This window comes from Oncorhynchus mykiss, chromosome 25 (genome assembly GCF_013265735.2).
Source record: "Oncorhynchus mykiss isolate Arlee chromosome 25, USDA_OmykA_1.1, whole genome shotgun sequence".
NCBI classification, from domain to species: Eukaryota; Metazoa; Chordata; class Actinopteri; order Salmoniformes; family Salmonidae; genus Oncorhynchus; species Oncorhynchus mykiss.
In genome coordinates, this window is record NC_048589.1 from 12,945,819 (window position 1) to 13,089,997 (window position 144,179).

A 144,179-nucleotide genomic window follows, 5' to 3' on the forward strand; every position below is an offset into this window, starting at 1 on the left:
GACAACTCTTCGCTGCCTGGTCTACTCCAACCCCACCACCTGGAGCCAGCAACTAGTGTGGGTTGAATATGCCCTTAACACCCTTCCTTAAGGTATCGACGACAAGCAGACTGCCACTGGACCCCGATTCCCCGGTATCGTCTCGGGCAGAGGGTATGGCTGTCCATCCAAGATCTGCCCCTCCCGCACCCCCCCCCCCCCCACCCACCCCGGTTTATCGGCCCTTTCCCCATCTCCAAGATCATTAGCACCTCTGCTGTTCGTCTTCTGTTGCCCCGTACCCTCCGTATATATATATATATTCAAACCCATGTCTCACAGCCTGACCCCGAGAATGCCTGCCATTCTGCACCTTTTGGAATCTGATCTGGATTACTGACCTCTGCCTGCCCTTGACCTGTCGTTTTGCCTGCCCCCGGTTCTAGTAATAAACTTCTGTTACTTCGACACTGTCTGCATCTGGGTCTTTCCAGAAATGTGATACTACAGATTTTATTTAGCTAAACAGGTGGGGCTCTGCCTCACTTGCCCTGAATGACGGGTCACCACTGATCACCAGGCATGCCAAAACCCATAAAAACACGCTGAATTTTTACTTTAAGACATCAGTTAGGAATTTAACTACTACAGAACAAGGGTTCTTTATTGTATCCTATGCCAGATGCATAGGATCCTTTAGATATCTGAGGCGTCCTAACTGGTTAAGATCCTAAAAAGTGCATCCTAACTTTAAGGCAGCTCCTGCACAGCAGGGCCTCCCATTGGGTTCATCCATTTTCTTCAGAGATTACTTCCAGCAGAGGGCACACATAGAGTAATTTCTAAATTAATGGCGACCAATGGAGAGGCTCCATTCTCAGGGTTCCTGAGCTCTGCTGGCATCCAGAATCACATGGCGTCTGCTATTCTGGGGCAGAGTGGGGAGGGCTGCTCCAGCAGTGTCATCAGCACCCTGTCCCCCCCAAGGAACTGGGACCACGGCCAGGGCCACAGGAGGCTATCTTCGGAACCAGTCCTGAGCCCCAATTCAGTATGAAGATGAGTAATTTACATGCTGTGGAGATGACTGATTTGGGGGATAAAATCATGTGTATATGTATTATCATACCACATGAACTTACTGAATTGAAATACCTTGTGGGAACCATGTGAACTCAGTAGATTAAAAAACAACAGAATAATTTACTAATTATGTTTTGTCCATATAAAATAATATCAATATAAAAAGTTGAAAAATTAACAAGAAAAAACTGCTTCAATATTGCGGATAGATTGTGGGTTCTATCAATGTAATTCTCTGCATGATTTCCAATCTCCCATATATATATTTTCCTTCTTTATTGTGTTCCCTTTATCCCACCACCCCTCCCCTTTATCCCACCACCCCTCCCCTTTATCCCACCACCCCTCCCCTTTACCCCACCACCCCTCCCCTTTACCCCACCATCCCTCCCCTTTACCCCACCACCCCTCCCCTTTATCCCACCACCCCATCCTTTTACCCCACCACCCCATCCTTTTACCCCACCACCCCTCCCCTTTACCCCACCACCCCTCCCCTTTACCCCACCACCCCTACTCTTTATCCCACCACCCCACCCCTACTTGGAGTGAACTAATGGACAACAATACTTAGCCTTCAATTTCCAGCTTATACATACTAAATATATACATTTTACAGACACGGTATACTTTACATTAGTTATATTTTTGTTTTGTTTTTAGTCCTATCCTTCAGCTGCCCTCAACTCTTCCCATCTATCTCTGAAAACCATCCAGTTTTGATTTCTATTTGATGTTTCCCAAAAGTTCTGAACCTTTCTATTCTCATCATTTCTACAGATCATAAAGTAAAGATTAACATTTTTACTAAGAGTATTCTTATATTAGTCCTTGATTTTCAAGTCACCCAGCAGTGCTAAATGTTTAAATTCTTCAGACATTCATGAACCTGTGACCAGAAACAAGCTACGAATGGGCAGCACCAAACAAGTGATCTAATGATTCTGTCTCTTCACAGCAAAATCTAAAGAGCTGGGATGGTTGCAAGAATTTTGTATAATAATTTACATGTTTTGAATCCTGTTTTGTTTTGTGTATCAGTTAATATATCATGTGCTATGGAATTGGCACATCGAACATCTCTTCCCAACTATTTTTCAACCTGTACTTCTCTTCTTGGTGACTGACAATTTCCACTCAGCAGGAGTCCTGGTACTGGATTAAAGTCCCAGGGGTCCAAGCAGCATGCAGGCGGGGCTCAGTGCACAGCAGGACAGGGCCAAACTCCTGCAGAGAATCACTAGCCTGGAGGAGGGGTTGGAACTGCTCAGGACCAATGGGAGCACAGAGAACTGATGCCAACCATGGTTGACAACATGAATTCTGACATTGAGGGAGTTTTATTCACCTGAGCCACGGCTCACCAGATAAAGCGTTTTTATCAAAGGCAATCACCTTTGCATGTGAAAACAGAGTCCTACGCATTACTCCACATGCTTAATCTATCTTAGGCTATGTCACTTTTGTTTTGAGTCAACTTCGCCATGGGCTTTAAACAGGGCACCTGGCTCACACCTGAGATGCAGCTCGGTTCCAAAACGAATGCAATCACTGTTCACCCGGTGAAAATGTAGCACAGATGTATGAAACATACTCCTCAGTCTGAACCAATAGCTAGCTTTTCACGTGGCGTGACTGGTAAGATGCTTCAAAGCAGAGGTCCTGGGTTTGAGGCTAGTGTGAGCTAAATCAGGAAGAAGTGGTACTTGCTAAGCAAGCAGTGTGATGTCCTTTACAGTGGTGCCTAGTGACTTGAATCAACAGTTGCGCGGAGATCGCTGTTGAGTAAGTTTGAGAGGGGAATGTTGCAATTTGCGATGTGAACCTTAATCCTCAGCCTGAAGTGTCCCCACTTGTGCCAGCAAATAGCTAGATTTCTGCCAGGCATGACTGGTAAAGATGCTTCAGGATGGTGGTCATGTGTTCTAGCAAAGCAGAGGTCCTGGGTTCAAAACTCGATGTGAGCTGAATCAGGAGGAAGTAGTATTCACTAAGCAAGCAGTGTGACATATACTTTACACAAACTCCTCCCACCGGGGTTACCCGGGCCTTATAATCAAATCCCCTCAGTTACTATGGGAACAGCCCCCGCCAACCTGCCACCCAGCCTTCTCGTGCCAGAGCACAGGGCGCGTGCCAATAAGCAGCAAATTAGATCTTACTGTACATTGTGGTATGGATCGAGAATGCTCTGTCTATATCTGTAATGATGCACTGTGGCCCCTCTCTTGCGCTCTCAGTTAGTGCTGTATTTTGGAGCTCGAAACCTAATATTTTCACTATACCCTGCAGTCACACCTGCAACCCTGTTCATGTCACTATTAAACACTCTGAATCTCTATCTCTCGCTTTCTTACTCTCTCACTCTGAATTGTGTTTGCTTTCTACACCTTGTGTGATATACTGTAAGTATGGGTGTGAAAAGTACTGGTAATCAATTGGTAATTAATGTGTATGTGGACACCCCTTCAAATGAGTGGATTCAGCTATTTCAGCCACGCCCGTTGATGACAGGTGTATAAAATCAAGCACACAGCCATGCAATCGCCATTGACAAACATTGGCAGTGGAATGGTCTTACTGAAGAGCTCAGTGACTTTCAACGTGGCACCGTCACAGGATGCCAACTTCCCAACAAGTCAGTGTGTCGAATTTCTGCCCTGCTAGAGCTTCCCCAGTCAACTGTGTTGGGTTCTAAATATCAGAGTAAGAACTTGACGGACACTATGCAAGCTTAAACCAATTTCATTAATTTATTCATCATCGAACAGCTGAACAGACAAAGACATATTCACACAAACACTGATATTTAATCCTTTCTTCTATGCAGAGTCTCCTCCTACACATCTGAACATGCCATGCATCTCTGTTGCGAGACAGAACCTTAGTGATATCTGTTTTTCCTCACTTCATCTGACCTGACCTCTGCCCCAAAGTGCTCACTCCTGCCCAACTCACGGCTGTCATGTTGACTCGTATCAGACTGTGTCTTTCTTCCTCCCATAGGATCCCCGATGGCTAACAATAACATATCCCGACAAAATGCAAACGTTATACATTCCTCTCTCTCCCTCAGTGACATGAATAAGTATATTTCATATTCTCAGAACCCAACAACTGTAAGTGCCCTTGTTGATAAGTGGAAACGTCTAGAAGCAACAACGGCTCAGCCGCGAAGTGGTTGGCCACACAAGCTCACAGAATGGGACCAAGTGCAGAAGCTCGTAGCATGTAAAAATCATCTGTCCTCAGTTGCAACACTCCAAACTGCCTGTGAAAGCAACATCAGGAGCTTTATGAGATGGGTTTCCGTGGCCGAGCAGCCGCACCATCTCGCTTCGCCATCTCGCAGTCCAACGGACAAATCTGGGTTTGACAAATGCCAGGAAAAGGCTACCTGCCCCAATGCATACTGACAACTGTAAGGTTTGACGGAGGAAGAATAATGATCTCGGGCTGTTTTTCATGGTTACGGCTAGGACCCTTAGTTCCAGTGAAGGGAAATCTTATTACTACAGCATACAATGACATTCTAGATAATTCTGCACTTCAAACTTTAGGACAACAGTTTGAGGAAAGCCTTTTCCTGTTTCAGCATGACAATGCCCCTGAGCAACAAAGCGAAGTCTATACAGAAATGGTTTGTCGAGATCGGTGTGGAAGAACTTCACTGGCCTGCACAGAGCTCTGACCTCAACCCCATCGAACACCTTTGAGATGAATTGGAACGCCGACTGCGAGCCAGGCCTAATCCCGCAAAATCAGTGCCCGACCTCACTAATGCTCTTGTGAATGACTGGAAGCAAGTCCAGTAGCAATGTCCCAACATCTAGTGGAAAGCCTTCCCAGAAGAGTGGACGATGTTATAGCAGCAAAAGGGGGAACCAACTCCATATTAATGCCCATGATTTGGGAATGAGATGTGTCCACAAACTTTTGGTCGTGTAGTGTATCATGTAGTGTATCTGCTGCATCTATGAGTGCTGCCTGCCTTGTGTGTTTTCTTTATTGATCCTGTCTATGATCACAGGGTTTAATGAGGGCTGCTATGGCCCTTGGTATTGTTAACTTTTTATAAACCACTCTGTGATCCCACAGTACATCATGTGTTCTCTACAAGTATTGACGGATTGCTACGGCACAACATAGAACATCCTTACATGACCTCAACCTTTAGGAGCGCCACCGTCAGAGATAGTGTGGCCAATCAGGGTCTACTCTGTGTGAACATCCTGAAGGTAGCAAAGTGGTAGTGGACTGTTTTAGTAACACTTTGTGTGGCACGGCTGCATAATCAAGACTTTGACGCAGAACCTATAAGTATTCAGATTTAAAGCTGACAACTCGTATACACTATTCTACTAGAAAGACCCATATCCTGTGTGTGAGTACAAAGGTAGCAGACTACAGTAGGGAGATTGTAAGTACACAAGAGGTGTAAGAGTTAAGTTAATACATTGAGTGGCACTAACGGGCGTTAGTGTGGATGTTGTTTCTGAGTATTATCACAACAATGTGCTTAAAGGGCCAACCGGCAGTTTAAACAATAACAAAGTGGCTTCCCCGCCACTGTTTATTTGTATTATTTTTAGGGGGCAGATCAGCTTTAATATTGCAGATAGATTGTGGCTTCCATCAATGTAATTGTCTGCATCACTTCCAATCCCCCACATATTTTTTTGCAAATATATATACACTACCGGTCAAGTTTTAGAACACCTACTCTTTCAAGGGTTTTTCTTCATTTTTAATATTTTCTACATTGTAGGATAATGGTGAAGACATCAAAACTATGAAATAACTCATGTACTCATGTGGAATCATGTGGAATCATGTACTAACCAAACAAGTGTTAAACAAATATAAGTTATATTTGATATTCTTCAAATAGCCTTGATGACAGCTTTAGACACGCTTGGCATTCTCTCAACCAGCTTCACCTGGAATGCTTTTTCCAACAGTCTTGAAGGAGTTCCCACATATGCTGAGCACTTGTTGGCTGCTTTTCCTTCACTCTGTGGTCTGACTCATCCCAAACCATCTCAATTTGTATTTGTATTTGTATTTTTTGTATTTATTATGGATGCCCATTAGCAGCTGCCAAAGCAGCAGCTACACTTCCTGGGGTCCAACAAAATTAAGGTAGTTTATACATTATTAAAAACATTACAATACATTCACAGATTTCCAAGCACACTGTGTGCCCTCAGGCCCATACTCCCAATCTACAGTACTAAATCCATGTGTATGCATAGTCAAATCAAATCAAATTTTATTTGTCACATACACATGGTTAGAAGATGTTAATGCGAGTGTAGCGAAATGCTTGTGCTTCTAGTTCCGACAATGCAGTAATAACAAGTAATCTAACTAACAATTCCAAAACTACTGTCTTGTACACAGTGTAAGGGGATAAAGAATATGTACATAAGGATATATGAATGAGTGATGGTACAGAGCAGCATAGGCAAGATACAGTAGATGGTATCGAGTACAGTATATACATATGAGATGAGTATGTAAACAAAGTGGCATAGTTAAAGTGGCTAGTGATACATGTATTACATAAGGATACAGTCGATGATATAGAGTGCAGTATATACGTATGCATATGAGATGAATAATGTAGGGTAAGTAACATTATATAAGGTAGCATTGTTTAAAGTGGCTAGTGATATATTTACATAATTTCCCATCAATTCCCATTATTAAAGTGGCTGGAGTTGAGTCAGTGTCAGTGTGTTGGCAGCAGCCACTCAGTGTTAGTGGTGGCTGTTTAACAGTCTGATGGCCTTGAGATAGAAGCTGTTTTTCAGTCTCTCGGTCCCAGCTTTGATGCACCTGTACTGACCTCGCCTTCTGGATGATAGCGGGGTGAACAGGCAGTGGCTCGGGTGGTTGATGTCCTTGATGATCTTTATGGCCTTCCTGTGACATCGGGTGGTGTAGGTGTCCTGGAGGGCAGGTAGTTTGCCCCCGGTGATGCGTTGTGCAGACCTCACTACCCTCTGGAGAGCCTTACGGTTGAGGGCGGAGCAGTTGCCGTACCAGGCGGTGATACAGCCCGCCAGGATGCTCTCGATTGTGCATCTGTAGAAGTTTGTGAGTGCTTTTGGTGACAAGCCGAATTTCTTCAGCCTCCTGAGGTTGAAGAGGCGCTGCTGCGCCTTCTTCACAATGCTGTCTGTGTGAGTGGACCAATTCAGTTTGTCTGTGATGTGTATGCCGAGGAACTTAAAACTTGCTACCCTCTCCACTACTGTTCCATCGATGTGGATAGGGGGGTGTTCCCTCTGCTGTTTCCTGAAGTCCACAATCATCTCCTTAGTTTTGTTGACGTTGAGTGTGAGGTTATTTTCCTGACACCACACTCCGAGGGCCCTCACCTCCTCCCTGTAGGCCGTCTCGTCGTTGTTGGTAATCAAGCCTACCACTGTTGTGTCGTCCGCAAACTTGATGATTGAGTTGGAGGCGTGCGTGGCCACGCAGTCGTGGGTGAACAGGGAGTACAGGAGAGGGCTCAGAACGCACCCTTGTGGGGCCCCAGTGTTGAGGATCAGCGGGGAGGAGATGTTGTTGCCTACCCTCACCACCTGGGGGCGGCCCGTCAGGAAGTCCAGTACCCAGTTGCACAGGGCGGGGTCGAGACCCAGGGTCTCGAGCTTGATGACGAGCTTGGAGGGTACTATGGTGTTGAATGCCGAGCTGTAGTCAATGAACAGCATTCTCACATAGGTATTCCTCTTGTCCAGATGGGTTAGGGCAGTGTGCAGTGTGGTTGAGATTGCATCGTCTGTGGACCTATTTGGGCGGTAAGCAAATTGGAGTGGGTCTAGGGTGTCAGGTAGGGTGGAGGTGATATGGTCCTTGACTAGTCTCTCAAAGCACTTCATGATGACGGAAGTGAGTGCTACGGGGCGGTAGTCGTTTAGCTCAGTTACCTTAGCTTTCTTGGGAACAGGAACAATGGTGGCCCTCTTGAAGCATGTGGGAACAGCAGACTGGTATAGGGATTGATTGAATATGTCCGTAAACACACCGGCCAGCTGGTCTGCGCATGCTCTGAGGGCGCGGCTGGGGATGCCGTCTGGGCCTGCAGCCTTGCGAGGGTTAACACGTTTAAATGTCTTACTCACCTCGGCTGCAGTGAAGGAGAGACCGCATGTTTTCGTTGCAGGCCGTGTCAGTGGCACTGTATTGTCCTCAAAGCGGGCAAAAAAGTTATTTAGTCTGCCTGGGAGCAGGACATCCTGGTCCGTGACTGGGCTGGATTTCTTCCTGTAGTCCGTGATTGACTGTAGACCCTGCCACATGCCTCTTGTGTCTGAGCCGTTGAATTGAGATTCTACTTTGTCTCTGTACTGACGCTTAGCTTGTTTGATAGCCTTGCGGAGGGAATAGCTGCACTGTTTGTATTCGGTCATGTTACCAGACACCTTGCCCTGATTAAAAGCAGTGGTTCGCGCTTTCAGTTTCACGCGAATGCTGCCATCAATCCACGGTTTCTGGTTAGGGAATGTTTTAATCGTTGCTATGGGAACGACATCTTCAACGCACGTTCTAATGAACTCGCACACCGAATCAGCGTATTCGTCAATGTTGTTGTCTGACGCAATACGAAACATATCCCAGTCCACGTGATGGAAGCAGTCTTGGAATGTGGAGTCAGCTTGGTCGGACCAGCGTTGGACAGACCTCAGCGTGGGAGCCTCTTGTTTTAGTTTCTGTCTGTAGGCAGGGATCAACAAAATGGAGTCGTGGTCAGCTTTTCCAAAAGGGGGGCGGGGCAGGGCCTTATATGCATCGCGGAAGTTAGAGTAACAATGATCCAAGGTCTTTCCATCCCTGGTTGCGCAATCGATATGCTGATAAAATTTAGGGAGTCTTGTTTTCAGATTAGCCTTGTTAAAATCCCCAGCTACAATGAATGCAGCCTCCGGATAAATGGTTTCCAGTTTGCAAAGAGTCAAATAAAGTTCATTCAGAGCCATCGATGTGTCTGCTTGGAGGGGGATATATACGGCTGTGATTATAATCGAAGAGAATTCTATGTGTGTGTGTGTGTGTGTGTGTGTGTGTGTGTGTGTGTGTGTGTGTGTGTGTGTGTGTGTGTGTGTGTGTGTGTGCGTGTGTGTTGCTTCATAATCCCCTCTGCTCCATAAGTTGTTTTTTTATCTGTTTTTAAATCAAATTTTACTGCTGGCATGAGTTACTTGATGTGGAATAGAGTTCCATGGAGTCATGGCACGATGCAGTACTGTGTGCCTCCCATAGTCTGTTCTAGACTTTGGGACTGGGAAGAGACCTCTTGTGGCATGTTTTGTGGGGTATACATGGGTGTCCGAGCTGTGTGCCAGTAGTTTAGACAGACAGTTCGGTGCATTCAACCTCTCATAAACAAAAGTAGCGATGAAGTCAATCTTTCCTCCACTTTGAGCCAGGAGAGATTGACATGCATATCATTAATATTAGCTCTCTGTGTACATCTAAGGGCCAGCCGTGCTTCCCTGTTCTGAGCCAAAGTCATTTTTTGTGGCGCCTGACCACACGACTGAACAGTAGTCAAGGTGCCACAAAACTAGGGCCTGTAGGACCTGCCTTGTTGATAGTGTTGTTAAGAAGGCAGAGCATCGCTTTATTATAGACAGACTTCTCCCCATCTTAGTTACAACTGCATCAATATGTTTACAATTTAGGGTTACTCCAAGCAGTTTAGTCATCTCAACTTGCTAAATTTTCACTTATTTTATTACAAGATTTAGTTGAGGTTTAGGGTTTAGTTAGTGTTTTGTTCCAAATACAATGCTTTTAGTTTTAGAGATATTTAGGGCCAATTTATTCCTTGCCACTCACTCTGAAACTAACTGCAGCTCTTTGTTGTGTGTTGGTTGAGGTCGGGGGATTGTGGAGGCCAGGTCATCTGATGCAGCACTCCATCACTCTCCTTCTTGTTAAAATAGCCCTTACACAGCCTGGAGGTGTGTTGGGTCATTGTCCTGTTGAAAAACAAGTGATAGCCCAAACCAGATGGGATGGCGTAACGCTGCAGAATGCTGTGGTAGCCATGCTGGTTAAGTGTGCTTTGAATTCTAAATAAATCACAGACAGTGTCAGCAGCAAAGCACCCCCATACCATAACACCTCCTACTCAATGCTTCACAGTGGGAAATACACAGGTGGAGATCATCCGTTCACCCACACAGCGTCTCACAAAGACACAGTGGTTGGAACCAAAAATCTACAATTTGGACTCCAGACCAAACGACAAGTTTCCACGGGTCTAATTTCCATTGCTCGTGTTTCTTAGCCCAAGCAAGTCTCTTCTTCTTATTGATGTCCTTTAGTAGTTGTTTCTTTGCAGCAATTCAACCATGAAGGCCTGATTCACACAGTCTCCTCTGAACAGTTGATGTTGAGATGTGTCTGTTACTTGAACTCTGTGAAGCATTTATTTGGGCTACAATTTCCGATTCTTGTAACTCTATTGAACTTATCCTCTGCAGCATAGGTAACTCTGGGTTTTCCTTTCCTGTGGCGGTCCTCATGAGAGCCAGTTTCATCATAACTATCATGACACAAGGCGAGATCCAGATGCAGACACAGGAGGCAGATGGTTGGAGTCTTACAATATTTATTAATCCAACAGGGGAAGGCAAGAGAATGGTTGTGGACAGGCAAAAGTGTCAAAAGAGGTTAAGAGTCCAAAAGGTACCAAAGGACAGGCAGAATCAAAGTCAGGCCAGGCAGGATGATCAGGCAGGCGGGAAAGAAGTCCAGAGTCAGGCAGGAGTCCAAACCTAGAAGACTAGCAAAAAGAGAATAGCAAAAGGAGTACGGGAAAAACACGCTGGTTGACGTGACTAACATACAAGACGAACTGGCACAGAGAGACAGGAAACACAGGGATAAATACACTGGCACAGAGAGACAGGAACCACAGGGATAAATACACTGGGGAAAACAAGAGACACCTGGAGGGGGTGGAGACAATAACAAGGACAGGTGAAACTGATCAGGGTGTGACAATAGCGCTTGATGGTTTTTGCGACTGCACTTGAAGAAACTTTCAAAGTTCTTGGCGTTTTCCATATTGACTGACCTTCATGTCTTAAAGTAATGATGGGCTGTAATTTCTCTTTGTTTATTTGAGCTGTTCTTGCCATAACATGGACTTGGTCTTTTACCAAATAGGGATATCTTCTGTATACCCCCACTACCTTGTCACAACACAACTGATTGGCTCAAACGCATTAAGAAGGAAAGTAATTCCACAAATTTTAAGAAGGCACACCTGTTAATTGACATGCATTCCAGGTGAATACCTTATGAAGCTGGTTGAGAGAATGCCAAGAGTGTGCAAATCTGTCATCAATGCAAAGGGGGGCTTTTTGAAGAATCTTAAATATAAAATATATTTTCATTACTTTTTTCTTTTTTGGTTACTACATGATTTCATATGTGTTATTTCATAGTTTTGATGTTTTCACTATTATTCTACAACGTAGAAAATATTTAAAAAATTAAGAAAAACCCTTGAATTAGTAGGTGTTCTAAAACTTTTGACCAGTAGCGTATATACTGTACATATACATACACACATATGCATATACATATAAATACATAGAAGATAGAAGGCCAGCATCCCGGAGTCGCCTCTTCGCTGTTGACGTTGAGACTGATGTTTTGCGGGTACTATTTAATGAAGCTGCCAGTTGATTTGTGAGGCGTCTGTTTCTCAAACTAGACATTATTATGTACTTGTCCTCTTGCTCAGTTGTGCACCGGGGCCTCAGAAACTCTTTCTATTCTGGTTAGAGCCAGTTTGCGCTGTTCTGTGAAGGGAGTATGACACAGCGTTGTACGAGATCTTCAGTTTCTCGGAAGCCTTCATTTCTCAGAACAAGAATAGACTGACGAGTTTCAGGAGAAAGTTATTTGTTTCTGGCCATTTTGAGCCTGTAATCGAACCCACAAATGCTGATATTCCAAATACTCAACTAGTCTAAAGAAGGCCAGTGTTATTGCTTCTGTAATCAGCACAACAGTTTTCAGATGTGCTAACATAATCGCAAAAGGGTTTTCTAATGATCAATTAGCCTTTTAAAATGATAAACTTGGATTAGCTAACACAACGTGTCATTGGAACACAGGAGTGATGGTTGCTGATAATGTGCCTCTGTACGCCTATGTAGCTATTCCATTAAGAAATCTGCCGTTTCCAGCTACAATAGTCATTTACAACATTAACAATGTTTACACTGTATTTCTGATCAATTTGATGTTATTTTAATGGACAAAACATTTGCTTTTCTTTCAAAAACAAGGACATTTCTAACTGACCCCAAATTTTTGAACGGTAGTGTACATGTAGGTTTGGTTAGGTGAATGATTGAAGTACTACGTACATGTAGGTAGTGGGTGAATAACAGAAAGTCTGGGTAGCAATTTCATCAACTGTTCAGCAGTCTTATGGCTTTGGCGTAGAAGCTGTTAAGGAGCCTTTTGGTACAGACTTGGTGCTCCGGTATCACTTGCCATGCGGTAGCAGAGAGAACAGACTGTGACCTGGGTGGCTGGAGTCTTTGACAATTTTTAGGGCCTTCCTCTGACACCGCCTGGTATAGAGATCCTGGATGACAGGGAGCTCGGCCCCAGTGATATACTGGGCTGTACGCATTACTCTCTGCAGCGCCTCGCAGTCAGATGCCAAGCAGTAGCCATACCAAGCTGTGATGCAGCGAGTCAAGATGCTCTCAATGGTGCAGCTGTAGAACTTTTTTAGGATCTGAGGGCTCATGACAAATCTTTTCAGGCTCCTGAGGGGGAAGAGGCATTGTCGTGCCCTATTCATGACTGTTGGTGTGTTTGGACCATGATAGGTCCTTAGTGATGTGGACACTACAGCCCCGTCAATGTGAATGGGGGCGATCCCCGTCCCTCCGTTTCCTGTAGTCCACAATCAGATCCTTTGTCTTGCTGACATTGAGGGAGAGGTTGTTGTCCTGGCACCACACTGCCAGGTCTCGGACCTCCTCCATATAGGCTGTCTCATTGTCGTTGGTGATCAGCCCTAAATCCATTGTCTCGTCAGCAAACTTAACGACGTGGTGTTAGAGTCGTGTGCAGCCAGTAGTACAGTAGTTGTTTACAAACATTGGAGTAAACCAAGCTTATATTTTGGGTTCTGATGGGGTAGTACATTTGAACTGAGCTCATGAGGCATTTATAAGTTACGTTCTTCAATAATCAATGGGTACATTTCATTCATGTATAAGTCCAAAAATGAATGTAGCAACTACTGATATAAAATATTGTATGTCACCATCCAAATGTATGACCTTATTAAAGTTTGAAGGTCAACCTGTACCTGCGAACTGCAACAATATACTCAATGGCCAAATACCCTTGTCTTGTAACTTTTTGATGAACGCATGTTATTGACATCTCTATTGGATCAATAACATTAACAGTGAGCAATAGAACAAATGACTAAATGCATGTCGTTCAGTCAGAACAGAGAAAGGAGAAGCTAATCAGATGAAAACATATGGGTGCAGGTCTGGGCATCAGCAACACAGATAGACAACAAAAAAATCCAGGCCCCAGCCCCTATGGATCGCTAGCTAAGTACTAGATGAACTCGTTATGTAATTCAACGTCCCGATGTGACATCTGGCATTTGCTGTTGAAGCTTCTGCAAGGGAAAATCAAATCAATCCTCCATTGACTCTGTCAGCGTGCAATGGAAAGCTAATTAAAGCCCTGAGGCTTGGCTGGTCTTTTTATACAGCAGGAGCTCAACTACTATTGTGTACTATTACTTAGCATGGGGTATGGGGGGGTTTGTGTTGTGTAGAATAACTTCAGAACCACACAATTCCACTTCTCGACAAGGTTATGTGATTTCTCTGCTAATCTTCATGGCTATGCAGTGCGGTATGCCTTTAGTCCCACAGATAGAAGGGGAGTTCAATATTCATTTTCAGTGGATAAAACCAGTTCAGGAATATTGCACTGCAAATCAAAGTGAGCATACAATTCAGTTTGCATGGTGTGTTGTTTTTGATAGACAATACTCATCAGGACATAACCAATACTTTGAAATGCAAAGCAAAATAGAGATCACACCAACCGACTCACACCAAATTTTACGTACTCACTATATGACCTATCCCTACAGTACTCAGTCGTTGGATTGGATAGATTGAGTATATTTTGCACTATGGTGTTCTCTTTCGGCAGACAAACCATCAAGGGGTTAGAACACACACACACTCCAAAAAACAACAACTCCCCATGCAGCTGACTAGGAAACTGGACATGACTCATTGAACCAGTGTGTCTGGCATTATAGATTTATGCATTACATTAATCCGATATGAGGGATTACATACCTTTTCCTCAAAATGTCAATATCTGAAGCTTCTACTTAGGAGGGTTCCTATTCTAACTAAAGGGCCGAAATGGGAGCATTGTGGGAATGTAAAACAATACACAAATATACCCTCTCTTCCAGCGAGCGGGGTATTAATGGGGGTTAGCGGGCACTAGCTAGGTTGGCACTGTTGGTTGGTGTGAGAGCAGGCCGTTGCAAGCAGGATTCAACAATTGCCTGGCAAGATGTGCCATGGGGCATTGTCCCTCCCGTTGGTTGCAGATCAATCCTCACATCCTGTGAACCCTGTGTGCAACAGCAGCACAGTAGAACACAGAACAGTCACTCTGTGTGACTGACTGAGGGATATATGTGCTTTTGCAAAGGAAACCAACTTCTCCATGGGGTAACTATACCAAGCATGTGATTTTGGCGAGTGGGAAACATGTTTTGCATCAAGAGGCAAAGATTGTACCCATACCATTGATATGTAAGTGCTTGTTAATCTTTGCATTGAAATGATGTATTGAATTCTGTAAAAACAACATGTAGGGGAGAGTAGGTGTAAAGGGGTAAGTTGATCAACACTCTAGGAAACCATTCGACTCAATATTTAGGAAGAAGTTACAATTTCATGGAGTCTGTGATGGAAGAAACCACATGGAAAGAGTGGTAAGGAAGTTAGGTTCAGAAAACAGATTTTCACCAAATCAGATGAATGTATTGTTTTAGAGGTCTCATGATACTTGTATCTATACCAAAGAAGATCATTTTAAGATGATTCTATACATCAGTTGGGGTCTCTATAAGCTTCAATATGAGGTCCTAAACCTTGCATGAAATTGCGTCATTGTAGCCTTGTGGGCTAATATAGTCAAAATGTTTGCCTTGGGGTAAGTTTCGCCAATGGCAAGTTGAACAAATTGAAGTGTTGTCTTCCCAGGCGTAATGCAAGGAATTATTGCTGGGATATGAGCTAACAACCGGGCCTACGTTAAAAGTGTTAGATAGACATGATTTTAAAAAGTTAGTGGTAACGTTTCATTCAGGACAGAAATTTGAAGGTGGCTTAAATTACCCTGCCCGCGGCTCAACTTACCCCATACCTGGGGGAAGAGACCACTTTTTTTTGGAAAAGCAATGTTTTTGATTTTTGACAGGGATACACAACATCCTGACATATATGTAGATATCTTTGTTAGAAAGAATACCACGTTTCCCTTGACGAGGAATGCTAAATGTTAAAATGGCTCAACTTACCCCACTCTCCCCTACTGCTCTTACTGTCTGCATCATGATGCTGATTTGTAATGCAGTTGTCTCACCAACATAAAAGTTAAAGAGAGGAAAACAAGGAATGCCTTTCTGAAATGACAACAACTAAGTGAAATTCTTAGGTGAAATTCTTCACTGCGTTTCGACTACAAAAGTCTTCTTCAATGCTGCCTGAACAAGACTTTTGTAGTCAAAACATGTTGCAGTTGTGTGTCCTGATGTAAACTATAGATCGATCTGTTCCTACTATATGTATCATTAGTTCACTAAACTGTTCTGCATCCTACTGGCCCCCTACTTGTTTTCTTTCATGGATTATCTTCCATTGAGGTGGCTTCCTTCCACCGCGCTTGTCTCGATTATTAAGTCCATTCATTGCATGATAATCATAAACATTGCATGTTTTAAACTAGAGCTACAATCAAACTGTTAGAAGAAAATAGATGGGATATCCCTCTGGTCTCTTTCTCTCCAGTGTGAGGACATGTGGCAGTAGAGACCAGTGAGCCTTGAGGAGAGACTATGGGGGACTGGAACCTGCTGGGCAGCATCTTGGAGGAAGTACATGTCCACTCCACCATCGTAGGAAAGATCTGGCTCACCATCCTCTTTATCTTCCGCATGCTGGTGCTGGGAGTGGCGGCCGAGGACGTGTGGGACGATGAACAGAGCGAGTTCATCTGCAACACGGACCAGCCGGGCTGCAAGACCGTCTGTTACGACCAGGCCTTCCCCATCTCCCTCATCCGCTTCTGGGTCCTGCAGATCATCTTCGTGTCCTCGCCCTCCCTCGTCTACATGGGCCACGCGCTCTACCGCCTGCGCGCCCTGGAGAAGGAGAGGCACCGGAGGAGGGTCCAGCTGAAGGCAGAGCTGGGGGAGACGGAGGCGCTGGTGGAGGAGCACAAGCGCATTGAGAAGGAGTTGAAGAGGCTGGAGGAGCAGAGGAAGGTGAAGAAGGCTCCACTGAGAGGGTCCCTGCTGCGGACGTACGTCATTCATATCCTAACACGCTCCGTGGTGGAGGTGGGCTTCATCATGGGCCAGTATATCCTGTATGGCATTGGACTGGAACCTCTTTATAAATGCGAGAGGATGCCTTGCCCCAACAGCGTGGACTGTTACGTGTCCAGGCCCACGGAGAAAACAGTGTTCATGGTGTTCATGATCGTCATTGCCGGGGTGTCTCTCTTCCTGAACCTCCTGGAGATATCCCACCTGGGCATCAAGAAAATCAAACAGACTCTGAAGGGAGACAAGTACCCAGCAGACAACGACAGTTTGATTTATAAGCCGAAGAAGAAAGCGATGATACAGCAACTGTGTGTGATGAGGAAACTGTCTTCTCACAACGGGCCGCTGACTCAGACCATCTTCAAAGTCATTCCTGAGGAGGATCTGAACCCAATGGACCCACCTCCCCACTACATACCTAACCACGAGGTGCCCAGGCACAACAGCGTGGCTCCAGGCCAGTACCTGGCCAACTGCACTGGCCTCCAGCCCCATCAGCACTACCAGCAGCAGCAGCAGCAGCTCCAGCAACGTCAGCCCAGCCAAGGGATGATCCAGACCCTGCACCTCCAGGGAGCCCCAGAGAACCACACCACCACCATGGTTGACCAGCACCCTCCAGCCTACGGAGGAGTTTTCTTGAATGGAGACAGTGGGCCCAGGAACCTGCAGGGTCAGCCGAACCATAAGGACCCCAATTTACACCCTCAAGACCACTACCAGCCCAGCCACATGGAAGTAGTACATGTGCCTATTGCAACACACAGACCCAGCATCATGACAACACACAGACCAAGCTTGGCTCCAAGGGACATAGACCTGGAGGAAGATAGGAGGAAATCAATGGGCAGCGACTTCCTCTTGCCTAACCCAGGAAGGAAGCAAAGCTTCATGACACGTATGCCCTCTGAGAGCATGTCCACCATCAGTGACTGCAGCAGCAACTCTCTACGGACATCTGACTCTGAACTGGGCGACATGGGGGACATGCCCATGATGCCACCCCCTGGAAGGAGAATGTCAATGGCAAGTAGAGCCAAGAGACAGGCAGCCTCTGACCTAGTGGTTTAGAGAGCCATAAACACTCTGTAATGTGAGCTTATTACAACAGAGCATGATAACAACATAGCATGAGAACATGACGCAAAGCATAAGACAGGAAGGTAGTGGGACACAAAGAGAGAGAGAGAGAGAGAGAGAGAGAGAGAGAGAGAGAGAGAGAGAGAGAGAGAGATGTCTAGATTTGACTGTTAAAGCTGCAATAGATTTGTAATGTTGTAAATGTAATGTTGAAATCTTCCAGGAAGTAAGTCATGATGACAAGTGTCAATGTGTTATCTAGCCTCTCTCAATCCTAAATGTTCTCTCTCTTTCAGAGTGTATTCTTGGACATCTCCTCTATCATGAAAAAGTGAAGAGGGAAGAGAGCAAAAATAGGACCCAGGAGTTGCCTACGAGTGAAGCAACACACAGAAGATATCAATAACACTGCACTCATCAAAAAACAGCCACCATCCCATGCCAGGCCGTGTGTGGGCGTATGTAGTGCCATGTGTGGGCATAAGCCATACGCAGTGCTGTTCCCCAATGTGTTTTCAATTCAAAGCACCTAAAAATGCTCAGTATCTCGAAATGAGTTACTTTTTATGTGGTTGATTGTGAGAACTTCAAATTATTGTGGTAAAATAATGTTGGTGAGCATGCAAAAGCATGGAAAATGTAATGATGTCCCTTGAAAAACTTTTATATGCTTATATAGAGCATTCACTTTTATAAAAGTATTATTTTGCTTTAACTTTTTTAAACCCTAACAAAGTCAACGCTGGGCCAATTGTGCGCTGCCCTATGGGACTCCCAATCACGGCAGGTTGTGAAACAGCCTGGAATCGAACCAGGGTCTGTAGTGATGCCTCTAGTACTGAAATGCAGTGCCTTAGACCGCTGCGCCCCCGTTTTATTCTCAAATTGATTAAATACATTATTTTCCTTATCAATCTACACACAATACCCCATAATGACAAAGCGAAAAAAGGTTTTTAGAAATCTTTGCAAATGGATAAAATAAACAACAACATAAGTATTCAGACCTTTCGCTATGAGACTCGAAATTGAGCTCAGGTGCATCCTGTTTCCATTGATCATCCTTGAGATGTTTCTACAACTAGATTGACGTCCACCTGTGTTAAATTCAATTGATTGGACAGGATTTGGAAAGGCACACACCTGTCTATATAAGTTCCCACAGTTGACAGAGCATGTCAGAGCAATGAGGTTGAAGGAATTGTCCGTAGAGCTCCGAGACAGGATTGTGTCGAGGGCACAGATCTGGGGAAGGGTACCAAACATTTCTGCAGCATTGAAAGTTCCCAAGAACACAGTGGCCTCCATCATTCTCAAATGGAAGAAGTTAGAACCACCAAGACTCTTCTTAGAGCTGGCCGCCCGGCCAAACTGAGTAATCGGGGTAGAAGGGCCATGGTCAGGGAGGTGGCCAAGAGCCCGATGGTCACTCTGACAGAGCTCCAAAGTTTGGAGATGGGACAACCTTCCAGAAGGACAAACATCTCTGCAGCACTCCACCAATCAGGCCTTTGTGGTAGTGGCCAGACGGAAGCCACTCCTCAGTAAAAGGCCCGCTTGGAGTTTTCCAAAAGGCACCTAAAGGACTCTCAGACCATGAGAAACAAGATTCTCTGATCTGATGAAACCAAGATTGAACTCTTTGGCCTGAATGCCAATCGTTACGTCTGGAGGAAACCTGGCACCATCCCTATGGTAAAGCATGGGGGTGACAGCATCATGCTGTGGGGATGTTTTTCAGCGGCAGGGACTGGGAGACTAGTCAGGATTGAGGAATAGATGAAGGGAGCAAAGTACAGAGAGATCCATGATGAAAACCTGCTCCAGAGCACTCAGGACCTCATTCTGGGGGCGAAGGTTCACCTTTCAACAGGACAACGGCCCTAAGTACACAGCCAAGACAACGCAGGAGTGGCTTTGGGACAGGTCTCTTCATGTCCTTGAGTGGCCCAACTAGAGCCCGGGCTTGAACCCGATCTAACATCTCTGGAGGGACATGAAAATAGCTGTGCAGCGATGCTCCCCATCCAACCTGACAGAACTTGAGATGATCTACAGAGAAGAATTGGAGAAACTCCCCAAATACAGGTGTGCCAAGCTCGTAGTGTCATATCCAAGAACCCTTGAGGCTGTAATCGCTGCCAAAGGTTCTTCAACAAAGTACAGAGTAAAGGGCCTGAACACTTATGTAAATGTGATATTTCCTTCTTTTTTTATATAAAAATGTCCAAACATTTCTAAAAAACTGTTTTTGCTTTGTCATTACGAGTTATTGTCTGAAAAAAAAATTTTTTTTTTTAGAATAATGCTGTAACGTAACAAAATGTGGAAAAAGTCAAGAGGTCTGAACACTTTCCGAATACACTGTATTAAAAGCAATTTTCCCACGTTAGTGAAGACTGCATTCATGATAAATGCTTGATATGTCGGCTCAATCAAAAATGAAGTGTTAATGGCGCTATAAAGCGGATCTTTCACAGCCCACATTGAATACAGGCCTCAAACATTCATCAAGAGACTGTTATGCTAAGGAATGTGTCTTTAGTTGTTTGATATACAATCTTAATTCATGACATTAAATGCTTATTTACTAAAACTGAAAATCACTTTTTTGTCATCCTCTTTGATGGGTTAAAAGTAATATTTTAGATGTATCATCATTTCACAGAAGAAAAAAACAAACAAAGAATTGACACATGCTATTTGTTTTAATCCATTAACAGAAATGTTGTCTTTACAAAACATTGTTTCTTCTTCCAAAACACTTGGATATCAAATTAACAAAAAACACAGTTACACCCTATTTACAATATAGCAAACTCAGGCAATTTGAACATTCAAAGAGAAAATGGGGAAAGAGAAACAGCTGAATCTGCAGTTTTGCAGTTTACTCAAATTACACATAAAAAAATGGATCACCAGAAATCTACAAATACAATAATAACCACTGTGTGTGTAAAAATAGAAACAACACCACATACAACTTACTCCTACAATACAGTCCTAGACCCAAAACGAGAGGTATGCCGAATTTTACAGGTAGATAAGTGTGAGAGTCCATTAATGTTCCAACGAGGCATGACCTCCGCATACACTGGGATGGGATTCCCAGTGTTGGGATTCAATCAAACCTTTACTGTGGAAAAATTAACATTGTTAATGCACATTACAAGAAAAATGCAATTATGTTTTTCCCCAACAAGTAAACAATTTGTTTGCACTCAAATCAATCATTTTTCATGGTACGGGCAGAATGTTATTTTCCCACAGTATGGTTTTAAATTGACACCTTCCGTGCCCTTTCACATGAGTTTGGCCTCTGAAACCTCTAAGGCAAGACTTGGAGCTGCATTTGTCAAACATGTACTTTTAAAATCTTGTGTGAACACATCATCCACGTACAATTTTATGTTCCATTTTTAAAAACAGTTTTAAAAAAAATCAAACTTATCGAACCAATTACACAAAGTCTCTTGTCATGGAAAAATCCTTAAAAAACTAAAACATGTAACAAAGACAATTGTAAACACTTTCACCTCTTTTAAACCATCGCTTAATTTGTACTAAATAAGGACATTGTGAATTATACAACACACAAAAGACTTCTCTTTCATCCAAATTGTCAGTAAAAACAACAACCATTAAAAATCACTAGAATCAATATTAGGAAGTTTACATTTGTACCAACAAATAATCCTCATTAGAAACATTGTTCAAATGAATTAATTTAACAACATGTTCATATTTCTTTTCTAAATTCAAAAATATCAAAATGGGGTGCTAAGTATATTCAATGTAGTTGGAGTAACAGTACATTCTGTGGAGCTCTGTCATTGGTACTTTGTACTGTGAGGAAAACTAACGGATGTCAATGAGATTCCCCGAATGTGACATTTGAAAATTCCTAGTGAAAACAACAAAGAAACCACTAAGCTAACCCTGACACATGCTACAGAACTATCTTCCACAATGGAATCATTTGGCATTACCATGGATCAACAACTATCTAAGCATCTCTTTGAATTCGTTTCTTAACATTTCACTTGATAATACACCATTAGGAATACTGGACAAGTTTAGAGGATACATTGCACTCTTATATCTAAGAATTTATATGGATTATCAAACAAGGAATATGTGGTGCCTTCCACTTATGTCCCAATACTTTTAATACATCTGATTTACACTAAATGTACGTGGAAATACCTCAGGACGAAATACTACATTTTCACTACATGTGGGAAGGTACATTTCTACCCCTAAAAGCGCAATATGTTTCAGATAAGTATGATAGTCTTTGACACCATTCATATTTGTTGAATATAAGTTAAGTAAGTACTTGGCTTGGGAGTTTTCATTTCTAAGTGCCAATTTCAATGCATTTGGTAGGGATATGTTACCTCTTTGAGGTGCTGAATGGTGCAGAATATTTATATTTATTTCCATTTCCATCTTTAGCTACGGTATGTTGATTCCTGCATTTATTTCTTTCTTTCATTCTTTCTTTCACAACAGATGCTACTGTGTGTCACAGGCAAAAGAGGAATGTTCATAAAAAAACATGTATGCAGGGAAAAGAAAGTGAGACATAAGAACTGAAGGAAACTTTGCATATGAGAGTTAATTCTACTCTCAGCTGTACAGAAGAACTCTTCAGATGTACAATTTGTAATGAAATAGCTTTTTACAGAGACATTATTGAACATTCAGAGGAATTCCTGAGTTTAACCTCCCATGATGAGAGCCAGGGAGTGAGTAAGGGAGAGAGAGAGAGAGAGAGAGAGAGACATATATACCCAGCTAGCACATAATGTTCTGAGAACCATATGTTTCTTAGAGCTTGGTGAGAGTGTGGTTGTCCTATGGTTATTTTGCTTACAACCTTTCCAAAGGTTGTAACTATTATGTACTTTGTACTATTATGGTGCATAATAGTTGCTTGGCTTTGGAACATTCTCAGCACATTTAAGGAACTTGACAATAAGTTATTTTATTGGTATTTCATTACTTTTAAGAGAACGTTTCCTAAAAGTTCAACGTGGTTACATTTAATTTCAATTTTGGTAATGTTCTAGGAACATTCTCCAACTGGTTTGACATTGGGAATGTTCTCAAATTGTTCAGAGAATGTTAAGAAACAATGTTCTTCTGTGGGAATTTCGGTACTTCAGTATAACGTTTCCTACAGGTTTCCTCATGGTTCCATTTAAAGTAATGTTCTCAAATTGTTCAGAAAACTTTAAGAAAACTTTCCGTAAAAAAAAAAACACAAGAAAACTTTGGTAACGTTCAGAGAACGTTCTAAGAATGTTATTTAAAAACATACATTCCATTCTCAGAAGGTGAAAAAACTTTCCATAAAAATCACAAGAAAACTTTAGTAACATATACATGTTAACATATACATTCCGTTCTCAGCAACAACAAAACTCTCTCTATCCTCTATCTTGTTAAGCGTGTTCAGGTGTGTTAACCGCACCCACTTATCGGCCACACCTGATCTTAATGAGTGCTTGTTTTCCTTGAAATGGGGTCTGTTTGAATAGACAAAAATGAACAGTTTTGAATGCGTAAAAAACATGGCATGCTTGCTCCATCCTGGTGGTGCAGTGGACTAATTCCATGGATAGAGAACAGAAGACTAAAGGTTTGAATCTCACTGATGCCGTGTCACAATAAAATATAATTGCGTTTGCATGATTAATGCCTAAGGAAATACATTTCCATGTCTCTTATCTGTGCTTGGAGTTCAAAAAAGTTAACACAAAATAAGCTAGCAGTGTTATTAAACATCTTAATGAAAGTTTTAAGGAAGTCATTCAAAAACCTCAAAATAACCTATAATTTCTGCTCTCAGAGCGTTAATAAAATCTCCCAGGAAAACGTTCTAGGAACCATAGTAAGACGTTATCATAACTGCAACCTAAAAATAAACATTCCCAGAACAGGCAAAATGTTCCCTTCTATTCTCATTTAAAAAACGTTTTACCGGTCAGGAAACGTATGGCTTCGTTCCCACAATGAATGTGAAACCAAAAACATACATTGCCACAACTTCCAAGGAATTAAATGTGCTAGCTGGGTGGAGAGATAAAGAGAGAGGGGGAAGCTGCCAGTGCTATGTCTTAAGGAGTTTGATAACTCCAAATACCTGTTTTAACAGTATTGCTGATAAGACAACTGTAGTGTCTGTCATCCTTTAAAAAACACACATAACAAATGTATTTCAAATTTTAGACATATCAAGGTAGAGATGTGTGTCATAATAACAATAAAAACACTAATGATTGCTAGCTATTCAGTCGTTGCTAGCTAGGTACAGGCCTGTCCGGGCTGTTCTTCTGTCGTGCATTTTTCAGTCATCTCTTGACAGAAATCCACCGAAACAGTGGGGCTACACACACCCGGAGATGCTCCAGGCTCTAGGGAAGACTCCTGCCCCAGGACAGACACCTCTGTCTCCACACCGCCCTGCCCCCTCCTAAGCCTCTGCCCAGAGCCAACATCTCTCTCCACAGGGCTTTCATAGGAGCAGGGTGACTTGGCCAGGCTGCCCTCTGAGGTTGGGGAGCTTGGGTTGGAAGTGAGGTCGATGCTGGCCATGATGGAGATGCTGTTGGTAGCAGCGGTGGGATCGCTGGGCCTGTGTGTAGGCAGCAGGGCTTTGGTCTTCTCGGGGTTCCCCTGCACCTCCCTGCACACCTCCTGGGACACAGCCTGGGACAGGTAGGAGAGGTTCTGCCACAGCTCACCCATACACACCTTCAGCTGGTTCCTCTCACTCAGTAGCTTCTCCTTCTCATGCACCTGCAAGGAAACACACATACAGTACAGTACATGTATGTTATGAGTACATAGAGAATAGACACACAGCTTACTCTCATGGAATACAAACATATAGAAAATCCACTGCATAACCAGTTTCCCAAAACCTGCTCTCAAAATATTTAAAAAAAGGACAGTCCTACAAATGCTAAGCGTAAAGATGCACCTTTTTATGATAAATTTTTAAAATTTGTATTTTACCAGGCAAGTCAGTTAAGAACAAATTCTTATTTTCAATGACGGCCTAGGAACAGTGGGTTAACTGCCTGTTCAGGGGCAGAACGACAGATTTGTACCTTGTCAGCTCAGGGGTTTGAACTTGCAATCTTCCGGTTACTAGTCCAACACTCTAACCACTAGGCTACCCTGCCGCCCCTACATAGACCTTCATGTTAAAACAATGTATGTACCAATTTGCGTATCTCCACCTCCAGGTTCTGGATGCAGTCTAGCTTCCTCTTGCGGCAGCGCTGGGCGGCGATGCGGTTCTTACTGCGCCGCCGGATGTCGTGAATGAACTCCAGCTGCTCTGAGGTCAGTTTGTGCATCTTTATCATGATCTGGAAGTCATTACGGGGAAGGTTGGTGATCTGATCCACCGGGAATGGAAGTTTGACCTGGCAGACAAATCACAAAATACAAAGAAGAATGCATTGGAGATATACAATGCATCTGGTGTACAATACAACACAACTTTATTGTGCATGTTACAGTGAACAACTGAAATGTGTCCTCTGCTCTAATTACTCAACTCCCCCAGATAACACACACACACACACACACACACACACACACACACACACACACACACACACACACACACACACACACACAGTTGAAAGAAGCCCAGGGTGTACCCACTCAGTCCACTAGGTGACACTGTCATTCTACCTATCGTAGATGGTCGTAGCCTATACATGATGTTCCACTACATACACTACATGACCAAAAGTATATGGACACCTGCTTGTCGAACATCTTATTCCAAAATCATGGGCATTACATTCTTCTGGGAAGGCTTTCCACTAGATGCAGGAACCTTCCTGCAAGGACTTGCTTCCATTCAGCCACAAAAGCATTAGTGAGGTCGGCACTGATGTTGGGAAATTAGGCTTGCAGTCAGCATTCCAATTCATCCCAAAGGTGTTTGATGGGGTTGAGGTCAGGGATCTGTGCAGGCCAGTCAAGTTCTTACACAACGATCTCAACAAACAATTTCTGTATGGACCTCGCTTTGTGCACGGGGGCATGTTCATGCTGACACAGGAAAGGGCCTTCCCCAAACTGTTGCCACAAAGTTGTAAGCACAGAATCGTCTAGAATGTCATTGTATGTTGTAGCGTAAATATTTCCCTTCACTGGAACTAATGGTCCTAGCCCGAACCATGAAAAACAGCCCGGGCCATTATTCCTCCTCCACCAAACTTTACAGTTGACACTATCCATTCGGGCAGGAAGTGTTCTTCCGGCACCTGCCAAACCCAGATTCGTCCATCGGACTGCTAAATGGTGAAGCATGATTCATCACTCCAGAGATCGCGTTTCACTGCTCCAGGGTCCAATAGTGGCAAGCTTTGGCATTGCGCATGGTGACCTTGTGCGGCTGCTCTGCCATGGAAACCCATTTCATGAAGCTCCCGATGAACAGTTCTTGTGCTGACGTTGCTTCCAGAGACAGTTTGGAACTCGGTAGTGAGTGTTGCAACCGACAGACGATTTTACATGCAACGCACTTCAGTACTAGGCGGTCCCGTCCTGTGAGCTTGTGGGGCCTACCACTTCGTGGATGAGCCGTCGTTGCTCTTAGACTTTTCCACTTCACAATAACAGCATTTACAGTTGAACGGGGCAGCTCTAGCAGGGCAGAAATTTGACAAATTGACTTGTTGTAAAGGTGGCATCCTATGACGATGCCACGTTTAAAGTCACTGAACACTTCAGCAAGGCCATTCTACTGCCAATGTTTGTCTATTTAGATTGCATGGCTGTGTGCTCGATTTTATACACCTGCCAGCAACGGGTGTAGCTGAAATAGCCGAATCCACTAATTTGAAGGGGTGTCCGCATACTTATATAGTGTATTTGAAGCGCAGATATAAATCAATAGTTTATATTAGTCAAAAACAGTGGGACGAAGATATTAATTTACTTCCAATTGACAGAAAGTACTTTGAAAAATACAGATTAACGGATGTTCTCAATCTGATGTTTAAGATACAATAAAGTTCTCTCTGTTAACGTCATAAGGAACTCCTCCAATGTAAATAGTTGTCTGCATGATGTTCCCAATTGAAAGTCCTAGTATTCAGTGTTTAATGGGTCAGTATATGCTGTGTGACGTTTTGTCATGTCTCAGAGTGAGCTGGGTAGAGGCAGGGGACTTAGGGAGTGCTCGGTTTCAGCTGTGACCTTGGGGGAGGGGGGCTCTCTCTATCTCTCAGAGCTGGATAGACATCTATATATAGCCCATCCACTCACACCAGTCCCATAACAAGGTTAGGATGACAGAGTGAGCTTCAGACACAGCCGTAAATTCTGTCCTTCTCTCTCTCTTGTTCTGGTTTCCATTTTTAACTCTGCCTCCCTCTATTCAGTTCATTACACCGCTCTGTGAGTGGGTCAGCGCTAAGAAGTAGGCCTCATCTGTTTCAACTGGTGTGTGTCTGTATTATATGGGCCAGGTTCTGGGCCTGGTGCTCTGTCTCCAGGCAGGGGGCTTGCATAGTGGACTGTCCTAGTTAGGAGAGTCTAAACTGGGGGAGGGTGCCAGATGGTAGAGGGTACAGGGACACAACACCTTGTACCTGGCCACTGTGGATCCTGGGGTGTGTGTGTGTCTGTTCTGTCTGAGCTAAGTGTGTCAGAGCTGAGAACTGGTATGAGCATATGGACACACACACACACTCATCACCTCCCTTTCAGACTTGAGTGAGAAAAATCGCTAAAGCATCAACCCTCACTATGAACAGAATATCATTTTATTGCACTAATTAAAAAACGACACCTCTACGGAGCTATGTGACGGAGAGTTACTTCAATTTCCTTCCGTTCATCTAAAAAAAACAGTGCCTAATAAGTTGAATAATTCTATCCCTGTTTGTGTATTTTCAGCAGACATTCATTGTATTACATAAATCTCTTTCCCACGCACACCCGTTCCAACAGCCTCTGACTGACTGACTCATCACTGGTCCTGAAATAGGGACTTGAATCAAACGAGGACGCTGATACAGATGAGTTAATAGAAGAAGCTGCTGTGTGTGTGTCTCTCAGAGAGAAGCTGAATGACAGGCTTCAGCCCACAGTGCAGCACAGGAGGAATCATCAAATTTCTCTCCACACAGCAACATGAGAGACTGAGTGTGAGCTTAAACATTGCCATGGCAACCCCTGCGGTTCTCTTGATATCAAGGCAGTGTGAAGTCAAGGCAGTCAAGGTCTTATCCTCAAGAGGCTAGGCTGTGTGGATGGATGGTGTGTACCAGTATGGACGGTGTGTGTGTGTATGGATGGGCCATGACTATAGCTTTAGAGATGAATAGCATCACAGATGACTAGTACTGTTCTAAACTCTCCAGGCTCTTCTTCCGCAGAACAATGGTTGTCATACCAATAACCAGTCCATTCATTTACCACTGTCTCTCTGTCTCTTTCTGCGTCTTTTGTCTCCACCACTGCTTTCATAGCAGTTCATAAAGTGGAGTGATCGTAGCAACTTGTTCAGAAATGCTGCCCTTTTGGTTTAAAAAAGTATATTTCCAATCAACAGAACATATTTACCACAACCTACACTCTTAGTAAAAAGGTGCTATCTAGAACCTTAAAGGGTTCTTCGGCTGTCCCCATATGAGAACCCTTTGAAGAACCCTTTTTGGTTGCAGGTAGAACCCTTTTCGACAGAGGGTTCTACATGGAACCCAAAACGGTTCTACCTGGAACCAAAGAACCAAAAATGGTTCTACCTGGAACCAAAAGGGGTTCTCCTATGGGGACAGTCGAAGAACCCTTTTGGAAGGGTGTAGTTCATCATTTGAGCCATAACACTAGTAATATCTTGACAGAGCAAACCAACTTCGAAACCCATCGCACAGATTGCAATTGTAATATAGAGTGTAGATGAAGTATTCTGACCTCAGGGCCTGGCTCTCTGGCAGGGCCGGACTCACTGTCTCCCTCTGAGAAGGACCCAGATTCATCACTGGAGTTGGCCCCGTACGAACGTTCACACTTGATCTTGGCACGGCCCTGAGAGAAGATGGCTTCCCCCACCACCATCCCACCGTGCTCCCTCTGCTCCCCCACCAGACAGCGAGCCAGGCCAGAGCCCGACACAGAGCATGGGGAGGACGAGAACTCAAACTGGGGCATGTTGGAGGGCGAGTCCCCGCTGCCCACGTCCTCCAGGTAGGAGAAAGATGAGCAGGAGCTGGAGGTGCGTGTGCGGGGCTCGCATGGAGGGGAGCGGGGGGAAATCTTTATGGGCAGAGGACAGCTGGTCGTGGGTTGCGCTCGGCAGGCCACTGTCGGCAGGGGGTCCTGGAGGACCGTGGTGAGGGTGGTGGAGGAGGATAGGGGAGAGTAAGGCTGGCGGCAGGGGAAGGACTGACTAACACCTGTCCACAGGGATTTTGATGTGATCTCCAACAGATCTTTTTCCAGAGACTTCCGGTCGCAGTAGGATTGAGACGGTGTTCCCAGGCGGTCGCACACTCCAGAGGAGAAGATGACGCTGCTACGGCGATCCAACTCTACTTCCTGCTTGCTGAGACCGTCTGAGGGCAGAGGTTGCATAGTCACACCATCCACAGACAAATGCACTGTCCCTGCAGACCCCGCCCTGAGGTCCCTTCCACCCTCACCTTGAAATGCCCCCCTGTTCCTGTCCCTATCCCTGTTATGGGCTAATGAGAGTTCGTTGTTCAGTAGCTGCTGGGTGAGAGGAGTGGTAGGTAGAGTGCTGTCTGGGTTACTGAGATCCAGGAGGCCCCTCTGGAGGTAGGAGCTCAGGCAGGATGGTGAGCCTCTGCTGGGGGGACGCTCTGAGGGCTCCGGCCACATCTCCATCTCCAGGACATCCTGGCTATCCTCTGACAGTCCTGGGGGACTCCCCTCTCCCTCGCCCCAGGAGCGGGGTTCCTCTTTGATTCTGGAGGGGGAGAGGGGGTGAGGTTTTCCCCCTTGACGGGTGCTGCTGGTCTCTGAGAGAGGGCCTGGGGATGTTGAGGTATGGCAGTGTGACGAGGCGGCTGAGGTGACGCTGTCATCGTCGTCATTCTCTCCGCTGTGCTTGGCGCAGGCCTGCTGGTACTTCCTGTATTTGGGGCATCGTGGGAGGTCAGAGGTCAGGCTGCTGGTGAGGGACGTGAGGGTTGAGTGATTGGGCCGCCGCCTCGTCGCTGAGGATGACGTCACCCTGAGCTTCTCCGACGATGCGGAACCACCACTACCGTCCATCTCTGTGATGAGGTCATCGGTGTGCTCCTTGTGGCAGAGAAGGCCATTGTTGTGATCAGCGGTGTCGCTGTGCAGCTGGGCCTGCAGAAAGCGGAAGCAGGAGTCCTCTAGGTTGTGAACGCCCAGGAAGTCAGCACAGCGGATCACCTCATGGATGTTCTCTTTGCTCAGAACCAGCTTGGCTGTGTAGGCAAACTGTAGCAGCGGGGCAAATCCCCTGGCTGTGACCTGGTTAGGGGAGGAAAGGAGGAAACGCAGTGTTAACATCTATTGTGTTGTTATTGGTCCTGGGGATTTTGTGTGGGGAGAAAGCTGCTGCTTACACACAGGCAAACAAACCCTGCAGTGTGGACTACCCATTCATGTTTTTACGAGAGAGAGAAAGAGATAGAGAGAACATCGTTACAACACTGTATATAGACATAATATGACATTTTAAATGTCTTGATTATTTTGGAACTTCTGTGAGTGTAATGTTTCACTTTTGTTTATTATCTACTCCACATGCTCTGGCAATGTTAACATATGTTTTCCACACCAATAAAACCCTTGAATATATATATATATAGAGAGAGAGAGAGAGAGAGAGAGAGAGAGAGAGAGAGAGAGAGAGAGAGAGAGAGAGAGAGAGAGAGAGAGAGAGAGAGAGAGAGAGAGAGAGAGAGAGAGAGAGAGAGAGAGAGAGAGAGAGAGAGAGAGAGAGAGAGAGAGAGAGAGAGAGAGAGAGAGAGAGAGAGAGAGAGAGAGAGAGAGAGAGAGAGAGAGAGAGAGAGAGAGAGAGAGAGAGAGAGAGAACTAACTGGAGCACATCACCAGCATGTCTTTACCTCCACACCTCCCCACAACTCCACCATCATCCCAAAAAATTCCTGGAGGCTCGTCCGTGTCTGAAGGTGAACGTCACCCAACCTTAAAATATGTCTCTCCCTCGCTTGTCGTCTTCTCCCCCTTCAGCTCGCTATCTCTCCCCTCCACTTTAGCACCTCCTAGCACCTTTCTTTTCCCCCTCCTAGCTCCCCCTATCTTCTCCTGCCCCTCATCATCTCTTGTTCTCTCTCATAGTAGCTGATAGCCAGCAGACCTGGTGTGTGTGTGTGCATGCAGCGTGTGCGTACCTGAATATGTGTGTGTGTCTGAGTGTGCCTGTGTGTGTGTGTCTGTGCCTGTTCATGTGTGTGTGTGTGTGTGTGTGTGTGTGGGGGAGGGGGGTAGAGTGCTGAGTGTTCTGAGGCTCTGTTTTCAGCTAGCGTCAGCAGCTGCCTCCTATGCCTGCATAAGCATGTCTTTATGAACACACAGAAACATGTCTTCATGAACACAAAGAAGCATGTCTTCATGAACACACAGAAGCCAGGCGAGTTACCTTTAATGTTACTACCATCCTTCCTAATAAAGGCAGGGAAAGAAAGAGGGGAAACTAAATGAGAGACAATGGAGAGAGCGAGAGAGAGGAAGAGATAGAGAGAGACACTACAAAGCAAAAAAGATGCAAGCGAAAGGATGGATAGAGAGAAAATTAGTGTGAGTGAGAAAAATAGAAAATTCACACTACAAAGGATAAAGGAGGCGAGAGGGGGGGAGAGAGGACGTCTGGTGAGAAAGAGAAGAGAGAGATGTGGAAAATAAGCCATTCGGTCGCTTGAGCAAACGCTGTCTGGCCGACCTTGCGGTTGTACATGACGAACCAAAGTATATATCAATTATCTTCAATAATAATGGTCCAATAATTGCACTATTTTAAAAACCTGCAGTGAAACCTGTGCAGAAGTTCGGATATGGTATGGGGTATGCAAGTACAAAGTGTGCATGCGCAAAACCACAAGTGGGCAGTTGATAACAATCCCTAACTCAATCTTCCTGGGCCCGTACAACGAGAAGATCCCCTACCCTAGACAGACCCCTCGATGTTACATTTCCCAGAGGCTGGACCATCAGGTCAGTGCCCAGAAGTGTTGGAGACTCCAAGCATGTGCACCCTGTGTGCAATCGAGGCCCACAACTTCTTCATGTGCCCCCCAGTCTTATGTCTACAAATCAAATCAAATCAAATGGTATTGGTGACATACACACAGCAGATGTTATTGCGAGTGTAGCGAAATGCTTGTGCTTCTAGTTCCGAGAGTGCAGTAAAAATCATCAATCTAACAATTCCACAACAACTACCTTAATACATACAAATCTGAGTAAAGGGATGGAATAAGAAAATGTATATATAAATGTATGGATGAGCAATGACAGAGTGGCATAGGCAAGACGCAATAGATGGTATAAAATACAGTATATACATATGGGATGAGTAATGCAAGATATGTAAACATCATTATTAAAGTGGCATTAATAAAGTGACTAGTGATCCATTTGTTAAGAGTGGCCAATGATTTCAAGTCTGTATGTAGGCAGCAGCCTCTATGTGTTAGTGATGTCTGTTTAACAGTCTGATGGCCTTGAGATAGAAGCTGTTTTTCCATCTCTCGGTCCCAGCTTTGACGCACCTGTACTGACCTGGCCTTCTGGATGGTAGCGGGGTGAACAGGCAGTGGCTCAGGTGAGTGTTTTGGCCTCCCTGTGACATCGGGTGCTGTAGTTGTTCTGGAGGGCAGGTAGTTTGCCCCCGGTGATGCGTTGTGCAGGCGTACCAGGCGGTGATACAGCCTGACAGGATGCTCTCGATTGTGCATCTGTAAAAGTTTGTGAGGGTTTTAGGTGACGAAACAAATTTCTTCAACCTCCTGAGGTAAAAGAGCCGCTGCTGTGCCTTCTTCAGCACACTGCATGTGTGGGTGGACCATTTAAGTTTGTCCGTGATGTGTACGTTGAGGAATCTAAAACTTTCCATCTTCTCCACTGCTGTCCCGTCGATGTGGATAGCGGGGTGCTTCTTCTGCTGTTTCCTCAAGTTCACGATAATCTCCTTTGTTTTGTTGACTTTGTGTGAGAGGTTGTTTTCCTGACACCACACTCCGAGTTCCCTCACCTCCTCCCTATTGGCTGTCTCGTCATTGTTGGTGATCAAGCCTACTACTATTATGTTGTCTGCAAACTTGATGATCGAGTTGGAGGCGTGCATGGCCATGCAGTCATGGGTGAACAGGGAGTACAGGAGGGGGCTGAGCACGCACCCTTGTGGGGCCCCAGTATTGAGGATCAGCGAAGTGGAGATGTTGTTTCCTACCTTCACCACCTGGTGGCGGCCCATCAGGAAGTCCAGGACCCAATCGCACAGGGCAGGGTTGAGACCCAGGGCCTCAAGCTTAATAATGAGCTTGGAGGGTACTATGGTGTTAAATGCTGAGCTGTAGTCAATTAACAGCATTCTTACATAGGTATTCCTATCCAGATGGGATAGGGCAGTGTGCAGTGTGATGATAATTGCATCGTCTGTGGACCTATTGGGGCAATATGCATATTGCAGTGGGTCTAAGGTGACAGGTAAGGTGGAGGTGATATGATCCTTGACTAGTCTCTAAGCACTTTATGACAGAAGTGAGTGCTATGTCATTCAGTTCAGTTACCTTTGGAACAATGGTGGCCATCTTCAAGCACTTGGGGACAGCAGACTGGGATAGGGAGCGATTGAATATGTCCGTAAACACACCAGCCAGCTCATCCTCTAAGTACGCGGCTAGGGATGCCGTCTGGGCCGGCAGCCTTGTGAGGGTTAACATGTTGTCTTACTCACGTCGGCCATGGAGAAGGATAGCCCACAGTCCTTGGTAGCGGGCCGCGTCAGTGGCACTCTGTTATCCTCAAAGCGGGCAAAGAAGGTCTTTAGTTTATCTGGAAGCAAGACGCTGGTGTCCGTGACGTGGCTGGTTTTCTTTTTGTAGTCCATGATTGTCTGTAGACCCTGCCAAATACGTCTTGTGTCTAAGCCATTGAATTGCGACTCCACTTTGTCCTTATACTGACATTTCGCTTGTTTGATTGCCTTGCGGAGGGAATAACTACTCTGTTTGTATCCGGCCATATTCCCAGTCATCTTTCCATTGGTAAATGCGGTAGTTCGCGCTTTCAGTTTTGCATGAATTCCACCATCTATCCACAGTTTCAGGTTAGGGTAGGTTTTAATAGTCACAGTGGGTACAACATCTGCTATGCACTTCCTTATAAACTCACTCACCGAATCAGTGTATAAATCTATATTACATATCCCAGTCCGCGTGATTAAAACAATCTCGAAGCGTGGATTCCGATTGGTCAGACCAGCATTGAATTGTAACCCTTGCCCTAATTTAATCTACCTTGTTATCTAGAGACTGGACATAGGCGAGTAATATACTCGAATGCGGTGGGGGGGGGGGGGGGGGGGGGGGTGCGCCTCCGAACTCTGACCAGAAGCCTGCTCCGTCTACCTCTTCTGTGGCAACATTGTTTCGGGTCAACCTCTGGAATCAGTTTGAATGCCTTAGGTTGTTCGAGCAAAGGATCCGCTTCGGGAAAGTCATATTCCTGGTCATAGTGCTGGTAAGTTGACTTCGCTCTGATATCCAATAGTTCTTCCCGGCTGTATGTAATAACACTTAAGATTTTCTGGGCTAACAATGTAAGAAATAATACATTAAAAATACAAAATACTGCATAGTTTCCTAAGGCCTAGAAGCGAGGCGACCCTCTCTGTCGGCGCCATCTTGCTATTGTCCCCAATACAGCCCAGGGGAAGAGCCGGGAGAGGAGAGAGAGCAAGAGACAGGGCCACCGACCCCAACAGTGAGTTCCATCCCCCACACCACGACAGAGCGCGAGGTCACCACTACAGGTTCAAGCGCAGCTTAGAGGCAGATGCTAGTGAATGAGAGAGAAGCAGATGGAGCTGAATCCAAAAGTTAGGGCGGCCAGATCTCAGAGGTGTTGGTTGTAGAGGGAGCTGAAAGTGTAAACGAGAGTATCCAATCTCCAAGTCCAGCTGCAGTCAGAGTGAGGAAGAAGAGTCCTTTGAGGAGATGAGCGAGTCAGACTTTAGTATTAATTCCACGACCCCCGAAAGAGAGAGAGAGATGACAATGAATCCCGTCCCCCCTGCCCACATTCTCTCTGCTCCCTTCCCCGCCAGAGTTAGTTCCCCCCACCACTCAAGCAGGTGGAAACCCTATTCACACTATCCAATCCAAAGCAAAGTTAAAAATAAAGATGAGAAACCAAGTCCCCAGTAGAAGGTAAGCAAATAATCTAAAAGAATACCAGACTTTGCATACATTGATTATTTAATATTGGACTGCTATTTTAGAGGAATGAAAATAAGAGCGATAAATGTATACACAGCATCTGATGCAAATAAGAAAATGTATTATTTACGAAACTAGGGGCTATTTATGTGTGAGATATTCAGTAATTATATGTAGGGATTTGAATACTCTGACGGAACCTAATGATTGGGTATCTCAGACAATTTCAGACATTTAAATATTAACTGGAACAGTCTTTTGAACAAAACGATCAATACAGTGATTTCTGATTAATTATATAGTGGTGAAGTGGCATACCGCAACCTGACCCCTGCAAAAACAAAATCATTTATTAACAATTCTACTCTGTGCACTACTGTCAAAACATTTCAGAGATACTGCCTGGGTGATTTCAGTACGACAGATAGTTATCAATATTAGTTATTTATTGTGAGGGCTGCTAAATGGTTTTATTTAACCTTTATTTATTTATTTTATTTAACCTTTATTTAACTAGGCTAGCCAGTTAATAACAAATTCTTATTTACAATGACGGGCTACCAAAAGGCAAAAGGCCTCCTGCGGGGACGGGTGCCTGGGATTTAAAAAACGTATTAAATACAATATAAATATAGGACAAAACACACATCACAACGAGAGAGACAACACAACGCTACATAAAGAGAGAGCTAAGACAACAACATAGCAAGGCAGCAACACATGACAACACAGCATGGGTTGCAACACAACAACAACATGGTAGCAGCACAAAACACGGTACAAACTTTATTGGGCACAGACAACAGCACAAAGGGCAAGAAGGTAGAGACAACAATACATCACAAAAAGCAGCCACACCTGTCAGTAAGTGTGTCCATGATTGAGTCTTTGAATGAAGAGATTGAGATAAAACTGTCCAGTTTGAGTGTTTGCTCCAGCTCGTTCCAGTAGCTAGCTGCAGCGAACTGAAAAGAGGAGCGACCCAGGAATGTGTGTGCTTTGGGAACCTTTCACAGAATGTGAAAGAACGGGTGTTCACAGACTGGCAGAACGGGTGTTGTATGTGGATGATGAGGGCTGCAGTAGATATCTCAGATAGAGGAGAGTGAGGCCTAAGAGGGTTTTATAAATAAGAATCAACCAGTGGGTCTTGCGACGGGTATAGAGAGATGACCAGTTTACAGAGGAGTATAGGTGCAGTGTTGTGTTATATAAGGAGCATTGGTGGCAAATCTGACGGCCGAACGTTAAAGAACATCTAGCTGCTCGAGAGCACCCTTACCTGTCGATCTATAAATTACGTCTCCGTAATCTAGCATGGGTAGGATGGTCATCTGAATTAGGGTTAGTTGGGCAGCTGGGGCGAAAGAGGAGCAATTACGATAGAGGAAACCAAGTCTAGATTTAACTTTAGCCTGCAGCTTTGTTATGTGCTGAGGGAAGGACAGTGCATCGTCTAGCCACACTCCAAAGTACTTGTATGGTGACTACCTCAAGCTCTAAACCCTCAGAGGTAGTAATAACACCTGTGGGAAGAGGGGCATTCTTCTTACCAAACCACATGACCATTGTTTTGGAGGTGTTCAGAACAAGGTTAAGGGTAGAGAAAGCTTGTTGGACACTAAGAATGCTTTGTGGTAGAGCATTTAACACAAAATCTGGGGAGGGGCCAGCTGAGTATAAAACCGTATCACCTGCATATAAATGGATTGGAGAGCTTCCTACTGCCTGAACTATGTTGTTGACGTAAATTTAGAAGAGCGTGCGGCCTAGGATTGAGCCTTGGGGCACTCCCTTGGTGACAGGCAGTGGCTGAGACAGCAGAATTTCTAACTTTCCACACTCCACTAGTTAGCAAACAAGGCCAAAGGCCCCTCAGAGACACCAATACTCCTTAGTCGGCCCACAAGAATGGAATGGTCTACCGTATCAAAATCCTTGGCCAAGTCTATAAAAATAGCAGCACAATATTGTGCTTCCACCGAAAGGAGACACGGGTTAAAAAGGTCAGAGATAGGCTTGGCGATGAGAGGGGCAGCAACCTTAAAGAAGAAAGGGTCTAAACCATCTGACCAAGATGGTTTTTTGGGGTCAAGTTTAAGGAGCTCCTATAGCACCTTGGACTCAGTGACTGCCTGCAGGGAGAAACTTTGTAGCGGGGCAGGGGAAAAAGAGGGAGAACCATCGGGGATAGTCGCATTAGAAGGGGTGGGAAATGAGGAAATGTTGGATGGGCAAGGAGGCATTGCTGAATCAAATAGGAATCCTGACATGAAGTGGTGATTAAAGAGGTTAGCCATGTGCTTATTGTCAGTAACAACCACATCATCAACATTAAGAGACATGGGCATCTGTGAGGAGGAGGGTTTATTCTACAGGTTTTTAATCATTTTCCAGAACTTCTTGTGGTTAGACCTGCTCCTTAAGCTAACTTTGGCCTTCCGGATAGCCTGAGTGCACTTATTTCTCATTTGCCTGAACGATAGTCAGTCAGCCTGAGTATGCGTGTGCTGGGTCTTTCAACAAATGCAATTATTGAGGTGGAGTAACTCTGCTGTAACGAATGCGCTGAGAGTCAGGAAGCAAGTTCAGGGAGTGTTTAAATAAATCAAATAAACACGAAACGCAAACAATGCACTGACATGAAAACAGAGTCAATAACACCTGAGGAAAGAACCAAAGGGAGTGACAAATATAGGGAATATAATCAAGGAGGTGATGGAGTCCAGGTGAGTGTCATGAGGCGCAGGCGGGCGAGACGATGGTGATAGGTGTGCGGGATAATCAGTAGCCTGATGACCAAGAGGCTGGAGAGGGAGTATACGTGACATCTGCAAGATCATGGTCGAACCAGGGGATGAACCTGTTTTTAATTCAAATGTTCTTTATGGGGGCGTGTCTGTGAACAATACCACTGAAAATATAAAAAAAGAAGGTTCAAGCGTCTTCGACGGAGGGGGTTCAAGCTGATTCTATACCATTTAACATAGGCCAGTTCATGAAGGAAGTTCATTCATTTTTTCATCTTGTTCATTCATTTTTTTTTAGCAATCGTCTATGACAAATCAGGACAGGTCGTTTCACTGAGCAGCCATTACAAACACAGGCTGTAAAACAGTGATCACGAAGGTCATTACAGAAAACACCAGACTGTAACCTATCAGGATTATTTGTGAGGATAACTTCGGGGAGAGTAGCCTTTTCTGGGTGTTTGGTGTCATACCTTGCGGGATTGGTAATAATTTAAGAAAGATTTAGGGAGTCCCATTGCTTCAGGACTTGGTCAGGTTGTTTTATGCATGTCCCAATTTAGGTCACCAAGCAAGACAAATTCAGACTTAGTGTAAGGGGTCAGGAGAGAGGTTAGGGCAGGTAGGGTACAGGCCGGTGCTGATGGAGGACGATGGCACCCAGCAACAGTCAACAAAGGGCTATTTGAAAGTTTAATGCTTAAAACCAGCAAATCAAATTGTTTGGGGACTGAAGGTGATCCTTGGTAAATATTGCCACTCCCCCACCTTTGGAAGATCTGTCTTGCCCGAAAAAGGTTATAACCAGAAAAGTTAACATCAGTTTTCAAAACACTCTTCCTTAACCATGTCTCAGTAATGACCAACACATCTGGATTGGAGCTGTGAATCCACACTTTCAATTGATCCATTTTAGGTAACGTGCAGAAAACCCAGGCTTTTATGAGAGCAGAAATCAGTGAAGCAGATATCAGAGCACAAGTCAGAATTGGGGCTAGCAACAGTAGATGTACATGTACATTTCCAGATATCATCAACAGTAATACAATCAAGGCACGGCAGAGGACAAGGATAGATCTACAGTGCTGATTTATGACATCTGAATGTGCCTCAGATGGCAACAAGATCATATTGTACAGCAATTTCATCAGGTAACATGTTTACAAAGACGGCGAGAGGTGGTTAGAATAGGATGGGAGGCCAATTAGGCAGGTCAGTTTAGAACAATGAGTGCCAGAGTTAGGAATTGTGTGTGCTGTGTGTTTGTGTGTTGCGTGTGTGCACATGTTCATTTGCATGTGTGCATATATGGACCTGTGTGTCAACATTTTAATTGTATGACTTTATTTGCCCTTTTTCCTTTGAAAACAATGACCAGTGTGTGCTGCAGTAAAGTGGAGTTGTTTTGTCAAAAGTGAATTGTGTCCTATGCCTAATTGTCATGATGAAGAGAATTGAGAAAACCTTTAAGTGAAATACTACAGAAGTAAAGAAATAGCGGACCTGATGAGAATGATCGTGTTTGATGTATGTATAAATCCCAAGTCAAGGTGTCTTCGATATTGGCGTGGATTACTTTACTAAAGAAGTTTTGGTGGAGAATATTATGCATTGACATTACTTAACAAATATTGTGGACAATAATATGCATTATGAACAGTAACATGTGGAAGACAAGATGTCTATAAGACTATAAAACAACATTATTGTTCAAACACTATTTATTTATTTTACAAACCAAAATGAAAGTAAAAACAAGAAGAATCTCTGTAGGAAACTATTACATCTGTAAACCACGCTATGTCATTATGATCTTAAATGTATTGATGTGAAAGTTGATTTGTATTCATGTGAATTATTTATGATTGCAAAATGTGTAAAAACTTGAATTTAAGATATATATATTTTTTAAACAAACCAAAACTGAAATAAGCCATGCTTTCTAGTCATTAGAGGATGGATTTTGACATGTGAAGAAGCGGTTCAGTCGTTGATAGTGATTACTATATGAGGTAGAGTCAAATAGATAATCACATTGACAGATCTAGGACATTATATGCTAATGGCAGCCACTGGGATGTGGGCCGGGGCTGTTCCGCCCGCAATTAGATATAGTGGCGGAAACGGCGGAAAGATAACGTATCACTGATTCTGAAAATTCACACAGGGTTTTCAGGAATCCTTCCAACACTAGGTAAACAAGCTATTGGAATGCTTCAGTGTGACACCTGAGCAAGCTACTCGGCCGCCTCCCTGTCTCTATCTGACTCTCTCTCTCTCTGACTCACACAGACACAAAAGATCATGAATTTTGAGTACTCAATAAGTCTAGATTCTCTCTCTCTCTCTCTTGTCTCTCTCTTTGACTGACACTTCCTTTTTACCACTCTATTGCAGGTATCTGAATGTAATGGAAGGGCTGTGTAATAATACATTGTAACAGTATAAAACGGCCACGCCCAGGGGTGCATAAAGTCTTTCAAGTCAAGTTATTAGCGCTTTCTAAGGGCTGTTAGACATACATATACATGTACATGATTGGTCATTACCCACCTTGTCAGACAGGCTGATGATTGGCTCCTGCTCGGGGTGTGTGTGTCCCAGCAGCACCTGTAGGAAGTATCTGCTGCTGGCTGCCAGGACGGCCCTGTGGGCCCTGATCTCCGTCCCCTCCACCACCACTGTCACATCACACAGGATGTCCTGCCGCCGCTGGTCCTCCAGACTCAGCAGCACGTTGGCACAGTGCACCGTCGACTCATACACGTACATGGGAGCATCCCCGGACCTGACGTGGGCACGAGCCCCCTCATCCGCAGACATCCTGCTCACGTCCTGCAGAGAACACAACACACAGACAAGATGTTTGTTGGATACACAGTCAATGGACCCAAAGGATGCAAAGGACCTCATTTCTCTGAGGTTTCTTTTTTTCTTTCTTTCTTCTACAAATATGGAGAACAGAAAACGCTGTCTCTCTCCTCCATACACGTACAAACGTGCCCACGTGCATGCACGCACAAGCGCACAAACTTTCATTCTGTTCAGGTGTTCAGTTAGACGGGGGACATACCACAGTAATGACATACCTCAAATGTGTTTTTATTACCTCTTCGCCACTAGCTTCAACAGAGAATCCTGGATTCAACACCTCTGCAAGACAAACCTGACATATATCCCGTGATTTTCCTAATAGGATACACATGTAGTCTCTGGACTAGTCTCTCTTGACCCACATTCATAGCTCAGACGGTCATGGCGATTTGAGATTACTAGCCTACAGCACAAACAGCATTATCTTGTTGTGCTGATACCTAGGAAAGGACAACGATGACATTAGTTAAGGGCTCTAGCGCGCTACAGACAACAATGATTGAGCGTTAATTGTAAAAAAAAAATAAAAAAATGTAAAGCACATTGGAAATCATATGATGTGACAATAAAAGCATTGAAAATAAATATTTTATGTGCAGGAAGTCTAAGGTAGCGTCACTCAGTATGGTTCCACATTGATTCAAAATGGTTCAATGCGGAGGCATTTTTCATTGTGCTCATCTCAACACTGGAGCACTTAAAGCTCCTGCAGCCCTACAGACAGCTGAGGCTGCAGTCTGTCTATTTGAGCCCAGGAGTGTGTGGTGTGTGTGGACTCATCATGCTTGGAGGGGTTTCTTTCTGCTGAGTCACGGTGTTTTAATGTGCAGAGCCTGGAGCCAGGGGTCTGCTGCAGAGGAACAGACTCCAGGGGGGGAATCTTCTCAGAATTCTAAATCATCTACTATTTGCCCTCAGGTTACCTTTATGACTAGGGGAGAAAAGGCTCACAGTAGCATCATAATATTCCCTTTCTTTGTAGCTCGATAAATAAACGGCGATGCTTGCAAACACTGTTAATAAGACACTTTGGTGTCCCTCTCCTCATAATATTTTAGTTATTACAGAATATACATTTCGACATTGATATTTTCCCCCATGTCAAAATACTGTATTTTTCAGAGCAGTGTTGACTAGTACTATTACAGTAATACGCGTGATGCCATTAATTGGTCTTGATTGAACAGATTGATTGCCCTAGTCCATAGATTATTTCATTCGTAGTCTCTGTGAGCTAAGCAGGCCAGCAGTAGAACAGAACCATCTTCTCTTTTTAACGGTTTGAATAATGTAGAGGACAAAACAACAAGGAGGACAAAAACAAGGTGGACAAAAACAGACAAAGAGCTTGTTCCCTTTCCATGGCCTAATCTTCCACACCTTCCATATCTCTCTGCTCATCTACAGGACAACCACAACCTTCCCGCGTTATCTTTAATACACCGATATATCTATGGAAATGAGCCATAACTTCAAACCAGTGTCAATACCCTTACAATACCTTGCGAATTAGACTAGCAACCACATGACATACCTTTGTAAATTAGACGAGCTATCGTTCTTATGTTTGACACTTGATCTTCAAAGTCCAATTCATTAACTCACCAATAACAACAGATGAATAAAAAAAAAAACAGTCTGTTTCTGTAAACAAGCCGTTGCAGGTCGTTTCATCATGTTGTCTGTTGTGTGTGGATGACATATTTCGACATCATATTTGTCTGCCAGACAGACAGCTTCTAGACAGACAAGCAGCTAACTGTATAATCATTACTCCAGGCTTCTGGGAGTCCAACTGTTAATGCTTGACGAGAGCCAGGGGAGGAGAGCATATCCCCCTGCTCACCCCTCCTTCTCATCCCTTCTCGTTCCACTCTCAGCATGTCACAGTTCTGGGATCATATTGGAAATAATTGAGCTTTGACTGGTTCAGACTGAGGGTAGAGCTAGTTGGGTGAAATAAACAGGACGTGAATTGAGGTTGGCGGGGTATACACAGGATAGAAAGTGCTGTAGGACTGTTTTGCCTTGATTTGCCCGTAGGTGACTACATTGTGATAGGCTACAGTGTACACAGAGGTTGCGTAGGCAAAATCAGACATCAACTCAGAGATAAATATCAGTTGTCATTTTAGAGTACAACAGACTAACAAAGAGGAAGAGAATTCGTCTTTCAGAATGAAATAATCAGCTGGTGATACAACACTATTATTATGAGCAACGACGCAGTGAGGAACTGTGTGTGTGTGTATGTGCATGTGCGTGCGTGTGTGTGACATTATAAAGGCAATGAACAAACACATTAACAAAGGGCACTGTGGGAGGGTCTCCCTAAGTCTCCTTTGTAGATGACTTTATGAAGCTGTACAGTATCAGTGACAACAATTAATAATTAAATATTGAACAGCTCCTCTGGGTCTCACTGTCTCTGCCGTCTGTTCAAATGAACAAGCTCAGCACTAGATAGCACAGCTGTGATAGGCACTTACCTAACTTCATTGTTGAAGTATAAAAACATTAGCTACCAAACCCGTTCACAGTGTTGGTTAACTCCTGAGCTTCCTCGGGTGTCCACCGAATTAGGTAAATCCTCTTTTAGTTTTAAGGCACCTCACTGCTGGAACGATTTACAAAACTCATTACAATTGGATGTTCTGGTGCCACTAGGGCAAACTAAAGTATTGATTGAGGTCCTAGTAGCTGAGAAATGTCATTGTTTTTCTTATAAAATTGTACATTGTATTGATCGCTGTTTTGTTTCATATCGTATTTAGGATTTTTACGTTACTGTGATCAGGGCACCGTTGTGAATGATACTCGGATCTCAATGGGTTTGCCTCAGAAGCTCAACTCAAAGGAATGCCACATCGATCCACATCATCTTCCATAGTTAGGGTTGCAAAGGGAGGATTATATTACTGCGAACTTTCTATGTTTACCAGTAAACTACTAGAATTTTGGTAACTTTCAATGATTTTATGTTTTTTATTTATTTATTAAATAAAGATATTTATCTTTATTTAATCAGGTAGGCCAGTTGAGAACAAGTTCTCATTTACAACTGCGACCTGGCCAAGATAAAGCAAAGCAGTGCGACAAAAAACAACAACACAGAGTTACACATAGGATAAACAAAAGTACAGTCAATAAAACATTAGAAAGATCTATATACAGTGTGTGCAAATGGAGTAAGGAGGTAAGGCAATAAATAGGTCATAGTAGCAAAGTACTTACAATTTAGCAAATTAACACTGGAGTGAAAGATGTGCGGATGAGGATGTGCAAGTAGAAATACTGGTGTGCAAAAGAGCAAAAAGGTAAATAAAAACAATATGGGGATGAGGTAGGTAGTTGGATGGGCTATTTGCAGATGGGCTATGTACAGTACAGCTGCAGAGATCGGTAAGCTGCTCAGATAGCCGATGCTTAAAGTTAGTGAGGGAGATATAAGTCTCCAACTTCAGCGATTTTTGCAATTCATTCCAGTCATTGGCAGCAGAGAACTGGAAGGAAAGGCGGCCAAATGGGGTGTTGGCTTTGGGGACGACCAGTGAGATATACAGTGCCTTGCGAAAGTATTCGGCCCCCTTGAACTTTGCGACCTTTTGCCACATTTCAGCCTTCAAACATAAAGATATAAAACTGTATTTTTTTGTGAAGAATCAACAACAAGTGGGACACAATCATGAAGTGGAACGACATTTATTGGATATTTAAAACTTTTTTAACAAATCAAAAACTGAAAAATTGGGCGTGCAAAATTATTCAGCCCCCTTAAGTTAATACTTTGTAGCGCCACCTTTTGCTGCGATTACAGCTGTAAGTCGCTTGGGGTATGTCTCTATCAGCTTTGCACATCGAGAGACTGACATTTTTTCCCATTCCTCCTTGCAAAACAGCTCGAGCTCAGTGAGGTTGGATGGAGAGCATTTGTGAACAGCAGTTTTCAGTTCTTTCCACAGATTCTTGATTGGATTCAGGTCTGGACTTTGACATGGCCATTCTAACACCTGGATATGTTTATTTTTGAACCATTCCATTGTAGATTTTGCTTTATGTTTTGGATCATTGTCTTGTTGGAAGACAAATCTCCGTCCCAGTCTCAGGTCTTTTGCAGACTCCATCAGGTTTTCTTCCAGAATGGTCCTGTATTTGGCTCCATCCATCTTCCCATCAATTTTAACCATCTTCCCTGTCCCTGCTGAAGAAAAGCAGGCCCAAACCATGATGCTGCCACCACCATGTTTGACAGTGGGGATGGTGTGTTCAGCTGTGTTGCTTTTACGCCAAACATAACGTTTTGCATTGTTGCCAAAAAGTTCAATTTTGGTTTCATCTGACCAGAGCACCTTCTTCCACATGTTTGGTGTGTCTCCCAGGTGGCTTGTGGCAAACTTTAAACAACACTTTTTATGGATATCTTTAAGAAATGGCTTTCTTCTTGCCACTCTTCCATAAAGGCCAGATTTGTGCAATATACGACTGATTGTTGTCCTATGGACAGAGTCTCCCACCTCAGCTGTAGATCTCTGCAGTTCATCCAGAGTGATCATGGGCCTCTTGGCTGCATCTCTGATCAGTCTTCTCCTTGTATGAGCTGAAAGTTTAGAGGGACGGCCAGGTCTTGGTAGATTTGCAGTGGTCTGATACTCCTTCCATTTCAATATTATCGCTTGCACAGTGCCTCTTGGGATGTTTAAAGCTTGGGAAATCTTTTTGTATCCAAATCCGGCTTTAAACTTCTTCACAACAGTCTCTCGGACCTGCCTGGTGTGTTCCTTGTTCTTCATGATGCTCTCTGCGCTTTTAACGGACCTCTGAGACTATCACAGTGCAGGTGCATCTATACGGAGACTTGATTACACACAGGTGGATTGTATTTATCATCATTAGTCATTTAGGTCAACATTGGATCATTCAGAGATCCTCACTGAACTTCTGGAGAGAGTTTGCTGCACTGAAAGTAAAGGGGCTGAATAATTTTGCACGCCCAATTTTTCAGTTTTTGATTTGTTAAAAAAGTTTGAAATATCCAATAAATGTCGTTCCACTTCATGATTGTGTCCCACTTGTTGTTGATTCTTCACAAAAAATACAGTTTTATATCTTTATGTTTGAAGCCTGAAATGTGGCAAAAGGTCGCAAAGTTCAAGGGGGCCGAATACTTTCGCAAGGCACTGTATCTGCTGGAGCGTGTGCTATGGTGTTATGTTGTTATGGTGACCCGTGATCTGAGATAAGGCGGAGCTTTACCTAGCAAAGACTTAGAGATGACCTGAAGTCAGTGGGTCTGGCGACAAATATGTAGCGAGGGCCAGTCAACGAGAGCACACAGGTCGCAGTGGTGGGGAGTATATGGGGCTTTGGTGTCAAAACGGATGGCACTGTGATAGACTGCATCCAGTTTGCTGAGTAGAGTGTTGGAGACTATTTTGTAAATGACATCGCCGAAGTCGAGGATTGGTAGGATAGTCCGTTTTACGAAGGTATGTTTGGCAGCGTGAGTGGAGGAGGCTTTGTTATGAAATAGGACGTCGATTCTAGATGTAATTTTGGATTGGAGATGCTTAATATTAGCCTGGGAGGAGAGTTTACAGTCTAACCAGATACCTAGATATTTGAGGTTGTCCAAATATTCTAAGTCAGAACTGTCCAGAGTAGTGATGCTAGTCGGGCGGGCATGTGCAGGCAGCGATCGAGCAGTTGGAGGCCACGGAAGGAGTGTTGTATGGCATTGAAGCTTGTTTGGAGGTTTGTTAACACAGTATCCAAAGAAGGGCCAGATGTATACATAATGGTGTCGTCTGAATAGAGGTGGATCAAGGAATCACCAGCAGCAAGAGTGACATCATTGATATATACAGAGAAAAGTGTCGGCCCGATAATTGAACCCTATGGTACCCCCATAGAGACTGACAGAGGTCCATACAACATGCCCTCCGATTTAACACACTGAACTCTATCTGAGAAGTAGTTGGTGAACCAGGCGAGGCAGTCATTTGAGAAAGGCTGTTGAGTTGCGCAGCAACTCACTGCCTTCCTGAAGACAATGTATTCGAAATGCTTCAGTCTGGTTTTAGACCCCATCATAGCACTGAGACTGCACTTGTGAAGGTGGTAAATGACCTTTTAATGGCATCGGACCGAGGCTCTGCATCTGTCCTCGTGCTCCTAGACCTTAGTGCTGCTTTTGATACCATCGATCACCCCATTCTTTTGGAGAGATTGGAAACCCAAATTGGTCTACACGGACAAGTTCTGGCCTGGTTTAGATCTTATCTGTCGGAAAGATATCAGTTTGTCTCTGTGAATGGTTTGTCCTCTGACAAATCAACTGTAAATTTCGGTGTTCCTCAAGGTTCCGTTTTAGGACCACTATTGTTTTCACTATATATTTGACCTCTTGGGGATGTCATTCGAAAACATAATGTTAACTTTCACTGCTATGCGGATGACACACAGCTGTACATTTCAATGAAACATGGTGAAGCCCCAAAATTGCCCTTGCTAGAAGCATGTGTTTCAGACATAAGGAAGTGGATGGCTGCAAACTTTCTACTTTTAAACTCGGACAAAACAGAGATGCTTGTTCTAGGTCCCAAGAAACAAAGAGATCTTCTGTTGAATCTGACAATTAATCTTAATGGTTGTACAGTCGTCTCAAATAAAACTGTGAAGGACCTCGGCGTTCCTCTGGACCCTGATCTCTCTTTTGAAGAACATATCAAGACAATTTCAAGGACAGCTTTTTTCCATCTACGTAACATTGCAAAAATCAGAAACGTTCTGTCCAAAAATGATGCAGAAAAATTAATCCATGCTTTTGTCACTTCTAGGTTAGACTTCTGCAATGCTCTACTTTCCGGCTACCCGGATAAAGCACTAAATAAACTTCAGTTAGTGCTAAATATGGCTGCTAGAATCCTGACTAGAACCAAAACATTTGTATCATATTACTCCAGTGCTAGCCTCCCTACACTGGCTTCCTGTCAAAGCAAGGGCTGATTTCAAGATTTTACTGCTAACCTACAAAGCATTACATGGGCTTGCTCCTACCTATCTCTCTGATTTGGTCCTGCTGTACATACCTACACGTACGCTACGGTCACAAGACGCAGGCCTCCTAATTGTCCCTAGAATTTCTAAGCAAACAGCTGGAGGCAGGGCTTTCTCGTATAGAGCTCCATTTCTATGGAACGGTCTGCCTACCCATGTCAGAGACGCAAACTCGGTCTCAACCTTTAAGTCTTTACTGAAGACTCATCTCTTCAGTGGGTCATATGATTGAGTGTAGTCTGGCCCAGGAGTGGGAAGGTGAACGGAAAGGCTCTGGAGCAACGAACCGCCCTTGCTGTCTCTGCCTGGCCGGTTCCCCTCTTTCCACTGGGATTCTCTGCCTCTAACCCTATTACAGGGGCTGAGTCACTGGCTTACTGGGGCTCTCTCATACCGTCCCTGGAAGGGGTGCGTCACCTGAGTGGGTTGATTCACTGATGTGGTCATCCTGTCTGGGTTGGCGCCCCCCTTGGGTTGTGCCGTGGCGGAGATCTTTGTGGGCTATACTCAGCCTTGTCTCTGGATGGTAAGTTGGTGGTTGAAGATATCCCTCTAGTGGTGTGGGGGCTGTGCTTTGGCAAAGTGGGTGGGGTTATATCCTTCCTGTTTGGCCCTGTCCGGGGGTGTCCTCGGATGGGGCCACAGTGTCTCCTGACCCCTCCTGTCTCAGCCTCCAGTATTTAAGCTGCAGTAGTTTATGTGTCGGGGGGCTAGGGTCAGTTTGTTATATCTGGAGTACTTCTCCTGTCCTATTCGGTGTCCTGTGTGAATTTAAGTGTGCTCTCTCTAAGTCTTTCTTTCTCTCTTTCTTTCTCTCTCTCTGAGGACCTGAGCCCTAGGACCATGCCCCAGGACTACCTGACATGATGACTCCTTGCTGTCCCCAGTCCACCTGGCCGTGCTGCTGCTCCAGTTTCAACTGTTCTGCCTTATTATTATTCGACCATGCTGGTCATTTATGAACATTTAAACATCTTGGCCATGTTCTGTTATAATCTCCACCCGGCACAGCCAGAAGAGGACTGGCCACCCCACATAGCCTGGTTCCTTTCTAGGTTTCTTCCTAGGTTTTGGCCTTTCTAGGGAGTTTTTCCTAGCCACCGTGCTTCTACACCTGCATTGCTTGCTGTTTGGGGTTTTAGGCTGGGTTTCTGTACAGCACTTTGAGATATCAGCTGATGTACGAAGGGCTATATAAATTAATTTGATTTGATTTGATTTGAGTCTGCCGATAAGAATACGGTGATTGACAGAGTCAAAAGCCTTGGCCAGGTCGATGAAGACGGCTGCACAGTACTGTTTTTTATCGATGGAGGTTATGATATCATTTAGTACCTTGAGCGTTTCTGATGTGCACAGCGAAGAAGGTACGGTAGGATTCGAAATGGTCAGTGATCTGTTTGTTAACTTAGCTTTCGAAGACTTTAGAAAGGCAGGGTAGGATAGATAGGTATGTAACAGTTTGGGTCTAGAGTGTCACCCCCTTTGAAGAGGGGGATGACCGTGGCAGCTTTCCAATCTTTAGGAATCTCAGACGATACAAAAGAGAGTAATAGGGGCTGCAACAATGGCGACGGATAATTTTAGAAAGAGAGGGTCCAGATTGTCTAGCCCAGCTGATGTCATCTATCACAAGACATTTAGTGGCCCTTTTGGGTCCTTCAGATTATCACAGGTGTCTGTTATCTCTGGCCCTCTGTGTGGCCTTATCACAATAAATTATTAAATAATTAAAAGAAATATCACAAATTTAATGACAAATGATAATGTTAAACATTATCCTAAATATGAACCATAAACTTAGTGAATACCATTGGTATTTAATCAAATCAAATTTTATTTGTCATATACAAATTAATTAGCAGATGTTAATGCAAGTGTAGCGAAATGCCTGTGCTTCTAGTTCCGACCATGCAGTAATATCTAACAAGTAATCTAACAATTTCACAATATGAGGGTTTCAGCATGAAATATCCTTTAAAAAATGTTTTACACACTTTGATTTATTTTACTATGTCAATATGTATTTGTTGTCAATGTTTTGGCATCAAAATGGTGGGAGTTGTGAAAAAAGTCAATAGTTGAAAGAGTTGCAAAATAATGCCATTGTTGATGTTTTTTTCATTAATTAGGCTATTTTCTCTTGAACCACGTGGTCTATCTACTAGAAACTTGTGGACAATATAGACACTGATATAAAAAATGAATACTATATATGAATATATATTTAAAAAGTTATTCAAGTATAAATGACCAAAGTTACGATAGATTGCCATAGATTTTCTGCTAATTAGCAAAATTAGTGAAGATTCCAGTAATTTTAGTAAATTACCGGTGGCTTTGCAACCCTACCCATAGTACCAAATCAAAAGAAGAAATAAAACACAGTTTTTACAGTGCATTTATTTTTCTAGGATAAAATGTTATTATATATTATCCCTGTTTCGACCTGGAGTTTCCACAGGGAATGCACATAAACTTTTGAGTAATTTAGTGCAATATTATAACATGGCATTTGTAGTTTAAAGTGAGGCTAGCCTATATTCAATCCATCGGCATCTATCAGAACACATCTAAGGCTGCCCCCTGAGTGAGAAGGAGGAAGAAAACAACCTTGTGATCGAAAGTAAACCAGCAGGATTATCAGCAACTAGCTGTGAATTATTTAGCACAGAGCACAGAGAGTGGGGCCCCAGTCTTCCTCTGGGCTGGCAGAGAAATATTAATTAACAAACAGTAATAATTCAGGGCTTCCCACTTGAAGGCCGATGTTGGTGGTGATGTACAGTACACTATTCACCACTGACAACTGCTATGCCCTACTTCCCTCCACCCTGTGTTCTTCCTGCCCTGATTATGTCTTATTTTCAACTCACGACAATGTGTGCGTGTATGTGTGTGGTGTGTGTGCGTTGGGAGTGTGTGTGAGAGAGAATAAGAAAAGGAAGGTGATGAAAGTGGGTTTTGCGTGAGGTTTACCTCGACCAAAACACACAAAGCCAAGCTCGACGGCAATGTGTGAAATCAATAAAACAATGTCAGACTTCTTTCGTTCCAACACATATTGGGGAAGAAAATATAACACATTTGTTTTTATAATTAGTCATCAAACGGGGCATTAGGTGAAACATCATAAGACCAAAGCAAAAGTAATTGGGCAACAGGGTCCATTACCAGGGGCCTTCCCCTGAGGGCTGCTGGGACGGAAATGCACCAGTCACATCATCATCTGCGTTTAACAAAACCTCTTTGTTCTAGAATCAGGGTTAGGAGATCTCACTTTCAGAAGGTCAGTGAAACCCATGACATACAGTATGTCATCTGAGGTCATACCTAACACTGTTTGTGCGAGTCTCAATCTTCTTTACGGCTAAGTCACCCAGGCATTGTGAAGTGAAATTAGATTTGCTGCAAACGAGCTCCCCACTGGCCCTCCAGACAGGAAAATGGCATATTCAAGGGTTACTCGAGACGCAACTGAAGGGCGAGTCGACCTGTGCACAGCCAGCCTGTTTAATAAAAGGCCTGTTTCATTTCAGATGAACTAGGTTAGAGCACACGGCATCTGAAATTCATTCATCACGGAGAAGAGAGATCCTTCATTATGAGTAGTTCATGATTTAACTACAGAATAGAGAGAAAGAACCAGCGAGAGAAAGGAAAAAGAGGGAGACTGAGTGTGTGTGTGTGTGTGTGTGTGTGTGTGTGTGTGTGTGTGTGTGTGTGCAGTAGTAGTAGTAGTGTAACTTAGAATCTACACCCCTCTAGACGCTGACATGATACATTGAACGTTGGCTCCCATCTCTGGCCATTGACTATCAATAGTCACTTTCACCTTGCTCGCTACCTCAGCGCACAGACATGCACACGCATACATTTTCTGAGGGAAAGTCATGCACAAACAATGGACCCACAATGTGGGTCACAAACTTAGTCAGCCCAAGATAGCTGGGTCTCCACTCCACAGCTGTATTCGACTTAAGGTTGCACACATTCTTTCTCCCCAAAAACAACTTCTTTGTAATGGTGGACACTCCATGAAAGGACAACAACACACTCACTAAAGAGTTATCATCCACCACAACCATGAGTCATGCAGTGCATACCTCAGAAACCTTTACAGAGCAATGGCGTAATGTCTCTCTCTAGTCCATGTCAGGGTCAGTGACTCCAGTTAAATGCACCCTAGGCCTAGTAAACCCTTTCTCTCAGTGGGCCAGAGCAGATATTCCCCATAGGTAACAGCAGAAATGCATGGTGGTGCTGGAGAAAAGCAGTATGTCCATGCTAGCCAGCCAGTCAGTGGGGAGCGCGGTCACGTCGTAGTAGCCTGGAGAGTATTTTGGGCGTGTGGTGGTAACTAAACTAAAGTGAACTAAGCGGAGGGAGCAGGAGGAGTGAATCATGACTTCCCACAGCTCAGCGCTTTGTTGGTCGGAGCCCAGCCAGCCCAGGGTGAGTCACCACCACAGCCCAGTTTAGAATGGTAACACACAGCTTAGAGCTAGCCGAGCGTCCATGTGACAGAAACGTACACTGTTGCTCTGGCCAGGAATAACCCCCAGCAGTCAGTCAGTGTGTGTAGAGAACTAACACGGCTGCCCAGCATTCATTCATGGTCAAACATGGTTAGGCTGTTGAATGGATGAGTGTGTGTATATATGTGTGTGTTCGTGTGTGTGTCTGTGTGTGTGTCTGTGTGTGTGTGGGGGGGGGTCTGAATGGCTGCTTAATGCTTGACAATAGCCATGTCAGTACAAACACACCATTCTCAGAATGTATCAGTAACCACACAAGGATTTCAGTTGAAAAATTCCGCAAACAGAGAAAACATGAAAAACATCTCAGATTCAACGGTTCCTAAAACATCAGAGTGGCTTAAATGACCAAAGTCATCCAGGAGTGATTGTAAAGGCTTTGTGTGAACCCTAAGAACTACATGTCTCCTCTGGGTCTGTATCAAGGCTGACCCCCTGCCATGTGATCTGGTAATTTGGCAGCAGCCTCAGCGCCCGCCATACCGCCTCTGACCATTAACGACTGGCTGGATCCTCAGACACAGAGGCCTGATTAGTAGAAACAGAGCGAGAAAGCTGGTGCGGGCGGCAAACCAGGAGAACTGTGGCTGATCACGTTTCACCCCAGAGCTGGGTGACGACCTCACAACAGCCGGTGTGTGTGTGTGTGTGGGAGAGAAAGATGAGCGAAAGAGAGGGGGGGGGGGGGGTGAGGAAGTGGGGGAATGTAACTTACAAATATGAAAACGTCAAACACCAAATATTTGTCATTTCCCCCCCAATTTAAAAAAAAAATGCCAACGGGTCCACTCATATCTGCAACGTCCTGTGATTAACAAGCTCAAAACAGTACAGGTCAGGAACAACAGTGACATGCTTTCACAGTTTATCACGCCTCCATAGTATAGCATTCGTTTTCAGATCAAGTGGAAATAGTCTGGGGGAGGAAATGTGGTTTGGAGCCATGACACGGAACGATACCTTAATGTCAATGTGAGGGAGGACCTAGCGAAATATCACAGCAGTGAAAGTCAGGAGGATATGAATGGCCAAAATTGTGACGGAAGTGAGAGAAGGTGTGAGACAAGACCACAGGGTGACTTTCTGTTAAATACATTCTGGTTTTGAGGTACTTTCATAGAGGAAGATGAAAAACATGGAACTTGACTCTCCGGCACCTCTGAGAGGTCAGACAAGGATGGAGATGGCCAACAGCCACCGTTTCCACTTCCTCTAAAACATACATGGAAAACACAACATCACTCAAACAACCAGCATTAATCAATAATCAATACATCCCAAAATTGTATCCTTGAAGACTAGTCGTGGCAAAATATCTCTGGGTATTTAATAATTTTGCTTATATGCAATTTATGATAACTGATATTGATGTATGGGGACAAAATCCACATGCATGTAAAAAGAGATTGACTGATAACCACGAGGGTGTGAAACCTCTCTGTTGACAAATGAGTCACAAAGAGAGGAAAAATTGTGACAACCACTTTCATGTGGGATATTTCATTCACTGGCTAACACTAACATCCTCTGCAGCTGAAAAACGAAAGCACATGTGTGGGTCGTTCCACACCTACAGTGTTTCCATAAAGGAAAATCTACCTGTTTAAAAAGCAAGATAATACAGTACACAATGACATGATCTGAATTGTTACTCAGAAAGTTTGTTATTTACAGCGCAGCAGATATTCTGTCAGATTCTGGAAATGTATTCTGTAAGGACCAAATCCTAACTCAGATATTTGTGTCAAATCATGCATTGAGGTCAACAGAACATTCAGGTTACACATGTGAACTCAAGATACACTTTAGCCCTGCAAAAGAGAAAATGTATTGATTGCTGTAATTTTATCCAGAAACTGAGTCACTGTGGCCTGGTTACTGGATGTCAGGATGCAGCTGGGAAGAGATATTATTAAGAAAAGATATTCAGTGGCATCTTGGTTTATTCGTTTATTGGGATCCCCATTAGCTTTAGCAGAAGCAGCGAATATCCCCCTGTAGAGTCATGCAATGGTAGAGCATCTAGTGCCAACACAAATGTTAGAGGCTGGGAATCCACCCAATGAGATATGGGCAATATAAACAAGTAAGAAAGAAAGGTTGTGGACCAATGTACTTCCCCAACAATGTCCAATCAAACTAACAACTCTATCTTCAACATCTCGCATCCATCTACCCTACGCGTTAAAATATGGTACGGTCCCTATGATCGCTGTCTCTACCAAAGTCATCAGACTACGCCAAAAGAAGCTGATCTCAGGGCCTCCACAGCTCCATCAGTGTTAATGGTACATGATGGGGAATATTAATACAAGCCCAAAAGACCACTGTCTCATGCCATCGCAAAATGAGCAGATTGTGCCCCTCTCACATCGCAATTAACACGACACAGCAGCCAATTAACGTGACACAGCAGCCATTTCTTCATCATTATCTGTAATACATTCACAGCTGCCTAAGATATGTCAGACATTCATAGAGAGGCATGTGTAACGGCAATCTCTATTGGGCCTCTCAAATTGGATTATCTGTCATATCGGATGTGTATGACAGTACTGCAGGGGCTTGTGAGAGTTCTAACCTGACAAAGAAACTCAAAAAAAGACAATGGGGTCTGTTGCAGTGTTGCAGTGAACATTCCAAGTAAAGGATTACAAATAATTATTGAAATGTCTATTTCAGTCATGTTGTAGAAGGATGTAGCGTTTTGAACCTAAGCTTGTTTTCGTATTGGAGGGTAAAAGCAAGGTGGTGCGTCACTTCCTACGAGTATGTCCAAGCGGTTGTTTATTTACCTCCTACTGTACTATATAATCTGTCCCGGAACCGTTGAGGCTCACAAACACTAATCCCTCACATCAAAGACCAAACTATGTCTTCTTTCAGCCACAAACATGGAAATGAATGTGGAAGCATTATCATGTAAAAAGACAGGGGTAATATCCACCACATAGGGCACAATCTCATCTCCAATGTTGTATTGCATTGCACTGTATTAACATGAGGTTATTTAAGCAATAAGGTCTGGGGGGGTGTGGTATATGGCCAGTGTAACCGGCTAAGGGTGTTCTTAAGCATGACGCAACGCAGAGTGCTCGGACACAGCCCTTAGCCGTGGTATATTGGCCAAATATCACAAACCCCAGAGGTGCCTTATTGCTATTAGAAACTGGTTACCAACCTAATTAGAGCAGTAAAATAAATGTTTTGTCATACCCGTGGTATATGGTGTAACGGCATTCAGAGGTGGAAGAAGGATCGGACCAAAGCGCAGGGTGGTAAGTGTTCATGATGACATATTTAATGACACGAACTGAACACTGAAATACAAAACAATCAAGTGAACGAACGAAAACCGAAACAGTACCGTGTGGACCAAACACTAACACGGAAAACAAACACCCACAATCCAAAAGTGAAACCCGGGCTACCTACAGTGCCTTGCGAAAGTATTCGGCCCCATTGAACTTTGCGACCTTTTGCCACATTTCAGGCTTCAAACATAAAGATATAAAACTTTATTTTTTTGTGAAGAATCAACAACAAGTGGGACACAATCATGAAGTGGAACGACATTTATTGGATATTTCAAACTTTTTTAACAAATCAAAAACTGAAAAATTGGCCGCGCAAAATTATTCAGCCCCTTTACTTTCAGTGCAGCAAACTCTCTCCAGAAGTTCAGTGAGGATCTCTGAATGATCCAATGTTGACCTAAATGACTAATGATGATAAATACAATCCACCTGTGTGTAATCAAGTCTCCGTATAAATGCACCTGCACTGTGATAGTCTCAGAGGTCCGTTAAAAGCGCAGAGAGCATCATGAAGAACAAGGAACACACCAGGCAGGTCCGAGAGACTGTTGTGAAGAAGTTTAAAGCCGGATTTGGATACAAAAAGATTTCCCAAGCTTTAAACATCCCAAGGAGCACTGTGCAAGCGATAATATTGAAATGGAAGGAGTATCAGACCACTGCAAATCTACCAAGACCTGGCCGTCCCTCTAAACTTTCAGCTCATACAAGGAGAAGACTGATCAGAGATGCAGCCAAGAGGCCCATGATCACTCTGGATGAACTGCAGAGATCTACAGCTGAGGTGGGAGACTCTGTCCATAGGACAACAATCAGTCGTATATTGCACAAATCTGGCCTTTATGGAAGAGTGGCAAGAAGAAAGCCATTTCTTAAAGATATCCATAAAAAGTGTTGTTTAAAGTTTGCCACAAGCCACCTGGGAGACACACCAAACATGTGGAAGAAGGTGCTCTGGTCAGATGAAACCAAAATTGAACTTTTTGGCAACAATGCAAAACGTTATGTTTGGCGTAAAAGCAACACAGCTCATCACCCTGAACACACACCATCCCCACCGTCAAACATGGTGGTGGCAGCATCATGGTTTGGACCTGCTTTTCTTCAGCAGGGACAGGGAAGATGGTTAAAATTGATGGGAAGATGGATGGAGCCAAATACAGGACCATTCTGGAAGAAAACCTGATGGAGTCTGCAAAAGACCTGAGACTGGGACAGAGATTTGTCTTCCAACAAGACAATGATCCAAAACATAAAGCAAAATCTACAATGGAATGGTTCAAAAATAAACATATCCAGGTGTTAGAATGGCCAAGTCAAAGTCCAGACCTGAATCCAATCGAGAATCTGTGGAAAGAACTGAAAACCGCTGTTCACAAATGCTCTCCATCCAACCTCACTGAGCTCGAGCTGTTTTGCAAGGAGGAATGGGAAAAAAATTCAGTCTCTCGATGTGCAAAACCGATAGAGACATACCCCAAGCGACTTACAGCTGTAATCGCAGCAAAAGGTGGCGCTACAAAGTATTAATTTAAGGGGGCTGAATAATTTTGCACGCCCAATTTTTCAGTTGTGGATTTGTTAAAAAAGTTTGAAATATCCAATAAATGTCGTTCCACTTCATGATTGTGTCCCACTTGTTGTTGATTCTTCACAAAAAAATACAGTTTTATATCTTTATGTTTGAAGCCTGAAATGTGGCAAAAGATCGCAAAGTTCAAGGGGGCCGAATACTTTCGCAAGGCACTGTAAGTACGATTCTCAATCAGGGACAACAATTGACAGCTGCCTCTGATTGAGAACCATACTAGGCCGAACTCAAAACCCAACATAGAAAAACAAACATAGACTGCCCACCCCAACTTACGCCCTGACCATACTAAAACAAAGACAAAAACAAAGAACGTGACAGTACCCCCCCCCCCCCCCCAAAAGGTGTGGATTCCGGCCGCAAAACCTAAACCTATAGGGGAGGGTATGGGTGGGCATCTGTCCACAGTGGCGCCTCTGGCGCGGGACGTGGACCCCACTTCACCATAGTTTTTGTCTGCCTCTTAACCCGCCTCCGTGGCCTCTTTAGAGCGGCGACCCTCGCCGCCGACCTTGGACTGGGGACCCCAGCCACGGGTCCCGAATGGACGGGGGATTCCGGCATCGCCGGAATGAAGGACGACTCCGGCAGCGCCGGACAGGCGGGAGATTGACAGGCGGCAGCTCCGGATTGAAGGGCGTTTCTTGCATCGCCTGGCTGTCTGACGGCTCTGGAGGCTCCTGGTTGACTGGCGGCTCCTGGTTGACTGGCGGCTCCTGGCTGGCTGGCGGCTCCTGGCTGACTGGCGGCTCCTGGCTGACTGGCGGCTCAGGACAGACTGGCGGCTCAGGACAGACTGGCGGCTCTGGCGGCTCAGGACAGACTGGCGGCTCTGGCGGCTCAGGACAGACTGGAGGCTCTGGCAGCTCAGGACAGACTGGCGGCTCTGGCGGCTCAGGACAGACTGGCGGCTCAGGACAGACTGGCGGCTCTGGCGGCTCAGGACAGACTGGCGGCTCTGGCGGCTCAGGACAGACGGGAGACTCTAGCGGCTCAGGACAGACGGGAGACTCTGGTGGCTCAGGACGGATGGGAGACTCTGGCGGCTCAGGACTGACGGGAGACTCTGGCGGCTCAGGACAGACGGGAGACTCTGGCGGTGCTAGGCAGGAGGAAGGCTCTGGCGGCGCTGGACAGGCGGGAGCACCTGTAGGGCGGAGATGGAGATACAGCCTGGTGCGGGGGGCTGCCACCGGAGGGCTGGTGCGTGGAGGTGGCACCAGATAGACCGGTCCGTGCAGGCGCACTGGAGCTCTTGAGCACCGAGCCTGCCCAACCTTACCTGGTTGAATGCTTCCCGTAGCCAGGCCAGTGTGGCGAGGTGAAATAGCCCGCACTGGGCTGTGCTGGCGAACCGGGGACACCATGCGTAAGGCTGGTGCCATGTACGCCGGCCCAAGGAGATGCACTGGAGACCAGATGCGCAGAGCCGGCTTCATGGCACCAGGCTCTATGCCCACTCTAGCCCGGCCGATACGAGGAGCTGGGATGTAGCTCACCGGGCTAAGCACGCGTACTGGGGACACCATGCGCTCCACCGCATAACACGGTGCCTGACCAGTACAACGCCCTCTCTCTCCACATTAAGCACGGGGAGTTGGCGCAGGTCTCCTACCTGCCTTAGCCACACTCCCCGTGTGCCCCCCCAATACATTTTTGGGGCTGCCTCTCGTGCCTCCTTGCCAGCCGTGTTCCCTCAAATCGCTGGCTCCTCTCTCCGGCTGCCTCTGCTCTCCTAGCTGCCTCAACCTGTTCCCACGGGAGGTGATCCCTTCCAGCCAGGATCTCCTCCCATGTGTAGCAACCCTTGCCGTCCAAAACGTCCTCCCATGTCCAGGAGTCCTGACATCGCTGCTGCTTCTGCTGCCCGTTACCACGCTGCTTGGTCCTTTTGTGGTGGGTGTTTCTGTAACGGCATTCAGAGGTGGAAGAAGGATCGGACCAAAGCGTGGCGTGGTAAGTGTTCATGATGACATATTTAATGAAACGAACTGAACACTGAAATACAAAACAATAAAGTGAACGAACGAACGGAAAACAATCCAAAAGTGAAACCCAGGCTACCTAAGTATGATTCTCAATCAGGGACAACAATTGACAGCTGCCTCTGATTGAGAACCATACTAAGCCGAACTCAAAACCCAACATAGAAAAACAAACATAGACTGCTCACCCCAACTCACGCCCTGACCATACTAAAACAAACTAAGGTCAGAACGTGACATACGGTCTGATATACCACGGCTTTCAGCCAATCAGCATTCAGGGCTCGAACCACCCAGTTTATAATACTCAATAACTTATCAACATTTACCACAGCTGCTGCAATAACATTATTTTTAGAATAAGAATGCGTGAGGAGAAATGCACAACCCTGTTCTTTCCACATTAAAATGAAACAGGTCGAACCGCTGACTAAGTGATCAAACATAACAAACAGACCAGAGCAATGACCTGTGTTTGTTTTTGTTCCCTTGATTGGAGTGGTTTTCCCCCTCAATGACCCCTCGTTCCTCGTGGAGCACATGACTCTGTCATAGAGTCTGACTGGCCGGCTGGCCGGTGTAACTTAGCTCCCAGGAAGAACCTTAGAGCCCCACTCAGGTTCACTGGGTTCAGCTGGTTAATGACTGACAGCCTGTAGAATGTAGTCCCAGCTAAAGTGCATTCCAAGAATCCAGCTCATTCTCTCTCGCCCTGCCTATGTTTCTTCCTGTGGTTCGTGAGGATTCCATGCCTGCCTTCCTGTCTAACTCCTCTCTCTGCATGAAGCTTCTCAAGGGTTTCCTCTCTCTCTCTCTCTTTCTCTCGCTCACACACTCACACCGAGCTTGATGAGTTCTACAGGCCTTTTTCCTACTGACTTGTTCACTGGCTTCACACTGGCTCTTCGACTGCAAGGCCTTTGCCATTGTTTTGCCCAGTGGTGCCATGACTCAAATCAAATATGACCTATATGTATCTGGAGGCCTATAAACAAGCAAGAGAGAATGGGAATAAACAACATGGGCTTTGGCTTATCTGGTGGGCACACCCATGGAATCCATGGATTAATGCACCCCCCTAAACAACAAAGACCCAGGGTATGATCTTGTCACCATCTGCCCATGCTCCACTAATCATGCCCTGCCATGCCAGATGGGCTGCCAGATATATGGCAAGGTTATCCAACCCCAACCCAACCAGCCATCAGCTGTGCCAATACTGGGCCAGAATGCCCGGACTGGGGACATTCTAGTTTCTATAAAGCAGACTAGCTTGGTATTGGGCAATCAAGAGGGCTTTTCTGTTAAATCAATGCATACACATTAGAGCATATACATACAGCCTTTGGACTGTATGAAATATATGACAATGGTGGTCTGTGTCAAACTATGTGGGCCAAAATGTATAAGCATCCCCTAATATGCTGTCAAAATCCTACAATCCAGCGAGCACAATTCTTACCAGCGGTTGGTCCGGATGAATACATGAATGTGGAATCTGTCAAGAAACGCCAAAATTCAACCACAATGTGAAAACAACTGTCATGCTGTGAACATGAATGGTCAATTCCATGCCTATTAAACGTGATGTACTGGTGGCACAGATACGACCACAGCCCACTGGGCACACCACATCATATCAACATGGATAATTGGGTAATAGTTGATTGAGATGTTGATCAATGAGATTACAAACTATATTCACCCACTCAAAAAGACAGCCAAAAGTTTGTTGAATTTCCAATGTGTTATCACTATGGTGGTTTCTAGTGATGTGCAGTTCGCAAACAATTTGTGCTTTTTGAATGACTCCTTTTACTGAGTTGTGAGTTATGACTTGTTTTTTATGGGCGACTTGTTCATTTTAGTCATTCGTTTGACCTGCTAGTGCTGGCCGCAATGAGTCTTACAGCAGGACTAATACATACTACTAATACATACTACTCCTGCTCAGCGGCTCCAGAGATGTGCTCCGACCACCAACTGTCTGTCATATGCGCAGGACAATAGATCATGAGCATAGAGGAAAAAGACATGTTAAGAATTGATAATTGATAGTGCATGGTGCAAGAGTGAATGCAATTCAATGATGATTGAATATTATGACGGACAACTTGTCGGCAACTTATTAGACTATTTATTGCATTTCAAAAGTGATATTGAATTGTTTGGTTGTCAATGCAACCAAATGTCAACACTTGATGTATCTTCTGTTTTAGATAGTTCCATCTGTCCCGCTGACTTAGTCTGGCTTTAATGCCAGTTTGTATACAAATTAATAATTGACACATTGATGACTTTTTTCAAATCCAATGTATTTTCCACACAAATTCCACATCCCAATACGTTGACAAATTACATTGAAACAACGTTGATTCACCCAGTCTGTGCCCAGTGGGAGGGAACTGCATGCATCAGGACGTAGGATGTACACATCCTTTCACACTGATAAAAAATACACATTTCTGCTGTGCTAGCAGGGCTGGGGGATATGGCCTACAAATCATATCTCGTTTTTTTTTTTCAAACTTATGGGCGATTCACATTTCATAAGAAATAGCACAAAAGGTCAATACGTTTTTATAAATGTGTGCACTTCCATACATTTTGCATTAAAAAAAAAAAACATTTTATTTCATATAGAAATTGATGGAATATCGGTTTTGATGCAGGTTTGCTGACAGTCATGGTGAAAAATCACGGGATCCAGGCGTGAAATAGAATCACATGACAGACATCGCTGCTTGAGCACCATTAAACCCTCTACTGCATTCACAGACAATATGTTAATGGGGGAGAAAGCGAGAGAGAAAGAGAGAGAGACAGAGATATAAACGCATAATAAAGGTACATAAAGGAGGGAAAGCTAAAGATAGAGAATACAGAAAGAAAAAGACAATGAAAGTGATAGATAGAAAGAGAGGGATATTCATCTACAGCCTCTCTCCACGGTTTGGTCTGTCTGCCCTGGAGCGCTCTGGCACTCAGGCGTCCCCAGAGACAGTCTGTCCTTATCACCTTGGACGGATTGATGGGAGTGATAATGGGGAGAGGAGAGGAGGTGGCGAGGCGTCGCTCCGACTGCTTTTCCTGCACCTCAGCAAACCTCTCAGAGAGACAGGAATCCTGATACACTCAGTCATACCCGCACTTGACTTTCACTGCGCTCTACACTGTAAATTATACATGTACCTCACAGCACTACCTGTACTCTGTACATACTAGGGGGCTGTGCTTCAATACTGCCTGCCAGACAGTGTATGGAAGAATAACATACGTGTTGATGTCTCATATGGATAGATTCCGCATGGGTAACGGTAGATTCTGTACTGTCTTTCTCCAGTGGAGTTGAATCCAATGCATTGGTACCACTGTCTGTCTATCATACAGACGTTCTCCCTCTGTGTGACAGCACCGAGAAATGCCTCACAGTGCTTCACCATACATAATGTAATTGTCTAGTTCCATGTAAAAGGGCCAATGAGCGCCAACATGTCAAGTACATAGGAGCATGTCCAATTGGCTGCAAGCTAAGAGTCAATATTTTTTTAAATTAAGGCATATACTGTATACATTTTTCAACAATTTTCCATCCTATAAATTAGAAATAATCAAAGGCTTTGATTCTGGTCAAACAGAAGGAAAAGAGTCTTAGAAAACATCTACCAGAAAAAGTCTTAAAAGGTTTTTAGAAATACATCAAAACAGAATAATGTTGAAGTAAAGACCCCTTCCAACTAATATCAACACTTATATTTAGTTTAGGAGAAATGTTTCTGCCTTCTATAAGTTTAAGAAACATTGCCTTGTGCCTTGAAATTCCGTTACCAAAATTCCGTTACCAAAATATCTTTAAGATATCTTTAAGATATTTTCTAATTTCTCTCCCTCATGAGGAGAGGATAATGAAAATTCACAAAAGTAACAAGTAATGGAACACATCTCAATTAGTAATAGTGTTTTTACTGATTAAGTGATTAATCCCCCTCCCCACGCTAAATTTGCCACCGCTGCTGAAATAAATCCTAAGGGAAACACTATGAGTGGAATATGACAGGCACACACACGCACACACAAAGACGCAGCAGACACACACACACACAAGCGGACAGACACAAAGGCGTATACAGACACAAAGGTGGACAAACACACACAAAACACCCTCTGGCAATGTCCTCACATGACGAATCTAAGATGAAAATAGACCCGCATTCAGTTCAACTAGTCCTATTTATTCTTATTACAATGTGACAAAATACGGGTCGGCAGCCGGCAGATAGCATAGTGGTTTGAGAGGCAACCGGAGGGTTGCCAGTTCAAATTCCAGGTCTTACAAGACAAATCTGGCAGGAAGTGAGCTGGCAACCGGAGGGTTGCTGGTATCAAATCTTAGATACCATAGCCTGCTGTTGTGGACTTGAGCAAGGCACTTAAACCCCCGAAAACAACTACTCCATGGGCCCCATAGTATAGTGACACCCTGTTCGATGTGTATCTTTCTGAGAGGCTGGGATATTTGATTTTTTTTAACCTTTATTTAACTAGGTAAGTCAGTTAAGAACAAATTATTATTTACAATGGGTAACTGCCTTGTTCAGGGATAGAACAACAGATTTTTTACCTTGTCAGCTCGGGGATTCAATCTAGTAACCTTTCAGTTACTGCCCCAACGCTCTAACCACTAGGCTATCTGCCACCCCAAAGCGGAAGTCAAATTTCTGTTTGACCTTGATACAATTAGACAAATAAAGTGATCTTAATCTTTAATCTGCAAGATGCAATTTTTGGGGCGACCCAACCAAATTCATATAGAAATGTGATTTACAGATCTGTCATTCTCATTGAAAGCAAGTCTAAAAAGCGGTATATCTGTTCTATGTGCGTTATTTCTATGCTTCCCATTCTTAAGTTTTGTTTTTGACTCGTCTTTAACATTCGGTTTGGTACATCAGCTTCAAACAGCTGAAAATACAATATTTTTGGTGATGGAAAAGATATTTCACAGCAGTTTAGATGGTACAATGATTCTCTACATTGCACCTGCTTATTTTGTCACATAAACTGAAATTAGGGGAACTATTAGAATTTTAGCAACCAGGAAATGGCGGAGCAATTTCTGCATAGTGCATTTTTAATTTGAATTTAGACACAATCTACAATTTCCACTACAAATGTGACTGTCAAAACGCTACTGATTTTGCTTTTCTGTACAGTGCATGTCCACATATCTTGGATGTGTTGCTGATATGACAAGGCAGTGAGAAGTTACCACAAGCAAATCCTGTTATTTAAGCGAGTGACAGTGACAATACGCCTCCGTACATACACAGCACAGGAAGTGTGTTTCACTCTCCTCCCAACCACATGTATGTCTGTCACAGAATGCAAATCGCCAACCTGAACCTGCCCACCACACACTCACTCATTCGAAGTTACTGAAGTAGAAGACAAGCCACACTTGCAGTGTTGTGTATTCATGGATGCCATATATACTTTTAAAAAAATAGTATTATCTTTCGTCTCTCTGTCTTTTAATAATTTTCCTTCAATTCGCTGAATCTATCTCACCAGTGAAATCATCCGAGTGAGGGAAACAGCGGCCCTCTGTTTCAGTATGTGTAGCCGATGTATCTGATGCTGTCTGGACAAAAAGAGTATGACATGTTGCCACAATAGCCTTAGATTGATTGATGTTTTGCAAGCATTTGATTTCCCTTGATTAAAAAATATATAAAAGAATTAGCCAATCAGCGTTGAGCTGAGCTCAACTAAAGTTCAATATGTAACCCTAGCCTAGATGTTGCCTAGTGTGCTCAGTTTAAAGCTGATATATGTACATTTTTGGGCAACCCAACCAAATTCACATAGAAATGTGAGTTACAGATCTGTCATTGAAAGCAATTCTGAGAAGCGATAGATATTTTCTATGTGCGCTATTTCTATGCTTCCTGTTCTTAAGTTTAGTTTTTGCGTCTTTTACTTTCGGTTTTGTACACCAGCTTCAACCAGCTGAAAATACAATATTTTTGGTTATTGAAAATATATTTCACAGCGGTTTAGATTACAATGATTCTCTACACATTGCCTGTTTCAAATCAAATCAAATCAAATTGTATTAGTCACATGCGCTGAATACAAAAGGTTTAGACCTTACAGTGAAATGCTAACTAACAAGCCCCTAACCAACAATGCAGTTTAAAAAATATGAAAAATAATAATAAATAAAAGTAAGACTATTTACAGGGGGTACCGGTACAGAGTCAATGTGCGGGGGCACCGGTTAGTCAAGGTAATTGAGGTAATATGTACATGTAGGTAGTGTTATTAAAGTGACTATGCATAGAGAATAACAGAGAGTAGCAGTGGCGTAAAAAGGGGGGGGGGGTGCAAATAGTCTGGGTAGCCATTTGATTAGATGTTCAGGAGTCTTATGGCTTGGGGGTAGAAGCTGTTTAGAAGCCTCTTGGACCTAGACTTGGCCCTCCAGTCCCGCTTGCCGTGCGGTAGCAGAGAGAACAGTCTATGACTAGGGTGGCTGGAGTCTTGACAATTTTTAGGGCCTTCCTCTGACACTGCCTGGTATAGAGATCCTGGATAGCAGGAAGCTTGGCCCCAGTGATGTACTGGGCTGTACACACTACTCTCTGTAGTGCCTTGCGGTCGGAGGCCGAGCAGTTGCCATTCCAGGCAGTGATGCAACCACGCATGATGGTGCAGCTGTAGAACCTTTTGAGGATCTGAGTACCCATGCCAAATCTTTTCAGTCTCCTGAGGGGGAATAGGTTTTGTCGTGCCCTCTTCATGACTGTCTTGGTGTGCTTGGACGGTGTTAGTTTGTTGGTGATGTGGAAACCAAGGAACTTGAAGCTCTCAACCTGCTTCACTACAGCCCCGTTGATGAGAATGGGGGCATGCTCGGTCCTCCTTTTCCTGTAGTCCACGATCATCTCCTTTGTCTTTATCACGTTGAGAGAGAGGTTGTTGTCCTGGCACCACATGGCCAGGTCTCTGACCTCCTCCCTATAGGCTGTCTCGTTGTTGTCGGTGATCAGGCCAACCACTGTTGTGTCATCGGCAAACTTAATGATGGTGTTGCAGTCGTGCCTGGCCGTGCAGTCATGAGTGAACAGGGAGTACATGAGGGGACTGAGCACACACCCCTGAGGGGCCCCTGTGTTGAGGATCAGTATGGTGGATGTGCTGCTACCTACCCTTACCACCTGGGGGCAGCCCGTCAGGAAGTCCACGATCCAGTTGCAAATGGAGGTGTTTAGCCCAAGGGTCCTTAGCTTATTGATGAGCTTTGAGCTTTGAGCAATAAATAGCATTCTCACTTTTGCATTCTCCTTTTGTCCAGGTAGGAAAGGGCAGTGTGGAGTGCAATAGAGATTGCATCACCTGTGGATCTTTTAGGGTGGTATGCAAATTGGAGTGGGTCTAGGGTTTCTGGGATAATGGTGTTGATGTGAGCCATGACCAGCTTTCAAATCACCTCACGGCTACAGACATGAGTGCTACGGATCGGTAGTCATTTAGGCAGGTTACCTTAGTGTTCTTGGGCAAAGGGAATATGGTGGTCTGCTTAAAACATGTTGGTATTACAGACTCGGACAGGGAGAGGTTGAAAATGCCAGTGAAGACACCATTGTCAGTTGGTCAGCGCATGCTCACAGTACACGTTCTGGTAATCCGTCTGGCCCTACGGCCTTGTGAATGTTGACCTGTTTAAATGTCTTACTCACATCTGCAGCGGAGAGCGTGATCAAACAGTTGGTGCTCTCATGTATGTTTCAGTGTTATTTGCCTCGAAGAGAGCATAGAAGTAGTTTAGCTCATCTGGTAGGCTTGTGTCACTGGGCAGCTTTTTGCTGTGCTTCCCTTTGTTGTCTGTAATGGTTTGCAAGCCCTGCCACATCCGATGAACGTCAGAGTGCTGTACTGACACTTTGCCTGTTTGATGGTTCGTTGGAGGGCATAGCGGGATTTCTTATAAGCTTCCGGGTTAGAGTCCCGCTCCTTGAAAGTGGCAGCTCTAGCCTTTAGCTTAGGGCAGATGTTGTCTGTAATCCATGGCTTCTGGTTGGGGTATGTATGTGCGGTCACTGTGGGGCCGACATCATTGATGCACTTATTGATGAAGCCAATGACTGATGTGGGGTACTCCTCAATGCCGTAGGAAGAATCCCGGAACATATTCCAGTCTGTGCTAGCAAAACAGTCCTGTAGCTTAGCATCTGCTTCATCTGACTACTTTTTTATTGACCGAGTCACTGGTGCTTCCTGCTTTACTTTTTGCTTGTAAGCAGGAATCAGGAGGATAGAATTGTGGTCAGATTTACCAAATGGAGGGCGAGGGAGAGCTTTGTACACGTCTCTGTGTGTGGAATAAAGGTGGTCTAGAGTTTTTTAACATGCTGATAGAAATGTGGTAAAACAGATTTAAGTTTCCCTGCATTAAAGTCCCCGGCCTCTAGGAGCACCGCCTCTGGATGAGCATTTTCCTGTTTGCTTATGGCAGAATACAGCTCATTGAGTGCGTTCTTCGTGCCAGCATCGGTCTGTGGTGGTATGTAGACAGCTACAAAAAATACAGATGAAAACTCTCTAGGTAAATAGTGTGGTCTACAGCTTATCATGTGATACTCTACCTCAGGCGAGCAAAACTTTGAGACTTCCTTAGATATCGTGCACCAGCTGTTGTTTACATATATGCATTGTCCGCCACCCCTTGGCATATCAGACTCCTCTGTTCTATCCTGCCGATACAGCGTATAACCAGCCAGCTAGCTGTATGTTGATAATGTCGTCATTCAGCCACGTTTTGTCACATAAACTGAAATTATGCGAACAATTCGAATTTTTACAACCAGGAAATGGCGGAGCCATTTCTGCATATTGCACCTTTAATTAGCTAGCTAACTTAACTTGTTCATTGTTGCTCACGTGAGGAGTTGGGCTACCATGGACAGCCACATGTTATTTAGCAACATTGAGTGCACTAAATCGTTTAATGGCATCTTTATGTTTGTTTTCACTGTATTAGACCTAGTTGATTTAATAAAGCTTACATTTTTAAGTTGAAATGGTGCTGGAATAGCAGAGGCAGTGCTCCAGTTTACTTTTTTGCTGACTTTCGGCCTCAGGCCGAGACAATAACAAGACTCAATGGCATAATAAATTCAACCACACCTTTGTTTCATCACAAAAGTTTAGAGCAACCGCTGTCCGGTGAAGTCCACAAAGCATATTGCATGTAACAAACAGTTAAATGACCTAGAGCATGGTCAAGCAAGTTAATGTTTTCGACATTTTCGGGCTACTAAACAACTATTGATTTAGAACCATGGAGTTACTGCAAGTCGCAAAGAAAACAGGAGCTGGCACCACTATTACAGCACCACGAGTGGGTGTATAACGCGAACATCTAGCAACCCAGAAGTTGCAAGTTCGAATCTCATCACGAACAACTTTAGCTAATTATCAGCTTTTCAACTACTTGCTACTTTGCAACTACTTAGTATTTTAGCTAACCTTAACCATTTAACCTAAATCCTAAACTTAACCCTGACCCATAGCTAACGTTAGCGGGCCACCTAGCTAGAATTTGTAACATATCATACTAATTGTAATTTATCATACGAAATGGGCCATGAAAATCCACAAATTAATACATACCATACAAAACGTAACATATACTAAATGTAGTGTCTCGGATTTATGTACAGAATAATACGAAATGATGGGCTGAAACACATACAAAGACCGAGGGGCGCTGTTTCGCTCGCTCGAATGCTTTCTCCGGTGAGATACATTCAGCCGCTTGCGAATTGATTATACATCATGAAACACAGAGAGACGAAAGATACATTATTTTATTGGTCAATTTTGGGGGGAAACCTGGCTTCACTTGGCATCCATGAATACAAGCCACTGTTCACAAGTCATCTCTCACATGCCACGTTCTATTCAATTTAGGACATGATACTGGTGCGTGGTTGTGTGCATGTAGCTAGCTTCCCCATGCATGGTTGAATGTGTTCATTGACTGGCTCTGGCAGACTGACAACAACTCAGGGTCGTCCAAGTCCCACCTTCTCCTTGCCCCCTCTCCCTCACTCTATTCTTTCATTTCAAAACAATGATGCAAATCCGCTTCCTCGGAATCAGATGCTGTGCTAAAACTGTTCCACTCTCAAGTGCTTGAGTTGCTATTGCACCCAAATCCGCCTTTCCCCGTCATGTGAGACCATAAACAAGGAAAGATAAGGGAAAGCAAATGACCTTAGTATGATTAGATTAAAACAAAGAGGCAGCTGTTCAAAGACTGCTCAAGTAACAGGTCAGGGAGTGCGAGTGACACCACATTCCAGATTGAAAGATTACAATATTATTAGATGGCCAGAAGGGGTATACGAGATTCATGCATGGCACTGAAACGAAATCCGTTATATTACATCAAAAATAATCAATCAATGCAATTAATCCAAAAAAATAAGATTAGGACATTCAATCATTGATCATTTAAAAATAATAATTTCAGACATTCATCTACATATGTTAAGATTTATTGTCAACTGTTATTGGTGTTTGTAGCCTAACACGTGGGGAGCAGAGTGACATCTAGCCGTGAAACAAAAATTGTCAATGTGCAATTTATTTCCCGTTTTTTGTGAGTAAAAATCTATATTGCATGATTGCAAGTCACTAATTAGTTGAAAAACGTTAATAAAATATCCTTCTAGCGCGGCCAAGGGCGGGAATAGGAGCTACTAGATGTGATCCTTTGTCCCTCTCTGCCCCCCCTTTCCGCAAAATGACAGTGCCCTCATCGTTATGGAAGCTCGAGTCATGTTGACCAGGCAGCGACCACCCAGCCTCTGCGATTTGACCGTTCGAAAACATGCCCCCCACAACAAAGCGCACTGTCACCGCTCTGCACAATGGGACGAGCACTTCAAGGTACAGCCAAATGAAGGATATTCGTTCGCTATGCTGATTAACAAAGTAAAAAAATCAAAAAAATACACGCGTCTCTATGCATTTACGTATGCATATGATTGGATGTCAACAAAGAACTTGTGGGAAATGTAATGCAATGCGCGGCAACATCAGTATAAAACAATCACTGCAAATTGAACAATGCAACCGGGAAAAGGAATGCACTTTAAACCAAAGCCGTAATGTAATTAGTTATAGGTAATAAGCAGTAATAAGCTCACCGTAACTTTCCCGTTTTCTTGCACGTCAGCGCTCCGTTGGTCTCTTACAAATTAGAATGGTTCCACATGGTGACTTCAGCAGCACCCCCTCCAAACTGCTGAAACCGCGTGTTTTTCAATAGTCATCAATATTTTGTTTTATAACGTGTAAACGTGTGGTTACACTATTACAATTGCTATTCAGTGAATGTTACGGGTTTTGTCCCTTTGAAAAACAGCGTGCAGCCTCCTCTGCTGTTTGTATCGCTTATGAAACGCCTTCTCCCAGGAGCTACATTGTTGACATTCGAGCGCTGACGTCACCCTGTCCCTCATTCACAACAATGCGCTGTGCAGAAATTACGCTACAGCCCCGGTCGCTTTGACATTTTACTCAAAATAGCGGGACGCACTTGGGGTTGGTGAATTGGCCTTACAATCATGTCACCGTAAATCCCCGTTTGGCTATAGAAGTGTTTAATTCAGCGCGGAGCGAGGCACAGGAGGATGGCTAGGAATGAAAACAGCATACAATGACGATAATTCTATGATGATCAACCATTAATAAAGAACAAAATAACATCCTATCGTCATACCAGCCCGAAGCCATAAAAAAGCTACAATAACAATTTACAAAATATATAATAATAATAATGTATCTCATTGATGACACATTTAAACACATTTATGACCATTGATGACACATCTAAACACATTTATGACCAACCCCCCCATTAACTGATTGTCATCACTCAGAGCAAACAATCCCCTTATTGCACATCACCAGTCTCTCCTTGAGTAGCAGAGATTCTTGTCAGACTCTATTCACATCACTGTTAGACCTCAGGACACAGAAAGCATGATCTCATCCTGCTACAGATCCATGACTGACTGGCTGAACAATAGCCAGCATCAGCCGTGTTCACAACCCCATTCCCCATTATGCTACTAAAACCCTACACAATCACCATCAAGTGATGATGACATAGGCTATATAATGGTAATGCTACTGATAGTATATTTTTCTAAAATAAATCATATTATGGCCTATGAGTTTCAAGTTTCAAAGCATATTTACGGAAGGCATATGACCCTCTATGTGTCTGTTTGAGCATGCAGCTAAAGGTGAGAATGCCACAGGCAGGAAACAGTGGGCTTTGACATGATACATGCTTGTTAGTCGCCTACACAGAAATCCTATTTCAAGATCATTGTTTCAGGCTGTAACACAGAATGTGTGTGAAATATCATGGCAAATCTCTCCACTGGACAAAAAAAAACCTACCTACATTTCATTTGAATGATCAATTCTAGACAATAATCATTAACAGCCATTTGTTACATAATTAGACAAATACAATTCAGAGGTTACAGCAGACACGAGACTGTCCACTCCTCTGCATTATGCAGAAACATACATTCAGTATGGAGGCCACTCTAATATAGGTTGAACAAGGCAGCAATAGTCAGGCAGAGAGAGTGTGTTTTCTAATATAGAGACAACGGATCCCCAAGGAGCTTTGCACGCTATAACGTTTTATCAGGTTGTCACAGACTTGCTGCTCCTGGAGCCCATTTATTTTCCCTGTGTGGCATGGGCTGGCTAGGACAAGAATTCGGCCCAGGCATTTTATCCACACCAGCCCACATCAATGTGCATGCTGCCAACTCATATGCTCAGTATGGTGGAAAGAGGAGTGTCTTTGTAGTGTATTTCTTTGCTTGAATGTGTGTGTGTGGCAGGGGGGGGGGGGGGGGGGGGCTTAAGGGTAGGCCTTGTCAAAGAGATTGGACTGGCTTTAGAAAGGACTGAAAGTTGGGGATGGACTCAAGAGTCACAGAGGGAGGAAGTTCCGGAGCCTAGGAGCAACCCTGGAGAAGGCCATGTCGCCGAAGCTCTGGAGCTTCGTCCTGGGGATGACAAGGTGGCCTGCTGTGGTGGAACAGAGTGCACGTGTAGGTTGGTAGGGGAGAAAAAGGTCTGAGAGGTAAAAGGGGGGCAAGATCGTGAAGGGCTTTGTAGGTCAGAAGGAGGGTCTTGTAATCAATGTGTTGGGAGACAGAGAGCCAGTGGAGTTCACAAAGGAAAGGGGTGATGTGCTGCCAGGACTTAGCGTGGGTGAGGAGTCGGGCTGCAGAGTTTTGAACCATTTGGATCTTATGGAGAGAGCTTGAGTTGTTTGCCTGAGAGTACTGAGTTGCAGTGGTCAATAAGACGGGAAGAGATGAGTGCATATATGAGGGTTTCAGCGACAGGATGGGAGAGGGAGGACATGACTTTGGCAATGTTGCAGAGGTGGAAGAATGAGGATTTGACAGTCTGTCTTATGTGGTGGTCAAAGGAGAGGGTGGAGTCCAGGATGACACCAGGGTTGTGTGTGTGGGGAGAGGAAGAGACAGGGGTGTCAATGGTGAGGTTGCCAGTTTTGTGGAGGTTGGATTTGGTGCCTATGAGGAGGAGTTCTGTTTCATCACTGAGACCTTGAGTAAGTTTTGTTGCATCCATGTTTTTATTGTAGAGAGGCAGGATTCAGTGTGGGTCAGAGGTGGGTTGAGGAGGGATTTGGTGCTGTTGTAGAACTGGGTGTCATCGGCATAGCAGTGGAAGTCAAGGTTGAAGTGACGGAGGATCTGACCAAGGGTGCTGATGTAGATGATGAAGAGTAAGGGACTTAGCACAGAGCCCTTGGGAACACCCTGTGTAACTGCAGCTGAATCTGAGGTGTGGACATTGAGGGAGATGTAGTGGGTCCGGTTTGTGAGGTATGATTGTAGCCAGGACAGTACAGATCCCTCAAGCCTGATGAGGAGGATCTGATCGCTCACTGTGTCAAACGCGGCACTCAGGTCGAGGAGAATCAGAATGTTTACGGCACCAGCATCAGCAGAGGTGAGGAGGTCATTGACAACTTTTGAGGGGGCGGAAAGCAGACTGGAGGGACCCTACAAACCCTACCTAGACACAGGCAGTCGTGCTGACCCATAACATTGGCAGGACAGTACAGCATTTCTCAACCTTTCCTGTACCAGTGACTGGCGAGACATGGTCCTCCTCTTGTTTAACCAATGCAAATTTGTAACACACTGGAGATACAACTCATCACTATAACTGGGCCTCTGTTCTATACATTTTGTTTAACTCCCTGTTGTGCTGTCTGTCTGTCTCAGCATCTTCTCTGCTGTCACTCTGTGCTTCTTTTCTTCTCTGTGTCTGTCGGCTACCTATTTTGCAACAAAGCCTCCTTCACTCATGCTGCCAAACATACCTTCGTAAAACTGACTATCCTACCGATCCTTAACTTCGGCAATATCATTTACAAAATAGCCTCCAACACACTACTCAGCAAACTGGATGTAGTCAATCACAGTGCCATCCGTTTTGTCACCAAAGCCCCATATACAGTACTACCCACCACTGCGACCTGTATGCTCTCGTTGACTGACCCTCACTACATATTCGTTGCCAAACCCACTGGCTCCAGGTCATCTAGAAGTCTTTGCTAGGTAAAGCCCCGCCTTATCTCAGCTCACTGGTCACCATAGCAACACCCAACCGTAAATAGCACACCCAACTACCTCATCCCCATATTGTTATTTATCCTCTTGCTCTTTTGCACCCCAGAATCTCTACTTGCACATCATAATCTGCACATCTATCACTCCGGTGTTATTGCTAAATTGTAATTATTTTGACTCTATGGCCTATTTATTGCCTACCCCCCTACTCTTCGACAGTACATTTTCACACACTACATAGATTTTTATTTTCTTTTGTGTTATTGACTGTACGTTTATTTATGTGTAACTTTGTGTTGTTCTTTTTGTCGCACTGCTTTTCTTTATCTTGGCCAGGTCTCAGTTGTAAATGAGAACTTGTTCTCAACTGGCCTACCTGGTTAAATAAAGGTGGAATAAAATAATAATAAACAAAACAAGTCTGTCTGTCTGCTTCATCCTTATACATTATAAAACCCAAGCAAACGGCTTAGGCTATATTTCAAATGATTGCCTGTCATATGTGCCTGAATCATCACCAACCCTCAGTGTTCATTACTATTACACGGCTACAGACTAACATTTTCCCCTGGTGTCACTGGTGCCACTAACTTTTACAGTTGGTGGCACCAGGCCAGGATTTTTTTTGGACCCAAATCACGAGTTATCATCTTATAAAGTAATTCACAGTTCTTTATTAAGAAGTGTAATAAATAGAATACTGATGTATTCAGGAAACAAGTTATTTCATATAACATGTCAAAGCAGGAATGCATGACTCAAGATATTTTGTGCAACCTAATCCAGAAATTGTCATGACTTTTGGGTTGACAATTAGACTATAGTTGCTATATTTTACTGTCAATTTCCAGATTTTTTTGTTCAACAGAGATTAATTCCATACATCTTTAAGTGCACTAACTAATATCATAGGCGTATTAATTTGGGGTTACACATTAACTAGATCGCTAACTCTAAATATACTACTCACTGCTAGTAGGCTTGTATTTATCCAACAGTAAAGGTAATGCCTTTAAAAAGCATTGCAGTTGTAGGCTACTACCCATGAGACCTATATATAGGCCTATGCCCTCACAGTGGCCTGTGAGGGCCATTTCGTGTGCGTGCTGCTCCATATCTCAATGCCTTATCAAATATCTTGGTTGTAAAATAGTTGCTATTGAGCTGAATATTAAGAAATCAGGTATTGTACCTACAGAAAGCTGAGGCACTCCTCTCTTCACTAGGGACAAGGGAACGAAGCTTGAAATGTTATATGATCAGAACACACTTATCTCTCGAGCGCATGGGGGAGAGGAGAGTGGCTCGCTCATTATAGCAGCAAGCCCCACAAAACAGGAACAGGGGCAGGGCACACACTTTCATGACAGAAATCATGAGAATAATGCTTTACTGTTTGACCAAATCATGGTTTTAGCCATCCAAAAATAGGATGTTTTGTGTGAGGTGACAATGTAGAATGTGCTGTTTCTGTATTCATAGGTTGCACCTCTGTCACGTCATGCCATGTCATTGTTATGAACATTCTCAAACCGCCCGCTATCGGTGGCGCCATAGTGGTGCCCTAAAGTGATGATAAGCCCAGTCATACTGGACAGAGGCTAACTAGCTACTGTTTAGTCTAAATTACACTATAGTGTCTGGAAATATGCCATTTGTAAAGTAGTCAAATATTTAGCAGGAAACAACTTTGCCAGCATTATCATGTTGTCAAATTTACTTTAGACAGATGGCAATGTTGTCATTAACTATCAAAGTTCGTAAAAAAAATATTGTAAGGAAACAGGCAGGGAGCAGGTCTCGAACCCTCGACCTTCTAGCCCGAGGTTCGGCGAGCTATCGACTCTGCCGCAAAAGCATGCTCGTGCGGCAGAGTCGATTTCCGCACTTACAGTGCCTTGCGAAAGTATTCGGCCCCCTTGAACTTTGCGACCTTTTGCCACATTTCAGGCTTCAAACATAAAGATATAAAACTGTATTTTTTTGTAAAGAATCAACAACAAGTGGGACACAATCATGAAGTGGAATGACATTTATTGGATATTTAAAACTTTTTTATCAAATCAAAAACTGAAAAATTGGGCGTGCAAAATTATTCAGCCCCCTTAAGTTAATACTTTGTAGCGCCACCTTTTGCTGTGATTACAGCTGTAAGTCGCTTGGGGTATGTCTCTATCAGTTTTGCACATCGAGAGACTGACATTTTTTCCCATTCCTCCTTGCAAAACAGCTCGAGCTCAGTGAGGTTGGATGGAGAGCATTTGTGAACAGCAGTTTTCAGTTCTTTCCACAGATTCTCGATTGGATTCAGGTCTGGACTTTGACTTGGCCATTCTAACACCTGGATATGTTTATTTTTGAACCATTCCATTGTAGATTTTGCTTTATGTTTTGGATCATTGTCTTGTTGGAAGACAAATCTCCGTCCCAGTCTCAGGTCTTTTACAGACTCCATCAGGTTTTCTTCCAGAATGGTCCTGTATTTGGCTCCATCCATCTTCCCATCAATTTTAACCATCTTCCCTGTCCCTGCTGAAGAAAAGCAGGCCCAAACCATGATGCTGCCACCACCATGTTTGACAGTGGGGATGGTGTGTTCAGCTGTGTTGCTTTTACGCCAAACATAACGTTTTGCATTGTTGCCAAAAAGTTCAATTTTGGTTTCATCTGACCAGAGCACCTTCTTCCACATGTTTGGTGTGTCTCCCAGGTGGCTTGTGGCAAACTTTAAACAACACTTTTTATGGATATCTTTAAGAAATGGCTTTCTTCTTGCCACTCTTCCATAAAGGCCAGATTTGTGCAATATACGACTGATTGTTGTCCTATGGACAGAGTCTCCCACCTCAGCTGTAGATCTCTGCAGTTCATCCAGAGTGATCATGGGCCTCTTGGCTGCATCTCTGATCAGTCTTCTCCTTGTATGAGCTGAAAGTTTAGAGGAACGGCCAGGTCTTGGTAGATTTGCAGTGGTCTGATACTCCTTCCATTTCAATATTATCGCTTGCACAGTGCTCCTTGGGATGTTTAAAGCTTGGGAAATCTTTTTGTATCCAAATCCGGCTTTAAACTTCTTCACAACAGTATCTCAGACCTGCCTGGTGTGTTCCTTGTTCTTCATGATGCTCTCTGCGCTTTTAACGGACCTCTGAGACTATCACAGTGCAGGTGCATTTATACGGAGACTTGATTACACACAGGTGGATTGTATTTATCATCATTAGTCATTTAGGTCAACATTGGATCATTCAGAGATCCTCACTGAACTTCTGGAGAGAGTTTGCTGCACTGAAAGTAAAGGGGCTGAATAATTTTGCACGCCCAATTTTTCAGTTTTTGATTTGTTAAAAAAGTTTGACATATCCAATAAATGTTGTTCCACTTCATGATTGTGTCCCACTTGTTGTTGATTCTTCACAAAAAAATACAGTTTTATATCTTTATGTTTGAAGCCTGAAATGTGGCAAAAGGTCGCAAAGTTCAAGGGGGCCGAATACTTTCGCAAGGCACTGTATAAACCCAGGGTCGTTACACTATGTTAACGTTAGCTATCTAAAATCTGGTGGCCTCCCATCAATCTTAGCTAGCTAGCTAGCAAATGTTATACTGCACCTAAAGTCAATCTGGGGACATCAAAATGTTTTTCTACTAATTATTTGCCTCCTTTTGAATGCCATTGTATTTCCAAGCCACTTCCAAGTATTTTTTATGAAATCTTCGTCATTGCTCATTGACGATGCATTGAGTAGAATGCTTTGTCGGGCATCAGTCCAAAACTAATGTTCAAAACAACATTGTGACGAAATATGCAACCCATGAACCCTTTCCGTTTTTACGATCCATGGTCTTTGCTGTCTAGCTGATGACAGAGTCGGACCAGGTCTCTTTGCTGATAGTTTTGAGATTTTTTGCACAATTTCTCTGTTATACTAATCTATCATGATTATGATGAACCTTTGGTTGATCAGAGCACAACGGCCGCCACCCTACCAAGTTGGGCCAGCCCACCAAAATTAAAAATACATCTTAACAGGCCCATGGGCTGCCGGCTATGTCACCTTGTCATTTATTTATTTTTATATTTAAAAAATATATATATTTTTGTGTATGTCAATTTAGACCAGCCCATCTGGAATTTGCCAGAATTGCCAGATGGGCAATCCACCCCTGATGTGTGGTATTCAGATTGGCCCACATTTTCAATGTCAAGTGGTATAAATAACCAAAGCTGATTCTCACTGCAGATCTATCTGTTCAACAGCTGGACATGGTGTACTAAGTGGTAATGCAATGAGCCAGTGATGGGAAGAATCACACATTTTACACTTGCTTCAAATGCCAAACTGACAAGTCCCCCAGGAGGCCATGGCCTACACTTGAACATGACCTGAAATTGGAACAAAATTCTGCTGTCAACTCTCTAATTTCCTCTACTTTCTTTTAAAGCAGAGATTAAAGATGACACAGCAGTGACAGATCAGCTTGTTATTTTTCTTGATGGAAACATGTAGGCTACATTCCTGCGTGGGCAGGTTGGTGGGTGGGTAACTGAGTTCAAACTCAGTCCAAATGTTTTGTTTAAGACTGAGGGTTGTATGGAAGCATTCATACACAAAACATGAAATCGAACAACCTCATCAAATTGCCAGGAATCACAGTCTTATTGCAGCCAAGATTATCATACTCCTTTTGACCTAATTAAGCTACTGAAATAGCCTACTTTGGTAACTATGGAAACACTTTCAAGTAAATTGGTTTCGCAAACATTATGAACACAATATCTATCATACATACAGATGAAGGATCTTCATTTGATCACCCTGTTGCAGGAGAACTTGTAGTGTATTTGAGGTTTAAAAAGGCTTCCGAAATAATTTCTACTTTGACATTTTAATTGATTTTCTCTTATGAAAAATGTATCAACCCCTACAAAAAAAAAATAATAATTACAATCCACATAATCATTTACCTTTCCTGTTGCTGCAGGATTATTTTCCTGCTGTAGCAAACGGGCTCAAATTAAGATCCCACATCTGTACTGCGCAAAATAACATTTACATTTTTGGAAAGAACTTCATACTCAGAACAAGTCAATGTAAGGGTCAAAGGCAAAGCATACTCAACATGCAGGGAAAACAACTGTATGAAGACCAGCATTTTCACATTAGCTGAGCAGCTTGTAACAGGAATGCCAGGAATGACAGAGAGAGTGAGATCATCAGTCTTTTTCGCCAACACAAGCCAGTCATGTTAATCACTAGCCAGTGATTTAGCCGTCATATCCCCACTGCACTGCAGACAAAGCAAACCCCTTCTGTCAGGACTGAGCAAGTCCTTTGTCATCACACAACCGCGAGACAAAACATACTTCAGAGGCATACATATTGTTTCAAATTTGTTCCATACCTTACTCATATACTTAGTTTAGATGTAAAGGAGTTCATGACTTTATTCAGTATGTTCGATGAGAATGCAAATGGCCACATGCACATACGTTTATTTTGAAGAGGGGCTACCAAAATGATTTGGTATGCATAAACGCATGACCAAGCACAATGTTTAAATAGAGGATATACAACAACAAAATAGTGCTCAAAGGGTGTCACCAATTTACAAAAAGGGGGGAACAAGTCAATTGAAATGAAGGACATTTATGCTGATATTATTCTACTTCCCCAAAACACTATCTGAATAAATATTTTTCTAAGAATATATCAAACCATTGAAAACATAGATAATAGGAAATGTTTTATGCACTCAAGCATACAGGCGTTTCAGAACTGCCAAGTGACACACAAAGTGCAGATGAAATCAAAAAGATATGCTAGGGCAACAGATTGTATTATATTCAATCACAAATGCCTTAATACCAAGAATGTAAAAGCAGCCTTTTCTTGTGTGCATTCACTTTTTTTATTTCAGTACTTTTGAAGTTCTTGAGATATACATTCAAAAGTGCATTGACAACCCTTCCGATTTTGCAAGTCAAAGCGCTATTTAGAAAAATACAATACACAGTGAGATACAACCTAAGGCAACTTGTGAACACACACGCACACAGAGGGCAAATCAAGCAAACAAGTGTATAACACATTTGTGGAAGTACTGGAACAAGACCAAACTCAAAGTCCACAACCAGCACGTACACATTTAGGAGTGAATACAAAAGTGAAATATTTGACAAAATGAACAAAATATAAACACAAATACTGAGTGGACTACGTGGTGGTGGTATTCTATGAGAAAATATATCGAAAACATCTAAGGCAGATAAGACTTGAGAAAGACCTCAAAATATAGGCTACATAAACTTACTAAAAACAAAGACCCTTTTGAAATATTGTCATTGCTTCTCAAGGATCCATTGCATATACATTGAGAGTACAAAACATTAGGAACACCTGCCCTTTCCATGACGTAGGTGAATCCAGGTGAAAGCTATGATCCCTTATTGTTGTCACCTGTTAAATCCACTTCAGTCAGTGTAGATGAAGGGGAGGAGACAGGTTAAAGAAGGATTTTGAAGCATAAAATACAATTGAGACATGGATTGTGTATGTTTGCCACTCAGAGGGTGAATAGGCAAGACAAAATATTTAAGTGCCATTGAACGGGGTATGGTAATAGGTGCCAGGTGCACCGGTTTGAGTGTGTCAAGAACTGCAATGCTGCTGAGTTTTTCACACTCAACAGTTTCCTGTGTATATCAAAAATGGTCCACCACCCAGAGGACATCCAGCCAACATTGGAATCAACATGGGCCAGCATCCCAGTGGAACACCTTCGACACCTTGTAGAGTCCATGTCCTGACAAACTGAGGCTGTTCTGAGGGGAAAAGGGTGTGCAATGCAATATTATGAAGGTGTTCCTAAAGTTTTGTTTACTCTGTGTACGTAAAAAGGGAATACAGATATAAGAATGAGTATAAACCTTTAAAAACACAACTTAGTCATCTATTTGTCATCTCCATACCAAGCTAGCTGTCACAGAGAGGCCAGAGTCAGACGGTGAAAACAAGCTGAGTCACTTCTTTTACAACTAGCACCTCTAGAACAGTCCTGGGAGGGTATAGTGACAGTCATCTGCTACAAGACAGGAAACACCTCAAGTCATCTGAGGTGTTACTGCAAGTCACCCCCCTTCACATCATCAATCATTTTCTACAAAGCCTTTCTGATAATTCCTGGATGTCGAGCTATGGACAGAAGTTGCCCTTAGGCACAATGGTGTGGGGGGGGGGGGGGGTACTAAACTGACCCAAGATCAGTCTCTAGGGGCAACTGCATTTTCCTCTTGATGTCAATAGCTACAGTAGGAGATGACTTTACAGGACCTCCAGACTTTCCTTGTTCAACTAGTCCAGTGTACCTCTGGCAGAATAGAATGACGTCTTTCCGAAAACATGCATGTAAATTAACTTAGCTGTTTTTAATAGGTCTTGCACAACATTTTGCAACATTGTTGTACTGAACGCAGCTCTGGATTGAGACAGGTGGAGTATGTTGTTACTGTACAGCGCATTGGGGAGCAAGAATCTGAGGGGAGACATGCTTTGTGCAGTCCGCTGCTGACTGGATCAGTTGGGGATCTACAAAGCATTCAGAATGACATGGCCTTCCGCTTTGGCCACTGATCCAGGAACAGCTAAGAGCAACAGGGAAGAGTTCACTAAATGGCCAGTCTCTTGGGCTGCTCATCTGAAAACAGTTGATGAGAAATATGAAGCAGTCATCACAAATATGGCAGGTATATTTGTCTGCAAATCCCAAAACAGTTGAGGGTCTACAGAGGAGACCACACAAAATGGCCCCTTGACAGTCTATTTGGCTGCTGATGATCTGAGGACAGTTCTGGGGCAGCAAGCACACATCAAAAGGTATTCTAACTCTTCTGTTGTTGCTGACTCTGAATCCGCTCTAGCTTGTTCTTACAAATGTGGAAGTAGGTGGAGAGGCTCTTGTTCTCGTCCAACAGTTTGTTGTGCTCCTGAACCAGACGGGAAGTATTTTGCTGCTCCCTTTCATCCTGGTCCAGCTCAGAGATTAACTCCTTCCTACACATCCCCACGACAAAGGGAGAGAGAACATGTTTAGCATTTAGGTAGCCTGCATTCACTGTCACTCTACAACTAATTACTACATACAGTAAAATACTACAATATTCTGTACAAGAAACAATGTTGTTAGATTGAATTCTAATGAATGTATTCACGTTAAGAGTAACTGGTATCACAACAAATAGAAGTTAGTAAAACATCTTCGACAGTAATTAATTAGACATAACACCAGATTACGGTGCCATCTTCAGTACAGTTTGTACATATTGGACAAACATCTTCTTCATAGGGAATACTGGGCTCATATGTGACTTACTTTCTCTGGGTGAGTAGGGCAATTTCAGTCTCCACTTTCAGGTACTCCTGGGCCATTCTGCAGTGCTGCTCAAACACAGCCATGGACTCATTGGAGTTTGAGAATGGGGCCAGGGGCTAAAAACCCAACCCAGGAATACACACACCACCATCATTCACTTACAATTTACACACACATTCTTATAATGCTTTTTAAACAAATGTAATATTTCAAGTGGAGGACACATGAAATCCAAACAGGGCAGTGAGTAGGCTATGGAGATGTAAGAATGTAAAACATTGCTAGTTGGTTATCAGTATTAGGAGTTAGTATCTGTCAGGACTGAGGATGAATGGAGAAAGAACAGTACCTGCAGCTGGTGATCTAGTGTCAGATAAGCCATGGGGATGGAGCTGTCCAAACCATTAATATCTGAGGACATAGAAAACATAATGGTGAGTATGTTGTATGGTACTGCCCCCTGGTGAACACTGTAGTGACAGTGTCAGATATTCAGTAGGTTCCATGCATATACAATCTTTGGTAAACTAGCTCTATTGTTTCAACCAATACTAAATAGGGCCCATACCTGTGGGACTGATAGGTGCTCTCAGCTCTGGCCCTGACTGGCCAGCACATTGCCCTTTGACCTCAGTGGGGGCAGGGCTCTGGGTACGCTCAGGCAGGCTCTCCATACTAGGCCCTCTGGATAGGGGCAGGCTGTGGCGTAATGTTCCCCCCTGAGAAAGAACATGAACAGCATGAACATGGATGGGATGAGTTATTACTTTAGCTTTTGCAACAACTAAACTCAGCAAAAAAAGAAACGTCCCTTTTTCAGGAGCCTGTCTTTTAAAGATAATTTGTAAAAATCCAAATAACTTCACAGATCTTCCTTGTAATGGGTTTAAACACTGTTTCCCATGTTTGTTCAATGAACCATAAACAATTAATGAACATGCACCCGTGGAACGGTCGTTAAGACACTAACAGCTTTCAGACGGTAAGCAATCAAGGTCACAGTTATGAAAACTTAGGACACTAAAGAGGCCTTTCTACTGACTCTGAAAAACACCAAAAGAAAGATGCCCAGGGTCCCTGCTCATATGCGTGAATGTGCCTTAGGCATGCTGCAAGGAGTAATGAGGACTGCAGATGTGGCCAGGGCAATAAATTGCAATGTCCGTACTGTGAGACGTCTAAGACAATGCTACAGGGAGACAGGACGGACATCTGATCGTCCTCGCAGTGGCAGACTACGTGTAACAACACCTGCACAGGATCAGTACATCCAAACATCACACCTGCGGAACAGGTACAGGATGGCAACAACAACTGCCCGAGTTACACCAGGAATGCACAATCCCTCCATCAGTGCTCAGACTGTCCGCAATAGGCTGAGAGAGGCTGGACTGAGGGCTTGTAGGCCTGTTGTAAGGCAGGTCCTCACCAGACATCACCGGCAACAACGTCGCCCATGGGCACAAATCCACCGTCGCTGGACCAGACAGGACTGTCAAAAAGTGCTCTTCACTGACGAGTCACGGTTTGGTCTCACCAGGGGTGATGGTTGGCTTCGCGTTTATCGTCCAAAAAAATTTTTGTTACACCGAAGCCTGTACTCTGGAGCGGGATTGATTTGGAGGTGGAGGGTCCATCATGGTCTGGGACGGTGTGTCACAGCATCATCGGACTGAGCTTGTTGTCATTGCAGGCAATCTCAACGCTGTTCGTTACAGGGAAGACATCCTCCTCCCTCATGTGATACCCTTCCTGCAGGCTCATCCTGACACGACCCTCCAGCATGACAATGCCACCAGCCATACTGCTCGTTCTGTGCGTGATTTCCTGCAAGACAGGAATGTCAGTGTTCTGCCATGGCCAGCGAAGAGCCCAGATCTCAATCCCATTGAGCACGTCTGGGACCTGTTGGATCGGAGGGTGAGGGCTAGGGCCAAATGTCCGGGAACTTGCGAGTGCCTTGGTGAAAGATTGGGGAAACATCTCACAGCAAAAACTGGCAAATCTGGTGCAGTCCATGAGGAGATGCACTGCAGTACTTAATGCAGCTGGTGGCCACACCAGATACTGACTGTTACTTTTGATTTTGACCCCCCTTTTTTCAGGGACACATTATTCCATTTCTGTTTGTCACATGTCTGTGGAACTTGTTCAGTTTATGTCTCAGTTGTTGAATCTTATGTTACGTTTGCTGAAAATAAACGCAGTTGACAAATGCATCACCTTTAAAGGTTTGAACTGAAGTGGAAATTTTTCGTTTTTCAGGGTGTCATCTCTCTCTTGACAGTTTGTTCCATGCTCCATGTTGCCTTCGGATCTGTAGCTGTTGATAGTGTTGTCTGCATTGGAACCTACAGAAGAGAAGATGGCTTTTTAAAATGTTTTTCCAGAAACTTCTGTAATAACAGCAACTTCTGAACTTCATTAATATGCATTTCCAAAGTTTTGACTCAATTTTAATACAATATATAGTGTTACTTGTCTCCAAATGTTTATATAATCCATAAACTTTCAAAGCCTATCTAAATCTATGGAACTCACCTGTGCTTGTGGCTGATGAGGAGCCACTCCTGCTGTTGCTTGGACACTGGTGGGGGTACTGAAGAGGCTCATCAGACCCTGGGAAGTACTGCAGACACATGGGAAGAAGAGTGCAATGAACAATACTTACAGGAAATGTATACTGAACAAAATATAAAAACTTAACATGCAACAATTTCTAAGATTTTACTGAGTTACAGTTCATATAAGGAAATCAGACAATTTAAATTAATTAATTTGGCCCTAATCTATGGGTTTAACTTGACTGGGAATACAGATATGCATCTGTTAGTCACAGATACCTTTATAAAAAATAAATAAAGTAGGGGTGTGGATCAGAAAACCAGCCTATCTGGTGTGACCACCAGTTTCCTCATGCAGTGCGACACGTCTCCTTCGCATAGAGTTGTTCAGGCTGTTGATTGTGGCCTGTGGAATGTTGTCACATTCCTCTTCAATGGCTGTGCGAAGATGCTGGATATTGACGGGAACTGGAACACGCTGTCATAGACGTCGATCCAGAGCATCCCAAACATGCTCAATGGGCGACATGTCTGGTGAGTATGCAGGCCATGGAAGAACTGGGACATTTTCATCTTCCAGGAATTGTGTACAGATCATAGCGACATGGGGCCATGCATTATCATGCTGAGACATGAGGTGATGGCGGCGGATGAATGGCACAACAATGGGCCTCAGGATCTCGTCATGGTATCTCTGTGCATTCAAATTGCCATCGATAAAATGCAATTGTGTTCATTATCCATAGCTTATGCCGGTCCCAGACAATCCCACAGGTGAATAAGCTGGATGTGGAGATCCTGGGCTGGCATGGTTACACTTGGTCTGCGGTTGTGAGGCCAGTTGGATGTACTGCCAAATTATTCAAAACAACGTTGGAGGCGGCTTATTGTAGAGAAATGAACATTCAATTCTCTGGCAAAAGCTCTGGTGTACATTACTGCAGTTAGCATGCCAATTGCACACTCCCTCAAAACTTGAGACATCTGTTGGATTGTGTTGTGTGACAAAATTGCATATTTTAGAGGCCTTTTATTGTCCCCATCACAAGGTGCACATGTTTAATGATCATGCTGTTTAATCAGCTTCTTTATATGCCACACCTGTCAGGTGGATGGATTGGCAAAGGTGAACTGCTCACCAACAGGGATGTAAACAAATGTATGCACAAAATTTAAGAGAAAGAAGCTTTTGGTGCATATGGAATATTTCTGGGATCTTTTATTTCAGCTCATAAAATATGGGACCAACTCCTTCAATGTTGCATTTACAATTGAAGTCGGAAGTTTACATACACCATAGCCAAATACATTTAAACTCAGTTTCACAATTCATGACATTTAATCCTAGTAAAAATTCCCTGTCTTAGGTCAGTTAGGATCACCACTTTATTTTAAGAATGTGAAATGTCAGATTAATAGTAGAGAGAATGATTTATTCATATTTGATTTCTTTCATCACATTCCCAGTGGGTCAGAAGTTTACATACACTCAATTAGTATTTGGTAGCATTGCCTTTAAATTGTTGAACTTGGGTCAAATGTTTCGGGTAGCCTTCCACAGGCTTCCCACAATAAGTGGGGTGAATTTTGGCCCATTCCTCCTGACAGAGCTGGTGTAAATGAGTCAGGTTTGTAGGCCTCCTTGCTTGCACACGCTTTTTCAGTTCTGCCCTCAAATTTTCTATGGGATTGAAGTCAGGGCTTTGTGATGCATTTGCCAATGCAATACCTTGACTTTGTTGCCCGTAAGCCATTTTGCCACAACTTTGGAAGTATGCTTCGGGTCATTGTCCTTTTGGAAGACCCATTTGCAACCAAGCTTTAACTTCCTGACTGAAGTCTTGAGATGTTGCTTCAATATATCCATATAATTTTCTTCCCTCATGATGCCATCTATTTTGTGAAGTGCACCAGTCCCTCCTGCAGCAAAGCACCTACACAACATGATGCTGCCATCCCCGCGCTTCACGGTTGGGATGGTGTTCTTCGGCTTGTAAGCTCCACATTTTCCCTCCAAACATAACGATGGTCGTTATGGCCAAACAGTTCTATTTTTGTTTCATCAGACCAGAGGACATTTCTCCAAAAAGTATGATATTTGTCTCCATGTGCAGTTGCAAACTGTAGTCTGTCTTTTTTATGGCGGTTTGGACCAGTGGCTTCTTCCTTGCTGAGCGACCTTTCAGGTTATGTCGATATAGTACTAGTTTTACTGTGGATATAGATACTTTTGTACCTGTTTCCTCCAGCATCTTTATAAGGTCCTTTGCTGTTGTTATGGTATTGATTTGCACTTTTCACACCAAAGTAGGTTCATCTCTAGGAGATCTCCTTCCTGAGCGATATGGCGGCTGCGTGGTCCCATGGTGTTAATACTTGCATACTATTGTTTGTACAGATGAACGTGGTACCTTCAGGTGTTTGGAAATTGCTCCCAAGGATGAACCAGACTTGTGGAGGTCTACAATTCTTTTCTGAGGTCTTGGCTGATTTCTTTTGAGTTTCCCAAAGAGGCACTGAGTTTGAAGGTAGGCCTTGAAATACATCCACAGGTACACCTCCAATTGACTCAAATGATGTAAATTAGCCTATCAGAAGCTTCTAAAGCCATGACATAATTTTCTTGGATTTTCCAAGCTGTTTAAAGGCACAGTCAACTTAGTGTATGTAAACTTCTGACCCACTGGAATTGTGATACAGTGAATTAAGTGAAATAATCTGTCTGTAAACAATTGTTGGAAAAATTACTTGTGTCATGCACAAAGTAATTGTCCTAACCGACTTGCCAAAACTATAGTTTGTTAACAAGAAATTTGTGGAGTGGTTGAAAAACTAGTTTTAATGACTCCAACCTAAGTGTATGTAAACTTCTGACTTCAACTGTATATTTTTGTTCAATGTAGATATAAAATCAAACACTCAAACTGTGGAACAAAGCCACCATTTCTTAATAACTAAGGGCCCGATTCAGACTTCGGTCAGAAATGTATGCGCCTTTTCAACGCATTTTGAATGTAGCACTTCTCAGTATTTGTTATTCAGACTTAACCTTATGCAGGTGCACAACGCAATGTGCTCTATAAAAATGCAATTAAATCGCTGAAAAACCCTCCCACTTGCTGTCCAACAGATTTCCTCAAGGACTTTATTACATTTATCTAAAGCCATCCCTTTAAATACAGTGCATCTTTCATTAGAATTTTCTCGACAGACTCAATATAATATATAGGGAGAACGGGTTCAGAACGTTAGGGATCAATTAAAGAAAGCCACCTATATACAGTGGCTTCAGAAAGTATTCACACCCCGTGACTTTTTCAACATTTTGGTGTGTTACAATTGTTATTTTTTGTCAACGACCTACACAAAATACTCTAATGCCAAACTGGAAGAAAAATTCTAACTTTTGTAATTAAAAATACAAGAAATAAACACTAATATATCTTGATTGGATAAATATTCAACCCCCTGAGTCAATACGTTTTAGAATCACTGTTGACAGCGATTAAAACTGTGACTCTTTCTGTGTAAGGCTTTAAGCTCTTTCCAAACCTGGATTGTGTTGTGCAAAATTTGCCCACTATTCTTTTCAAAATTCTTCAAGCTCTGTCAAATTGGTCAGGGCGTGAGTTGGGGTGGGCAGTCTATGTTTGTTTTTCTAGGTTGTTATATTTCTATGTGTTTGGCTAGTATGGTTCTCAATCAGAGGCAGGTGTCGTTCGTTGTCTCTGATTGAGAATCATACTTAGGTAGCCTGTTTTCCCCATTTTGGTTGTGGGTGTTTATTTTCTGTTCTGTGTTTTGTTGCACCATTCAGGACTGTTCGTTTGTCGTGTATTGTTTTTTTTTTGTTTCAGTATTCATTCTTTATTAAATTACAATGAATACTTACCACGCTGCACCTTGGTCCTCGCTTTCTCCCGACGACAACCCTTACATTTATCCTGAAAACTCCCCAGTCCTTGACGATTACAAGCATACTCATAACATGATGCAGCTTGAATATATAGTCGTACTCAGTAATGTGTTGTATTGGATTTGCCCCAAACATAACGCTTTTTACCCATCTACCTTTGGTGCCCTTCTTTGTGAGGCATTGGAAAACCTCCCTGGTCTTTGTGCTTGAATTTGTGTTTGAAATCACTGCTCGACTGAGGGACCTTACCTTACAGTATGTGTGGGGTACAGAGATAACATAGTCTTTCAAAAATCATGTTAAACACTATTATTGCACACATTACAACTTATTATGTGACTTGTCAGTCTTGCTATAAAAGAGGGGTTGAATACTTGTTGACTCAATATGTTTCAGCTTTTCATTTGTAACTAATTGGTAAACATTTCAAAAAACATAATTGTGTGTAGGCCAGTGTCAATTTGTATTTATTTTTTAATCCATTTAAATTCAGGCTGTAACACAAAATGTGGAAAGTCAAGGGGTGTGAATACTGTCTGAAGGCACTGTATATGATACAAATTGTTTTTTTTTTAACTGAGAAAAGCCAGGGCATATAATTAAAACATTCTAGAGTGAATAAATCTACTTGGTAGGTTAGGCGCTAAATAAGCCTATAGTTTGGGTCTCCAAATTTCATCCCCTCAAATTACGAGGACATACAATAACAATTGTGAATAAAGGCACAGCTATTTACAGCCTACTTCACTGTGGAGAAGGGTCCAAAATATATGTCTTGTTGAAATTATTTTCAGTTTGCTTCCATATGACTGGTTTTAATTTCGTCTCCAGCAATCATAAGGAAAAATATTTTTAAACAATTGCCATTTGTAGGCCTAATTATAATCCCTTTCTCCAAAAGGATACATAATTAACCAAGCTCTTATCAATTTATACATTTCAGTGCATGGAGAATGGTGTTATTTCTATTGGAAATAGTCCATGCTTTTCTACTGAACGAAAGGTGCTCGACCTTATTCATGATTTCCTGTAGACACACCTCTGCCACATCTACATTTCTATGACCTCCACCCCCAACAAATAGCTGGCTGTGTTTCCTCATACTTAAGTTCAAGGTCAGAATACTCAGAGAAAAGGGAATAAAGTTCAATTTCCGCATGTAACTTGGGTCTGAATTCCCCTCTAAGAGCGAAGTCTTGAAATTGCAGGTATTACTAACATATATGGGTTATTATTAGAGTTGTGAGTGTGAAGTTCTGAGAACATGGGTCTGTGGGGTTTTCCAGTACTGTACCTTCATGAGGCTTGCCATGGTGTTTCTGACCTCCTCCATGGAGGGCCTCTGGGCAGGGTCTTTGTCCCAGCAGTGTGTCATCAGGCCCTCAATGGGCTCCGGGAGGTCCTTTATCAGGGGTGGGCGAGTACCTGAGAACACATACAGGAGACTAACGTGTCAGTGGGTAATGTCAGTCTAAAGTGGCTTCCTCTACTCACCTTCTTTCCGTCATTTAACAAATAGGTGAGGTTTTCTTCAAACTTACACAATCGTTCAAAAGTTTGGGGTCATTTAGAAATGTCCTTGTTTTCCTTGAAAATATACATAAAATGAGTGTCAAAATGAATAGTAAATATAGTGAAGATGTTGACAAGGTTATAAATAATGATTTTTAATTGAAATAATAATTGTGTCCTTCAAACTTTTCTTTCGTCAAAGAATCTTCCATTTGCAGAAATTACAGCCTTGCAGACCTTTTGCATTCTCGTTGTCAATTTGTTGAGGAAATCTGAAAAGATTTCACCCCATGCTTCCTGAAGCACCTCTCACAAATTGGATTGGCTTGATGGGCACTTCTTACAGTCAAACTCAATAGGGTTGAGATCCGGTGACTGTGCTGGCCACTCCATTATAGACAGAATACCAGCTGACTGCTTCTTCCCTAAATAGTTCTTGCATAGTTTGGAGCTGTGCTTTGGGTCATTGTTCTGTTGTAGGAGGAAATTAGCTCCAATTAAGCGCCGTCCACAGGGTATGGCATGGCGTTGTACGGTGTTGCATCGAACCCACAAATGCTGATGCTCCAGATACTCAACTAGTCTAAAGAAAGACAGTTTTGTTGCTTCTTTAATCAGAACAGTTTTCAGCTGTTCTAACATCATTGCAAAAGGGTTTTCTAATGATCAATTAGCCTTTTAAAATGATACACTTGGATTAGCTAACACAATGTGCAATTGGAACACAGGAGTGATGGTTGCTTATAATAAACTCTGTACACCTATGTAGATATTCCATTAAAGATAAATCAGCCGTTTCCAGCTATAATAGTCATTTACAACATTAACAATGTCTACACTGTATTTCTGATCAATTTTATGTTATTTTAATGGACATCAAATTTGTGACCCCAAACTTTTGAACGGTAGTGTATATTCCACCTCACTACACAGAGTACCAGTCAAAAGTTTGGACATACCTACTCATTCAAGGGTTTTTCCTTCTACATTGTAGAATAGTAGTGAAGACATAAAAACTATGAAATAACACATATAGAATCATGTAGGAACCAAAAAAGTTCCCTTTTTTAAAGTTATTTACATTTTCCGGATTGACTGACCTTCAAGTCTTAAAGTAATGATGGACTGTCGTTTCTATTTGCTTATTTGAGCTGTTCTTGCCATAATATGGACTTGGTCTTGGTCTTTTACTATTTGGTAAAAGACTATGGTATTTTACCAAATAGGGCTATCTTCTGTATACCACCCCTATCTTGTCACAACACAACTGATTGGCTCAAATGCCTTAAGAAGGAAAGAAATTCCACACCTGTTAATTGAAATGCATTCCAGGTCATGAAGCTGGTTGAGAGAATGCCAAGAGTGTGCAAAGCTGTCATCAAGGCAAAGGGTGGCTACTTTAATGAATCTCAAATATAAAATATATTTTGATTTAACACTATTTTTGGTTACTACATGATTCCATATGTGTTATTTCATAGTTTTGACGTCTTCACTATTATTTTACAATGTAGAAAATTGTAAACAATAAAGAAAAACCCTTGAATGAGTAGGTGTGTCCAAACTTTTGACTGGTGCTGTACATTTTTCTCTTCATTCCTCTGTGCGTGTGTATGTATGCAACTAAGAGTCTATGGCTCTGTGACCTCTCACCTCTGTGCACGGCCCACATGATGCAGAAGGCCGATCCTCCGATCTCGTCAAAGGGCTTCCTGCGAGTGATCACCTCCCACAGGATGATACCCCAGCTGAACACATCACACTTTTCACTGTAGTTACTGCCTGGACAACAGAGTCACAGAGAGAGATATAGGTGAGTGAAGGAATACAGGTTAGACTGAGACCCTAGATTGTTCTATTGGTGACACAGAGAGAATTGGTGCTCAGACCATTTTAGTATTTTGCTTTTGAATGAAAGGAGGAAAGCGCCTTGATATAGGATACATGCCTTCAAACACTTCTGGTGCCATCCAGGCTGCGCTTCCTTTGTTGTTGGTCATGTGTGTCTGAATGTCACAGGCTGTCCCAAAGTCACAGATCTTCAACACTGTGCCCCCCTGTACAAGTAGCAGACTGAAACAAATTTCTATGGTTTAGGTTCAGAGAGTGCAACAACTTCATTAAATATGTAAGTACTGTAAACCGACTTGTGTTCATGAAATTCTGGTAACTTTCCCACAATTCCCCCATTTTCCATAAATCCTGGTTGGAGGATTCCCAAAGTTCCTGCTTATTGCCCCGTACTTCCAGGAATATTCAGGAAAACTGGGAACATTTGGGAAAGTTTCCAGAATTTTGTAACCCTAAAACAGACAGTTTAGGAACAGCACACACAAAAGGGTCATACTTGGGTGGTTTGAGGTCTCTGTGAATGAGGGCCTTGGGTTTCATGCCATGGAGATAGGAGACCCCCTGAGCACACTGCAGACACCAGCTCATAGCATGGGATGCACTGTACTGGGGCAGGGGCTCAGCTCCATGCAGCACTGGGAATGGACAGACACAACACAGTCAAAAAAATATGTATGTATTCTGTCTTATTTATGACACTTTTTTGGGGGGGCAATTTTGGTCTTCAATAAAGGGCAAAAAGAAAAACAAGTTCCCTACCTTCTCCCCCTTCCACTTGCCTCCTCCATTTCCATATATGTTTGTTAGCTGCACATGTGGCATAACTACACCGTATATTTCAATTCAACCATATTATTTATTGGAATATTTGTTCTGTCTTTTCTGGAGGATAAAACTGAAATAGCAACCAGCTTTGTATGGCTTGTTTTGGAAAGGGCGATATTTTCAAAAAGGGTCCATTTTCATTGAACTGAAAGTGAGAGGTTGTAATCTGGATAAATGGAAAAATGCCATTTTTGAACAAGGGATGAGCCATTCTTACTAATCTACTGGAGATCCCGTTTGGGTTTAAGTATAACTTTTGTAATACTGATCATTTTAGTGAGAGGTTTAATGCTTTAATATTGAATAGTTTTAGCCCCCACCGAACTCATATTCATTGTATAAATATGCACGTTTAATTTTGTCTGGCTTGCCATTCCAAATAAAGTGAAATCATTTTTGTTAAAATAATTTAAAAGGCAAATCGTTTGGCATAGGTAGGGCCAATAGAAAATAGGCAGTGGTGTAAAGTACTCAAGTAAAAGTACTTGAAAGTACTACTTAAGTTGTTTTTTGAGGAATCTGTGCTTTACTTTACAATTGATATTTTTGACAACTTTTACTTCATTAAATTCCTAAAGAAAATCATGTACAGGAATTGATGCAGGTACCGGTTTGGGTTTTTACTTTACTTTCTATACCGGTATTTGAATGTTTGGTTTGTTAAATGTGATACGCCGTGTGTAATGTCCATTTTTATAGTTTTACTTCTCATCTCTCTCCACTCTCTCGCTCCATGCCACTTTCCACACAGACCAAGCCACGCCCCCTGTCACTCAAGGAGCGCATTTGATGTTCCTCAACCACGAGACACTCTCGTTCAGTCTGCATGGTCAATGCAGCACATACAACAATGTTGACAACAATGCTGTTTTCACTTTTCTTCTTAATATAAATCCACTATCGTTTTATAATGACACTATTAGTTTGTGTTTCTTACATCAGCAAACAGCTAGTTTGTCTTTTCTTAGCAAGTTGCCCTAAATCTTGTGAGATGCTAATTGTTAGCCGCTAATGCTAATAGCTAGCTAATAAATGTACTAAGAGCAAACGTAGCTAGCTAATAGAGACTGATTACCAGCGATGGTGTGTACCAAAATCAGCATGTTGTTTGTGCAACAGTATATTCTAAATCAAAGAGGAATATGCAAAGCAATATTATATTTTAGCAACATGAAGTAGCTAAGAGAAAACATGCAATGTAGCCAAAACTTTTAAGGTCCCCTAGGAAACACTTATCAACAATTTAGTTCCTACCCTGTCGCAATAACTCCTCCCTGGCATTTTAATTTGTTGTCATCTCAAACAACACGTTATTCAAAGTAGCCACTATTATATTCTAACTATAGAATTAGAATAGTCATATTTCCATGATTCCAACAGTCTTGCTCTAATTGGCAAGTCAAATCGCAATTGCAACATTTGGTTAAAAATAAGTCCTATATGATTTGCCCATATCATGCAGTGTGGAAATTCTCTTAATTGAACAGTGGTGTAAAGTACTTGAGTAAAAATACTTTCAAGTACTACTTAAGTCGTTTTTTTTGTATCTATACTATTTTTTACTTCACTACATTCCTAAAGAAAATACTGTACTTTTTACTCCATGCATTTTCCCTGACACCCAAAAGTACTCGTTACATTTTGAATGCTGAGCAGCGCAGGAAAATGGTCCAATTCACGCACTTGTCAAGAGAACATCTCTGGTCATGTACTGCCTCTGATCTGGAGGACTCACTAAACACAAATGCTTCGTTTGTAAATTATGTCTGAGTGTTGGAGTGTGCCCCTGGCTATCCGTAAATAAAAAATGGTGCCATCTGGTTTGCTTAATATAAGGAATTTGAAATGATTTATACTTTTACTTTTGATACTTCAGTACATTTTAGAAAATACATTTACTTTTGATACTTAAGTATATTTAAAACCAAATACTTTTAGACTTTTACTCAAGTAGTATTTTACTGGGTGACTTTCACTTTTACTTGAGTAATTTCCTATTAACGTATCTTTACTTTAACTCAAGTATGACAATTGGGGACTTTTTCCACCACTGTAAATAGGTAAACTGGGATATAACTAAAGAATTTAATATTTTTTCCACAAATAGGTATTTACCATTCCATGGTAGCAAGATCTTATCTATTTTTGCCAACTTTCTGTTAAAATGTGTTGCAGCTCCTTTATTTCTTTCTACATATGAATACTGATTGTGTCCACATCACCGCCAGACCATTTTATTGGTAAACTACACGGTAAGTTGCATTTAAAAAAAATCCAATATGTAATATGGTACACTTATCCTAGTTCGAGGTCAGAAAAATTATCTAGATCCTCTGAGGTTGTGGAGGGATCAGATTGCAGATTTAAGAGGACGTTTGAGTCGTCAGCATACAATGACACCCCTATGTATTATTGTTGGATCTGATTTTAATAGCTAACATTTCGATGGCCATAATAAATAGATATGCCGTCAGTGGAGAGTTAAAGAGTAATTTCTTACCATTGTATAAAGAGCCACCTTCAGCGTATTCCATAACAAGACAGACCTGTATGTGAATGTTTCAATCATTGTGATCAAAAGGGGAAAACACTTACAGTAGGCATACTGTATGGGATTGCAAATCTGGTGTCAAATTAATGTAGACGAAAAAGTGTAGACCTAATAAATGAATAATAACTACTAATAATAACAACTAATAAAGGAATAATGACACTACAGTATATCGTTGAACACCAGGCAAATCATACTAAGAAGACAACTTTCCTGAATGTACTTACTGGATTATGACATGAACCATAGAGCTTGACAATATTTGGGTGATTTACTCTGGAAAGCTGGCGGAGCTGGATGAAGAAGAGACATGGATAAGTGAAATGGATCTCACCATCTAAACACGCGCGCACATTTCATTTCCATTGTAATTGGATATCATTTGACTGCTGCTACCTAATATAAAATGTGTCAATAAATGTTAGTGGTATTTTTTTTAAAGGATGGACATTATTGTGATAACAAGACAAACGCATTTCAACAATACACTATACCCAAAACCAGGCTTACACACACAGAAAAAAAAGTGATTTTCAGGCAAGGATGTTCCTGTACCTCTACTACAAAAGCTTTCCTCTCAGATTCACTCTCTATGGTCTTGATGGCCACATCTTTGCCTTTCCATTTGGCCTTGAAGACAACTCCAAATGTTCCTCTGCCAACAACCTGGAGAAACAAATGTCACACATCCATAAAACACTGCAACTCTCGTCTAGTAGCATGTTTTCAAGGAAGACCTTGCATTTTCATTTCTGTCCCTTCTGTGAGTCTTGGACAGACAGGCTCCTCTCTAGGCTATAATTTGACATGTTTCAGAGTGGTGGTCTGTCTCGTTCTTTTCTGTATAGTCTACAAATCATTCTTGATACTGTAGCTGGTGTTTTGAAATAGGTATCTTGGCTCCATAGTTGAAATGGGCATTCAGAAGTTACATGGATGAACACAAAACTAAACTTCTCTACTATTCAACTAGGCTAGCTAGTGTGATTTCTCTCACCCCTGCCTGTCTTCATTTTCTCAGTCATTGAAGGCTGATGGTTTGGTATGTATAGCTATCATACGACACTTACCTCTTCAACTTCTATATCCTCATATTCTATCTCTTCAAATGGATACCCAGGAGGTGTCTCAAGCATCTTGACGGCTTTAGACTCCTTACAATAAGCTAGAAAACAACAACATATTGTATTAGCGTACTGTCTGTCGTTAAAACCTAGTTATTTCATGTCACAACCCCTCCGTAATCGTTTCCATTCGCTGTTGAAACATACATCAGAACAGGAAGTATGAGTTGGTTGTCCGTTCCTAGACCAAGCCGCTGTTTCGAACACTCAGGACGAAGAGTTACATTTTATTAAAAGCGATAAACTATGAACAGCTGTTTATCAGCATTATGTCTGAGTAAGTTTGTTACAACCGAAGTGGAAAACCCAATGGAGTGAATAGCAAATTAGTACGAGTTTTATAGGTTTAATGTCAGAGAAACAAATGCCGTTTGTTCCATGGTTTGCGCAGTGAATGTTCCCAGCCTTGGGGTGCATTCAAGAACAGTAAACTATTACATATTACCAACAGTCGGTGCGGGACTCTCAAAATACATCCCAGGCTCAACCCCAGATTGAAAAGAGGAGCACCTCCAACAAAGATCTGATAGATATAACAGATTATTATTGTAGTGCGTGAGCGTATTTATTGGGTTGTCAACCTTTGCTGATCTTAAACAAAGCTCACTTTTATTGTTGCATCTGCCTTCCTGGGCGATAGAGGGCGACATACACGAGAGCGCCTCTGTATATACCTGCCTGTTTTTTTTTAATGGTTAGCGATGTGTCAAAGTACGTGTCACACCGCTGAGAAGTGACCAAGAATAAGCAAGACCTAGCAATAAATAACGACGTGACCTCGGCGATTTCGATTCAAAATAAAAGTTCCGGGAAATGACGATATGAAATTATACAAATGGTCGGAATTCGTAAAATTGTATTACGAAATGTTAGCAGACTTCGAATTGATCACCAAAGGTCAATAGTTAATAGCTTTAAAAGAAGCCAATTGGAAGCTGGGGAGGATTAGGCGACCATGATGTTATGAGGGCCAGACAAAAAGTATGTATAATGCAACTGTTAATATTAATAGCAATAACCATTTTAATATAGAAATAATTATATATATATTATTAGTTATTATATTTATAATTTAAATCACATTGTTAATTAACACATTTGTATTGCACAATGTTACTTACACTCTTCATATTGGACATAGTGCATTCGGAAAGTATTCAGACCCCTTCCCTTTTTCCAAATTTTGTTGCGTTACAGCCTTATTCTAAAAATGGATTTCATTTTTTTCTCATCAATCTACACACAATACCCCATAATGACAAAGCAAAAACAGGTTTTTAGATATTTTTGCAAATGTATTAAAAATAAAACACAGAAATACCTTATTTACATAAGTATTCAGACCCTTTGCTATGAGACTCGAAATTGAGCTCAGGTGCATCCTGTTTCCATTGATCATCCTTAAAGTGTTTCTACAACTCCATTGGAGTCCACCTGTGGTAAATTCAATTGATTGGGCATGATTAGGAAAGGCACACACCTGTCTATATAAGGTCCATCTGCCCCAATTCAGATTATAGAATTGTCATAGTCATGGCATGCTTGTGTAAGAGCTATTGAAGATTGAAAGCACAAAATAATTGTAAAAAATGACAAAAAACAATTTTTTAAGGTAATGCCGTGGATTTTTGTCCATCCTCTCCTGATTCAGAATGTATCATGTTCATAGTAATGGCACACTTTGTGTAAGAGCTATTGAAGATTGAAAGCGAAAAAATAAAACAATTCAAGATATTTTAACAACCAAAAATAGCAGTGGATTTGTCTCCATGCTCCCCTGATTCAGGGTATATAATATAATTTTCATAGTCATGGTACGCTTGTGCAAGCGCTATTGAAGATTGAAAGCACAAGAAAAAATATATATACAGAATTTGACACAAAAACCTGTGGGTTTTTGATCATCCTCCCCCAATTCAGAATATATACTTTTCATAGTCATGGCACACTTTGTGTAAGAGCTATTCAAAATTGAAAGCAAGTGCAAAAAAATAATATATATTTATATATATATGACATTTCACACATAAAAGCTGTGGAATTTTGTTCATCCTCCCCCAATTCAGAATGTATAATTTGAAAATTGAAAATTGAAATCCCCCCAAAACAAAAATGATTCCAATAAACTAAAGCCCTGGATTTTTGTCTATCCTCAGAAAACATCATTTTCATGGTCACGGCATGCTTTATGTAAGAGCTATTAAAAATGTAATCAAAACAAAAAAAATATTACGACATTTCACACAAAAATAAGCCATGGACTTGAAGATTGAGCTACTGAAGATTGAAAGCAAAACAAATACAAAATACAGTCAAATAACTAAAAGCTGTGGATTTTTGCTACGTCGAAAATCTCTTCACAGCTATTTTTCAATCTGTATAGCACAGCTGTAAAAATGTTGGTCCTAAAATGAAACTAGTATACATTCTTATTTATCACAATTTTCTAATGCAGGGCCGACGGACAAGTTCCTTACTTTCTCCCCCTTCCCCTTGCCTCTTCCATTTTTGTGGTAATGCTGCAATTCGTTGGTTGTAATTTTGGATAGAGCAGACATTTACATATATTAGCTACATGTGTGACATAACTCCAACACTCCTTTTTATAATATAATTTACAAAGACTATACCATTATAAAACGTTTTTTTGATCAATTATTATATTTGAGTTTAACCATAATATTTGTTGTAATATTTGTTCTGTCTTTTCTGGTGGATTAAACTGAAATTGCAACCAACTTTTTCTGGCTTGTTTAAAAAATTGCAATATTTTGGAGACTATTTCATTTTCAAATAACCGAAAGTTAGAGGTTGTAATCTGAATAAAGGGAAAAAGGCCATTCTTGAACATGGGATGAGCCATTCTTACTAATCTGCTATAGAACCAATTCGGATGTAAGTATAGCTTTTCTTGACGGAAGCCTTTAGTGAGAGGTCTAATGCTTTAATATTTAATAATATCTGTCCTCTTGCCATTCCAAATAAAATTGAATATTTTTTGCTCATATCATTTAAAAAACAAGTCGTTAGGTGTAGGCAGGGCCTTAAGCAAAACAAGAGGTTAGAAAAATGATCTAGATCTTCTATGAGGCTATGGAGGGATCCAAATGGTGGATTTAGAAGAAACTGGAATCATCAACGAACAATGACACCTTTGTTTTTAAGCCCTGGATTTCTAATCCCTTGACATTAATAGCAAACATTTCGATGGCCTTAATAATAAATAGGTGTGCCGATAGTTGACAACCTTGTTTTACTCCTCTTGACAGTTTAATACTTTCTGAGAAGGAGACATAATTTAATATTTTACACCTAGGGTTACTATACATAACTTTAACCCATTGTATAAGAGATTCTCCAATACTGACATATTTCAGGCATTTACATTCCAGTCACACGTTATCAAAGTCAGCTTTGAATACCAGGCCTGGTTTCCCAGATTGGTCATAGTGTTCTATTGTTTCCAGTACTTGTCTTATATTATCTCCAATGTATCGTCCATGTAAAAAACCTGTCTGATTACAATGATAAATATCCAACAATACCTTTTTAATTCTATGCGCTATGCATTTCTCTTGGATTTTTGTGTCACAACACTGAAGTGCAAGGGACCTCCGTTTTTTTTTTTAATGGACTGGATCTTTATATTTAGCACCTGGGTTTTGTTTCAGTAATAGTAAAATCAGACCTTCTTGCGTATCTGATAATCCATCATTTTTATAGGAGTGGTTAAAACATGCTAAAGTAATAATGGTCCTCTGGCATTCTTGGCATTCAGGCCAAAGAGTTCAAACTTGGTCTCATCAGATCAGAGGATCTTTTATCTCATGGTCTTTGAGTCGTTTAGGTGTCTTTTTTGCAAACTCCAAGCGGGCTGTCATGTGCCTTTTACTGAGGAGTGGCTTCCATCTGGTCACTCTACCATAAAGGCCTGATTGGTAGAGTGCTGCAAAGATGGTTGTCCTTCTGGAAGGTTCTCCCATCTCCACAGAGGAACTCTAGAGCTCTGTCATAGTGACCATCGGGTACTTGGTCATCTCCCTGACCAAGGCCCTTCTCTCCAATTGCTCTGTTTGGCCGGATGGCCAGCTGTAGGAAGAGTCTTGGTGGTTCCAAACTTATTCCATGTAAGAATGGAGGCCACTGCGTTCTTGGGGACCTTCAATGCTGCGTTAGTGTTTTGGTACCCTTCCCTAGATCTGTTTCTCGACACAATCCTATCTCGGAGCTCTACGGACAATTGCTTTGACCTCATCGCTTGGTATATAGATAGACCTTATATATACAGCCTTTCCAAATCATGTTCATTCAATATAATTTACCACAGGTGGACTCCAATCAATTTATAGAAACATCTCAAGGAGGATCAATGGAAACAGGATGCACCTGAGCTCAATTTCAGCATCTCCAATCCAAAATTAAATCTAGAATCAGTTTCCTATTACGCAACAAAGCCTCCTTCACTCATGCCACCAAACATACCCTCGTAAAACTGTTTATGCTACCGATCCTTGACTCTGATTGAGAATCATACTTAGGTAGCCTGGGTTTCACTGTGTTTTTGTGGGTGATTGTTCCTGTCTCTGTGTTTTGCACCAGATAGGGCTGTTTTTGGTTTTCCACGTTTATTGTTTTGTAGTGTTCGTGTTTATCTTTCTTTATTAAACATGAATCAATATAACCACGCTGCGTTTTGGTCCGCCTCTCCTTCACCACAGGAAAACCCTTACAATCTGCTCTTTTAGTCTACAAACGGTGTCAGTGGAGGTGTTAAACCTATTGAAGTCATTACCTGACGGTAAATCTACAGGTTATGGTCTTATGGACAATTTTTTGCTTCGTTATGCTGCTCCCCAGAATGCAGTTCCACTGAGATACATATTTAATTGGTCACTGGAAAAGGGGTTGTTTGCAAATGTATGGAAGCATGCGAAACTGTGTCCTATTCCGAAAGACTGCAAAGAACCCATTACTCCTGCCAATAGTCGACCAATTAGTATACTCCCTACACTCAGTAAGATATTGGAGGGTATTGTGAGTAGACAAATGTGGAAGTATATGGAAAAGAATGATCTGATTACAGCCAATCAGCATGCTTATCGCAAAAACCATTCCACTACCACTGCATTGGTTGACATGACTGACCAGTGGCTCAATGCTATGGATAATGGCAGGTTTGTAGGTGTACTATTTTTAGATTTCAGTGCAGCATTTGATTTAGTGGATTATGAAATTATTTTGACAAAATTAATGCATTATGGTTTTAAGGAGGTAGCATTGAATTGGGTACAGTCATATCTAACTGACAGGAAACAGTCCACCTATATCAATGGTTAATTTTCTTCCCCTAATGTGTTAAACTGTGGAATACTGCAGGGCAGCTGCCTTGGGCCACTTCTCTACTTAATATACACCAACGACCTTCCCTATGCCTTGGTTGAAACTCAAGCTACTATATTTGCAGATGATACTACAATTTATGCAGCAAGACAATCGGTTCAATAGGTACAGCAAGCTTTGCAAGGAGATTTGGATATTATCAGGAAATGGGTTTGCCAAAACAAACTTGCTTTAAACACCAAGAAAACCAAAGTTATGTTGGTCTGTTCAACTAGGAAAAGGCCAAAACAGCATGGGATACAATTAAGTATGGGAGGAGTACAAATTGAAGAAGTGGCAGAAACCAAACTACTGGGAGTGCAGCTAGACAACTGCTTATCATGGTCGTCTCATCTATGTAAAAAAAAATATTAAAACAGCATGCATAATCAGAAGGATAGCTAAATATTTACCAGGGAAAATCCTTCAGCAAATAACACAGGCATTGGTTGACAGTCAAGTGAACTATTGTTCGGTGGTCTGGGGAAATGCATCATCTAGTGAAGTTAGGAGGCTGCAGAATGCACAGCATAAAGCAGCAAGGATTGTTTTAAGGCGGAGATATGGTTCTTCTGTTGCAGTCATGCGCAGTGTTCTTGGTTGGTCATCAATCAACAAGATAATTGAAAAAACATGCTTATCTTATTTTATAATATACATCATTTAAAATGGCCAAGTTCTATTCACAATGGTATTCAGTTGGTAAGAGACAGACATTCCATAAATACTAGGAACAGATTGTCCACCATCTATGTATTATCCAGACAGAAAAAAGAAATGGGCAAAAGAACATTTCGATTTAGAGCAATAAAGAAATTGAATAAATTAACTGAGCAAACTACAAACCTTTCAATATACAAGTTTAAACATTATTTTAAAACAATTTAAATATAGTATATAGAAATGTTGTGGGACTATAGTAGATGAAGAATCAATATTTTTTTAGATTGAGTATTTATTGGGTCATTATTCTAGTGTATTATGTATGTTTGTAATAGTGTGTTATATGTGAAAGTGTGTTTGTATTATAAATTGTATTTTAATGTTAAGGACACTTGGAAGATTAGTCCAAATGGGGACTAAAAGAGATCCTAATAAAATAAAATAAAATAAAATCTCAGCTCACTGGTCACCATAGCAACACCCACCCATAGCACGAGCTCTAGCAGGTATATTTCACTGGTCATCCCCAAAGCCAAAACTTCCTTTGGCCGCCTTTCCTTCCAGTTCTCTGCTGCCAATGACAGGAATGAATTGCAAAAATCTCTGAAGCTGGAGTCTTATATCTCCCTCTCTAACTTTAAGCATCAGCTGTCAAAGCACCTTACTGATCGCTGTACCTGTACACAGCCAATCTGTAAGTAGCACACCCAACTACCTCATCCCCATATTATTACTTACACTCTTGCTCTTTTGCACCCTAGTATCTGTACTTGCACATCATCATCTGCGCATCTATCACTCCAGTGTTAATGCTAAATTGTCATTATTTCACCTCTATGGCCTATTTATTGCCGACCTCCCTACTCTTCTACATTTGCACACACTGTACATAGATTTTTCAATTTTTCTATTTTTCTTTTGTGTTATTGGCATTACGTTTGTTTATGTGTAACTGTGTTGTTGTTTTTGTCACACTGCTTCGCTTTATCTTGGCCAGGTCACAGTTGTAAATGAGAACTTGTTCTCAACTGGCCTACCTGGATAAATAAAGGTAAAATAAAAAAATTGAGTCTCATAGCAAAGAGTCTGAGTACTTATTTCTGTTTTATATTTTGAAATAAATTTGCAAACATTTCTAAAAAGCGGTTTTCGCTTTGTCGTTATATGGTATTGTCTGTAGATGGCTGAGGATTTATTTTTAAAATCCATTTTAGAATAAGGCTGTAACATAACAAAATGTGGAAAAAGTCAAGGGGTCTGAATACATCTGAAGGCACTAGCAATAGGGTATAATACAGAGACCTACATACAGTGCCTTGCGAAAGTATTCGGCCCCCTTGAACTTTGCGACCTTTTGCCACATTTCAGGCTTCAAACATAAAGATATAAAACTGTATTTTTTTGTGAAGAATCAACAACAAGTGGGACACAATCATGAAGTGGAACAACATTTATTGGATATGTCAAACTTTTTTAACAAATCAAAAACTGAAAAATTGGGCGTGCAAAATTATTATTTAAAGCCAGATTTGGATACAAAAAGATTTCCCAAGCTTTAAACATCCCAAGGAGCACTGTGCAAGCGATAATATTGAAATGGAAGGAGTATCAGACCACTGCAAATCTACCAAGACCTGGCCGTCCCTCTAAACTTTCAGCTCATACAAGGAGAAGACTGATCAGAGATGCAGCCAAGAGGCCCATGATCACTCTGGATGAACTGCAGAGATCTACAGCTGAGGTGGGAGACTCTGTCCATAGGACAACAATCAGTCGTATATTGCACAAATCTGGCCTTTATGGAAGAGTGGCAAGAAGAAAGCCATTTCTTAAAGATATCCATAAAAAGTGTCGTTTAAAGTTTGCCACAAGCCACCTGGGAGACACACCAAACATGTGGAAGAAGGTGCTCTGGTCAGATGAAACCAAAATTGAACTTTTTGGCAACAATGCAAAACGTTATGTTTGGCGTAAAAGCAACACAGCTGAACACACCATCCCCACTGTCAAACATGGTGGTGGCAGCATCATGGTTTGGACCTGCTTTTCTTCAGCAGGGACAGGGAAGATGGTTAAAATTGATGGGAAGATGGATGGAGCCAAATACAGGACCATTCTGGAAGAACCTGATGGAGTCTGCAAAAGACCTGAGACTGGGACGGAGATTTGTCTACCAACAAGACAATGATCCAAAACATAAAGCAAAATCTACAATGGAATGGTTAAAAAATAAACATATCCAGGTGTTAGAATGGCCAAGTCAAAGTCCAGACCTGAATCCAATCGAGAATCTGTGGAAAGAACTGAAAACTGCTGTTCACAAATGCTCTCCATCCAACCTCACTGAGCTCGAGCTGTTTTTCAAGGAGGAATGGGAAAAAATGTCAGTCTCTCGACGTGCAAAACTGATAGAGACATACCCCAGGCGACTTACAGCTGTATTCGCTGCAAAAGGTGGCGCTACAAAGTATTAACTTAAGGGGGCTGAATAATTTTGCACGCCCAATTTTTCAGTTTTTGATTTGTTAAAAAAGTTTTAAATATCCAATAAATGTCGTTCCACTTCATGATTGTGTCCCACTTGTTGTTGATTCTTCACAAAAAAATACAGTTTTATATCTTTATGTTTGAAGCCTGAAATGTGGCAAAAGGTCGCAAAGTTCAAGGGGGCCGACTACTTTCGCAAGGCACTGTATATCACACACACCCAAGTCTCTTATACCTTCCCAGTCATTGCAGGTATCTAACTGTATGTTACAACACAATACAATGCAACAAACCATATGTCCAGAGTTAAATATGCAAAATGTACTGCATTTCAACTGATTTGCTACTCTTTAATGGCCACAAAATGATCAGTGTTAAGTGAATTGTTGTGCTTAACGTTTGCTTAACGTTTTGAAAAAATGAGCCATTTTAATGATCTGTTTAGGTTTCTGTGCTTAGACTTGTGAAAATGTACCACATACTTGAGGAAATTGCTCTAACTTCATAAAACAAAACCGTAATACGTTTATCTTTTAATCATGTTTATTTCCTTCCTTATTTCCTTTCCTTCCTATCTTATGAAAACTGCACTTCAATTGAAAAGTTCTCCATTGTGTAAATATAACCTATCGGTCTCATATGAAAAAAAACTATTCTGATTGGGTTCCTGAGTAGAGTGGATCACCCTTTTTAATTTAACACAATGTACAGGAAATTGTTTAAGGTGCCAAAGGCCTATGTATATCCAATATGAAAAACATACTGCATTAAAGCTGATCCCCCCACAAAAAAAAATTGCAGTTAGAGTGCCGTTTAACTGCAGTATGCTCCAAATACTGCATCCAAAATAACACTTTTTTACTACAGTAATTATGCAGTGTAACTGCAGTTATTCTGCAATTACTGCATCCAAAATACCACAGTTGACTGCAGTTACTACACTTTTACTGCAGTTTCAAAACTTCAATGTTTTTTGTAAAATAATAAATTATAGGAGTAGACCTACACACACAACAAAACATTATTGACCATTTAGGCTTGAAAAGAAAAAGAAAAATCACAAAATATAAATACTTTACATTATTGTTTGTATGATAACGTGTACAAAATGTATCATGATAATTGTGCACATTTTCCATCATTTTTTAAACCTAATTATCAATTTACAAAGCATACAGCACGTGACTCTTATTCTGAAGTAGCCTATTCCAAAAATCCGTGACCCGAAAGTGTTAAGTTATTCTTGCCTGTTTCACAACCGTATGTGTCGTCACCAAAACACTTAAAGTAAAGAGTGGAAACGGTGCAAATAGTAACGAAAACCACTGACAGCAACAGCCTGTACACTTAATTTTCTACCGATATTCCTGGGAACGTTACAGATATCAACACAACGTATCGCCGAGGACTCTAGTCTTGTTTATTGTATAGATTAGCGAAAACTTAATCGTACTGCAACGTTGTTTACCCCCTGTTGGACTGTAGCTGCTAGCTAGCCTAGCTGGCTAATTCCCTGTATCCGTTCTGGTCGGGGCTGCATCGAAATGTCCTGCTGCCTGTTCGAGTACTGTCGGGTCCAAGAACTCAAAGTAGTCCGGGAGTTCTTGTTCCAGAGCCAGCAAAACAACAATTCATCGGCGGACAAGAAAGGAGGTAGCTAACGCTCAGCTCTGGGAGAGAGAAGTTGCTGTTTATGACCAATTTGTGTGCTTGCTTTTCAAAAAGAGACTGCAAACGTTAATGTTTTAGCTATGGGCGAAGTCACCTATCGTCTCGTGTCTGCAGAATTTGCCAGCTCTCGAAGTCGCACTTTTTGTTCGTGTTCTAGATGTTAGAAATGCCAGGGGCACGGAATGTAAACAATGCATCTCTTTAAATCCTTGGCCTGTAACATAATTAATAATATAATTAGAGATTATAGCAGTTAATATGCGCAAGGTGTAGTGATGGTGAGCCGGAGAGTTGCTTCGCTCCGCAGTGTCAGCGGGATGCAGACAGGGATGGCAAGAAAGAGGGGGGAGGAGGGGAGTTTTGCCCTTTGTCGTATGCAATGAGTCATCCTACAGGAGGGCATCTGAACAGATTACTGCATGATACTGGACAAAAGAAGACACGCACACAATCCACATGCATGCTCTTAACCCTGAGTCTGTGTGCATGCATGTTTCAGTAAGACCATAGCAACAGGTGTCTCCTTGGCTGTCAATAGGAGTTCTGTCAATAGCTCTCCTCCCACTCATTGATATTTATAGCATCTCTAACTTCATCCATTTTCTCTCTTGGGTCAAGGGAATTCTCTTGTCCTTCATGCTCTTCTCTCTCTCTCCGCTTTCTCTGTTAGTGTGACCCCACCAGTTTGAAATATGTTGTACAAGTGTGTGTGTGTGTATCATCACCTGGTCTGAATAAATGTTCAACTTTATAGCCTTTATAGCTTTTAAAACTGACAATTGATTCTAGATTGCACCTTCAAATAATCTGTGATTTCCTTTCTCCCCCTCAGAGAATGAGCTGGTCTGGGACGACTCCAACTGGGGGTCATGGGATAACCCTGAGGCCAAAGAAGTTGGAAGTGGGGAAACCACGGTCAGTTTGTCTGTCTCTTACACTCTTGTTCTCTGTAGTGGCGATTCCCTATGAGAAGCCACTGGCACAGGAGAGAGCTATCCATAACATGTCCTCAAATCAGGTTTCAGGCCACCTGCGCTAACCCTTCCAGGCCACCTGCGCTAACCCTTCCAGGTCACCTGCGCTAACCCTTCCAGGCCACCTGCGCTAACCCTTCCAGGCCACCAGCGCTAACCCTTCCAGGCCACCAGCGCTAACCCTTCCAGGCCACCAGCGCTAACCCTTCCAGGCCACCAGCGCTAACCCTTCCAGGCCACCAGCGCTAACCCTTCCAGGCCACCAGCGCTAACCCTTCCAGGCCACCAGCGCTAACCCTTCCAGGCCACCAGCGCTAACCCTTCCAGGCCACCAGCGCTAACCCTTCCAGGCCACCAGCGCTAACCCTACCAGGCCACCAGCGCTAACCCTTCCAGGCCACCAGCGCTAACCCTTCCAGGCCACCAGCGCTAACCCTTCCAGGCCACCAGCGCTAACCCTTCCAGGCCACCAGCGCTAACCCTTCCAGGCCACCAGCGCTAACCCTTCCAGGCCACCAGCGCTAACCCTTCCAGGCCACCAGCGCTAACCCTTCCAGGCCACCAGCGCTAACCCTTCCAGGCCACCAGCGCTAACCCTTCCAGGCCACCAGCGCTAACCCTTCCAGGCCACCAGCGCTAACCCTACCAGGCCACCAGCGCTAACCCTTCCAGGCCACCAGCGCTAACCCTTCCAGGCCACCAGCGCTAACCCTTCCAGGCCACCAGCGCTAACCCTTCCAGGCCACCAGCGCTAACCCTTCCAGGCCACCAGCGCTAACCCTTCCAGGCCACCAGCGCTAACCCTTCCAGGCCACCAGCGCTAACCCTTCCAGGCCACCAGCGCTAACCCTTCCAGGCCACCAGCGCTAACCCTTCCAGGCCACCAGCGCTAACCCTTCCAGGCCACCAGCGCTAACCCTTCCAGGCCACCAGCGCTAACCCTTCCAGGCCACCAGCGCTAACCCTTCCAGGCCACCAGCGCTAACCCTTCCAGGCCACCAGCGCTAGCCCTTCCAGGCCACCAGCGCTAGCCCTTCCAGGCCACCAGCGCTAGCCCTTCCAGGCCACCTGCGCTAACCCTTCCAGGTCACCTGCGCTAACCCTTCCAGGTCACCTGCGCTAACCCTTCCAGGTCACCTGCGCTAACCCTTCCAGGTCACCTGCGCTAACCCTTCCAGGTCACCTGCGCTAACCCTTCCAGGTCACCTGCGCTAACCCTTCCAGGTCACCTGCGCTAACCCTTCCAGGTCACCTGCGCTAACCCTTCCAGGTCACCTGCGCTAACCCTTTCAGGTCACCTGCGCTAACCCAGCTCAGGTTTCCAAACATTAATCTTTTTGGCTGAAGTTCCAATTTATTGCGCATATATAAATAGCTTAAACACATTCCTATACTAAAGGTGCAGAGATGCATTCTATAAGCTGTATCTGTGATACGGTAAGAACTGTACGTGCTCTCCTCTCACCTGCGCTAACCCTTCCAGATCACCTGCGCTTACCCTTCCAGGTCACCTGCGCTTTCCAAACGCCTGAAAGTACCACGTTCATCTGTACAAACAATAGTACGCAAGTATAAACACCATGGGACCACGCAGCCGTCATACCGCTCAGGAAGGAGGCACATTCTGTCTCCTAGAGATGAATGTACTTTGGTGCGAAAGTGCAAATCAATCCCAGAACAATAGCAAAGGACCTTGTGAAGATGCTGGAGGAAACAGGTACAAAAGTATCTATATCCACAGTAAACGAGTCCTATATCGACATAACCTGAAAGGCTGCTCAGCAAGGAAGAAGCCACTGCTCCAAAACCGCCATAAAAAAGCCAGACTATGGTTTGCAACTGCACATGGAGAAAAGTCCTCTAGTCAGATGAAACAAAAATGGAACTGTTTGGCCATAATGACCATCGTTATGTTTGGAGGAAAAAGAGGGAGGCTTGCAAGCAGAAGAACACCATCCCAACCGTGAAGCTCAGGGGTGGCAGCATCATGTTGTGGGGGTGCTTTGCTGCAGAAGGGACTGGTGCACTTCACAAAATAGATGGCATCATGAGGTAGGAAAATTATGTGGATATATTGAAGCAACATCTCAAGACCTCAGTCAGGAAGTTAAAGCTTGGTTGCAAATGGGTCTTCCAAATGGACAATGACTCCAAGCATACTTCCAAAGTTGTGGCAAAATGGCTTAATGACAACAAAGTCAAGGTATTAGAGTGGCCATCACCAGGCTCTGACCTCAATCCTATAGAAAATTTGATAGCAGAACTGAAAAAGTGTGTGCGAGCAAGGAGGCCTACAAACCTGACTCAGTTACACCAGCTCTGTCAGGAGGAATGGGCCAAAATCCACCCAACTTATTGTGGGAAGCTTGTGGAAGGCTTCCCAAAATGTTTGACCCAAGTTAAACAATTTAAAGGCGTTACACTCAATTAGTAATTGGTAGCATGTAAAACTTCTGACCCACTGGGAATGTGATGAAAGAAATAAAAGCTGAAATAAATAATTCTCTCTACTATTATTCTGACATTTCACATTCTTAAAATAAAGTGGTGATCCTAACTGACCTTGGACAGGGAATTTTTTTTAGGATTAAATGTCAGGAATTGTGAAAATTGTGAATTTAAATGTATTTTGCTAAGGTGTATGTAAACTTCCGACTTCAACTGTATACGCAACACATAAACAGGCCAAAACGTCTCCAACACTCTCCTTCTGTCCAGCTCTCTCCCAGTAGTCTTTCTTATAAAATAACATCAGGGTTGTTCTGGATCAAAAAGGGCAATGGCCTTGGTCTGCCAGGCGGCGCAGCTAAATTGTAGGGAAGATTTTAGAAGCCCCCATCTTGGCGGTGTAGAGACAGTTTAGCCGTTTTAAAGCTAATTTCCTGCAATTCTACACACTTTGCCATGGAACTGAGAGAAAATGTTGCAGTTTTAAAGCTAATTTCCTGCAATTCTATGCATTTTGTAACAGAAGGCTGTGTTCATTTACGCAAACATAATAACAAAAGCAATACTACTAAATGTATTGTTTTGGGCATTTTCACTGCCTGTCTAGATTTTATTTTGGTGATTGTTAGTTCTCGAAGATTATATTATTTTAAATAATACACTCCCTCAAGCGGTTTATTAGGTACACCACCCTGTTCACGAAAACGTTTCACTCCTACAGACAGTGAGTCACGTGGCTGTGGCTTGCTATATAAAGCAGGCAGACAGGCATTCAGTTACTTTTTGACATTAGAATGGGCAAAACAAGTCACCTAAGCGACTGAGTGTGGTATGATCGTCTGTGCAAGGCAGCACCGATATCTCCAGAAACGTCTGGCCTCCCGGGCTTGTCACGCACGACAGTTGTCTAGGGTTTACCGAGAATGGTGCTTGAAACAAAAAAACATCCAGCCCACGGCAGTCTTGTGGGGGGCGCGAAAACGGCTTGTTGATGAAAGGTCAAAGGAGAATGGCAAGAATTGTGCAAGCTAACAGGCGGGCCACAAACAGGCAAATAACGGTGCGGAACAACAGTGGTGTGCAGAACAGCATCTCGGAACTCGTCAGTCCTTGTCACAGATGGGCAAACGACTACACTGGGTTCCACTTCTATCAGCTAAAAACAAGAAGAACTGGCTTCAGTGGGCACCCGATCACCAAGACTGGACAATTTAGGAGTGGAAAAACATTGCCTGGTCTGGCAAATCCTATTTCCTGTTGCGTTATGCTGATGGCAGTCAGGATTTGAAGTAAGCATCATGAGTCCATGGACCCATCCTGTCTGGTGTCAATGGTACTCGGGGGTGTAATGATGTGGGGAATGTTTTCCTGGCACACGTTAGGCCCCTTGATACCAATTGAGCAATGTTTCCAAGCCCCAAATAATTAATTATGTTCTGGCTGCAAAAGGGTGGTCTGACCCAGTACTAGATGGGTATACATAGTTTATATCTGGTTTTAGTTGTTTAAGTTTACACTGAAAGCGTTTTTCCATCCCAAATGTTTATTATTTCACTGTTTGGACAAAAAACAAACAAAATAAACGCTTAGACGACCCGCCCAACGATTACAATGGCAGAAAAATCCCTAAACATCCTTCATTATGCCTTTTGTCCTGTGCACAAAAATCAGATAGCACTCTTCCATAGCCATCTGTGATCTCTGAGGATTGGTCCTGTTGTGGTGTGTTCCTCAGGGGGTGGAGGAGGACACTGCAGCAGTCAGCGCCCCCTGGCTGCAGGACTGTGTGGTGTCTCTGTCTCCCTGCTCAGACCTGATGGTCGTCGCCAAAGGCAGCAAGGCTGTGTTTCTCTCAGGTATGTCTCCCAAAACACAGACGCTCACGTTTAATGTACACACACACACACATGCACATGCACATGCACATGCACAGACATGACACAGACACACTGCTGTTGATTGTGTGGGGGGGTGTGTTGCCTTTTTCTCTCGTCTCCGACAGCAAGGTGGCAAACAGATGACGGAGGCAGAGAGGGGATGACGCTGGCTGTGTCCTGGAGTGGAACTCTCAGCATCAACGAGGGGTGAGAGAACAGTGCGAGGAGGGGTGGTAGAACCCGGGGGACGAGAGGGAGGAGGGGAAGAAACATGGGGGTGGATGGATGAGACAGGGGGATGAGGGAGTTGGGGAAGAAACACGGGTGGATGAAAGAGGAATGTGAGGAGAGGAAAGGACACAGAAAGAAGACATGATTCCAAATTCACTGTGCGTCTCTCTACAGGGAGAGTGTGAGCAACGTCATCTGTATACCTTTGGCCAGCCAGAAGAGGTAAGCCACCTAATGTGTCCATCCCATGTGTGTTCACTTCTGTGCACATATCAGTGTGTATCTTAAGTTTGTTCTATTGATGAGTATTAACCTTCTCTCCGTCTGCGTTCAGGAGTTCCACGGGTCGACCAGACTGGACATGTATTGTCGTGGGCTTCTCATCTGGCTATGTACGCTTCTACACCGAGGTATAGCAGCATTTACTTCTGTGACCCGGAAGGCAGAATATCATCAGGAGTCTGGCTGGTGTTAATCTAACGGTGGTGTGTGTTTTGTCAGAGTGGGGTCCTACTCCTAGCCCAGCTGTTGAATGAGGACCCTGTCCTGAGGCTCAAGTGTCGCACTTATGAGATCCCCCGCCACCCCGGTGTCACCGAGCAGGTACGACTATGGCACACTTCAAAACACTGACTGCTGTCTGGGCCTGGAGACCAAGATTCTCTTGGTGACACTTTGTATTTGTGAGTCTCTCTCTTTGTCTCTGTGTCAGCATGAGGAGCTGAGTATCCTTTACCCAGCAGCCCTGGTCACCATCGACGGCTTCAGTCTCTTCCAGTCTCTACGGGCCTGCAGAAACCAGGTGGCACGAGGTACTGCTGCATGTGTGTGTGTGTTTTTGTGTCTGTTTGTTAAAGTACTATAGTAACAGGACAGGTATGGTGGTAGTAGTTGTAAAACTAGTTTTAGTAATGCATTAATGGTGCTATGGATAAGCTCGTCTGTTAAATGACTCAAATGTGAAATGTAATTTTTTAAACAATTTTTGCATTGTCATTTCAGAAAATATCCATAATATATCTGTCGCTAGTAGTGTAATGATAGTGTTTCACATTATTACCCAGTGTTGTGATTGGCTGTGGTATTCGCCTATTGATTTCTGCCGCCGGAGAGGCATCTGTTGTCAAATTGGGAAAGCTGTTCTGACTTTGAGACTGTGTTATCTAGTGGAAATTGCTAAGTAATTTCCTGGTTGCAAAAATTCTACACTGTTCGCTCAATTTCAGTTTATCATTGTGCCATGTAAATCTCTGTGAAATATATTTTTTTTAAAAATATATATAATTTTTACAGCTTTTTAAAGCTCATGTGAAGTTACTTTCGGTTTTGGTCCACTAGCTTAAAACAGCTGTACAGAGGGTAGTGCGTACAGCCCAGTACATCACTGGGGCCAAGCTTCCTGCCATCCAGGACCTCTATACCAGGCGGTGTCAGAGGAAGGCCCTAAAAATTGCCAAAAGCTCCAGCCTCCCTAGTCATAGACTGTTCTCTCTGCTACCACACGGCAAGCGGTACTGAAATGCCAAATCTAGGTCCAAAAGGCTTCTTAACAGCTTCTACCCCCAAGCCATAACTAATCAAATGGCTACCCGGACTATTTGCATTGACCCCCCCCCCACCCCACCCCCACCCCACCCCCATTTTTATATTGCTGCTACTCTGTGTTTATTATCTATGCATAGTCACGTTACCTCTTCCTACATTTACATATTACCTCAATTACCTCAACTAACCTGTTCCTCTGGTACCCCTTGTATATAGCCTCGTTACTGTTATTTTATTGTTGCTCTTTAGTTATTTGTTATTTTGATATTTTTATTTTTCTTCTGAAATGTCAATGCAAAAATTCAAAGAAGTCCAATGTTTTAATAGAACCATCTTCTCTATTTGCTGGCTGGGTTCGCCAGAAAGGATGCAGGTACTGACACGCGCACACACAAGCTAGTCTTTGACACTTAGCATAGTACCTGTAGTGTGTTTTGTATATTTCGTGTATGGTAGCTTGAGGTGATATACAGTATACTGGAATTCCATACCATTTACTCAACTCTTTTCCTCATCTGTTTCTCTCTGTCTACCCTCTCTTCCTCCAAAACCCTTTCCTTTGTCATTATTCTTAACTTTGTATGTGCATGTCTTCTTTCTCCCCTCCCCAGCGGCAGCAGCAGGCAGTGAGGTGGTCCAGCCTCCTCCTCTGGCCTATAAGAAGTGGGGTCTACAGGACATGGATGCTATCGTAGACCACAGCAGCGTGGGTGAGAGACAGGAGGGCGGGTTGGATGGATGGATGGGTACAGGGAGTGGGAAGGGGGGACGGACAGGGAGTGGGAGGGCTGGAGGGGGAAGGAGGACAGGGGGACGGACAGGGAGTGGGAGGGCTGGAGGGGGACGGAGGACAGGGGGACGGAGGACAGGGGGACGGACAGGGAGTGGGAGGGCTGGAGGGGTAAGGAGGACAGGGGGACGGACAGGGAGTGGGAGGGCTGGAGGGGGAAGGAGGACAGGGGGACGGACAGAGAGTGGGAGGGCTGGAGGGGGAAGGAGGACAGGGGGACGGACAGGGAGTGGGAGGGCTGGAGGGGGACGGACAGGGGGGGAAGGAGGACAGGGGGACGGACGGAGGACAGGGGGACGGACAGGGAGTGGGAGGGCTGGAGGGGGAAGGAGGACAGGGGGACGGACAGGGGGGGAAGGAGGACAGGGGGGGGAAGGAGGACAGGGGGACGGACAGGGAGTGGGAGGGCTGGAGGGGGAAGGAGGGCAGGGGGACGGACAGGGAGTGGGAGGGCTGGAGGGGGAAGGAGGGCAGGGGGACAGACAGGGAGTGGGAGGGCTGGAGGGGGACGGAGGACAAGGGGACGGACAGGGAGTGGGAGGGCTGGAGGGGGACGGAGGACAGGGGGACGGACAGGGCTGGAGGGGGACGGAGGACAGGGGGACGGACAGGGATTGGGAGGACAGGAGGGGGAAGGAGGACAGGGGGACGGACAGGGAGTGGGGGGGGGGGGCTGGAGGGGGAAGGAGGACAGGTGGACGGACGGAGTGGGGGGGAGGGAAGGAGGACAGGGGGACGGACAGGGAGTGGGGGGGGCTGGAGGGGGAAGGAGGACAGGGAGTGGGGGGGCTGGAGGACGACAGGGAGTGGGAGGGCAGGAAGTGGGGGGGGCTCGAGAGGGAAGGAGGACTGGGACGGAGGGGGAAGGAGGACAGGGAGTGCGGGGGCTGGAGGGGGAAGGAGGACAGGGAGTGGAGAAGAATGGGGGAGAAGATCATGAAGAATCGATTGGATGGATACTGGTTGAGTGAAAGTGTAGCTATGTTCTCCAGTCTAACTGTGCTCTCTTTCTGTACCTCACTACACAGGTATAATGACCCTGTGTGTGTTTGACCAGATGAGGAATGCGTCTATCCTGGGGGGTTTCCATGCCTCTGTGAAGGGCAGCCTCCCCGCCATGAGTCAGTACATAACTGTGGGGGGAGGACCCTACACAGGCTTTTACTATGCCATAGAGGTGTGTGTTTGTGTCTGGCTGCTGTCCATAATTTTCTCACCTCACACATGTCTATTTATCTCTGAGAGAAAGTCGTAGTTATTATTGGCTAAGAAAACAGTCAGCATTTGTTCAGACCAGTAGCAGGGATTCTTGACTCTCCTATTCTCTCTCCCTCCCTCTAGGGCAGCTCTCAGCCTCTCCTCTCCCACGTTGCTCTGGCTGTGGCCAGCAAACTCACATCGGCCTTATTCACCGCCGCCAGGTCTGTATTTCTCAGTGAATGTTAGGCTCGGCGGTATACCATGTATACCGGGGTATTTTGAAATACCCACGGTATGATTGTCAATACCCTCACGGGGGGTGGGTGCTATGATTCTGCTTATAGCCATGAGTTTAAATATCTACGATTTCCTCCAGCTCAGGGCTCCGTCTATGCATCTGGTTTGCCGTGTATTTTTCCTCTCCTTTCCCTTCCGTCTCTTCTCACTCTTTCTTCTGCATTGCCTCTGTACCCTTTCTCTTCCACCTAATTTTCTCTCTCTCTCTCGCTGTCTCTCAGTGGGTGGCTGGGGTGGAAGAAACAGAATGAGGAGGAGCCAACTCAGAAACAGAAGCCCAAGGTGGAACCGGCCACGCCCCTGGCAGTCAGGTGACAACACGTCCCTCTTATTAGAAGAACTAGGAAATAGTTTCTTCTGCACATTTACTGACACAGTCAACTTGCCTAGTTACCTTACCACTTTCACTTACAAATGAATCAATCGGCTTGTTTTCCATTTCTAAGTGAACTGATTACCTAGCCCATCCTCACCCTGTCCTTCCTCTCTGTCCCGGCCCCAGGTTTGGTCTCCCAGACTCACGGCGTCATGGGGAGTCCATCTGTCTGTCCCCCTGTAACACTCTGGCTGGGGTCACGGACGACTTTGGCAGGGTCATGCTGCTCGACGTGGGGAGAGGCATCGCCATCCGCATGTGGAAGGGTGAGAGGGAGAGAAATAGAGTTTCCCTTTGACACTCAACAGTAACATGAGTTTTTTGGGTTTATTATAAAGACAGCAGACATTGTGTAGGGTTTAGTTTTTGTTGAATTGGAGAAAGGCCCTGGTTATACATCTAGTTCTAATCTAATTCTGACTGTCTCCTGCCCCAGGCTACCGGGACGCCCAGCTGGGTTGGGTGCAGGTGTCTGAGGGGAGGGGCGAATCCTCCCCGTCCGCACCCCTCCCACGGCGCCATGCTCAGTTCCTGGTCATCTACGCCCCCAGGAGAGGCATCCTGGAGGTGTGGGGCACACAGCAGGGCCCCCGAGTAGGAGCCTTCACTGTCGGGAAACACTGCAGGTACACACACACACACAAACACACAGTTCTGATTTAAAGCAGTTGTAACCAGTAACCATTCCCTTCTCTTGTGTGTGTGTCAGGTTGCTGTATGCAGGCTACCGGCTGATGGGGGTGAACAGTGTGACCAGTCAAGGCTGGCAGCTCCACACACAGCAGGTGTGTCTGTTCGACCCTGCTACTGGAGCACTACGCACTGTCACTGTCCCCTTCCATCTGGCCCTTAGGTGAGTACATACACACACTTTGTATCAGGGGTACAATTATTTGAACGTGAAAAGCTATTTCGAACACTGTGGTCTCTCGATTGTCATACATGGCAAAGATACACACGCAAAACAGCGTTGACTCCTGTTTCAGTGATAAGAAGAGTGAGAGAGCAAAGGATCTGCACCTGCTGAAGAGACTGACCACACTACTGAAGAGCAGAGAGTTGGAACCAGGTGAGATGGAGGGGGAACATGAAGAGGTTGAAGGAAGCCCTTAACAGAAATATTTCGACAGGGCAAACGACGAGCTCCTTCTTACCTTTGACCTTCTCTCCTCAGATTACCTGGAGAGCGAGGCCCAGCGTGTACTGCTGGACATCAAACACCCTGCCATTAAGAAACAGGTCAACGAGCACACACACACTCAGACACAGAGGGGGGGGGGGGGGTCAGCACACCCAGGGAATGTCGTTTCTTATTACTTGCTGCTCTCTGTCCTGTCCTTTAGGCCCTGGAGTCTCTGCTAGCCAATAAAAATGCTCCAGTCTCCTGTCTGACCAACATCACCCGACTCTTACTGGCCAGTCTCAGGGGGAAAGGTACTGTGCGTTTCTGGACATTCATTGAGAATTAATATCAAAACCATGTTTTTTGTACAAATGTGTGTGTGTGTTGTCCCTGCAGACCCTGAGGCGGTAGATGAAGCATTGCTCCAGTTGTGTTCCTCCCAGCTGAAACTGCTCCAGCTCTACACTGACATCCAACAGCTGCACTCTACTGTGGAGGCTAGCACAGATGCACACACTAAACCTGTGAGGGCAGAACCACTACGCATTCACACGCATTTTGTTCTTCTATCCTTGTTGGGATCTAAAATTAATTTCCATTCAAAATCAAATTTACCCTTCCCATAACCCTAACCCGGCAGGTAGCCTATTGGTTAGAGCGTTGGGCTAGTAACAGAAATGCTGGATCGAATCCCCGAGCTGACAAGGTAAAAATCTGTCGTTCTGCCCCTGAACAAGGCAGTTAACCCACTGTTCCCCGGTAGGCCTTCATTGTAAATAAGAATTTGTTCTTAAATGACTTGCCAAGTTAAACAAAGGTTAAAGAATCTAAATCGAATCAAGAACCCCATAGCCTTAACTTAATTCTAAACTTGACCCTAACCCCTAAGTTTAAAATAGCCTTGTCCTCGTGGGGATGTGGAAAATGTCCCCATGAGGGAGAATTGTCCTTGTTTTACTATCCTTGTGGGGACTTGGGTATTTTGTATTTATTATGGATCCCCATAAAGGCAGCAGCTCCTCTTTCTGGGGTCTGGCAAAATTTGGCAGTTATACCATTTTAAAAACATTACAATGCATTCATAAGATTCCACAACACGCTGTGTGCCCTCTGGCACTTACTCCACTACAATATATCTACAACACAAAATCCATGTGTACGTGGGTGTATAGTGCCTATGTTATCGTGTGTGTGCATATGTTTGTGTTGCTTCACAGTCCCCGCTGTTCCATGAGGTGTATTTTTTTAATCTGTTTTTTAAAATCTGATTCTACTGCTGGCGTGAGTTACCTGATGTGGAATAGTGTTCCTTGTAGTCGTGGCTCTGTGTAGTACTGTGCTCCTCCCGTAGTTTGTTCTGGACTTGGGGACTGTGAAGAGACCTCTGGTGGCATGTCTTGTGGGGTATGCATGGGTGTCTGAGCTTTGTGCTAGTCATTTAAACAGACGGCTCAGTGCTTTCAACATGTCAATACCTCTCACAAATACAAGAAGTGATGAAGTCAATCTCTACTCCACTTTGAGCCAGGAGAGATTGACATGCATATTATTAATTTTCCTCTCTGTGTACATCCAAGGGCCAGCCGTTGACAGTCCCTCTTTGTGGCACCTGTCTACACGAATGAACAGTAGTCCTGGTGCGACAAAACTAGAGCCTGTAGGACCTGCCTTGTTGATAGTGTTGTAAAGAAGATAGAGCAGCGCTTTATTATGGACAGACTTCTCCCCATCTTAGCTACTGTTGTATCTATGTTTTTACCATCACAGTTTACAATCCAGGGTTACTCTGAGCAGTTTAGTCACCTTGCTCAATTTCCACTTTATTTATTACAATATTTAGTTTAGGTTTAGGGTTGAGTGATTGATTTGTTCCAAATACAATGCTTTGAGTTTTAGAAATATTTAGGATTAACTTATTCCTTGCCACCCAGTCGGACACTAACTGCAGCTCTTTGTTAAGTGTTTCAGTCACTGTAGTGGCTGTGTATAGTGTTGAGTCATCCACATACATAGACACACTGGCTTTACTCAAAGCCAGAGGTATGTCGCTAGTAAAGATTTGAAAAAAGTAATGGGCCTAGACAGCAGCCTTGGGGAATTCCTGATTTCTACCTGGATTATGTTGGAGAGGCTTACATTAAAGAACACCCTCTATGTTCTGTTAGACAGGTAACTCTTTATTCACAATATAGCAGCCATAACACATACCTTTTTCCAGCAGCAGACTATGATCGATAATGTCAAAACCCGCACTGAAGTCTAACTAAACAGTCCCCCAAATCTTTTTATTATAAATTTCTCTCAGCCAATCATCAGTGCTGCATGCTGAAAGTCTGTTGTTAATTTGTTTACTGTAAAAATAGCTTTGTATCTGGTCAAACAATAATTTTTTTTGAGGCAGTAAAGGGGGCTTTACTATTCTTAGGTAGTGGAATTACTTTCGCTTCCCTCCAGGCATGAGGGCACACACTTTCTAGTAGGCTTAAAATGGAAGATGTGGCAATATCGTCTGCTATTATCCTCAGTAATTTTCCATCCAAGTTGTCTGACCCCGGTGGCTTGTCTTATCAATAATTTTTTTCACCTCTTCCACACTCACTTTACGAAATTAAAAATTACAATTCTTGTCTTTCATAATTTGGTCAGATATACTAGGATGTGTAGTGTCAGCATTTGTTGCTGGCATGTCATGCCTACAATATGTTTGCTAATCTTGTCAATTAAAACAATGTGGGTCCCCACAAGGATAGAAGAACCAACCCATACACACACACACCCTAAACCTGTGAGTACAGCATTCTGAACTACTCTTCTCTTTTCTTCCTCTTCCTATCCAGACGGAGGATGCTGGAGTAGAGGAGGAGCTAGCCCGTGTCTCCCTCATCCTGCAGCGCTACACAGAGCTCACCTCTGGCTCACGCCCCTCCGTCTCATTTGCCCAGGACTCCCCTGACGCATCACTTCCTGTACGCGGCTTCCTGTCCCAGATGGAGTGTGAAGGAGAGGAGATCAGGGTGGTCCCAGGGCCTGATGCAGACTGGACACAACTGGGTAGGATGAACGCACGCACACACAGTCACATTACCCCTATACAAATCTACCTCTATCACTCCAGTATCTCTTGCACACTGTAAATATGATATTGGAACTGACTGACCCTATAAAAAGTATTCTTGCTTTCTTGTGTTTTATATCTTGTGTGTTTTTGTTATACCTTATTATTTGTAGTATGACATTGTTATTGATTACTGCATTGTTGGGGTTAGAGCTTGCAAGAAAGGCATTTCACTGTACTTGTGCACGTGACATTGAAAATGTGTAATTGTGCCCGCGACATTAAAACTTGAAACCTATGAGTATAAAGGGTAAGACTGTGTTGTTGTTTACTCTGTAGGGAGCTTTCTGTTCTGGGGCTGTCTGATAGGAGAGAGCCCTCTACAGAAAGTCTGTGACACACTACAGGAGACCGGCATCAGCCCACAGCATTTACTGGTGAGGAGAGGAAGGAGGGTGGTACGGCAAAAGGATGGGAGTGTGACGTGCACTAATATCAATTCTGTATGCAGCACATGCTTTTTACCTGTGCTTCAGCGCAGGGACATTTCTTCATCTGCCCAACTGTATGTATTCATCCATCTGTTTTGATCCGTACCTCCGATTCAAGGAAGGGGAGATTTGGGTATGGGAGGAAGAATAGACTCAAATAGACAACATGGATGAGTTACATTTCCTTATGTGTGTGTTCTTTCCTATAGTCTCTGCTGCTGAGTGTATGGCTGCACAGAGAGAAGGAAGTATTGAAGAAACCAAAGGCCGTCAGACACCTACACACACTCCTCACTGCCCTCAGCTCCATGAAAGGTGTGCGATCACATCGTATTTTGTAAGGTGGTCTGTGCTTTGATACAATGGAGTTAGCAGTTGGGTTGTGGTTAGATAATAGGTAGTGGAGTCCACAGGAGGCTAGTGGCACCTTCTTTGGGGCAGACAGGTTTGTGGTAATGGCTGGAGCAGAATTGTGGAATGGAATCACACGTATGGTTTCGAAGTGTTTGATGCCATTCCATTTGTTCTGTTCCGGTCATTATTATGAGCCATCCTCCCCTCAGCAGCCTCCTGTGGTGGACTTCCATTGACTTTCAGAGACGTCTGTGTTTCCTCCTCTCCTTAGGTGCGGTGGAGTCGTCGTGGGACATGCAGTGTGTCTCCCCCTGGTGGCAGCAGGTGCGGTCTGCGTGTGTCCAGTCACACAGTGCTGCTGCTGCCCTGCTGGCTGCAATAGTGGCTCACCGCGCTGCCAAGGATAACATCACCAGCCTGGCCGAGACTAAGGTAACACACACACACACTGATGTGTGTGTGCTTCATCACTTCATCACTGATAGCACCACTAAATTAACCCTGACACCCACAAACAGAAGTGTGTGTGTATGTGTGTGTGTCAGTTTCAGTCAGAGTGGGAGGCGGTGTCGTTGGAGCTGGAGCAGTGGGCGGTGTGTGTGAGACAGCTGGAGGACGTGCTGGCCCTGCAGACGCTGCTGTGTGTGGCGCCTCTTAAAGGAACACCAGGGGGCGCCACACCACACTGCTCAGTCAAAGCCCTGCTGGAGGGGGGCCGAGGTACTGAACGAATACTTAATCTCTCTGGGATATTCGGGACGGTAGCGTCCCACCCCGTCAACAGCCAGTGAAAGTGCAGGGCACCAAATTCAAAACAAAAATCTCATAATTAAAAATCCAAACATACAAGTATTTTACACCATTTTAAAGATATAATTCTCATTAATCCAGCCACAGTGTCTGATTACAGCGAAAGCACCACAAACGATTGTTAAGTCACCACCAAGTCACAGAAAAACATAAATTTTTCTAGCCAAAGAGGAGTCACAAAAAGCAGAAATATAGATAGAATTGATCACTAACCTTTGATCTTAATCAGATGACACTCATAGGACTTCATGTTACACAATACATGTATGTTTTGTTCGATAAAGTGCATATTTATATCCAAAAATCAGTTTACATTGGCGTGTTATGTGCAGTAGTATCCAAAAAATGTGGTGATTTTGCAGAAAGCCACATCAATTTACAGAAATACTCATAATTAACATTTGATAAAACATACAACTATTATACATGGAACTTTAGATAAACTTCTCCTTAACTTGTTATGGCTGCAATCCCCCTATCGGGATAAGTGTCATCAACAACCGCTGAATAGCATAGCGCTACATTCAATAAATATTACTACAAATATTTATATTCATGAAATCACAAGTGCAATATAGGAAAACACAGTTTAGCCTTTTGTTAATCCACCTGTCGTGTCAGATTTTGAAATTATGCTTTACAGCGAAAGCAATCCAAGCTTATCGATCGTACGATAAAACATTAAGTACACTTAGCATCAGGAAGCTTGGTCACAAAAATCAGAAATGCAATCAAATTAATCGTTTACCTTTGATCTTCGGATGTTTTTACTCACGAGACTCTCAGTTACACAACAAATGTTCCTTTTGTTCCATAAAGATTATTTTTATATCCAAAATACCTCCGTTTGTCGCGTTATGTTCAGAAATCCAGAGGAAAGAGCGGTCACGACAACGCAGACGAAAATTCCAAATAGTTTCCATAATGTCCACAGGAACATGTCAAACGTTTTTTATAATCAATCCTCAGGTTGTTTTAAATATATATAATCGATAATATATCAACTGCAAATGTCTTTCACAGTAGGAGAGGGAAAAGCAATACCTATCCAAACTCTGTTGCGTGAGCAAAACTCATGTGACCACTTGACGCAATGTTATCGTTCTGGCTCATTTTTCAAAATAAAAGCCTGAAACTATGTCTGAAGACTGACACCTTGAGGAAGCGATAGAAAAAGGAATTTGGTTCATATCCCTTTAAATCCAGCAAAGGGAGGCTATGGAACATGGAATTTTCAAAATAGAAGCCACTTTCCTCAGGGTTTCGCCTGCAATATTAGTTCTGTTATACTCACAGGCAATATTTTGACAGTTTTGGAAACTTCAGTGTTTTCTATCCAATACTAATACTAATATGCATATATTAGCAACTGAGACTGAGGAGCTGGCCGTTTACAATGGGCACCTTTTCATCCAAGCTACTCAATACTGCCCCTGCAGCCATAAAAAGTTAATGCAACCGCTGTGTCAGATTTAAAAAAAACTTTACGGAAAAAGCATACCATGCAATAATCTGAGTACGGCGCTCAGAGACCAAAACAGCCAAAGAGATATCCGCCATGTTGTGGAGTTAACATTAGTCAGAAATAGCATTATAAATATTCACTTACCTTTGATGATCATCAGAATGCACTCCCAGGAATCCCAGTTCCACAATAAATGTTTGATTTGTTCGATAAAGTTCATAATTTATGTACAAATACCTCCTTTTGTTAGGGTGTTTGGTAAACAAATCCAAACGCGCGTGCAAGTCCAGCTGAAAGGTCTGACGAAAAGTCCCAAAAGTTATATTACATGTCGTAGAAACATGTCAAACGAAGTATAGAATCAATCTTTAGGTTGTTTTTATCATAAATCTTCAATAATGTACCAACCAGAGAATTCCTTTGCCTGTAGAAAAGCAATGTAATGCAAGCTAACTTTCACATGACCGCTCGGAAATCTGCCAGACACCTGGCTCAATCCCCTTTCATTCGGCCCCACTTCACAGTAGAAGCATCAAACAAAGTTCTAAAGACTGTTGACATCTAGTGGAAGCCTTAGGAAGTGCAACATGACTGATATCCCACTGTATCTTCGATAGGCTGAGTTAAACCTATAAACCTCAGATTTCCCACTTCCTGGTTGGATTTTTTCAGGTTTTCACCTGCCATATGAGTTCTGTTATACTCAGACATCATTCAAACAGTTTTAGAAACTTCAGAGTGTTTTCTATCTAAATATACTAATTATATGCATTTTCTAGCTTTTATGGCTGCGTAGCAGGCAGTTTACTCTGGGCACCCTATTCATCCAAGCTACTCAATACTGCCTCCCAGTCACCAAGAAGTTAAGAAATAAAAAAGGCTGTGGCTGCGAATCCGTAGGTTTCCCCCCCCCCGTCTCACCCCCCTAGAACCCAATGGAAAGATCCGGATAATGTTCTGCGCATGTGTTACTTGGCGCACAAATTTGTGTTCACCCTCCCTTCACTTTTCTCACTGTCAATTGTGAATGATAATTATTTTTTGGAGCGAACTTTTGAGCAGATGGTGTTAACAAACTGCAGCATACCTGTGTTTTGATTCAATCAAAGCACATGCATTACGTGACCAAAAGTATGTGGACACCTGGTTGTCAAACATTTCATTTCAAAATCATGGGCATTAATATGTAGTTTGTCCCCCTTTGCTGCCATAGCAGCCTTCACTTTTCTGGGAAGGCTTTCCACTAGATGTTGGAACATTGCTGTGGGGACTTGCTTCCATTCAGCCACGAGCATTAGTGAGGTCGGGCACTGATGTTGGGCGATTAGGCCTGGCTCGCAGTCTGCGTTCCAATTAATCTCAAAGGTGTTCGATGGGGTTGAGATCAGGGCTCTGTGCAGGCCAGTCAAGTTCTTCCACACCGATCTTGAGAAATCATTTCTGTATGGACCTCGCTTTGTGCACATGGGCATTGTCATGCTGAAAAAAGAAAAGGCGAGAGTGAGAGTGAAATGCCACCATTCACACGTCATCCTGAGATCTCATAAGAAATGGCCGGAGAAAGAATGTCCATAGGGGGAATAGCAGGTAAGTGAGAGTTGAGGGTGGTCTGACGGTAGAAACTATTGGCCAGTCTCAGTTTTTTGCCATGTACTGCCCGCTTCTGAGTGATTGAATCGGGGAGAACAGGGCGTGGCTGGGGGTCCCTTCCTGCAGCACCTGGTGTTGTAGGTGTCCTGTAGGGTAGGTAGTGTGCGCCCATTGGTGCATTCGGCTGCACGTATCACCCTCTGAAAAGCCGTGCGGTCCACGGAGGTGGAGTTGCCGTACCAGGCTGTGACGCAGCACGACAGTATGCTCTCAATGGAGCTCCTGTAGAACACTGAGAGGCCCACAAGGGACAGGCTGAATTTTTTTCAGCATCCTGAGGTTGAAGAGTCGCTGTCGTGCCTTCACTACGGTGTCCTTGTGGTTAGACCATTTCAGCTTCATTCCAATAACGGTATACTATGCTATTATAAATTGTCACTGTGATCTTGCAGACATTGATTCAGCTTTGATCTACCGGTAACTATTAAACGAGCACCATTTGCCAGAGTAGCCTGTTCTCTACGAGTAGAGCAGAGACTGTGTGTAAAGTACAGAATCCCACATATGCGCAGAAGCTTCTAGACCTTTAACCCCCAGGAAGAAACATCTAGAAAAGTCAGATCCGCAGCCACTTTGAATAAAAAGCCCATAATCCTTACCTGAAATCCTTGAAGGAATCTCAGATCTGAGAGGCTTGGGATTGGTGAGAGTGGTAAAGTGAAACTTTGCTTTCACCAATCCAATCACATGAACAGTAGATCCCTTTTTCTCTCCCCCCCCCCCCCCCCCCCCCCCCCCCCCCCCCTTTTTTTATCTCAGGTGGTATAGCAGACAGTGTGGCTAAGTGGGTGTTCAGGCAGGACTTGGCCCCTGAGCGGCTGAAGGACATGCTGCAGAGGAGGGGGGAGGCCCAGAGAACAGAACAGCCCTCCCAGCCAGTGCTGAGGGAGAAAAGCCAGGAGGATGCAGACTTCAATAGGGCAGCAGGTGAGTGGGTACTCTATGGTCGCTAAACTGATTCCTCTATAGGAAGTGTGGTTGTTGTATTAAAGAGTGTGTTTTCTGTGTTCCTCCAGAGCTGCTGGTGTCTGTGTGTCAGCGTTTCCCAGACTCCCTCTCTCCTGACCTGCTCTTTGCCCACTGCTGCTGGGAGTACGTGGTGCAGTGGAACAAATACCCAGAGGTTTGGCTCCAAACAGTACCAGCACACAGACACTCACATCCATACACATCTAAACACATTTCAGTTGAATGCATTCAGTTGTACAACTGACTAGGTTATCCCCCTTTCCCTTACAGACACTCACATCAATACACATCTATATACACACACACACACTCACATCTACACACACATCCATACACACACAGTTTAAGGTGTAAAACCTAATGTTTTGTTCTCTCAAAGGAGGGGCGGTATCTGTGTTGTGCAGTGGAACACCTGAAGCGCGTCTCTAGTCCTCACATCCAGCTGGGTCAGACAATACAGAATCGTATTTAATATTCACGCTGTGTTTCCTCAGTTGTGTCCCTTGGTTTGTACTATAAGACTCTTTCTCCTGCAGGCATCTCCTCAATGATGTGGAACACGTTCCTCGTTAAACGTTTCTCAGCTGCTGCTTTCCTTATGGAGAAGGTGAGCAGCAATTTCTTTTTTTTGTGTGTTTGTATGTGAGAGAGTTCTGATGCATGAAACGTCACGATCATAATTATTTTTTATAATGCTCTTCACTACCTTGCCAACTAAAGGTGATAAAACTGACATTTCACTTGTGTAGAAATATGATTTTACATTTTAGTTTGGTCGAAACTCAGCTGAAATGTACCAATATATTTGCATTCTCACGCTATTACAACTGTCACAAGATTAGTATTTCATAGTGGGACTCAAATGGGTTCTGTTTTCAACAGAACAGAAAACTGGTGTCCTATATTTTTGTTTCATGAAAGATTGTTTGTGTTTCCTCTCCACAGGTGGGGAAGGCCCCTAAAGACCGCCTGTGTCGACGGGTGAGCAGAGCCCTGCTCTCTTCAGATACACGTCTACCTCTCTGATTGGGACTTGTTGAGCTTGGGCTGTGAATAGACGTGCACATAACGGTATATAACATTGGTGGTGTCTCTGTGTGTATTCAGGATGTGGGAATGGGAGACGGTGCCACGACATCATTCCTGGGCTCCTGTGTTGCGCTGCTACAGATTCTGATGGAGGTACACACAAATAGATGGATGGATGCATACAGTTAGGCAGATTAACTGCAGCACAGGTAAAAAGCATGTGCTGCATGCAAAGTGGATGTAAGTACAAGAGGATTTGTCACAGCAATGATGTACCATTCAGGGCTCGAAATTAAGGGCTTCCCGTCTTCCCGGGCACAATAAAAATACAAATAAATTCTGTGATAGTTCAAAACAGACGTTGGGACGGTTCTAAATAGAAGTTGGGGGACCATAGGCCAGAAAAATCTAAAATGCATACAACAGTGTTTCCATACTAAAATGTTTAAGCACAAAGACGAGGCTGCTGAAACAGATCACAACATTTAGCTTAAAAGTTGCTAAACCATGACTAATTCACATTACAAGAGCAGCAATGTGTTCACTCCTCTCAGCCATATGCGTGAATGTTCCAAAATGTTATTACGGGAGAACAGCATTCCCAAACGTGCACCTGATGCGAGAGGTTTTTAAAATGCGATTGGATATTTGATTTATTTAACCTTTTTTATTTAACCTACTAAAATGTACAAAAAGTGATGTAAGCGGTGGTGCTCAGAAAGGTCAAGGCCACCATTCTTCAGTGACTGAAGAGGGAAGGTGAAGCAGAGAAAGTGAAGGCTGGGGAACACACACATTCTTTATTGTATAGGCTATTGTTGTTTTAATGGGGCAGCTGGTGGTGGAATGTAATGTCGCTAACTTAAGTTTATTCAGTAACCAGTTCACAATAACATAGTTCTCTCTTAGATAAGATGCTCAACATTTTTTTCTTAAATAAATAATATAGACTGTATCTGTCTCAGAAATACACACACACACAACAAAATCACTGCAAATTACCTAGAGCCATGTTGGCATATCAAAACCATAAAAAAAAAAAAAATAGTATTTTAATTTTGGGATAGTTCAACTTCAGTTTGGACAGTTGAAATTGCACTTCGGGACGGTGAGGAAACAAGTTAGTCGCGAGCCCTGGTACCATTGCTGCAGCATTGAAAAATTACTTTTGAACTAAAGCATTTGTAGATTGATAGTGGCAAGTGAGGCTTTTCCTTGGTAACTCCCCCCCCCCCCTCCTCCAGGCAGACTCGGGGATAGAAGAGGTGACCCCTCCAGAGCTGTGTGTGGAGGAGGTGTGGGGGGGAGCGGAGGGTCCTGCCTCCATCGTAGAGTTAGCCCTGGAGCAGAGGGGAATCCACTACCCCCTTGTACAACACCACTGTCTCCTGGCCACTCTACTACACACTGCTATGACCTTCAACCTCCGGGTCAAACCACTCAGTCTGTTCGACAGCAAGGTGAGACAAACACATGTGGCGTAAACCAAAGAGTACACACATGCATAACACCTACAGCATACTCACTGCAAGTCTTTCCTTCCAGGGTAAGAGTGCCTTCTTCAGAGAGTTGGTGTCCATCCAGCTGATGCCCAGCGGAGATATGGACCCTGGACTGGTCTCTCTTAGACAGGAGTTCCTGCTCACGGTGTTGACAGGCTGGGTGAAGACCCAGAGTGAGGCAGGGATGGCTCCTGCATCCACCCGGCTGGACCTTGACTCAGGGGACGAGACGTGGCCCTCTCTGTGTCTGGACCTGGGGACCCTGCTGCAAGTCAACCCAGACATCCTGCGCAGACACCTGGTGTGTGAGCTGTACAACCACGGCCTGGACCCCCGGGCAGAGCAGGTAGGTAGTCATAAACACCAACAACTCCCTCAATACAAAATACATGTTACATTGTACACACATTAATCAAATGAATATGATCACTCAAAGTATATTAAAAAAGCGGAAGCTAGCCTGTGTGTGTGTGTGTGTGTGTTATCTGTCAGGTGATGTTGGAGGTGGAGGATAAGGACGTGTTGGGTTCTCAGCTGTTGGTTCTAACAGGCCAGAGGCTGAGCTACTCCCTGCTTCACACCCAAACCCAGACCAAGCCCGCCATGGAGCTGCTGGCACGCCTCCCCCCCACACTCTGCACCTGGCTCAAGGCTATGGTGAGACCAACCTCTGTGTTACCTTACAACATGCTAGAACAACTGTCTCAGGGTGATTAAAAGCATCTCTCTTAGCCTAATTCAACCCCCTAGTGTTGCCTGGTTTACTGATGGTGTTTGTATTTATCTCTGTGTGTGTGTGTGTGTGTTTATCTGTGTGTTATCCCCAGGATCCCAGTGAGCTGGGGTGCCTGTCCGTGCCCCTGAGCCAGACCAGCAGGCTGGTAAGCCGCCTCATAGAGATCCTACCTGAGAACCACGGCCAGTACAGCCTGGCACTACACCTACTGGAGGCTGTGGAGGTCCTGCAGGGAGAGGACTGAGTGAGAGGGGGGAGGAGAGCAAGAGGCTCAGGAAGAGAGATGGCCTGTGTGCAATTCCGTTCCTGCTGTCATTGCTAGCATCCAGGATAGGAATGAGAGAGTAAACTGTTGAAGTAGGAAATATATAGGATTATACAACTATCATGTACAGGAAGGAGATGTCAGGGAAATGGCCACCCTGTTTGAGAGGAGGCTCATGTGTTCAGTTGAAAAAATGTAATTGTAAATGATAGATGGAGGGATAATTGTTTTGTTTGAAGTCTGCATTTCTGAAGGGGATATGCTATATGAGCATGGTGTTATATATCCATTTGTTTTTTTTACTTCCTACTTATTTTTTTAACTTTCTGTCAGCTATACCTAGCAGCCCCTGTACTCCCCATTCTAACAGACTTAACGATCCAATCAAAGGGGGTTGCAGGGTGTGTTTGTGTGCCATATCATTGTTTAGTAAGCATCCCTTTCTCTTCACCTGTCCATCAGATGAGTAATGATGATGTATGATAGACAGAATGGATGATCTGGTTATTTATACACGCTGCAGTACTGTACTAGCTGTGCCTGTACCCTCTGTACTGTTCTACACCCTGGCTGAGGAACCCCACTGGGGGCAGACAGAACAGACTAAATGCTCAGCATGGTCTAGCTTTGGTCTCTTTCTCTCTGGGGCTGGGGTAAGAGCAGTCAACGCTGGTCATGGTGGTACTTTCCAATCAGTATTCTCTCCGGACCATTCAGGTAGACAGACTGTTTATAACGTTTTGTAAAAATGTCACCCTAATGAGTTTTTTTTTCTTGGATTTGTACAGTAGCTCACTAACCTCATCCAGAGGGTGATGGGAATCACCGACTATTTGATTACTGTAAGGTAGCGCAATTCCCAACATACCATATCTAGCTTCCATGTGTATTATGTTGGTCAATATTCAAACTAAAGTAAATAATTCATTATTTAATGAGTTTGGTATAGGAGTATTATACAGAGGTTTGCATTTACAAGTAAAAATATGGAAGAACATTTACCCAAAACCATAATCATCATAGTATGTTAACGTCTTAGGGCTGAAATCCCGTTAACGGGATCGATATGACAACAGCCAGTGAAAGTGCAGGGCACCAAATTCAAAACATCAAAAATCTCAATTAAAAGTCCTCAAACATACATGTATCTTATAACGTTTTCAAGGTAGTCTTGTTGTTAATCCCACCACAGTGTCCGATTTCAAATAGGCTTTACGGCGAAAGCACCACAAACGATTGTTAGGTGACCACCAAACTACAATAAAAACAGCCATTTTCCCAGCCAAAGAGAGGAGTCACAAAGAGATACAATTAATCACTAACCTTTGATGATCTTCATCAGATGACACTCATAGGACTTCATGTTAGACAATACATTTGTTTTGTTTGATAAAGTTCATATTTATCAAAATATGAGTTTATATTGGCGCGTTACATTCACTAGTTCCAAAAACATCCATTGATTTTGCATAGCCACATCATTCAACAGAAATACTCATCATAAATGTAGATGATAATACAAGTTATACACATGGAATTATAGATATACCTCTCCTTAATGCAACCGCTGTGTCCGATTTCAAAAATACTTTACGGAATAAGCAAACCATGCAATAATCTGAGACGGCGCTCAGAAGAAATAATCACAATAGCCGCCATGTTGGCATCAACATAAACAAGAAATGACATGATAAATATTCCCTTACCTTTTATGATCATCAGAAAGCACTCCAGGAATCCCAGGTCCACAATATTTAAAAAATTGTTAGATAATATCTGTTATTTATGTCCAAATACCTCAGTTTGGTATACATATCCAAATGCTCATTCTGGTCAGAGTTAGGACCGGACAAAAACTTCAAAAAGTTATTACAGGTCGAAGAAACATTTCAAACTAAGTACAGAATCAATGATTAGGAAGTTTTTAACATATAGCTTTAATAAAGTTCCAACCGGAGTATTCCTTTGTATCTTGATGAGCAATGGAACGCGAGTGGATACCATGAGGAATGAGCGTGATCAGAAAATGGCTGACAGATTCTGCTCTCGTTCAGTCCCACAACACAGAAGTCTCATTCAAATTTCTATAGATGGTTGACATCTAGTGGAACCCCTAGGAAGTGCAACATCAATATCTCAAGGGAATTTCATTGAACTGTGGTGAATACATACCAAGCTCAGATTTCTCACTTCCTGTTTTGATTTCTCTTCAGGATTTTGCCTGCCATATGAGTTCTGTTATACTCACAGACGTCATTCGAACAGTTTTAGAAACTTTAGTGTTTTCTATCCAATACTAATAATAATATGCATGTATTAGCAACTGAGACTGAGGAGCAGGCCGTTTACTTTGGGCAACTTATTCATCCAAGCTACTCAATATTGCCCTCCAGCCATAAGAAGTTTTAATGAACTCAAACATATTCTTTACTTGTCACATTATAAGATGAGTTACATTATGACTTCCATTTCAACATTAAACTTGGAATAAAAACCAAAGCACTCAGAATTGTACCATCCCCTATATATCCTCTCAACGCACACACAAACTTGAATCTGACTTCATGTCTGCCCTTTGACTTGATTCTCTCAGTAGGTATCTTACTGCACTGTGTGCCTCATAGGAGTGATTCAGAAGTAAATACGTTTCCCTTTCCAGGGAACATCACTGACATGTGCCCTTTTTTGGGAGAGGTGTCGTATCAACCCAAAAGGACTGCATAGCTCTTACACCAGATGATAATTCTCTCCTTTCTTAAATAAATAACACAAAATGAGTGCTGAACCAGCCATCCTCACTCTGCATGCAGCAACAACATGCCAGAGTCAATGTCACTTAAAGTATTGTGGGTAATGTAGTTTTGGCACTGCTAGACAGTGGCTGTCGCTCTGTTACCCCTCTCAGTATTGTTGCTAAGCAGGGTGTGTTTCTTTGTTGACCCCTGGTTGTCCGGGCTAAGTTCAAGCAGATCGACCGGATCAGAGGGTCATTTACAGGTTGTAATGATGACGGGTGAGGGTGTCACTGCGCCCTGTTGAGGATGGTCTGGCAGGGGCAGTCCGGGGAGACTGAGGTGTAACGGTGGAACCTCAGGCACCGGACCATAGAGGTGGGCACTGCCGCTATTTGGTAAGCACTGTCCTCACGGATAACCCCATCTGATTGGACAGAGGAAAGGAAGGTTACTAGGGGCTATGATTAGGAAGCTTACCAAGGTCGTATTCATTAGTGCACAACGTAGTAAAACATTTTGCAGCAGAAACACTTCTTATTTCAAAAGATCAGGTCAACTCTCAACTCAAAAGATCAAGATCAACTCTCTGTTTCGGTCCATTTTCTTCTGTTTAGTGTCTCTAGTGGTGAATATGACCCGGGTTACTATATGACCTCTAAAATACTTGGGTCTTTTGAACTCATGTTTCGTTATGGAGACAGCTGCCACTGTACTGTCAATTTGTTAGTGTTAGCGGCTTGTCTGAGACTCACCCTACAGGTTGATGAGAAAGTTGACCTTGCTGATAAGGGCATGTCTCTGGGCAGGGCGCTGTTCAGGGTGGTCCATGATGACACCATCAGCTCCGTTAGCTGGGCGTAATAGGAAGTAGGCTCGTCCTGGAAGACAGAGAGAGAGTAGATAGGTACAGTGAGTGGCAGGACTGTCACTTCCATACAACTACAGCTCAGCCGTTTGTGGTATAGTGATTATGAGGACATCAGAGTGCATTCTGCCCCCTTTCCTGAATGAGTTCGAAAAGTAGGCCAGGCTCAATCTCTATGGTCAGCTCATACTCGGCTGCGCTGCGTCCTGGGATAGAGGACAGGAAAGAATCCCTGATAGCACATGCTTCCGCCACACAGGACTGCTCTTAATCCAGCCACTCCTGAACAGGGTCTCCCCCTCTGGAGATACAGAGATGTACTTTGAGTCACTAAGACACACTCACACGTACACACAGGGCCGTACCGTCATGTCCTGGGGTGTGTAGGTAGACCTCAACCAGGTGAGACACGATGGGAGCGATGGAACGTGTCACTGCGTCCAGAATCGCCTCTAAAACCATCTGACAGGACCTCCGACCCAACGAGTCCTCAGGTTCACAGTACAGCCTGGGAGGGGGAAGAGTAGTTGTATCAGACTATTCATTAATGACAGTGTATTAGTAGTAGTGTTCTATTAACAGTGTAATCTAGTCAGGGCCGGTCCTTGCCGTTCTGCCATCCAGAGCTTGAAATCAGGCTCATTTTTGGCTTGAATGAAAGATGAAAAGACATAATTTATAGATGTCTATGTTTGGGCAAAATCAAGGCTGGTCCAGACCTGACAAAATCTGAAACCAAATAGACCATTGGTTCAGATTTGGATGTGGAAATCAACGCTGGTCCAGACGGCACCAAAAAAAGATGTCCAAAAGGCATCTGCCCGTGCTTACTGAGGTGTAGCCTATAGTGTTGCCTGAAATTGAATTTTATGAATGCCCATCTGTGGTAAGCCTGCCATTTGTAAAACAAACAAAAAAGACGTCTGGTCTGGACAGGGCCCCCCAAAAAGACGTCGGCTCGTGCTTACTGGGGTGTAGCCTACCATGTAGGCACCCAATGGAATTTTACGAATGCCCATCCATGTGGTAGGCCCACCATTTGTTAAACAGGCCGTTGCATTGGCATTAGTCCTGATTCCTGTGACTAATCAATTTGGCTATTTAAGCTCTGAATATCAGCTACCCAACTTTATCAGGAGTTATAGTGAGTCTAGTCTGTTTACACAGCAGGAAATGCAGAAGTATTTTTTTCACTATGATCAGCTTGTCAAAAATTGACGGATACAAACTTGAAACCACTGATCATGACAATGGGGTGAAACTCCTGGACAACAGTTGTGATTGATGGTCCATTCCATATTGTCCATTTAACTTTTACCTGTCCTGTTTTTAGGATGTTTATTAACATGACAGCGAATTTTTTATTTGATTGGGCGCCATTTAGGTTAGGCTATTTGATTGGAGAAACCTGCATGATTTAAAAAGTGTCTGTCTCATTACATTATCATCCATTTTATCTCTAGCCTTTCTGCTACATGATTCATGTGAGATGATTTCTTTGACGGAACGTTGGTGGAGCGCCTGAGTGATGCGTCTCTCCAACAGCACCCTGGGACAAAGTGAGCACTGCTTATCACAGGGCGGCATCAACCCTCACCTACAAAACCCTCATGCCACTGGTTGAGAGAAATTGTCATTGTTTTGGGGCAGCATTATGTGAGGTTTTGTGTTGTTGTTGTTGGAGGTGCGTCTTGGTCAGTTTAGCTCAGTTAATTCCGCCCTCGTCAATCTGCCGCCATGGGCCGCCGCCTATTGCAGGGAGAGACAAACTTTCACACAGACAGACATATTTTCAGATGAATTGACAGACACACACAGAAGACACCATGAGATACTCACCTTATCGATGTTTCTCTGGCTGAGTTGAGCACGGTCGAGCCGATCTGGACCTCAGAGTCCAGATCTCTGGTGGGTGGACTTTGCCACCCACCAGAGCAAAACATCCACCTCATAGGCAGGAGACACACTGGGATCCTGAGAGAGAGGGAACGAGACAGAGAGATTGGTGCCTCACCACCCCATGAGTGTGCATCTGTTTCTCCAGTAAGTGGATATCATCTGCTAAATTGTAATTATTTTTCCACTATTGGCTTATTTATTGCCTTACCTTACAACATTTGCACACACTGTACATAGATTTTTTATTTGTGTATTTGACTGTACGTTTGTTTATCCCATGTGTAACTCTGTTGTTTGTGTCGCACTGCTTTGCTTTATCATGGCCAGGTCGCAGTTGTAAATGAGAACTTGTTCTCAACTGGCCTACCTGGTTAAATAAAGGTGAAAATAAAATAATAATAATATCCACTGCCTCTCACCTTCCCAACGTGGATGGCTGAATCTGGGTCTACTAAGTTGCCTAAAACCTTCTCTCCTTTCTCACTGACCACAAAGTCATGTACCACTAGAGCCCTGTGAGAGAGAAATTACTAATATATACACATTTTCGTCATGGAAAGAGCAGTTCCTCATGTTTTGTACAATCATCCTCACCATCAACAATAAATACTTATGTACGGTGTCACAGTTTGTGTTCCACAGGGAGACTAAGCTAGTTGTTGATGTAAGAGGACTAAGCTGCTACATACTATGTAGAGATAGAGTTTAAGTAATTGCTATTCACAATGATCAATGTGGCAAATAGAGATCGCATTACCAGGCAGTTTGTAAGTCTTCAGTAACTGCGTAGTGCAGTAAGGAGACTTAGCATTACTGGCTGTGTGAGTATAGGTAGGCACTTACCAAATTGGGATTTAGCTAGCCCTAGCTAAGAGGACGCCACCTTCAGAAACAACCTTGAATTCTAAGAAATTAAAGTAATCGCTAGTGTAAGAATACTTGGCAGCAGTAGTACGTAGCTTTGCCAGGGTAGCTAACACCTTCAAAAACAGCAGCCCGGGAGGTTCCACTGTCAAACCAGATGTCCAACACATTTTCTCCACGCTCATAGTCTGTTACCTACTCCTGCTTTACTCTGACAACACACAACATGTTAACCTTCACACACGGCGCTAAAATCATCTCTGAATGATACAACCGTATTTACTGACGTGTGAGTGAATGTAGCAGTTACAGTGCCTTCAGAAAGTATTCACAACCCTTGACTTTTTCCACATTTGTTGTGTTATACAGCCTGAATTTAAAATGTCTTAAATTAAGATTGTGTCACTGATCTACATACAATACCCTATTATATCCAAGTGGAATTATGTTTTTACAAATGTTTACAAATGAATTAAAAATGAAATGCTGAAATGCCTTGAGTCAATAAGTATTCAACCCTTTTGTTATGGCAAGCCTAAATAAGTTTGGGAGTAAACATGTGCTTAACAGGTCACATAATAAGTTGCATGGACTCACTGTGTGCAATAATAGTGTTTAACATGATTAAATCTCCCCCAACTCTGTACCCCACACATACAGATAATTGTAAGGTCCCTAAATCGAGCAGTGAATTTCAAACACAGATTCAACCTCAAAGACCAGGGAAGTGTTCCTATGTTTTGCAAAGGGTAGATGGGTATAAAAAAAGCAGACAATGAATACCCTTATAGCATGGTGCAGTTATTAATTTGACACTTTGGATGGTGTATCAATAGACCCAGTCACTACAAAGACACAGGCGCCCTTCTTAAATCAGTTGCCAGAGAGCAATGAAACAGCTCAGGGATTAAACTATGAGGCCAGTGGCGATTTAAAAGGTCATGAACAGTCAAAATCCTGTTTTTCATGAAATTGGGTGATATTTGGATGAAACCATATCAAAATATTAAAAATGACTGGCTTCTACAATGATAAAGTTACTGGTTCACTCTCTCATTTCAAACATTTGGATTTAGGAGGCAGGATTTTTAAGGGGACAGGGTGACATCACCCTAACTCTCATTTTAATACACCGATGGTAACATGATATCCTCTAACCTAATCTAAATAAGTACCCCCTTGTAACCAACAGTGGTAAAGGTGTGTTTGGATGGGCATGGTTTATATAGCTAGATATCTACTCTACTGGTGCCAAAATGTTACATATAATTACGTTTACACTATTCATCTATAGCAAATGTACTTTTGTCTGTGTCTGGTGTTAGCTAGTTATTGGCTAGCTAGGTCTTCAGTCGGCATGGAACAAAAGGGGGGAGGGTCATTCAAAACTCTGACGCAGTTGTCATGTCAACACATCTGTCAGTGCTATCAAGAGACATGCCAAATGGTAGATGTATATTTTTAAAAAAGCCATCAATTTTGTTTGAGTTGCTTTGTTCATTACCAAATTTTCTTGAGATTATATTACTGCAACACTGCTCACTGCATCAAAGTTTCTTAACATAGGCGTTTCAAAGACCTGTCAGTCAAGGCGAGCTCATGAATATAAGCTCCCCTCCCACTCAGCCTGTCTTTTCAAACTTCCTGGTAGTTAGCCATGAGATAAAAAGAGTACTTTTTCCAAAAATGTTGAGCATTTACATCCCCCCAAAATATTATGGGTGATATTTTAGTAATTTAAAAAGGCTATTTTACATGGGAATCAGAATGACGGTTTGGGACCTTTAAAGACAGTTACAGAGTTTAATGGATGTGATAGGAGGTAACGGAGGATGGCTCAACAACATTGTAGTTACTCCACAATGCTAAAATAAATGACTGAATAAATGAGTGAAAAGAAGGAACCATATTCCCAAACATACATCCTGTTTGCAATAAGGCACAAAAGTAATACTGTAAATAATATGGCAAAGAAAATAACTTTTTATCCTGAACAGAATGCATTATGTTTGGGGCAAATTCAACACAACACATCACTGGGTATTTTCATATTTTCAAGAATGGTGGTGGGTATGCTTGTAATCAGCAAGGACTAGGCAGTTTTTTAGGACAAAGTCAACAGAATAGAGCTAAGTACAGGCAACATCCTGGAAGGAATTCTTGTTCAATCTGCTTTCACTATAAGACAAATGAACCTTTCAGCAGGAAAAAAATCTAAAATACAAAGCCAAACATACACTGGAGTTACTTACCAAGACAACATTGAATGTTGCTGAGTGGCCTAGTTACAGTTTTGACTGAAATCGGCTTGAAAATCTATTGCAAGACTTGAAAATGTCTAGCAATGATCAACAACTTGACAGAGCTTGACACATTTTTTCAAGAGTAATGGGCAAATATTGTACAATCCAGGTCTGCAAAGCTCTTAGACTTAACCAGAAAGACTCTCAGCTGTAATCACTGCCAAAGGTGATTCTAACATGTATTGACTCACTGGGTTGAACGCTTATATATATAATCAAGACATATTAGTGTTTTTTTTCCATTCATAAATTTTTTTTTAGAACTTTTCTTCCACTTTGACATTGTACTTTGGGTAAATTGTTGACAGAACAATTATAATTCAATACATTTTAATCCCACTTTTTAACACAACAAAATGTGGAAAAAGTCAAGGGGTGTGAATACCTTCTGAAGGCACTGTATATATACTGTTCCCTGCTCTGCACTGCACTGCAGTGATTCACCTTATTGAGCTCCTCAGGGGGCAGTAGGGATTCCAGGGGCAGCTCCCACCAGCAGTCACTCCCCTTCTCTGAGAACAATTGGGCCACATGGGGAGAGTGCAGGGGTCAGACTGGGGTCGTGGTTTGTGTGTGTGGGTGTATGTAATTACTTGTTCATGAGAGGCTCTCCTGTCTCTATGTGGTAGAAAACAGGTATGGGCATACCCCAGCTTCTCTGGTGAGAGATACACCAGGACGGTCTCCTGTCCAGCTGGGCAAACAGACTGCCCCTCGCTGACTCTGGCATTACACGCATCTTTGCCAGCCCGTCCTACACACACAGTCAGAAAGAGTTTCTTAATCCTAGAGCAAGACACGTTCTCAGTTTCTAAGAGTCCAACTAACTGTGTGGGACTTGTTCTAAGTTATGTGAGTTAGAGTCATCGCCTGTTTGAAATAATATTTCTTAGATTTATCTCAGTGAGAACCGAGAATCATATGCTGTTTATAAGAGTTATTCCCAGTGTGCGACTCCTACCTTGGCATTGTCTTCGAGGCTGGCGGTGTTGATGAACCACTATTTGCTGGGTCTGATGACTACAGGCTGTTTACTCCCCCGGTCATCCGGATAGCTGTGGACACACTCCTCCTCCTTCACTAGAGCACCGACCGCCTTCAGCATGGAAATCACTGACACACACACACAGAGAAAACAAACAAAAGCGTGTTCAGAGTGGCAGAAGCTGAACTAGAACTCTTTGTCGCTCACACACATAGTTTCTTCCTACCCGTGTCGTTTCCCTCCCCCATCACAGACAGATTCTGTAGCTCAGGCCCAGCTAGCTCATTGAACCTACCTTCCTCATCCGCCATACACTCCTGGAACAGGAGAAACACACACAGCCGTACATATATAATTGGAAGTTCATAAAGACTTACAACCTACTGTATTAGTCTGGACGCCAGACTGTTTCAGAAACTAACTGGCATCCAAGCTGGTGAACTCACTCAGCTCTGTCAATCTAGCTGCTATATCAGTCAACTAAAAGAACACACAACTGTTAGTTCAAATTGTGAGACCACACTGTAGTTCTCCATCCCATGGGCAGGAGCTGTGTAGACCAATCCTGTTCCTTTTCCCATGGTCAAGAGATTAGCTGGAAGCAATGGAACCTCCTTCTGAGCCAATTGAGCCAATTGTGCGCTGCCCTATGGGACTCCCAATCACAGCTGGTTGTGATACAGCCTGGAATTGAACTAGGGTCTGTGGTGACAACTCTAGCACTGAGATGCAGTGCCTTAGACCGCTGCGCCACTTGGGAACCCCAACATTTACAACAGATAGGAGATATACCTTATCATGTTAGTGATTCTAGTGAACGTGCAGTCTGGAGGTAGTCTGTTGACAGTGGCAGATAGCATGGTTGGCTGGAATGGTCCATGGTTGGGTGGTCCACACCAACACAGAAATGTTGCCCAACTCCCCCTCAGCTTCTGCCATCTTAGGGGGCAGGTTGACCAGGGCGAAGGTGGTGTAGATTGCCTTGCTCACATGCTGGGGGTTATACTCTATTTCTGCCTCCGAAAGAGCCGTCCTGGGGAGATAGAAGGTAGAGGAAGAAATAGAGGTATGGAGGGGAGAATGGAAGGAGGGGTGAGAGGGGGGCTAAGAATGAGGAGGGACAGAGAAAGCCACCAAAGGTGTGTAGCAAAGACTTGTGACATCCAGAAGGCACTCAGTGCTGCCTACGGGGAGGAAGGAGACCAGAACACTGGTGTATAGTCCCGGTCGATCAGCCCCTGGAAATGACAACACAAGAACAAACAGTCCGATCCTGAGATGAACGGCGGCTGCAGATTGAACGGTGCATTCGGTGGAGCTGACATTTTGACATCAGCTGGAGTTGAAAGAGAGTGCGGGGGGTGGAGTAGGGCGCCTCTCCGGGCACGGTCAGGCTCACTGCTAAGATGCAGCACAGCAGCATGGAGAGGCAAGCACTTTGTAATATTCAGATCTAGCTACCAACATTTTTAAAAGAGACCGTTTGGTTGGTTTGTTGTTGTGATATGGTCCTCCAGAAGAGAATTCTACGGACACTATGAAGGGACAAATTAATTGAATTGCGTTGTGGTAATTTGTTTATTTTTAGCGCAAGAGGTGGCCATAAGAACTGTTTATGTGTAAAACATTTATTTGCCATTTAAGGCAGAATGTCTTTCATAATAGCCAACATTTTGAAAACTATAGGCTATAACCTATGATAGTATTGTAGAAAATTCCCCCATCATGTTCAGGGAGAACAACCGTGATACATCTTAGAAGGAAGGGAGACCCTAGCCTAATATGTCAAGATCTTCAAATTATAAACCTGTGAATTAATAGGGATATTCATTGACCGTTACAGGAATATAGGCCTAAATAAAAGCCCATTATTAATAAAACAAAGGCAAGTATTTGTATTGCTGAAAGTCACACCCTTATATTTTGTCAAAGAAGAGGTCTTAGTGGTGTGGTTTATGATGAGGTTTCAGATAAAGTGTACGTTTCCATTGCAGGATAAGACAGGTGGTTTTGGGGATGCGCCTTTTTGACCTGACGTCACATGGTGGGGGTATAAAATCCCTTAGATTTGTCTTCCAGTCATTCACTGTGAAAAAGCCATCGACAGGACAGTGACACTAAGCGGCTGAGAAAGAAACCGACAACAAAATGGCTAAAGTGTTGGCGGCTTACATTGGATTCCTTCTCCTTGCGTTGCCTTGTTCATCACAGGTAGGTTAAGATCTTATAAATTGACATACTCTTTACCATGTTTGTTTCTAATCTGTTTTAATTAGGATGTCCATTGTGTATAATAAATGCATTTCAACAGGTGCAACATTGGCTTTTGAAACCATAAATGGATCATACTGAATCTAAATTTAGGGTTTATTGGCAATTGGTGGATTTTCTCATTGAGAACCTAATGATGGCGTGGATACTTCTCCTCAGATGAGTCTTATAACGCCAAAATGTATTCGAAATCTAACGTGCCTTAGGCGGTGCAATTTTGAATCCAGGAATGACAGTTGACCTATATGCTGTTAACACATTTCCAACCAGGTGAGGGCTCGTACTAATTTAATGACATTTTATTTGGGAAACCTATTTGCCGTAGGGTTATTTTCTTAAGCACAGGAATGTAGGCTAGATCTTAATTTTACGCATGCATTTTTTGCAGCTTGAAATTAGTCTGACGAAAGTATGATGTATTGGGAATTGTGCCAATTTGTCAAATGTTTCATATTTAATTTTTAAATAGTTTCACATGTGAACTTTGGCCAATGCTCAGTCAGTGACACTCCCATGCTTGTTTTAGGTCCACGCGCAAAACACTACCACAAAGTCCCCTGCCATGACTGCTATGACCGAAGCTGGCGGCGCTAGTTCCAACATGACCAAGATGCCCGATGTTGTCGCTACCAAGAACATCACCATTCCCAAAGGAGCCAGTGTGTCCTTGCTGTCCAGCTCGGTCACGCTCTTTTCCATCGCGTTGGCGGGCGCTCTCCTACACGGCCGCTTCTAGAAGGCTCCTGTGCACTGAACAGACACTGCAATGACTAACATCAGCGGCCTAGATGGGGAAATTCTTTTAGGAAGAGCACACTTTTATAACTTAAAAGGCAGTCGTGTGTTCACCTAACCATAGATTGAGTGCAATTAGGCTGTTCCAGTGCTGCAGAACATCTTTCTAATTCACTGATGGGATTTCTTATTTGGGCTCACCTCCCTGGCCACTTCAAACCAGTAGGCCTATACAACTTGTGCACTGGCCATAGGGCCTATGGTGTGGACCCCTCCATGGTGGCAGGCCATGACGAGAATGTGTGAAACTGGACCCTTTGACTCATTTGGTCCCACTTGTCTTGTGTAGATGGCAGGGTTGTCTTTTTTAAATGTATGAAGTGTAAATTTGTGCAGTGTTTGGGTAGTCTACTAATAAGGAAGTTGAGGTGCATTGTGGAACATAATCTATCCATTATTCTGATCTTTGGCATGCATAGCTGTAGTATTTATAAAAATTGTGACTATTTGCAGTATCATTTTAGTTTAAATTGTCATGTGTTAACTAATTATTTGAAATGTACTTGTGACAAAATGTATTTGTTCTTGTAGGCTACAATAAAATGACATGGGCCTAACTGATTTGTGTCTCTGTAGTCTAAAGCTTGACGTGCCAACTAATTGACTCTGTTCCATTTGTCTCCAGACCTGGCTAGGCTATCGTGGCCTAGTAGGAACGGCGCATACTGAACACCTCGTTTGATACTTTATGCAACGATCTCTTGGTTTCACCAATTTGACTGAAGTGTGACGTTGAGCCGCATTTTTCAATGTCAGTGTTTGACACCCTGGGTTGACTCCTGTGCAGTATTCAGTTTCTGTCACCTTTTGAAGTTAAGGTTTTGGATGTGGTTGAAACACTACGTTTAGCTATTAATTTTGAATGTTAAACATAAGGTTTGGTGGGGTTAAAACAAATGGGTACCGCGAGGCTTGAACACAACCTTCAGATTGGAATTTTTTTTTAGCTAGCCAATATTAGCATTGCTAGTAATTAACATATCCCTCTCTAGAATTTCACATGGCAGTTTCCTAATTTGCTTTCAGCAATGTCATTGTACAGTGTTTCCCATGCCACTAAGTGTAATTTGACAACTGTCACACAAGCCTGGGGTGCAACCAATTTCTAGGGCACAAATTGAATGCAGTTATGGTGGTACTCATGTCTGACAAGTGTACTGAGAAGCAAAACCAACCCAGGGCCATAGCAAAACATGTCAGATGGTGTCACTGGCCTGAATCTAATCCAATCAGGAACCAGTCTACATCTGAAAAGTGTCACATTAGCTTCCAAACAATTGTTTCTTG

General features: G+C 43.3%; 5 protein-coding genes and 1 long non-coding RNA gene across 13 annotated transcripts; 3 read left to right on the plus strand and 3 right to left on the minus strand.

Annotated features, from left to right (window-relative positions):
- The first annotated feature begins 16,216 nt into the window (after positions 1 to 16,216).
- LOC110504318 (gap junction alpha-10 protein-like) lies at positions 16,217 to 17,797 on the plus strand. The gene has a single exon (XM_021583101.2). It carries the CDS (start codon positions 16,235 to 16,237, stop codon positions 17,795 to 17,797), a length of 1,563 nt encoding a protein of 520 aa, XP_021438776.2. The 5' UTR covers positions 16,217 to 16,234.
- A 2,698-nt stretch (positions 17,798 to 20,495) lies between these two features.
- LOC110505367 (transcription regulator protein BACH2-like) lies at positions 20,496 to 70,880 on the minus strand. 2 transcript variants are annotated; one of them, XM_021584549.2, is made up of 5 exons: positions 70,578 to 70,880; positions 40,551 to 40,832; positions 28,763 to 30,313; positions 25,042 to 25,248; positions 20,496 to 24,613 (listed from the first exon to the last, which is right to left on the minus strand). In XM_021584549.2, the coding sequence occupies exons 2-5, from the start codon at positions 40,818 to 40,820 to the stop codon at positions 24,119 to 24,121; spliced, it is 2,523 nt and encodes an 840-aa protein (XP_021440224.2). In that variant the 5' UTR covers positions 40,821 to 40,832; positions 70,578 to 70,880; the 3' UTR covers positions 20,496 to 24,118. The 2 variants fall into 2 exon arrangements, with proteins under 2 accessions (XP_021440224.2, XP_036818511.1); XM_036962616.1 differs by lacking the exon at positions 70,578 to 70,880 and adding an exon at positions 52,034 to 52,326.
- Positions 70,881 to 80,807: 9,927 nt separating this feature from the next.
- LOC110505368 (mitogen-activated protein kinase kinase kinase 7) lies at positions 80,808 to 97,230 on the minus strand. Of its 2 annotated transcripts, XM_036962782.1 has the most exons (15): positions 96,936 to 97,230; positions 96,735 to 96,829; positions 96,220 to 96,330; positions 95,892 to 95,957; positions 95,614 to 95,659; positions 92,785 to 92,923; positions 92,386 to 92,510; positions 92,091 to 92,219; positions 90,220 to 90,350; positions 84,987 to 85,074; positions 84,669 to 84,796; positions 83,014 to 83,164; positions 82,795 to 82,856; positions 82,446 to 82,561; positions 80,808 to 82,126 (listed from the first exon to the last, which is right to left on the minus strand). In XM_036962782.1, exons 2-15 carry the CDS (start codon positions 96,798 to 96,800, stop codon positions 81,955 to 81,957), a joined length of 1,530 nt encoding a protein of 509 aa, XP_036818677.1. In that variant the 5' UTR covers positions 96,801 to 96,829; positions 96,936 to 97,230; the 3' UTR covers positions 80,808 to 81,954. The 2 variants fall into 2 exon arrangements, with proteins under 2 accessions (XP_036818677.1, XP_036818678.1); XM_036962783.1 differs by having other exon boundaries at positions 96,735 to 96,938.
- Positions 97,231 to 106,576: 9,346 nt separating this feature from the next.
- LOC110505370 (rab3 GTPase-activating protein non-catalytic subunit) lies at positions 106,577 to 130,797 on the plus strand. Its single transcript, XM_036963072.1, has 34 exons — positions 106,577 to 106,970; positions 107,821 to 107,903; positions 112,146 to 112,266; positions 112,413 to 112,494; positions 112,693 to 112,740; positions 112,853 to 112,928; positions 113,020 to 113,121; positions 113,231 to 113,330; positions 114,675 to 114,773; positions 115,882 to 116,030; positions 116,195 to 116,274; positions 116,572 to 116,661; positions 116,853 to 116,992; positions 117,163 to 117,352; positions 117,436 to 117,579; positions 117,713 to 117,795; positions 117,901 to 117,965; positions 118,070 to 118,160; positions 118,246 to 118,373; positions 120,687 to 120,900; positions 121,244 to 121,341; positions 121,605 to 121,710; positions 122,021 to 122,181; positions 122,295 to 122,469; positions 126,434 to 126,601; positions 126,691 to 126,797; positions 127,023 to 127,089; positions 127,180 to 127,250; positions 127,589 to 127,624; positions 127,751 to 127,825; positions 128,917 to 129,132; positions 129,218 to 129,520; positions 129,667 to 129,831; positions 130,002 to 130,797. The coding sequence occupies exons 1-34, from the start codon at positions 106,862 to 106,864 to the stop codon at positions 130,152 to 130,154; spliced, it is 4,095 nt and encodes a 1,364-aa protein (XP_036818967.1). The 5' UTR covers positions 106,577 to 106,861; the 3' UTR covers positions 130,155 to 130,797.
- A 142-nt stretch (positions 130,798 to 130,939) lies between these two features.
- On the minus strand, positions 130,940 to 140,369 carry LOC110505371 (isoleucine--tRNA ligase, mitochondrial-like). 6 transcript variants are annotated; one of them, XR_005039601.1, is made up of 8 exons: positions 139,803 to 140,369; positions 139,490 to 139,595; positions 139,286 to 139,353; positions 136,094 to 136,187; positions 135,615 to 135,749; positions 134,141 to 134,283; positions 133,663 to 133,788; positions 130,940 to 133,334 (listed from the first exon to the last, which is right to left on the minus strand). XR_005039601.1 is itself a non-coding variant. In XM_021584553.2 (7 exons), exons 3-6 carry the CDS (start codon positions 139,578 to 139,580, stop codon positions 133,664 to 133,666), a joined length of 549 nt encoding a protein of 182 aa, XP_021440228.2. In that variant the 5' UTR covers positions 139,581 to 139,595; positions 139,803 to 139,954; positions 140,211 to 140,368; the 3' UTR covers positions 130,940 to 133,334; position 133,663. The 6 variants fall into 6 exon arrangements, 4 of the variants coding, with proteins under 4 accessions (XP_021440228.2, XP_021440229.2, XP_021440227.2 ...); XR_005039600.1 differs by lacking the exon at positions 136,094 to 136,187 and having other exon boundaries at positions 139,803 to 140,367; XM_021584553.2 differs by lacking the exons at positions 136,094 to 136,187; positions 139,286 to 139,353 and having other exon boundaries at positions 139,435 to 139,595; positions 139,803 to 139,954; positions 140,211 to 140,368.
- A 1,514-nt stretch (positions 140,370 to 141,883) lies between these two features.
- On the plus strand, positions 141,884 to 143,453 carry LOC118944376. Its single transcript, XR_005039602.1, has 2 exons — positions 141,884 to 142,037; positions 142,624 to 143,453. It is a non-coding gene; the product is annotated as an uncharacterized LOC118944376 (long non-coding RNA).
- The last annotated feature ends 726 nt before the right edge of the window (positions 143,454 to 144,179 follow it).

Bases quoted from the DNA above. Each gene is read 5' to 3' on its own strand.
- LOC110504318 (XM_021583101.2), top strand. From the start codon at position 16,235: ATGGGGGACTGGAACCTGCTGGGCAGCATCTTGGAGGAAGTACATGTC.
- LOC110505367 (XM_021584549.2), bottom strand. From the start codon at position 40,820: ATGTCTGCGGATGAGGGGGCTCGTGCCCACGTCAGGTCCGGGGATGCT. The intron at 25,249-28,762 runs GTCAGAATACTT...TTTGTCTGCCAG, and splicing joins CCAGAGAGCCAGGCCCTGAG to GTCAAACTTCCATTCCCGGT. The intron at 24,614-25,041 runs GTACATACATTG...GTTTCCTTGCAG, and splicing joins AGGTGGAGATACGCAAATTG to GTGCATGAGAAGGAGAAGCT.
- LOC110505368 (XM_036962782.1), bottom strand. From the start codon at position 96,800: ATGCTTGAGACACCTCCTGGGTATCCATTTGAAGAGATAGAATATGAG. The intron at 95,958-96,219 runs GTACAGGAACAT...TTCTTCATCCAG, and splicing joins GGAAAGCTTTTGTAGTAGAG to CTCCGCCAGCTTTCCAGAGT. The intron at 82,857-83,013 runs GTATGGGCCCTA...CTATGTCCTCAG, and splicing joins AGCACCTATCAGTCCCACAG to ATATTAATGGTTTGGACAGC.
- LOC110505370 (XM_036963072.1), top strand. From the start codon at position 106,862: ATGTCCTGCTGCCTGTTCGAGTACTGTCGGGTCCAAGAACTCAAAGTA. The intron at 121,342-121,604 runs GTGAGGAGAGGA...TCTTTCCTATAG, and splicing joins TCAGCCCACAGCATTTACTG to TCTCTGCTGCTGAGTGTATG. The intron at 129,521-129,666 runs GTAGGTAGTCAT...GTTATCTGTCAG, and splicing joins TGGACCCCCGGGCAGAGCAG to GTGATGTTGGAGGTGGAGGA.
- LOC110505371 (XM_021584553.2), bottom strand. From the start codon at position 139,580: ATGCGTGTAATGCCAGAGTCAGCGAGGGGCAGTCTGTTTGCCCAGCTG. The intron at 134,284-135,614 runs GTGAGTATCTCA...TCCCCCTCCCAG, and splicing joins GCCAGAGAAACATCGATAAG to GCTGTACTGTGAACCTGAGG. The intron at 133,789-134,140 runs GTACGGCCCTGT...TCTGTCTTCCAG, and splicing joins ACACACCCCAGGACATGACG to GACGAGCCTACTTCCTATTA.